The sequence below is a fragment of the Cupressus sempervirens genome, chromosome 9 (genome assembly GCF_028749045.1).
Source record: "Cupressus sempervirens isolate cs-2001-9-10 chromosome 9, ASM2874904v1, whole genome shotgun sequence".
Taxonomy (NCBI): domain Eukaryota; kingdom Viridiplantae; phylum Streptophyta; class Pinopsida; order Cupressales; family Cupressaceae; genus Cupressus; species Cupressus sempervirens.
The window spans coordinates 686,056,843-686,201,021 of NC_143126.1; the positions used below are offsets into that span (position 1 = coordinate 686,056,843).

At 35.6% G+C, this 144,179-nt stretch overlaps 1 protein-coding gene across 2 annotated transcripts; it reads right to left on the reverse strand.

The window, feature by feature from the left end:
• Window positions 1-23,030: 23,030 nt before the first annotated feature.
• Window positions 23,031-74,150, reverse strand: LOC149540583 (peroxisomal membrane protein 13-like). 2 transcript variants are annotated; one of them, XM_089801670.1, is made up of 6 exons: window positions 73,916-74,150; window positions 25,781-25,876; window positions 25,430-25,675; window positions 24,804-25,174; window positions 23,949-24,041; window positions 23,031-23,835 (listed from the first exon to the last, which is right to left on the reverse strand). In XM_089801670.1, exons 3-6 carry the CDS (start codon window positions 25,668-25,670, stop codon window positions 23,623-23,625), a joined length of 918 nt encoding a protein of 305 aa, XP_089657796.1. In that variant the 5' UTR covers window positions 25,671-25,675; window positions 25,781-25,876; window positions 73,916-74,150; the 3' UTR covers window positions 23,031-23,622. The 2 variants fall into 2 exon arrangements, with proteins under 2 accessions (XP_089657796.1, XP_089657795.1); XM_089801669.1 differs by lacking the exon at window positions 25,781-25,876.
• Window positions 74,151-144,179: the final 70,029 nt, after the last annotated feature.

The window sequence follows — 144,179 nt, forward strand, 5'->3', positions numbered from 1 at the left end:
TCTAGATCAGGTTTTCTCCATGATTGTTCCTTGCAGGACTTAATGGCGGTGGTTGCAGGACAATTTTGGAGGGAAAATCTAAGTTATGCCTGAACTATAAAGGAAATTTTTGTAAATTTTGTCCAGGTCAGATCCTTCTCTGACTTTTCTTTTCTGTTGCTCTACAATTTTAGTGTAAAATTCCCTGTGCCTCTGAATTGTATGATTTCTGCTTTATCTCCTTTAGCCATTGGTATGAAAGTGCAAGAACTCTTTGCCTTTGCCATTATTTTGTGAAATTCTATAATCTGCATGACTGTATCTCTTCTAGCCTGTGAATGATAATATAAGTGAATATCCCTTTCCTTGTGTCATTCATCTTGGTCTTCTGATCTGCATGTGATTATTTGATTAAAGTAATTTTGAATGTGTATATCCTTAGTTTCATTCTGGTTCAATAGTGCATATATGGGAAAAGATTGGTCTGAACACTCTATTTTGATGCATCGCCTCTTTAGATTAGATTAGGTAGATTTTCTTTCATGCTCTCCTTCTCCCTTTTCCTCTCCAAGAGTAGTTAGGTGCATCCTGATAGTAAGAGGAAGCCGGCCTTCTTTAGAGACTCAACCTCACAGTTCAAGTCCCACAGCTTGGAGGTTGTTTCCATGTTTCACTAGGTTGTCCTCATTCATAGGCTTTGGACAAGGGTGCAAACCTAAGTGACAACATTAATGTTCAAAAATGACAGCATTCCAAAATATGCAGATCCTGGTAGTCCTGTCATCCAGGTAAGTGTCGATACAATTTTTATTCCTAATAAACTTGTAGATTTAGGTGCTGCCATAAATGTAATGAAAAATAAAACAAAAATAAAATTATCCTTAGATGGACTTAGACCTACTCCTATAGTGCTTCAAATGGTTGATTGCTTCTTAGTCAAACTAGAAGTGGTTATAGAAGATACCATTCTTTCCATCAATAGTTGGGATTATCCAACCGATTTTATGATCCTTAAACCCAAAGCTAAGTTCAGGGGATATCCTCTCATTCTTGGAAGATCTTGGCTAGCAATAGCCAATACCCACATTAATTATCGATCAAGTAAAATGATTATTTCCACTAGTGACCAAATAAAAGAGTTGACCTTATATCCTCCTACTCAACCATTATTGGACACTGAAGACCCAACATGGGTCGGCTACGATTTAGACGATTATGTTCCAGTCCTTACCATTGGGCAAGTACAGTATTTTGAAGACCTAACCGACGAGGTCATTTTAATAAACTTTCTTTAGATAGGTATGAGTCTAATGATATCCTAGAAACTATGGTTTTCCCCTCTCATGTGGCTATTGACTGTCCTTTTGGGAATTTTCCTTTAGTTGGCAATCCTTGATCTATTCAACACTTCCTCACGTTACATTAGCTTCTACCACATCAATGTTTGTATAGTCCATTATTGTCCTTAGAAAAACTAGAAACGTCATGAAGATCCCTCCTTAGTGCTCCTACATCATCAGAACCTATGGAGATCCTTCCCAAGCATACCCTAAATATTAATCCATAGTTAACACCAACTCAGGTTAAAGATCTCATAAGTATACTTAAAGAACATAAAGATGGATTTGCATGGGAGTATCAAGACATGCGAGGTATTCATCCTGACACTTGTACTCAACACATTAACATAGAAGAAGGAAGTCACCCAGTTCGACAACCACAATGTAGACTCACTCTTGCCTTGTGTGATATTGTCAAAGAAGAACTCCAAAAACTCTTGAATGTTGGTTTCATTTATCCAATTTCGAATAGCAAGTGGGTATCTCCTTTGGTTATTGTTCCAAAGAAAAATGGTGAGTGACATATTTGTGTTGATTATCGATCTTTAAATAAGGCTACTAAAAAGGATCATTTTCCATTACCCTTTATTGATCAAGTTTTGGATACTCTTGCAGGAAAATGATTCTTCTTTTTCTTGGATGAATTCAGCGGGTGCAATCAAATATGTATCACCCCAGAAGATCAAGAGAAGACTACCTTTACTTGCCCATGGGGAACTTTCACATACAATGTTCTTCCTTTTGGGTTATGTAATGCCCCTACAACATTCCAACATCCAGTATTAAGTATCTTTGCTAATCTAGTTAATGATTATGTAGAATTTTATATGGATGATTTTACTAATCATGGAAATACCTTTGACGAAGCTAAAGATAACTTAGAAAAAGTGCTTAAGAGATGTATCGACACTAATTTGTCTCTAAGCCATGAGAAATGTCATATGTTGATGACACAAGGAATCATTTTAGGTCACTTAATCTCATCAAAAGGTATACAAGTTAATCCCAAAAAGATCCAAATAATTCAAGACCTCCCCATACCTTCGACACAAAAAGATGTTCAAAATTTCCTTGGTCATGCTGGGTATTACAGAAGATTTATTCAAAACTGCAGTAAGATTGCTTCTCCTTTGTTTTCTTTGTTAGCTAAAGATGTTGTTTTCACTTGGACCCCTAGGTGTCAAGAAGCCTTTGAAACCATTAAGACCAAGCTGGTGACTACCCCTATTCTTAGAGGTCCTAATTGGGAATTACCCTTCCATATTCACACTGATGCTTCTGAGTTTTCAATTGGAGTAGTACTTGGACAAAAGGAAGACAAACTCTTCTATTCAATCTACTACGTCAGCAAGAACTTCACTAGTGCTGAGGTAAACTATACAATAACTAAAAAAGAATTTTTAGCTATTGTTTATGCTATTAATAAATTTTGGCACTACATTACTAGTTATAAGGTGTTTGTTCATACTGATCACTTAGTGATTTGATTTTTGATGAATAAACCTGTAGTAACTAGTAGGGTTATTAGGTGGTTTCTTTTATTACAAGAATTTGATGTCACTATACTTGATAAACCTGGTCAAGAAAATGTGGTTGCAGATTTCTTGTCCCAGTTACCACAATCTACAAATAAAGTTGTTCATGTTGATGACTTGTTCCATGATGAAAACCTCTTTGTAATTTTTTCCAAAAGTCCATGGTATGCCAACATTGCCAACTATTTGGTTGCATGCAAATTTCCATTGCACTTCTCTCCTTGTGAGCATCATAAGTTGGTGGGCCTCAGCAAAAAATATACTTGGATCAATGCTCTTCTATTCCATACTAGCATTGATAACATCATGTGTCAATGTATTATTGAGGAAGAAATCTTTGATATTCTTTGTGTCTGTCATACAGAACCTTGTGGTGGATACTTTTCTACTCAACAGACTGCTCAAAAGATTATGACTATAGGTTATCACTAGCCTATGCTTCATAAAGATTGCAAGTATTATGTTCAACATTGTGACTAGTGCCAGCGCATGGGTCATCCTAAAAGATCAGATGAAATGCCACTTCACCCTCATCTCTCTATTGAACCTTTTGAAAAATGGGGTCTCAATTTCATTGGACCTATCAACCCACCTTCCAAAAATAAGGAATATATTCTTTTTTATATAGATTATGTCACAAAGTGCATTGAGGTGGTTGTGCTTAAGCATGCTCGAGATACTAAAGTTGTTTAATTCCTATATTCTGAGATCTTCACTCACTTTAGTGTTCCACGTGAGGTTACTACTGAAAAAGGACCTTAGTTCACTTTGGACCTCATTGCTGCATTAATCAAAGCATGTGAAATTTGCCACATAAAATCATCACCTTATCATCCTCAAGCCAATGTGCAAGTTAAGGTAACTAATCAGGAACTGGAGAATATTCTTACTAAAACTATTGCACTTCATAAGCATGCACACAACTTCCTAAAGTTGTGTGGGCCTATTGTACCACATGGAAGACCACCACTGGTCTGACCCCTTATGAATTGGTTTATGGTAAGTGTAGACACCTAAAAACCTTTAGAAAATAAAGTATTTTTATTTTTTGAAAAATTACTGATGACATCATCATTTATTAATTAATTAATTATTTAATTTATTTATTTATTTTTATGCCATTAAATCCCTTTATCTTAATTAAAAATATTTAATTAAGGAATCCCTCCCAAAAATGTTTAAATCTTATTTAAACATTATTTCCTTATTTATTAATTATTTAATTAATAAATTGACCCAAAAAACCCAAAATAAATAAAAAAATTATTTTTTGCCCAAAACTTGGCCAATTTCCTTAAGACCACTAACCTCTTCCAAAATCTTCTAATCCTTCTTTAATTTTGATTAAAGGCTAATTCTATCATTTCCTACCCCTAATCCCAACTCAAAATATTTAATTATGATTAAATATTAATCCTCATGTTTATTAAAAAAGTTTTAATAAATATCTCCTCAACCTAAACCCTTGAAATAAATAAAACTTTATTTATTTCCTAAAAATCTAATTTATCCTCATCCTAAGAAGTTCTAGACTCTTCTAGAAAGTCTTCATCCTCATCCTAGGAAGTTCTAGACTATTCTAGAAAGTCTTTATCCTCATCCAAAGTCTAGACTCTTCTAGAAGATGTCTTTAAACCTAATCCTAATCCCCTCCTAACCTTGTCACATCCTCTAAACATGGTTTAAGACTTACTAACCCAAGCCAAAGTTAACAAATATCTCCTCCTTCACCCACCCTCATTAAATGTCATCCACTTGCCTATCCCTAAGCTAATCCTAAACCATCCTAATCCATCCTCTAATCATTTGTACAATCCTAAGCAAGCTTAAAACCCTCCTAATCAAGCCCAAGTCGAAATTGCTCTCATCTCTCTCAAAATATCTCAACCATAAAACTTTATGAAGCCCACTAGGCCATAAATGACTCTTCCAAGCCCTTTTATTGCTCTTACAAGTCATTATGAGGGTCTTTATGAAGATTTTATCCCTTGAGCCTCCTTTGTTGACTCATCCTTCCCCTTTCCTCCATCGTCTCACCCTGTGACATGTGTCACTCCCTGATTGGTTGTAAGGAAGCACAATCCATGTGCTCTCCTCTCATGCAATCTGAGCCTTCCATAAGCTTTTTCCCATCCTTTCATCCTAGCCCTTGATCCCTCAAACCCTTTGCCTATTTAAGGAATCCTCTCCCAAGCCATTTTAACACAATCCATGAAGTAAAGTCATAATGCCATTTTAAGAAGCCATTTTACATCAAAACCATACACTCACACCCAAATTCCAACTCCATTTGAAGCCCTTTTTGAAGCATAAGCTTGAGCATACATCCTATCTATTTAGACAAAGCCACTCAACAAGAGAGCTTCTTATTGAGAGAGCCCATTAATGGCTCATATTCTCAATTGAGAGCTCATCTTAGTCTATCTTGAAGTTTATGAATTTTGTTTAGTTTGTAGAAGCTTTATTTAAATTTGGTTTCTATTAGCATACTAACATTGCTCATATACAGTAAGAAGGTTGTACTTCCTATTGAGTTCAAGATTAAGACTCTTCAAATTGCACTCGAACTTGGATTGAGTAAAAGGAATGCATAACACAGCTCCACTCCCTTGATGAGTTATGTCAAGAATAACTTCTTCATACTAAACTTAATCAAAATCAATGAGCATTATGGCATGAAAAACACATTTGTCAGTGTTCTTTCCAGCCTGGTGATTGAGTACTTTTGTACGACTCCCGATTCCAGGATTTTAAAGGTAAGTTTCATACAAGATGGCTTGGACCTTACGAAATTGAGCATGTATATGACAATGGTGTAGTTCAACTATGCATTGTTGACTTTGAATGTCTCAAGATCCTCGTTAATGGTCATTGATTGAAGCTATATAAGAAGCCTCTCTCTAAGGAAGCTTTCTTTCTGGAACTTGCTAAGGAACTCACCATGTTCCCTTTGGTCTCCTTCAACATTGCTAGAATATATCTATATATATATATATATCAAAAAAAAAACAAAGATCCAACAATGAAAACTAGTCTTTGGCGTTGTTGGCCAACTACTTGTGTAAAACTAGGTAATCTAGTGACTTGTAGTTGTCAGACTCTCTAGTAGTGAAAATTGGTTCACCAACGCTTCCAGGCGACACTTGATTGAAAACTGATTTCTCAACAGTCTAGTGTCGTACGTAAATAAAAATAAATAAAATTTTTTTTTAAAATTAGAAAAAATTAAAAGAGCAAAAGCATAGCAAACAAAACTCTAGCAATACACTCTAATGGATGTGACAGGAGGTCTCTTTGTTCCTATCGCCCTTCCCTTGGCATCCCTTACTCGTGACCCTCTTGTCACTCCAAATTTTCAAGTAGACTACACTATTGTACCTACCATGTGTCTCTGGTTGATATTTTTTGCTTTGATGACCATTCCTTTTCAAATCTTTTTGCTGCAGGTCTTATTTACTTCTCATGTGTTGCTTCCTGCTTTAATTTTATGTAGGCGCTCCTTGGGTTTTTCTCAACATCTGCCTCCTTTTGCATACCTTGCTTGAAATCATTACTACTTCTTTAGCTTGTGCGAAATTGATATCAATTATCATCAATTGGTCATCATCAGTTGATCATCCTTCTACTTTTAAGGGAAGTTTTCTTACCCTCCTTTTTGTTGTACTTTATTTTCTATTTCTTATCTCTAGTTTTAGCAAAATTAAGACATTTTAATGCTAAAGTTGGGGGGGTTTCCTCTCCAATTAATCATTTCTGGCCCTGCCACTTTCTATTTATGACTCCTTTGCACAAGTTGGAGTCTTATCATCATTATTTTCCCCATTTTCATCCTTAAAAACAAACCCTCCATTCCTCTCTGCTCATATCCTAGTTTCAACAATCCTTTGTTGTCATGGGTGGAAAATGCAAGCGATTTGAACCAGACTCCATGGACAAGTTATTGGAAAATGGAAAAGCCTATAAGATTTTTTGTCATGCAAGATGGCATCATTTCTTCCATTGATTGTAGGGTTATGACCTTGCCATCACCAAAGAATTTGTACAAGCCTTTGTTCAAGATACTATGACAATATGGGGCATTACCTTTCCAGTAATGGTGTAGACAGTGGCCATTGCAATTGATCTTACCCAAATTGGTGAGTTGTATTTTCCTACTGCCAATACCCAGGTTACAAAATTGAAAACTAGCAAAACTAATTTCTTGCAGTGCAACGAGTCTGTGGAGGTTGTTAAGGGTTAAGGAGCTTGATGGAAAACCCTTCCTTCACCATGGGATGCAGTAACCCAATTTATACGTCAATATATTACCTATAAGGGCTGCTTCAATTTTGTTCATGCACATCATTTATGGCTCACGCTTCACTCAAGGTTAGGACAACTTGTTAATCTTCCCTATTACCTATATCATTCCTTAAAAAGAGATTGCACTCAGTTTACGAAAGGTCATGAGAATTCCTTGGCACATCATGGTCTGATTAAGCTATTGGTCATACATGGTCTTCAGCTTCAAGAAACCCCCATAGCATGGGATGCATTTATAATGTCATTCAACCCCAGCCAAAAGAAATTGAAACCATGGTTGAGGAACAACCCTCTCCAAGCCACAACCCAAAGAAAAAGCTTGTTGGTGAACCCCTATAAACACCCAAAAAAGGCCTATGCACTTCCTCCAGTACAAAAACAACTAGCCCCTCTTCAGTATGTTGTAATCGTCCATGATCTGTTATTTGTTTAGACAATCTAGCCAATGTTGCTCAAGCTACTACAGATGCCAAAGTTGAGGTCTTGACCAGTAACTCTAATAAGAAACAAAAAGAAAAAGTAGGTAGAAAATATCATTGTCAAACTAGACATAAGAAGAAATAGAGGAATGCACCATCCATAGAAAGTTTACCAAACCCTACTAATGAAGAAGACAATTCTGACGAAGGTGATACTACTGCAGACCAGTGCAATCCTCTAGATGAATTGGAAAATCTAGAAGCAAATGAGGAGGGAGAAACCCTTGAAAGCCAAAATTTAAATTCTAATAAGGAACCTGAATTTTAACCTATAGAACAAATGAGCCTTGATAAAGCCACAGAATCTCCAAAGTACAACATTGATCAAGAAGACATGGGTCAACAAATATTTGATGTAGGAGATGAACTTGAACCTAGTGTTGTATGGAAAAATGATATAATGCAAAATACTATCTAGAGGGCCTATGGATAGGATGAAGATCATTTAAAGAAAAATCTAGAAGACATTATTGAAACACCTTAGAAAGAAGCCCTTTCGGGAGACACTGCAAAAAATAGGGAGAGTTCCTGTTGCCCAGAACCTAATAAGGCCATGACATCATAGTTTTTTATTGTCTCTAAAATGCCTCCAAAGGACCTATTGGGTACTTCTAGTCTTCTTCTTAACCCTATTCCACCAGCAATGGCAACACCAGGAACTTCTATGGTTACTATCAATGAATTTCTACATACTTTTACTCAATTTAGTGGGAGCTTCAACAAGTCAGATCTAGGGTAATACTACAGGAAAACATTATCAGTATAGTTGTTGTCCCAAAAGAGTCCATGGATCAACTAGAAAGCAAGAATCCACCTAGTTTGTATACATTGTTTGCATGAGGACATGCAAATCCCTCTATTGGGGGGGGGGGGGGGGGGGGGGGGGTAGGTTGGGTGGGGGCACAATGAGTCCTAATAGTGCTTTATTTTTATTAACCTTTTACCTCCTACATTTCTCACTTCTTTTGCATGAAAATCCATTTTCTCTAAACTATTGATAGGAAAGTAGAATATTTAGTACTTCTTTAAAGAGGGAAGAATAGTTCCTAAAAAGCTATTAATTATATGAAAATGATATATTTTGACTGGTGTTGCTACAAGAACTAAGGATGCATGAGTATGGAGTCATCCATTTAGTTGGAGCAGTAGTTTGAAAGCTATAATTTTGCTATGTTATTTTGGGCAAATAGTTCTGAATGTTTAAACAGATCAGTTCTAGGTCATATGTTATCTTGGCCAAGTTGTTTTGTAATCCATTATGTGTGACTAGCGACCAAAAAAAAATCATTACCTATATTTAGGGAGAAGGCCATTGGCCATTCTAGCTTAGTTATTAATTTGGTTGAACATTTTAAGTCTATATAAGAAAATTGTTAATTGCAAGACACTAAACAGATATGATAAATGAAAAAATTTGATTACACTATCTCTAAATTTTTTGATATTAAGAGCATGGAGTTTCTATGGTAGCTAGTTTTAGAACATCTCTCACCTTGCAAACTAGAGGAGGGCCCCTTCTCGATAAAATTGGTGAGATTACTATAATTTATTTGTGAGTATTCAAGCATTGATTGATTTTGTACATTTTTTGTAGATTGAATCGAATGTGTATATTTATATACTGATCAATTATTTGTGCCTATTAGGAAGTTCATTGCATATATGTTTGCCAATTAAGTAAGATCCATACAATGCTTGTTGTTGTTAATCAAAGATTTAATTGTCCAATGAAATAATTGGTTGTGGCATCCTTATCTATTCCACTTACTATATATCATTATTCTATTACTGCTTAAATCTATTATCCATCCATTTATTATCCACTACCTATTTCCATTTATCATACTTCCTGTAGCACATATCATACTTCCTATCACACTTATCATACTTCCTGTCGTACTTATCATAGTTCCTGTCGCACTATGTATTTAGAACTACTTTGTTGTAAACAACCTCCTGCCGCCACTAAATCTCCTGTCACAATCTAAACAACCTCTTCCTGCCACAAATATTTGCAATAGAATTCATAAAGACATTGTGTTTAATTTTTTAGAGGTGTGTTAATAAGAATCCAAACTTTAGATTAGAATCCATTTGCAGAAGTAATCTTAGATGTGTGGTAATTTGGATAGTTTAATTTATTAGCAAGTAGTAATTTGCATTCATAAATGTCTTGATTTATTATTTTCACCCCTTGAGAAAACATTCATTATATCTCTCATGAGTTTATGAATCCTAGATTGACATTCTTAGGGTATTGTTGATTCGATCATATACCATCAAATTGAACCTCAGTTTTACCCAACACAAGCAATCAAGGGAGGGGACTTCTAGTAGTTGCATGTTGATGAAGTATTCAAGGAAGGAAAATACATGAAGAGTCTCAACAACCTCTTCAAAATATAGAGGCTATGACCTTAGCCCAACTAGAGACAGTGACTCCCAATTAAGATCTTTCTCAAAAGGAGAAGACTCCAAAGAGGACTGATAAGGGAAAGGAGCCTGTATTAAATGTCTCCCATGGGCACCACACCAAGATGGCTGAAGAGGGAGGTTATGTCTCACCAAAAGAGGTAGTTGGACCTAATAGATTAGGAGGGAATGAAGGAATTAATAAAAGTAGTCAAGAGGCCTAAGCCACCTAAGGGTGATGTGTGAACATTGGCCTTCATAATGAAGAACCAAGATCAGGACCTACTTGCACATATTTTCGTTCCTCCTCCTCATGCTGACTGAGAAGAACTAACTCCTAAAGAATACCAAATCAATATCATGTTGGGAAGGCCCATAGTAGATATAGAAAAAGTAATGATCACTATAGGTATGAAAGAGGTGTTCAGGCACATGGACCAAGATGAGTCCGAGTTGATAAAGTCGCAAAAGAAAAATGAGCTGCTAAGAGACTATTTGTATGAACTTGTGGGCCCCGTTGACCTAGAAAATCTAGAGATTACTCTTTTTATAGCATTAGAGAGAAGACGAGTAGGGACAACACAATTAGATCCATTTTTGGAAGCATGTCATCAATGATGTGACAATTTTGAGGAGAAAGGTGTGTAGATCATATAGGAAAATTTGGGCATGTTGCACCACATCTAGTCAAGTACCAACAAGTTGGTTTCCATTGAGACCAAGATTTTTGGCTAATGGATGAAGTACATACTTGGGCTAAAGACCTATAGGCTTTAAGAGCAATAAAAGGTCAAAGGTATCATATGCTAATGGAGATATATGTAGTTGAGAGCTTGATAAGCTTGATGATTGGATAGAGAAAATATTGGCAGGTAATAAGGTTATGGAAGGAGTACACGATGAGATTCTTCAGATTAAAGATAAGGCTCAAAAGTAGTTTTTAGAAGCGGGGAGGTACTACAATGTCGTTTGCCTTGAGATTTTTTAGGATGAGTCAAAGGCAAAGCTTTTGTGGTACAATCAGTTGTCCAACAGTTCAGAGCTACATTTGAAGAATCTTCATCAGAAGATGACATCAGACAAGCCTTCAAAATTGAAGAAGCACTATTGGAACTAGACACCAAGCTTGAGGATTTTGCAAAAATAAGGATCGTAGTAAGCAATTACCAGTAGCTAGTAAAGGATAAGTATGAGAGTTTAGATTAACCAGAATCTACTCAAGTGGCTAAGATAATAGAGAAGTTTAAGAGCAAACATCCAGACATCATTCTAGTGTAAAGAGGGAAAAAAACCCACATGTTGGAAATCAAGTTTTGACACTTACAAAAAATTTGGATTTTTGGAACCTATCACCAAGGTGCACAAGTGCATAGGAGTGCAGGTGTGCCGACAGTTTTGAAGAAGAAGCAGTGCACTGACAGTTGACTGTCAGTTCCTAATTTAGAGCCTTCCATGCACCAAAACGCATTTTGATGAGAGTTCAACTTACAGAAATGCCTAGAGAAAGTTGAGCTTCCATTTTTTAGAGCTTCTAGAGACTTCTAGATTATCTTACAGCTTCATTTGTCTTATCTTCTCATTCTTTTATTCTTTAATGTCATGTAAAGGCTCATGCACTCGTTAATTGATATAAACAAGGGTGGAGACCTACTTAGCACCATTTAGAGAGTCATTTTGTATATAATTAGATATTTTTTATTAGTTTTTAGCATGAGTTTCATTTTAAGAACTCTTTCTCCTAACACAAAGGGAGGAGATGATTTCTTATAAATACATGGATGTAATATCTACTCCAAGCCATTATTTTGATGCAATAATATATGTTATTGATGCTCTCATTCTAAGTGTATTTATTCTTTCTAGAGTGTGTTATTTTTGTGAATGCATGTTCATGAATAATAATGGAGCCAATGATTTTATTATGTTAAATTATGATTATGCAATCTTTTAGTTTTGGTGTTTTCCTCATGTTAACAAATTTTGCTGACGTGAAAAATTGGAGAAAGGATCATCTTTGTTCTTGCATAGCATCTTGTCTTGGATGGATGCACTTTCTATGGCCTTGTGATTTGATGAAACATGAAACATCTTTCGATTTATTTTGAGTTCCTGTCAATGATTACATCAAAGGAATTGAGGAAGCATTGCTCCTATTTTCATTAGTTCCCTACCCAATCCCTTTTAACTATTTAATTTGCAGACATGTTGTTACCATGGTTGATGCCTATTAGGAATTTCCCTTTCAAGTTATTTTCTTTAATCTCTCGTTACCTTATCTTTGTTATTTCCTTTGCTAACACTTGGTTAAAATAGGAATTCATATAGTTGCGGCAATAACTTGCATTCATCGTTATATCAAAAAATACCAAAAATATGTTTCTTTTGTGGTTACGTTTTCAAATAGAAATAAATCAAACAGATTATCCAAAATTGTTTAGAACCAACAAAGGCCTCCTCATGAACATACACATATATTTTCAATTGAGTGGATTTCAGTAGGTTGCAAGATTGTTGGGAACCTTGGAGTTGATCCTTGATTAGCTTTTCAAGAGAGGAGTTCGAAAGGATTCATGTCATTTAGCATTGTGCAAAATGACAACTCAACAAAAACTTCTTGCACTTAAATCAAATTGATTTCAATAGATTATCTTTTTTAAATGTATAATTTTTAGAATTCCATAAGAAATTACAGTTTCTATGTTCAATGTGTTTATCGTTTGGGTTTTTTTGAGTCAAGTAGATGTTTTAATGTTTTCAATTAGAAGTTTAATCTAGATCAAAAGTCAAGATCAAAAAAATAGAATTCCCTAGTTTTTCTAAGAAGATGAGAAAAAAAGACCTCCCACAAGCTCTTGATAGAGTGTGATGTATGACCCAATCATTATTTTATAGTGCAAAACCCCCCAAATAGTACCATTCCTTATCGCAAATATCCTTTGGACATGTCTGATTTGACAAATAATTTATTGATTAAATGATGTAAGTTGTGACAACAACAACCTTACCAATCACTAGACTAGAAGGAACGATTTGTGTTCACAGCCATTTAAATTTCATTTTTGTGAGATACATGTGCAATCCTTAAATAAATCACAAAATTAAATAATAACTCAAACTTGCATTGATATGAAACATCTTCAATATATATGGTTTGTTTATTGCATATCACTTGTAAAAATGTCTAATTGAAAGGATAAGGTGAGTGAAATATGATATACAAGAGTATGACATAGAATCTCATAATTATTTAGTCTCCATAATTAAATAATGATAGAAAATTATAAGTAACACAATCACTAGAGCCTTTGACTGCTACTAACCCAACTGATATGCATAACCCAAGAGATGAGAACATGATTCAAGTAATTTTTTCCAACCATGAATCTTGCACTTCCCTAAAATTCTTCATACTTGATGAATAGACGATTCAACACAAGAAGCCTAGAAACTCAAAAATAACAGGCATGATGGAATCAAGTGCAACCTAGTATATCTACATGTATTTCACATATAAGCATGTTATGTCTTACTATTAGGATATGGCATAGATAATAAAATAGAAGAAAAAGAGGAGTATAAGGACAACACACATCCCCACATTATGTACCCTACATTGTGTAAGGTTGATAAGCTCAAGACATGGAAAACATTACATAATACTCTAAATGAATGTCTAGTGCTTGAAGATGTTCCATTGTGTGATAACTATATATGATGGTGCAAAGGGAAAAATTATCTTTCATGTAAATAATCAAGAAAATAACATTCAAATAATGAAAACTACATTTTTAAATCAATTAACTTAAATCATCTCAATAACTCACATGCATTTATACATGTATATTATATTAATCCTTAAAAGTTAAAGCATCCATGAGGTTAGTTTAAGCTATGTTCATTAATATATAATCCATGTTATCCATTGATGCAATTTATATGTTTATGTACTAAATTTAAACTTTCCTAAAATTCTTCTTACTTGAAGAATAGACGATTCTACACGAGAATCCTAGCAACCCAAAAATGATAGGCATGATGGAATCAAGTGCAACCTAGTATATCTACATGTATTACACATATGAGCATGTTATGTCTTACTATTAGGATATGGTATTAAAAAAAATTAGAAGAAAGAGAGGAAGATAAGGACAACAAACATCCCCATATAATGTACCCTACATTGTGAAAGATTGATAAGCTCAAAACATGGACACCGTTACATAATGCTCTAAATGAATGTTAGGTGCTTAAAGATGTTCCATTATTTGATAACTTTATATAATGGTGTGAAGGGAAAAATTATCTTTCATGTAAATAACCGATAAAATAATATTCAAATAATGAAAAGTACATTTATAAATAACTTAAATTATCTCAATAATTCACAATACATTTACATTATTTTAATCCTTCAAAGTTAATGCATGCATACAGTTAATTTAAGTTATGCTCATTAATTCCTAATCTATGTTATCCATTTATGCAATTTATATGTTCATGTACTAAATTTAACTTTTCAATAACACTAGTATTAGACTAGAAGGGAAAATGTGCATTTACAATTTAAGCTTCATTTTACTATATTAACCAAAACATCACATGTCATAAAATCAACTATCAAATTATGATTTCTAACTTTTGATCAAAGCTATAAAATATGTGAAATAAAAACCAAAAATATAATAAGGAATGGCTATTAATCTTATAATATTTACATAATTAATTTAAATATATATAATAAGAAATAAAATTCCTTTATTTACAGTTGAGAACTAAATAAATATTTATTTTCAACCATCTTTTTTTTCATCATTATAATGAGTGACACAATGTGTCCATGCACTAATGATCGGGCATGAGAACATAAACCAAATACTAGGTTAACCTATTCAATGTTGTTACCAAAACTATATCATGTAGCTATTGAAAAATAGAGATGAAATATACAAGAAGAAAATAAACAAGAGAATAAATTCTAGCAATTTGATATTATTGAATAATGGAATCCTATTTATATAGGTGAATGAACAACCTACATTCCTAAAATATTGCAAAAGAGATTGACAACAAACTGTTAAGAGTTTGACAACACACTAAGAGGATTTGACACCACAACAAGAGTAATGGACAAGTGGACTACTCTAAGCAACTAACTAAATCTAAGAGAAAGATCTACAATTAGTCATTTGTTCAAACTAGAACTCTATGGCACAACTACAATTAAATGAAAGTCTTGATTCCAACTACTCAAACTTGAGTTGCAACATGTGCAACTAGTTATCATTACTCTAACACCCCCCCATAATAAATAACCAAATTTTTTTTGACCCCTAACATCTCTCTAAATTTTACAAACTTTATTTTTTCCAAGGACATAGTAAATATATCAGCTACATTGTCATTGATATTACAATAGTTCATCTCTATCCCTTGAGACTGATTTTTTTCTCTTACAAAATGATGTTGTGTTTCAGTATGCTTTGATCTTGCATGATAAATAAGATTTCTTGCAAGTTTGATTGTACTTTGATTGTCACACTTGATTCAAGCAAGCCCCTCTTGCTTTTGTCTCATATCTTCAAGAATTCTCCTTAGCCAAATTGCTTCATAGGTAGCAAGGCATAATGCTTTGTACTCAATTTTAGCATATGAAAGAGAAATATTTGGTTGCTTCTTGTTACTCCAAGAGACAACACCTGATCCTATGTTGAATGCATAACTAGTTGTTGATTTATGATCATCTGGATCTCCTACCCAATCATAATCAAAATAACCTATCAACTCAACATTCAAATGGTTAGTATATTCAATGCCAAAAGATATGCTACATTGTAGTATTGAAGGACTCTTTTTTCTTCATTCCAATGAACCTCAAGATGATTAGCCATGAATTGGCTAAGTTTGTTGATAGAATATGAGATATCAGGCCTTTTAGTGATCAAGTAGTTTAGACTTCTCACCATCTTCCTATACAATGTTGCATTGACTTCTAAAGTGTCACTATCACAAGAGAACTTGAAAGTTTGTTCCAATGCAGTACATGCCGCTTTACAATCTAGCATATCAAACTTTTGGATAAACTTCTTTGCATACTTGCTTTGAGTAACCAAATTCCTACCATTTTGTTTCCACACTTCAATTTCTAAGCAATAATGAATTTTTCCAAAATCCTTCATTTCAAATTCCTATGATAGAGCTACCTTGATTGCATCAAAAATCCACTCTATAGAACTTATTGTTATGATTAAGTTATCTACATCCAAAGAAATCAAAACAACATTCCCATGTTCATCATTCTTTATGTATAAATTTGGATCATTTTTACTCTTGATATATCCTCATTGAAAGAAGAATTTATCAATTTTCTCATACCATGATCTTGGTGTTTGTTTGAGACCATATAATGCATTTTTTAGCTTACATGCCAAATGTTATTTTCCTTGTTTTACAAAACCTTTAGGTTGAACAAGATAAATTTCTTCTCTTAAATCATCATTTAAAAATGTTCATTTAACATCCATTTAATGAAGAACCTAATAAAATTTAGTTGCAATTGCAATCATTAGTCTAATAGTATTCATTTTAGCTACTGGTGCAAAAGCATCTTCATACTTAATTAATTCCTTTTGTGAGTACCCTTTTGCAACTAATCTAGCTTTGAATTTATTAACAGTGCCATCAACATTAAACGTTATTTTGAACATCCATTTACAACCAATAGGAATTTTACTTGTTGGTAGTTTAGTTTGTTCCCAAGTGTCATTGTCCATAATTGAAATATATTCTTCATGTATTTCATTCATCCATTCTTTATGATTCTTAGTTTCAAAATTTTGAGGTTCTTCTACACTCATTACTTGATTCATTAAACTATAATCATTATACATGATTGGTGCATTGATTTTCCTTGTAGATCTTCTTAATACTTCATTATTGGATGGAGTGGCCTTAGCTTGACTTGTCTCATGCCCACTTTGATCATGAGTTTGTTGATCTACAATATCTAAAGTTTCATTTTCTTCTTCAAGTAGTTGCAATGAAATGGTTTTGTCCACCTTTTCTTCCTCTTGAACATCATCTGCAAATTCATGAAATACATCTCTACTAGTAAATACCTTATGAGTAGTAGTATTATACATCATGTATGCCTTGTGATCAATACAATAACCAAAAAATATACATTTGAATGACTTTGCATCAAGTTTTCTTCTATTCTCTTTTGGAATATGAAAATATGCCTTACTTCCAAAAATTCTCAAATCACTAACAATTGGCTTAATTCCAAGAAGAGCTTCATAATGAGTTTTTTTGCAAGATATTTGGTAGGTCTTCTATTTAAAAAATACATAGTTGTATTAACTGCTTCAGCCCACACATTATTAGGGAGATTCTTTTCTTTCAGCATACTCTTAGCACATTCAACAATTGTTCTATTTTTACTTTTAGCTACACCATTTTGTTCAAGACTATGGGCAACTACATATTGCTTAAGAATGTCATTATCTTTGCAATATTTCTTTAAAAAATCAGAAGTATATTCCCCCCCTTGATCTGATCTAAGAATCTTAACATTGTGAGGTGTTTGTTTTTCTACCATTGTTTTGAATTCTTTGAAATATTCAAAAACTTCACTCTTGTTCCTTAATAAATACACCCAAGTATATCTAGTGCAATCATCAACAAAGATAAGAAAGTAAGATGTGCCCCCAAGTGATTGAGTTTGCATAGGACCACTCAGAAATGAATGCACTAATCCAAGAATATTTATTTCCTTTTCATTGGTTCTTATGAGAAATTCATTTCTATGTTGTTTTCCTAGTGCACAACAATCACAAATAATTTGTTCATCCTTAAATATTTGAAGACCTTGCACCATCTATTTTCTTTGTTGAGAAATACGATCCTTTAAATTTAAATGAGCATACCTCTTATGTCATAGCTCTTTAGTAGACACACATGTAGAAGTCATTGCATGATGATTTTCTAGTTTGATATTAAGTTTATACAAACCTCTTGTCCTAATTCCTTCAGCAATCACATTATATTGATTTTTCATATCTTTAACTTGGCAACCTACCTTCAAGAACTCAACTTTTAGACCTTGATGAGTAATTGTTGAAACTAAAATCAAATTCTTCTAAATTTGTGGGACATACATAACATTAGAAAGTATATTTACATGACCATTAGGTATTTGTACACATATCACCACATCCTTTTACAACATGTGACCTATTATCTCCTAAATAGATCTTTCTACCATCATCCTTCTCTTGAAAATTTTTGAACCAATTTCTATGACATGACATGTGAATTGATGCCCCTAAATCTATAAATCAATCATTACAATAACTTGATTCAACTAAAAGAGAAAAATCAAAAACAACCCACTTTAAATCATGAAGGTTATCACTTATTGTATCCTCGTGACCATTCACAATATTAGCCTCATATTTGTTGTTTTTGGACTCATTATACTTATTTTTCCTACATTCATAAGCATAATGTCCAAACTTTCTACAGTAATAACAATTATCATTTTTCTTCATATTTGGTTTAGATGATGCCCTTCTTGATACCTTTTTTTTCATTTTTATACCCTTGGTTTTCAAATTTGTTACCTCCTTTATTCTTTGACCATTGTTTTCCTTTAAATGGCTTCTTGTCTTTTTCTATCAAAGTTGAATCTGCACTCTGAAATATGTTGTCCACATGCTTCTTCATTTCTTCTTCTTGTAGAAGGATACCTACTAAATTCTCAAAAGAGGTGTATATTCTCTTGTACCCAAAATAGTAATTTAAACGTGATAATCACTAACTATTCCATTCAAAGTAACTGTTACTAGATCATTACTAGATACTTGTTCACCAACATGAGCTAACTTATCCCTCAATTCCTTAACTCTTGATATAAATTCACTAACACTTTTATTTACTTCCATTTTGATAGACAATAATTTTCTCTTTAAAAACAAAATTCTATTTGATATTTTATTCTCATACAAACCTTTCAAAGCTGGCCATGCACCACTAGAAGTAGTAATGTCTCTTATGTGAGGGATAACTAAGTCTTTTACTGACATGCACAAGAAAATCTTAGCTTTTAATTATCTTTTCTCCAAATCTTGAACAACATTTGGTGGTGTTGCAGGTGATGTAGGTTTGGCCTCTTTGCCATTTTCAATGGCCCAAACATTATTCCTCTACATTAAAGTCTACATCTTGAACTTCCAATTAACATAATGGGTACCATCTAACTTATTTGATTCAATTAGATAAGAATCTAGAAGATTGACCATCACAAAACAAGAGAAAACTAATAAGAAATTTTTACCCAAAAAAATATTTTTAAACTTAAGAGTACTGTCACAATGAGTACTCTTCCCAAATAACACCAATGATATCAGCACACTAGCTGATATAACTTGCAGTAGCTCCTTTTGCAAACATATTGCATCTTTAGCACTCCAAAGAATTTTGAAAACACTAATTAGATGAATCTCAGACTTGGCTCTGATACCATATTGAAAAATAAAGATGCAATACACAAGAAGAAAATAGACAAGAGAAGAAGAACTAGCAACTTGATATTATTGAATAATGGAAGCCTATTTATACAACTAAATGAACAACCTACATTCTTAAAATATTGCAAAGGAGTGACAACAACCTGATAAGAGTTTGACAATACACTAAGAGGATTTGACACCTCAACAAGAGTAATGGACAAGTGGACTACTCTAAATAGCTAAATAGATAACTCGTAGTCTACTCAAGGGTTTTCAAAGAAACACATGATCAAATTAGATATATGATTGTACGATTTTCAAAATTTTACAATTTACAACACTACAAAATAAAATTATTTCTTAAAATCTAAGTACTTGAAATCTAACTTAATAATATATTCTTTCATTTTATTAACAATATTTAAAAGATATTAAGTACCTAACCTCAATAACTTTCATTTAGCTATTAAATAATCATTATTTTCATAATCTATTCAAGTTCAATTTTTTGTGTCATGTAAACAAAATTAAAATCAATTACATGGATAGCATGCCTCTCTAAGCTTTCACAAAAGCGATACAAGACATCTAATTTCATCAATAAAAACCTTAAAATTTACATCTTGAATTCGCTATATACTTTTCCTTTTCAATGCTTACTTATACATACATAGGACAAAAAAATTACAAACCTTCCAAAAAAAGATTCAAGTGACCATAGCAAAAGCTTCAAGCTCAAGAGCAATGTAATTGTGACTTTTCAACTAGAACTCGACCACTGACCCTGTAAATAGGAGGATTATACAAGGATTACTCACATGTACTTAAACAATTAGCCAACCAATGCTCTTAAAATGGGAAAAAGAGGGTAGTTTCCTTTATAGAGAACATGTTGTTAAGGTTCATTGTGATATCTCAAATTTAAATATATTTTCCCAAGTTAATTAGGTGCATAATCATATAACAAATTTAAGATAAAATATTTAAACTTCAATTCTCTTTAATTGAATATTGGAAACACAATTTATATTTATAAGAAACTTGTAATTTTATTAAAATTGATATTCTACTATAGAAAATAAACATTAGCAATAGCTACAACAAATTCTAGAAACTATTCTAAGCAAATCACACGCTAGAAATTAAGAAACATTGTAAGCATAAAATCATTTCATATTTGAAAATAATTCACATAGATTTGATCAAAGATCACTCCTATGATATCAAACCAAAACTTGACAATAGAAAATACACAAAGATGCAATGAGAAAGAAAAACAACACCAATCAACTCTTTACACATTAACCAAATTACAATTACTCGTACCAACAACCAAAACATGAAAACAACCAAAAGAGTCATCTAAATCCTTCAACATCAATACAATCCTTTGATGAAATTTTATTTTATGAAAAAAGGCTTTCATCCTCTAGCCTCTAGAGACTACAAGGTTTTATTTAACAAACATACACTACTACAATAGGTTTTCATTTGAGTGTTAATATTTTTCAAAAATTTATATTTTTATTAATTAAAATAGTCTTAGATAAAAAATTATACTTATTTTAGGTAGTAAATTGTGAGCCTCTTATTTGAAAAGTAATAATAATTAATTACAACACATAATAATAATTAATCTTCGTCTAAAATTTGATGATCACCCCTACCTGTCATATGATGGTTTGATAATTTTAATATTGTCATTTTATATTTTATTAAAAAATATAATTTTTTTTTAAATCATTTTTAATAAATTATTTTAAATTAAAAAAATCTAAACTAATAATATATAATTAATCATATAGAAACTTTTATTTGTACTTTAAAATTAGAAAACAATCATAAATGATAATATATACAAAAATCTCAAATCTACTTAACATATAAAACTTAATAATTAATGAACCTAAAGGCTCCGTTTGCTATATGCACAATGAAATAAAATAAAGCAATAAAGAGAATGAAATATAAAAACTAGGACTGAAATATAGATTTATAGATAATTATAAATTATAGTTTAACATGGAAATGTCTTTATTTCGTATGCTTTTTATTCACATCCACCAATTTTCTTCATATAGTTTATCTTTATTTAAGATTATATGATTTTTTTCATTTATTATTTATAAACATTATATCGTAAAAACATCATCAGAAAGGAAAAAGGAAAAAGAAAAAAACTAAAAAATCACAATTTAAAATTCCAAATAAGATATATATTTACTATTTGAATTTGAACATTCAACTTTAACCAATTAAATTCAACTAATTGAACATAATAAATTATATTTATAATAAGCTATCGCATTAGTTGTTAAAGTAACTTCCTATATTGAAACATTATTTCATCTCACCCGTCCTTTTCTCATATATAATCAATTCTAATAGATAACATTATAATATAATATTAAAATAATATGAATTTAGTTTATTTTCTATAATGTTCTGTATTAATATTAAATGAGCTAAAATGTTGTGTATTAATATCCATATTATGCTGATTAGTATTTAGGAGTGTAATTGTTTAATTTTGTATTGAAATAAATAAAATAGTTCAGAATAAGGGATTACTTACAATTAGTGTTGTATGTTTTGACTCTTTATATAGTTTACCTATCTCTAATCTCTCAAAATCCAAAGCGCAATCTCAGCCTCGTTCCTTATGATGTGGGCCTTGTGAATTCTTTCAGAACCATTCAACTTCACCAGTTCTATAAGAGAAAGATTCAAATAACTCCAATGATGACCTTTTAACCTCTGTGTGGTGTTCTTTAGCATCTTAAAAGACTCAAAAGACGTCCTTGTGGACCTGTTGAAGCATTACAACTTTAACATACTATATTTGTACACTCAGCGACCAGTCGAGTAACAAAATTAATGGGTTTTCTTGCTGCTTCATTTCTCTTGAAAGACCATCATTTCTCTTGAAATACCAAAGGGAGCTGCTCTCTGAAGAGCATTTCACAGCAAACATTTGTTATTCAGGTCATACGTTTATAATTTTTGTTTTAAGAGTCGCTTCCCGAGTACCAGCAGTTTTCTTGAAATACAAATTGCCATTTGAAACTCTAACATCCGGATGATGATTTTATAACATGCCAATGTTAAGATCGATTTAACCATCAAATTCATCAAACTCACTTTTATTCAGTCTTCTGCAACATTTAGGATACAAACTTATTCTTACTAGGATATAAAAAGGATGAGATGTATTGTGCTCTAACCCACCGCTACGCTTCAAACAAAATTGCTAAGTAAAACTTAAATTTCATATATTTCAACTTTGTAATTGATATTGACAAGTGAATTGATATCCCATTTAGGAAAAAACAGTCAACTGCTCTTTCGTGCCAAATGCTAACAAGCAAGAATAACCCTTAGTTTTCTTTCAAATCTATGCAAAACTTTAGCCTGCATCAAAGCGAGTGGAAGAAAAATAAAAACAAACAGCTTACTTTTAAAACTAGACATAGATTTACCAAGAAAGCTTTGCAATTTGTTTAACTTGTGATAGTTTAATCTGGATCCTTGCAAAAGCATTAACAAGCCTAATGGGATTGCTGCAAATATTAAGCCTCTATAACAGACCATAGGGCATTTAAGCCACTCAAACGTCATAATTATTTATATACATATGGCACAGAACCTTATATGCAAGCTTCGAGCAAAGAATTTGCACTTCAAAGAAATGAGCGGATATGGATAACATTTATCCCTTGTTACATAAAGTAAATGTTTGGACATGAAGATCAAAACTTGTTTCTCCTGACCATCTACAACTAAATTTTCTATAATCAAGTTGCTAATAATTATCATTTATCGTACGGGGTACAATGGCAGACCACTTCTAGCTGCCTTGAGTGTGCCTCAATGGCCCGCAGATTTCCCAGCTCCTTTTAAATGGTAAGCTCTTATACTGATGCACTCTGCAATTGAGTGGTATATTAGGCCAGAAAACTGCTTGAACGCAAGATAAGCGCACAAGATTTTTGTCAATGGTTGGTATTCCATAAACAAATAGGTGGAATACACTTTGATTGGATAATATGGCATATCCTGCACCTGATTATTGTGGCCTGCCACCTTCATCCTCCCAAACATTTTCCCAGGTTGAACTTGCTCCTTTGGGTTCTTCAATGTAGTAATTTTCGGGTATCTGTTGACCATCAATTGATCTTGATCCAGGCCTTGACATGCCTCTTCGTTTTGTCCGAATTCCAAGCAACCTCAGCACAAACCGAGCAATTTCTCCATACAATACACCTGTACGGTCAAACAACTACAGAATGTAGTGGAATACAGAACAACAGAAGTCAGGTTTGTTTCTTTACATGACAAGTCACAAAAAGATTAGCATTTCCAAAATAGACATATAGATATGACCAGAATTACCTGGAGAAGAGCAGTTATAAAAAAGTGAAATGCCTGAGTGTTCTCATCAACGAGAATAGCAACTCGACCAAAGAAACTCACAATACCATGCAACTGTATTTTCAAATATTTAGCACAAGTTAGTCTTCTCAAACCATGTAAAAATAGAAATTTTGAGCCACATTTGTATTAGTTGTACATTAAGGGTTCCATCTCAAGACACATTAGGTATCATATATTCAATATCCAAGCGTACCCACATCATCTTATGATGGGATACCAACTAGCCCCTCAGTCACATACATATCAAAACTTTCTCAATTTCCCACATTAAAAATTGATTGCTAATAGAGGATCCATTTGGAAGGATATGTTAATTTTGATGTACTTGATTTGAAATGGCAAGATATTCTAAAATAAGTAGTTAGTTGTATGTTCCTAGTTAAATTGGACTCTAGGGAAAAAGGTGAATTGATCCATGCTAAAAAAAGAAACGCAAACTTTGAGAACATCTTTTTACCAAGATTGATTCCAAACAGACTAAACATTATGTGAACCCCAGAAAAGCCTGTGCATTCTTGACAACATTGAAGACATTCTCTCGATTTGCACATCAAATATGTTCTAAAATTACAAGTGTATAAATGTGTATTGCTGTCTGTACAGTACCCAAAGACACATTTCAGTTTGAGAAACATTCACAAATAAGTTATCAACAGTGAAGCTAGGTAGACAATAAATACGTTTAAGAAAAGACAATTGTTTAATTTCATTTATTTCAAGAAATGCTGATAATTTTCATATCAGAAGACTGAACTCAAATGTACAGAATCAGAAGGATAGACACATGGTAAATAAGAGAAAAAGTAGTCTCACCGCATTCAGCATAGACTGCCAAAAGCTCGGTGGGGATGGAGGTCCACCATATGGATTATTTGGATCTCCATTCCCATTGGCATAGGGACTTCCAGGGCCGAGGCCATATCCACCCATTGGTCCTCCCATCCCATTATTGAACATTCCACCATATCCGTTCTGGCTGCCATATCCTCTGTACATATTGTTGCCATAAAGACCACTGCTGTATCCACCTCCTGCAAGACCACTGCTGTATCCACCTCCTGCACTTCCATATCCTCCCAATCCACCATATGTATTGTTTGATCCATACATACCAGAAGTATATCCTGAATTGTAAGGTGTCATAGAACCATAGGTAGAATTATAATTAGGCATAGAACGAATCCCTGCAATCAATAAACAAACTCAGCAGATGAAGTGCATTATGTAAACTTTGAGTTTCACGAAAGGAACACTAATGTTACTCAAAAAACACAAGCAGCCCTATATCCTTTACAAATGAGGATGTAACGAAATGAAATATTTCTTGCTTATAAGGATGGAAATAATGGTACAGATATGTTCCACATTAACTGAGACGCATTAACTTGGCAGCATCAATATATGTATTAGTTGAATTGAAAAAAATGAAACATGTATACCTCCATAGTTACTTCCATAGCCAACCCCACGATTTTGTTCCCAGGGTCTCACTGGCATAGGTCTACCAATATTATTTCTGTTAGCAACAGACACACTTCGTTCAGTATCCATAATCTTCTGTCCATTTTTTGCATCTTCAGCTGCCTCTATAACAGTTCTTGTGGGACCATTTGAAGGAGGCTTGAATGGAGAAGGACCAGATGAGCTTCCGCTGCGCTCCCATGGCTTTTGTGGAGGCATATTACCTGTTCATGTTGACAAACACCAAGAAACAAATAATATCACGGTTAGCTTCCAGAAGCACACGTTTTTACACCAACAAACAATAGCAGTCTTCAAATTGTGACCACCCAAAGAAAGATATGTCCCAAGGAAGACAGCAGATTCTCTGCCAGGTGGCGGGATGTCTTCACATCTGCTAAGGCCTCACTGGACTTTCCCAGAAACTGAAAACAAAAGAAAAATAAGGCAAAAAGTGCTAAGCCCAAGGGTCCTTAAAGTTTGAAAAAGAAATGCCTTGTACAGTTAATCAGCCATACTGCAAAAAATAATTCATAAGGTAAATTGCTGAATGGAAAACCACATGTTTCCTTGTATACATTGAGAAAACATTATGTTTGATAAAGATTGACATTTTACAAATACATATCATGCCTGCAAGGATTAATGTTGTTCATTTTATGCCAGTATAGATATCTTGAATACATATATCTAAAAACTGCTGAGAGATATTATTAAAAGAGAGAACTGAGAACAGCACATTAGATTATTAATTTATTTATCAACAGATCACAAATTTATAGCATCTAAAGACTCGTCTGATTTCTTTTAAATAATTACGGTTTATCTGACTTGACAACACACTAAATCAATTGACAACAAACTTGATAGCAATTGACAGCAAACTTGACTGGAGCTTCACAAACAAAGTTGCATGGACATGGATAGGAATTCACATATGGATATGGTATCGAATACAGATACAGCCATTTTTTAAGACCCCCAATATAGATTCAGCTGGGTATGACATTAATAGGAAACACATATACATATCTTAACACAATTTTCCAAGATATTAGAGGAGATTTTCATTACTTCAAAAGCAATATAGAAACATAAATAATTTTAAGTTAATATAACACTTAACAATATGCAATAATAGTTGAGTTGCATTGGAAGATAACCCAAAAGAAATTCAAACATGGCAGCACGTGTACACTTCAGTTATGACTTATTAATACTACCCCTTAAGGAATAACTAAATTTTGATGGACTTCTTGTTGGTATCTCTAACCATTGTTGTCTATTAGTGTCAATCACTTAGTCATTTACAAGGCAGAGTCAAATGGTCATCACTGCAACCGAGCTACTCTATATAGCCCCAGTCATGTACATAAGTAAGTACGTACCTAGCTCTATAGGAGCCGAGCAAATTTTTGGGTCACAGAATATTTTTGTATGCGAGCCGAGTTCATTAGCAACCGAACAAGTCATCTACGATCGAGAAAGTTTTGAAAATACATGTGCCAAGTTACTTAGTATGTACCGAGCACAATGAAGGTCGAGCAACAACAATGTTGAGCATCAGGAGACGGTAAAGGCCGAGCTACGCAGAGTTTAAATAAAAGTCAAGAATGGAATAGAGTTTTAGGCAAAACGATTAACAAGCCGGCTTGGAAGGAATAAAGTTTTGAAGAGGTTGTTATAGAACATTTAATACTATAAGAGGTTGTTACAGAACATTTACACATTGTGGATCACCGATCCCAATGTTGTGTGTTCGATGATCAAAATGAAGAGGCAAAATGTGGAATCATCTAGAAAACTCTTTATGGAAATCTTTATATAGCGAAGATCTTAACCTAGATCATATACCAGTAGAGAAGGAGATGAAAAGAGTTTATGTGTGAACATGAAGCTATTGACAGAAAAGGATTGAGATCAGTTTACTAACAGACCGAGTGACCTAGTCATTGCAGTGAAGTGAAAGGGAAAGACAAGCATATCAGATCAGAGGAGAGGATTAGTCAGCAAGGAGGAGACTCGAAATCAGCTTACAAAGAAAACCGAGAGTCAGGTACTGAATCAATTTTTACGGACTTGAATCAGGGTAAATCTCTTAACATAGTGGTCTTAACAGATCTTTGTAACTCTCCTAACAGAGTCCTTACTTTGTTGTAAGTGTTAAATCTTCTAACAAGGTGAGACCTAACAGTCTCTTAAGCTTTTAACAGGGCAGACCCCTCATAGGGTAGATCATATTTTATGGTCAAACATTGTAACCTTAACTGGTTAACTTTATTACTGTAGTAGTGAAAATTTTTGGGTGTCATCCCCACCCCAGTTTTACCTTCACCTTGGAGGGTTTCTGGGTAACAAATACTGTGTTATGTGTTTTATTTTCATGTATGTGATTGATTAGATTTATATGCTATAGCAGATTTACATTATAAATTTTACATGCACAAGTTATTGATAGATGTGGATGAATCTGTGAAAAGTGAAAAGTTGTTTAGATTTTGATTCACCCCCCCACCCTCTCAGTATCTAGTTTATCCTGTTTACTCCTGCATCAATCAACAATTGGTATCAAAGCACTGGTTCTCTCAAAGAAGCTTAAAGAAACCCTATTAGACAAATTAGAGAAAGAATTATGCACCTAATAATGCATGTTCCAAATGTCACAAGTTTGGACATCAAAGTAAGAATTGCAATACTCAAGTACATTAAAAAAATCAAACAAAGAATAAAGGCAAAGGCAAAGTGGACATTGAGCAAGTGAGGAATGAAATGAACCAAAAATGGAAAAAGAAAACAGAAGATGGAAATAGCGGAGCTAATGGAGTTGAGGTCACCCAATCCAATCGAGAAGGTGATCATGTCATCTCAAACTAAGCAAGAGAGGTATGTATGAACTATATACTTAATTGATATAGCACACATCAATTCCTTACATATAAATGTGCCAAAAGTTCATATCTGTATATACAAGATGCATAAGAACAAATTTGTGAAAGGTTGCCGAGTGTAAGGAAATTGTCTATGTTGACCGAGCATTGCAACATGGACCGAGGATTTCAAGAATAGAGACCAAGTGACATGGAAGAGATTGAGCTGTAACACAAAGACCTAGTTGAAGGGCATCAATATCGACTAAGACAGTTGGCTTCCACTCATCTAAAGTATGCAACATTAATGGAGACCCTAATTGAATAGGAAGAAGGTATATAACAAATTTCGAAGACATTATTTCATACCTTGCATTCAGATTTTCGAAAGTACAGAGCGATTTAGCGATTTTAGCAACCAGCAAAGATTTCAAGGGTGATTTGATCAAGAAGCTTGAAGGAGTTGAGAATCTGAACTGTGTCGAGTATCAAGTAAAGAAAGAACTTCAATCCCTATCTACAATCATGGCAGCTTCATCAACCTCTAGAATGAGTCAAGAGGTTAGTAGAATTCAACTGGTGATGAGTGACGCCTATCCTCCACCTAAATTTCGTGCTATTCCAGAGATTGCTATGAAAGGAGACTCAATGGGTGCGTTATCTTCGATACCACCTAAGGTCATTATGATCCATGATGTCAGAAGTTGTTATATGTGCAAAATTGGAGACGTAGGAGATTATGAAACCAGGGAAGCTTATGAGAAGTTGTGTAATGAAGGAACTTTGAAGGACGAATTTCAAATTGTTGACACGAAAGGGTTAACTCCTGCCCTAAAGTTCCCGAGAAATTTCAAGATGACATTAAGTATTGGCTACAAAATGGACCAGTGGTAATCACAAAGAAAATGATACACAAGGTTACAGGTTATCCAACCCTAGACAAAAAGAAGACCATGAGATGTTTAAGCCATGAGGAAGTTGAGGCTAACACTGGAGCCAAGTGGAATGGACGTGGTTTGTCCATTATAAGCATTTCTGATCCACTAATTGAATTTTCAGTGAGTCATTGCTCACAAATTCTATCAATCGAGCAAATTAAATAGCATGCCTTGTATGGCTGTGGATCAAGCTTGAAAGATTGTGATGAAAGATCATGAGTATGATCTTGCCGAGCTACAGAAGTTACAACTTGAAGAAAATCAGTCATCAATAAGAAAAGCGAAGAATTCAATGTGTAAGTTTGGATCCCTCATTGTTCGTATTTTCTTTTATATCCAAAAGTACTTTCCTGGTATTGGTAATATTGTATGGGAGCAAGACAAACCAATGACAAAGCAGATCAATGGATACATTACTCTATTGGGAGAGAACTCTGAAAATGTAATGGATGCTTATTTCGATGAATTTAAGCAAAGGATGAAAAGAAGATTGAGGATTCATGAAGAATTGGTCACAAAGTACTACAATGACATGTTTTCTTGTTGACATGGACAACACTTTTGTACAGGCAGTTAAGCCGAGGAAGGCTTGGTTACAATTTTTTGAATATAGAAAGTGATATAGTGAGTGCAAATATTAGGGCACTACTGAAAGAGGAGATAGACGTCGAGGCTGAACCTTTTGGTAGATATGAGGAAGCCAAAGCAAGAATAACTGTGAATATCAAGATAGCTTCCAAAGAGAAGAACAGGAAGAAAATGATTGAAGACCTAGAAGCTAAGCTAGGCACCCTAGGGGCAAGGAACCATTGTGAATTACACAAGGTCTTGGTGAAGATGAAGAACAAGACAGTGGTGGTGAGGAAGAAGAAGAAGAAGAAAGTGACAAGGGAAAAGCCCTAGTTGTTGTCATGCCACTGAGAAAGAAGGCTCAAGAAACACAAAAGAAGACAGCAATGACACCTCCACCACCAAACAAGCCAAGGACCAGGGCAGCTGCTAGTGCCAAGCAATTTGCAAAGTAGAAGGTAGTAGAGACTAGTGAGCCCAATGCCCCCAGAACCAAAACGAGATTGGTTAGAGTACCACCTATTAGGCAAATAAAGACTATTGATGAGGTATGTGAAACCTTAAGAAGATCTGTAGGATTATCTAGTTTTAGATATGTCAAATATGACACACTAGATAATGATGATTGAAATAAAGTTGAGGAGGCTGTGGTAGAAATGATTGCAAATCAAAAACTAGCTCCTAGTGCAATAGAGAAGAAGATACCCGAAGATCTTTACGATAGACTAGAGAGAAGATGGCAACAGGCTGAAGTAGCAGAGAAACAGATAAGAACTGACAAATTAGTCAAAGTTATGCCTAATCTATCACAAGATCAACAAGACACATTTTTGGAACAGTATAGGAGCAGATTTGTTCCTAAATACAGAATGTTTTTGATATTACAAAATAATGAGGAAGTTGTACAACAACAAAGTGAATTGCTATGGAAGAGCAATTTTGGGCTAGCTACAAAGAAGGTAGAGACTGTAAACATTGATGATGAATACAGTAGTGGAGAAAACTCAGGTGAGTCGAGCCCACAAGGTAGCATGTCTCCTATACATGCCGACACCCTTGACACTCTAGAAGTTGAGTAGTCAAGGCTTACAAATGAAGAGGCAGATGGTGAAGACAGAGAAACAAATGTAAATGATAATATTGTTTCAGCACCTCATATTGAGGAAGACAAAGGAGCAAATAAAGCTGAACCGAGTGTGACTATTGTTGTCTCGAGCACAGATGCACAAACACAACCAAGTGGTGACACCCCCTCACCAACTCCAAAAGCAATGCTGAGCAGTAGCACTCCTTCACCTAGCAGAAAGAGGAAAGCAATAAAAGACGTTTCATCAAATATTGATGTTAGTCTGGCTGAAATCATTGAGATGCCACAATTGGATCTGGCAAATCTCACCTTGGAGAAAACTATTTTGCTACAAGAAATTTTGATGAAGAAGAGACAAGAAGAGCTCAAAAGAGAGCACAAGCAAAAACAGGTACACGATGTAAAGCATATTTTTGTTGATGCTTTTGACATTCAAAATTTTGAAGAAGCACCAATCATAAACCAGCTTGTAAATATAGTTGAATAAGTGAATGCTAGAAATATGGAGTCAAATGAGAAGCTAACGGATTGGTCAGCAAGAAGATTTGAAACCAAGGTTGTGGACAAAGTTTCCATAACTATTGTCGAGCAGAAAGTGCTATTACAAGTGAAAGCACAGGTTATGATTGAATTGATTAAGAAAGTACAACATTTGTACACAATTTTGTCAGATGTGTCAAGATTCACACATGCTATTCAAGCACAAATAAATTCAATTCAGGCTGAGACGAAGAGATCCAGCAGCATTATTTCAGAGTCAGCAAGATTAAGCACTGATCATTACAATAATCTATTGAATGCTCAAGGCACATTGGCTGAGCTTTAGGTAGCTGACAGCAATATGAGATCCAAATTGATCTCTATTCAGGCGATGATGATACCTCATTTGGAGGTCATGCAGAGAGAACTGAAAACAGCCCAGGATCTTATCATAGAGGATCACAAATTATCAGTGGTTGATAGTTTAATTGATTTGGTTGCAAGACTTCACTTGCAAAATCACATTTTCGAGGTAGCAAGAATCACATGGGATCATGCACTGTCCATGATTATCATAGTTCACGAAGAATTCATTGAAACATATGCGTTACTTCCACCCATTCAACCCCAACAGCAAAAACTTTTAGTGTTCAAAACTAAGGGGGAATGAAACATGATGTGTAGAAGGAAAGAGATGTGAAGATGGGCAAAGAGAATTGAAGAGAGACAGAGTAATGTGATGCATACAGATTTGAATAAAGGTGAAAGGGTTCTATTATTCATTTTTGTATTGTTGTTTTTTGCATTGTTCATAAGTCACATGACTTAGGGGGAGAGCTCATTAGCAAATTGAATTGTATAAATTTAAATACGCCAAAGTGATGTAAATGTGACAAAGTGTTTTTTCACTAATGTCAAAGGGGGAGATTGTTGGTATCTCTAACCATTGTTGTCTATTAATGTCAATCACTTAGTCATTTACAAGGTAACGACAGACGGTCATCGCTGTGACCGAGCTACTCTATATAGGCCAAGTCATGTACATAAGTATGTACCTAGCTCTATAGAAGCCGAGTAAGTTTTTGGGTCACAGAGTAGTTTTGTATACGAGCCGAGTTCATCAACGACCAAGCAAGTTTTGAGAATACATGTGCCAAGTTACTTAGTATGTATTGAGCACAATGAAGATCGAGCATCAGAAAACAGTAAAGGCCGAGCTATGCAGAGTTTACATAAAAGTTAAGAATGGTACAGAGTTTTAGGCAAAACGATTAATAGGCTGACTTGGAAGGAATATTTAAGTTTTGAAGAGGTTGTTATAGAACATTTAATACTGTCAAGGGTTGTTACAGAACATTTACACGTTGTGGATCATCGATCCCTATGTTGTGTCTTCGACGATCAAGGTAAAGAGGCAAAACATGGAATCATCTAGAAAACTCTTTACAAAAATCTTTATATAGCAATGATCTTAACCTAGATCATATACCAGTACAGAAGGAGATGAAAAGAGTATGTGTGAACATGAAGCTATTGACAGAAAGGGATTGAGATCAGTTTAGAAGTCATTGTAGGGTTCTTTTATCATCTAACAGACCGAGTGACCTAGTCATTACAGTGAAGTGAAAGGAAACGACAAGCACATTAAATCAGAGGAGAGGATCAGTCAGCAAGGAGGAGACTCGAAATCAGCTTACTGAGCAAACCGAGAGTCAAGTACTGAATCAGTTTTAACAGACTTGAATCAAGGTAAATCTCTTAACAAAGTGGTCTTAACAAATCTTTGTAAACCTCCTAACAGAGTCCTTACTTTGTTGTAAGTGTTAAAGCCTCTAACAAAGTGAGACCTAACAGTCTCTTAAGCTTTTAACAGGGTAGACCCCTCACAGGGTAGATCATATTTTATGGTCAAATATTTTTAACCTTAACTGGTTAACTTTATTACTGCAGTAGTGAAAATTTGTGGGTATCATCCCCACCCCAGTTTTATCTTCACCTTGGAGGGTTTCTAAGTAACAAATATTGTGTTATGTGTTTTATTTTCATGCATGTGATTGATCAGATTTATATGCTACAGCAGATTTACATTATAAGTTTTATATCCACAAGTTATTGATAGATCTGCATGAATCTATGAGAAGTGAAAAGTGTTTTAGATTCTGATTCACCCCCCCCCCACCCTCAGTATCTAGTTTATCATGTTTACTCCTCCATCAATCAACACTTCTAACATATCTCTACATGGTACAAATTGGATATTTGATTGACTAACAACATAAAACAGAACAACGGACATAATACATATCAGAAATAAAATTGATAAACATAAAATAAAATAACAGAAAATACACTATGCATAAGCTAATCTTTGAAAAAAGTTCTGAAACCAGTAAGACATCTTCAAGTTGTTCACCAACTGTACATATAGTCGCCTAACAGTCATCCAAGATCCCAACATTGTTGAACATAATTCGCACATGAAGTGTCTCGTCACCCTCATAAGTATAATACTTGACTTCTTGATCTTGGATCATTGGCTACCAATCCTCACATGTATGTCTCATAACCTCAATGAGGTCTAGTTTCTCCAGTTCACAACCACCTCGGATTATTAAGCATCTAACCATTCTCTACAGCATCCCTCTCTATCTTCAAAGTGATAGCCTCTTCCAAACAAAGAAACTTGATTCCTTCTTCAATGCTCAATTGGGGAACTTTGGTCTTTCTCATTGGTTGAAGCACAAAGGTATCTCAAGATGTATGGTAAGACTAACAAGTGGTGGTGAGCCACTTACATGCAATCTAAAAGCACACACTAGCTACCTTATTGACAATTTCCTTTGGTGGTGGATCCCTTTTTAACCTAGGACCTCTTTTTAAGACTGCAGGAATGGGGCAGTCCCCTCTATAAATTGTAGTGCACTAGGTAAACGTTTTAACATAGTTGGAGAAACTCACATTACACACCCTCCAGTACCATGTGGGCTGGGGACAGACTGGACCTCATGACCTTGTGCCTACCACAAGATGATCTGATAAATCAAGCCAGGCCCTAAGCCCTTTCAACCTTGGATCTATTTCTCAACAGCAACTTTATGTATTATTTCCTCACAATCTCTTCACAATTAACAAACTATCAATACTAATCAATAACACCGATGAAGCAGTGTTGCAAATCTTTTCTTGAAGAATATAAAAACACTCAAAACATATCAGCAGAAAAGACTCATTTCTGCTGCACGAAGTGTCTCTTGAAATGAACACCAAACAGACTTTAACAGGCCAATAAGCTCTGATACCATAATAAAATAGAGAGATGAGAAAAGTTATTTTATTCATTTAGTCATCAACAGATTACAAATTCAACAACATTCCATGAGGAGCATGCAAAATGACAAACACAATCTCGAGCATGAGGTAATTGCAAAACAAAAGAACCTCCATCGCACAACAACACAGCGAATTGAAATTGATGGAAAGACCTAAAAAATTCTGAATTTCCACAAGACTTCCTAAGATCCAAATAGATGAGTCAAATACAATACAAATTGACTCCAAATGGATGACTACTATGATAGATTTGCTCCAACACAATCCTGATTATTGCTTCATTGACCTTCGATAGTCTGACGGAGGTCGGAATAGATCAGCAAGGACAGCAGGAGATATAACTCCTTGTCGTAGAATGACTATACTGCTAGGGCAATGAAGAACTTGAAGATGTAGGTTAAGAAAATCCCTTGATTCTCATAGATATATAAAAGACTTTATTAAAATGCAGTGCTTGAATGCAGGAGAAAAAAATCATGATCTACAGCCACTAGAAACTGTAATCTTTCACCCACAAGCTGCTCGTGCAGATTTACATACATGCAAGGAATAATCATGATACAAGACATAAATAACAAGACATGAAAAAGTATTTCTTTGAATGATAATGAAGATAGAAAGCATCATCGTTCGAAACAAAGACCTCTCCCAATAGACTAATATAAGGAAGGATCACACAGCAAATATAAGACATATAAATAACAACTTAAAACCAACGGAACCAAAAGAGAACGAAAACTGTAAGAGAACTAGGCAAACATGCTGCTACCAACCTTTATCACATACAAATTGCCTGCAAAAAACTAGAACACAAATGAAACTCCCTTATTGTTGTTATTAAACCTGGCTCTGATACCATGTTAACATTTTTGCTCAGAAATAATTCATAAATAGCTATAAAGAACAAAAATAAGGGCAAGAGAACAAAACTTTTATCCTGGAAAAACCTTTCCACTTGAAGGGAAAAACCCAGCCACACCAGAAAAATGTATGTTTTATTGATAATAAAACGTTCAAGTACAAGGCTTTCACTTGATCTCCACACAATACACTAAGCATTCATATAAATAGATTGAATTTAGACTCTTCATCTTACACACGAAGGTCTCTTCAAATCGCTGATGCAAGACCCTTCATATTTCCAGATATTTGATACTTCATATTTTCATGCACGTGCCTCTTTGCATGAGGTATGATACATGTCCTTTTATATAACATAAATATTATCACAAAATGTCTCTTTCAGCTGAAGGTGACCATAACGGTCATAACAAACATATTTCTATTTCATTAAAACATGGATAAAGATCTCTATCGCAGCTACAATCTTCAACACAATGCTCCAAGATACATGATATAGAATTCTTTGCACATCCTGTGATTACCCAAGGTGTGATGAGGAATTGCTTTGCCTTCATGATGCTAGGAATTTTTAGAGTCTTATCCTTCATGTACCCCCTAACTTGTTCATAGTTTGATATCCAAAGCACAAAAATAAATCATAAAATCGTGAGCACCAAAATGCCAGTTATTTTTATTTTCATCATCTAGTATCAAACACCTCAAAGTGACTATCTTTATTTGGCCATCGTCCACAAAAGTGCCTTCAATGGCAATATTTGGCTCCCACAAGTGATCTATGGACCTTGAACATTGATCCACTTTGATCGTCAAGAGATCACTCATACACGAGGAAAAATAGGTTGAAAATTAAAACAAAGAGTGCACGTCCTATATTACAAGTTGTGTCCCTTACTCTCACTTACCTCATGTTTTCCATGGCGATGAGAGTTTTGTAATCACATGGGAAGCTTGTTTAGAAATCAATCAACGCCATCTAGGAGTTTGAAACATAGTGCATGATTTGGTGCAACTTCCTTCAACTTGAACTCTTTCCATTCAGGCTGAGGGCCTAGCTCGATGGGTGAGAAAGCTTACCAACTTCACCAATGACGTTAAAAAGTTTACCTAGCATACTATAGTTTATAGAGGTGTTATACCTAAACCTTGCAGTCTAAAAAGTCTCTTCCCATCCAAGAAGTGGAATCCCTTTTGCTTTCTCTTCATTGATATTTTGGTGACATTGGCCATCAATAGAAACCAATAAAACTTTTTCTCCTACCAAAGTGTCTAAATCTTCAAATTGTGTTTTAGGTTCCTATTGTTCTTGCTACTTGGTATGTTCATTTTCTTGTGTCTCTAGTTTCTCTTCAAACTCTTTAATACCAACATAAGTTGCGGATATGAAAATGTAGTGCTTGATTTGATGCACCTTCCTTGAAATTGAACTCTTTCTATCGAACAAGTAGAATCCCTTTTGTCTTCTCCTCATTGATATTTTGGCAGCATGCCATTATTAGAAACCAATAAAACATCTTCTCCTACCAAAGACTCTTTAATCTTCAACTAGGTTTTTATGTTCCTCTTGTTCTTCCTCACTGGTGTGCTCATTTTTTGTGGCTCTAGTTTCTCCAAAATCCCTTTAATATCAGCAATAATTGTAGATGTGAAAAGGTGTTCACACATCGGTACTAGATTTTGTTAATGTCTTCTTCATGTCCACATCCTAACATCTAATGCCTACTCAAACTCAAAAATCAAAGGTTCCCCACTATCTTCTTTCTTAGATAAACTATTGTCATGTTCATAGTTTTCATACCAGTGCCCATAGTTGGCAGAATCGCAGTTTACTCTATGATTTTCTAATAATCGCCGAGCTATTGAGTTGGGCGAGAAATTCACCAAACTAATCGCCGATCTAAGTACTCAGTTGAGCAAAAAAAATCGCCGACTACTCACAAAGTAATTGGCGAGAACTTCATTAAAACTCACAGTATGCAGTAAAAAAACGTTTGCACACTTGGCCTAGCAATATAGGGCAAAAAAATTGTTTTTGTAACACCAGTTTCATTTGTGCATTCTAGAGGCTTGAGGTGTGGAGAGAAGGGTTTCAAGGCATTCTTAGGTGATTGCAAATGATTCAAGGCAGATTTGAGTGGATTTGTGGAGGATTCCAACCGGTTTTAGAAGACAAGTCTCTTTCCCAAGTAGGTTTGTTGAAATTGTTTTATAGTTTTAACCATCAGATCCATGAGATGCAACAGAGTGGCTGATGAGGAGGGGTTCCAGGCCGAACTCTTCAAGTTTGGTGCCCCAGTCCTTGGCTCCTATCTCCCTATACTCTTTGATAGAGTGGTTTGTACTGGTTTCCCTGATTCTTGGTCAAGGCATCTGATTTATCCGATTCATAAGACCGATCTTGTCTCTGACCTCAGTAACTACAGGACCATTATGATCAGGCATACGTTTGCCAAACTATATGCCACAACCCTGAATGCTATGTTATCCAAAGAGCTTGATAGTAGAGGGTGTAGAGCTAGAGGACAGGACGGTTTTCATACTGACTACCAAACCATGGATCACATTTTCACATTACGGGCTATTATTGAGGAGGCTAGACACAGATCGGCGAAAGTATATTGATGGTTTGTTGATTTTCGCAAGGCTTTTGATTCCATCCCTAGGATGGCTCTATTTTAGAGACTTTGTGTGATTGGGATTTCTGAGATGTTGCTAACTGCTATAATGAGATTGTACAAAACTATGGTGGGTAGCTTCAGGCTTCCTGAGGGATTCTCAATTCCGATCCATAGCACAATTGGGGTTAAGTAGGGCTGCCCTCTCTCCCCCACTTTGTTTGGTTTGTATATTGATGACCTTAAGGACTTTCTTATGAACTCCTCGCTCCCTGGTGATGGGTGTTACTTGCATCAGGTCTTGATCTCCATTCTTCTTTTTGCAGATGACATGGTTCTTCTAGCTTCTTCTCCAGAGGGTTTACAAAGGCTTCTTGATGGTTTGGCTTCCTTTTGTGACCAACGACAGTTGTTGGTTAGCCTGGGTAAGACTCAGTTTATGGTCTTTAATTGCTTAAAGACTTCTCATCTTCCTTCTTTTAGGGACAAAAGATTGAGATTACTTCATATATGTATCTCAGAGAGAAGTTCTCTAGACCCTGCTTCAATATGAGACCGGCGATTCAGTCCAAAGTCAGTAAGGGTATGGGATCTCTTGCTATACTTGAGAGACAGTGCTTCAAACATCATTTTTAGGATACCTAATCCAAGTTGTCCCTCCTAGACTCCCTTGTATGACTAACTGTTCTTTATGGCTCCGTGATTTGGGGACCTTCTCTCCTAGTCTCAGATTGGGCGTCAATCGAGCGCGTGCAAACTCTACTTCTACAGCATATCATTAGATGTCACAGGGTCACCCCTCATAATATTATTTTAGCTAAGTTCGGTGCTCATCCATTCAGACTTGCAGCCATATTCGACTTGATTTGGTTCCTTCATCACCGTCATCGTTTTGTGGATTCAACTAGAGATCAATATAGATACTCCTTTCTGACCTATTGCTCTTTTGTTACGACTGCGAGTTCTGAGTCGAGCTCGCTTCTGGTATGCTCAGGAAACCTCTCTGCTGAGTTCGGTTGGGATTGATATTGACCGCCTCCCCCCATATTAGTTATCATTGGATGCCCTTGCTCATCTCCTCCCCTGATGTCAGGGGTTGAATGAGCATCTCAGACTTGATATCTACAGACAATACATTATTACTACCTGGAGTAACCCTCCTAGAGGTTTACGTCCAAGGATGGCCATCTATGTTGAGCACTTTTTGGAGATTCGTGATGGGATTATTGTTCATCCTAGCTACCTATCTCGATGTTGGTGTCATGCCCTACGCAGCTCTCTAGGCTCCTTATCTTCTATGAGTTTAGAGGGAGATTTCATTGTCTTTTCCATGACTGTTTTTCTCTTTCAGCTTTCTTTAGTTACATTGATCAGCAGTGTCTCGCACTTTACCTTCAAGAGGCCACTTTGCTCCATGATAGTACTTTACAGTCACTACTTCTTTGTCAGCATAGCTCTCATCGGCTCATTACTACCTTTTTCTCACCCTTATCTTCGTCGTGGGGTGTGAAAAGGCTGTCCAGTACCACCGGTCACTCTAGATCTGTCAAACCCCATAGCAATTCCTTCCGACAACGACACTCCTCCAGTAGCTCCCATACACAAATCAGGGCTCATGTTCACCCACAGTCATATCCTTCTGTGACCGATTTCTTTTTGCCAACAAAGGACTCCTAGTCCTTGCCTTGGCACTTTTCTTCTCTTCTTGTATCTTGTTTCTTGTTTGCTTTTCTTGATGGCCCAATGGGATGTCTTTATGAGGCCATGAATAAGGCCAAAGAGGCTATTAGAAATTACTACCATGCAAACAGACTCAAATTTGACCCCATTTGGGAAATAATTGATAGGAGGTGGAACAATATGCTCCACCAACCAATTCATGCAATCGGCTACTTCCTCAACCCGAAATTCAGGTACTATGATTCTCCTTGAGATTTTACTAAGACTTCATTTTAGTTTATTTGTTAAGATTGTGTATTAAGACTTGATTTCATTTTCTATTTGTTTTAGGGTTGATGACTCCTATTCAGATCCTAATGGAGAGGTCATGAAGGGTTTCTCTAGATGCATTGAGAGGATGATATCCGATGAAGTGGTAAGAGACCTTGTTGTGACCGAACAACAAGTCTATGTGGAATCAAGGGGTAATTTATTCTCTTCTACGCTAGCAAAGAGAACAAGAGGCACTCAAGCCCCAAGTAAACCGTCGAAGTTTAAACTTAAAAACTTTTGCAAATTGAAGAGTTATGTTTTCTGATTATCTTTTTTTATTGCTTTATAACTTATTATATTTTGTGCTACAGATGGTTGGTGGTCAAGTTGGGGTGGAAATAACCCCAATTTAAAGAATTTTGCTCTGAGAGTCTTGTGCCAACCTTGTAGTGCATCCCATTGTGAGCACAACTTGAGCTTATTTGAGTCCATCCACACAAAGAAAAGAAACAGATTGACTCAAAAAAGGCTCAATGACCTTGTTTATGTACACTATAATCTTAAGTTGCACATAAAAAGGGCACAGAGTTCATGAGTACCTGGTCCACTTGATCTAGATGAGATAGATCCTTATTAAAATTCGACAGCACAAGAGCCAAGTCCATTGTTTTCAAAAGAGGAGTTTGTTGATTTGGAGAGGCAACCCTTGGAGAGGGGCGCTGGAACAGAATTTCATTTCACAATGGATGACATTGAGGAGGAGGATGATGAGGATTCAGACTCAAAGGAGGCATTACCAATGCCACATATAGAAGAAGATACATCTGCTTCTAGGACGCAGAGCCAGTCAATAGGGATGCTGAGCGAGGAGGCACAGCCACAGACTTCACAGTCACGCAACTCACACCTAGTCCTAGTGCAAGGCACCTCTTCGAGGACTAGACCCCCTCTCTTTTATGCTAGTAGAGATGGAAAGAGGAAGATGTGATTGTATTGATGTATTTACTATTTAGCATTTACTTCTAGACTTCTAGTTTGACAAAAACTATTTACTATTTAGTATTTTGCTTCTCGCCATCAGCATTCCTCATGAGAATGTGATTTTGTACCAACTATGCATTTATATATATCTAAACTCTGCTTGTTTCTTTTGTGTTCTCTTTAATTAACTCATTAGATGCATCTTCTCATTGAAATTTGCAAAAAAATGTATTTTGAATTAAATTCTAGCAGTTTTTTAGGTTCCCGAGTTTTTTTTTAAAATGGCCGATTTTTTCCCATATATACTTTTAAGGCTTGGCGAGTTGTTGTCAAGTTTGAGTCCGAGTTTTCCAACTATGCCAGGGCCTATATTCTTTTCTTGTCCACTTCCCTTTGCCAAGGTTTGTGTTTTTTCCAGTTTTAGCTGTGGTTGTCTTGCTATGACTCAAAGCTCCAATTGTTGAGATCCTAAAATCATTAGTTGTGCTACAAGAACTCTCACCAATGTCATCTAGACTCTCATATTTTTTACTACCTGCTACACTATCCCTCCTAATATTCATGAAACTTGTTAAAGACATTTTTGGATCTCTATTTGTTGTGTTTCTCCTCTCGAAGCAATCTTTGGTCTTGCATTATGAAATTGTCTTAATGGAATTTATCTCCTAATATTTGGATAAACACTTGAGTATGTGTCTATACATTCATCAAAGTCATTTTCTATCATGTTTGGCTCCTCCTCTTCCCATGGCTATTCATCTCTAGGTAAGAACGTGGGCTGTGTAATTCTATGTCTAAGTGGTGATTGAAGTGGAGCTCTATTGTTATGCTCTACCTTGGATGATTTGTTATTACTACCTTCTCCATTAGTTCATACAGGCCTGATGGAATTGATTGTATTGCTCATATTCTGAAGTGCTTCAATGAGAAATTGTGTATTTCTTCATGTCTTTGCATAAGCCTTCCACTCATTATCTCGTTCTTCTCTCAATTGGCCATCTTATTCTCTCTAGTCTAGTTGCCAGTCTCTTGTAATGATGCCTCTAGTCTTTTCTCTACACTATATAAAACTATAATTAGCCCCACAAGCTGGCAGCACTGTTGCTCTGAATCCATTTCTGATGTCCCTTCTTAAAAATTCCTTATTTTAACCTTATATTAATTTTCCACTCACAACAATACTCGCATAACTAATTATAAATACTAATTTAGCTTTAAACGATAATTTTGATCCTTATTAACTTCAGATCTACAGATTTAATAAAGATTTGAAAATATTAAATCAATATTCTGCAGTGATCTTTCTTCCAATTTGCAGCTTCCTCAGTGGTATAAACATCTTGAAATGTTTCTTAAGTTCTGTCTAATTTATGGGTTTTAGTTCTTAAATTTCTGCCTTTGAGGAGTTTCAGCATCACGCTGCTGAGAAATTCGTAAGGAAAATTACATAAATGTCTTCACAAATTGATGTCCCGTTCTCCCTGGTTGATCTTCTTTGTATACATTTTTTCTTTAATGACTCTCTCTTCACCCACATGCCTTCTAAGTTTCATTACAAATAAACTTCATTATATTTCGGCTATTCTTTATAATATGCTAATTATTCTCCCTTTTATTGTCCTTCCTTAAGGCAATTGCATGCGAAAGGTAGAGGTATTACAATTTGACCAATACAAATTGTCAGGACTGTATTTTGAATGTGAACCTCGAGAGAATGTCTTAAACAGGGAATACTGATTTTTATAGATTACCATTTTGGTAGTATCAAATTGATTTTGGGAATTCGGTCACTAGACAGTTGAGGAAATCTGCATTCACGTAAGCAAATGTCTTTTAAATTCATGCTGAATGCTAAAGAACACAAATCAGAGGTTTTCAGAAACCTAACATTGATCCAAATCCCTAATGAAGATAGCAGTAGGAGGACGTACTAGAAATTATCAAGGATTCCTCCCTAGTTAAGAGGGAGTATTGATGTTCTCATAGCTATGGTCAGATTCCTTCAAGCTGACATAGATAGCATAAAGGTTGTGATTTTATAAGTATTGTTTTGACAATAATTAAACTGAATATTATATTAAATTGAAAATAGAGTTATTATATTATATAATTTATTGATAATATAATTATTATATTATATAATAATAATAAAATTGATAGGTAACGGGCCGAAGCCTAGATTATTATTATTTATTATTATTTGTTGAAATTAATTATTATTATTATGTGTTGAGTTTGGTAGACTTGAACCCAAGACCTCCCAAATGAGAAGCTCATAATTTACCATTGCATTATAGGCTCTTGCGTTATAATTATTATATTATATAATTACATAATTATACCATAATATGGTTACTATGGAAAAGTGGTGTCCCTTGGTGATGGGGCACCACCAACATAAGTGTATGAAGGAAGGAGTCTTCCTCCCACGAATTGAATAAAATATACATATTAAAATAATTAACATGGTACAAGAGCAGGAACAAGCTTGGATTGTCATTCAGCAGATATTGAAACCTTCATAAATATAGATTTGCTGAATAAAGTATTTGCGGATTCTGAAATATTTATTAAAGGTTCTAATAATGATAATTGCCTAAAGTATTCTGGATGAGAAAATATTGATTGATTATTCTAGATATTTCAAACTTGTGGGAGTTTGATGTGAGCATATTTAAGATTATTTATATCACCGGAATAATCAAAGGAAGTAAGGTTTATATATTTGCAGTAATAAAAGATTACTACATCACTTAACATATTTTGTGCAGAGTTTAATATCATTTTTTATAAGCTCTGAGTCTAATTATTTGGGTCGCAGCTAATGTGAAGCTGTTAATTTATTTTCGTTTCTCTTCCTTCAGAACGAAATTTGTGTTCATGTGATTGGCTTGACAATCATTTCCAGTTAGTAGCATATCGTGGTTGGAGCATTCTATTTTGATCAGCACATGGAATTCGGGCGATGCTTCATTACGGAGGCATCCCATTTTAGTATGTGGACAGAAAACTGAGTGCACCTCTCCAATGTCTCATCAAAAGCTTTTTACGCTGGCTGGAAAGCATAGCATTTCTATCTGGATCAAACAACTCCACAAATAACACCTCTTGTCATATATTTGTTGTAGAGAACCACCATAGTGTTGTCCTCAATTTTGACATCACAAAATTGAGGCAACCCTACGCATTTTCTCATGGATTTGTAGGTGCATCCTCTTTGTTTTAACGCATTGATGAGGCATCATGAAAACAATTCATAATCTCCAAAACGTTCTTTATGCAGTCTTGCCTATGTGTTCTTTCGAAAAAATTTCGTCAAGATTAATCCCAATTGTTGGCTGCTAAGAGTTTTTCTTCTTGCAATGCAAACACTCGATTTTTGGTAAAATTTCACGTGTTTTCTTTGTTTTTCTTTGTGTTGCAAATAATTTTTGCTTTTGTTTTTGCCTTAGGTGAATAGCCCTTGGAATTTCGCTCAATTCGAGCTTAACTTAGGTCCAAATCGAAGTTGTCAAGCTCAAGTTATAAGGGAAAAAAAAGTGGGGTTTTTCAAGTCAACTGCATATTTTTATTAAAATCCTCATTAAATTGGGTTTTTTGTTGGCAATTGCACGATATAAAATTATATTTAATAGTTAAAGTGGATTTTTTTTAAAATTTCAACTCATTCTGAGTTGATTTGACCATAGTTTTTAATGTTTTATGAAAATAGCCTATTTCTATATCATTTTTCTTGTTACTTTATTAAAAACTATATTTAAATATTAAATATAAATACATTAGACAACTTAAGTGCATAAAGTGGGATTTTTATTACACATTGCATACATCAACATGCAAATCACAATCTGAAAACCCACTTCCAATAAAATATAAGTCTCAACATTAATTTAAATGGACTTTTTCAATGCAATAACATATTTTAATGTGTTCAAGTGGGTTTTTAATATGCATTTGCATATTTAAAACTTATTAGATCAATGTAAGTGGCAAAATCTAACCCATTTACATATGTTTTTGCATGTATAAGTTTATTTTATCTATCTTAATGCATATTAAATGGGGTGTTTCTAACCCATTATATATAGATCTTTTAAAATTGCTACATAATGGACTTTTTTAATTAAAATACATATTTTAATAACATGTAAATCCACTAGGTGGTGATTTTGGACCCAATTGCATGTGTATGTAATATTTAAAAACCCATTTCACTTAGCCTAAGCCAAAGTGGCATTTTTTGGCCCAACTACATGCATATTAATATGTGTTTTCATGTTTTAAAACCCCACCAAAGCAAAGTGACAATTTTTCACGCAATTGCATGTCTTTCAAAAACATGTAAATAGTCTCCAAAAGTACGTTTTGCAATAAGTCCTTAATGAAAAACACAAACTGGCGATTTTGGAGCACATTGCATGCATTATAATATATGCATTTGCAAAAAGAAATCCCATTTTAAACTTGCAGCTTGCATTTGGAGGGTTTTTGAACACATTTTTCGCATGCAAATGCAACCAAAGAGTGCATTTTTACTTCATAACATAAGACTTTTTTACCAAACACCCAAAAGTGGCGATTTTTTGCCCAAAAACACATGTTTTTGGCTATCAAAACTTCACCTTTTTGGGCATTTTTCTCCAAAGACGGGGTTTTCTAGCTTTCAAATGCTCATATCTTGAGCATTTCTTGGTTTTTTTTTATGATCTTAGGGCCGTTTTTGCCTAAAATCACCCAAAGAACACATGGGGCTACTCAAAGATGGAGTTTGTTGAGTTTTTTCTTCATTACTCAACCCATCTAGGGCATGTTTTTTTCTCAAAAAAGCCTTAGTTTTGAGCAATTTGCACCATTAAAACAGCAAGTGATTGGACCAAGGTAAGCTTGAAAGCATTTCCTATCCTTCCTAGCTTGCATTCAAGTCTTCTAAATCACTTGATATGCTTTGGACGCCATTTTCCAAATTCTTTGCATGTCATTGCTTGGTCAAAATGGTTGCTAAAATGATGCAATTTTTTGCTCTAACTTCCTATACTTGGCAAGCTACAAATTTTGACTCATCTCTTGCAAGGATTGAGTCAAGATTCGAAGTTTATTTAACAACTTCATGTTGCAATCTTTCTAAATCCAAGAAATCTCTTTGATTGCATTTTCAAATTTTTCGCAAGTGTTTAAAACGACTTCTTCTCTTGCCTCTTGATAAAAGGGAATGATTCCTTGTTATTTTTCATAAGGTTTGTGTTGTACATATTTGTTGTGTTGTGTATGCAAGTCTCATTATTTCCATTTTCAGATTTGCATGTTTTTGTATATATGTTGTCACTTCTTTTTCTTTTGTCTTCTTCTTCAAGTTGCATATGCAAGGTCCCATTTACTTGCATATGTAGTCGGGGATAAAATCGTGTTTTAATATGGAAGCAAATCCCTCTTTTCCCCTCATGAGAATGCAAGAGCAAGTCCCAACAATATGCATTCCATAAACCTCCATATGGCTGCCCATGGTTGAAAAAGAATTTCCCACATGCTTGTCGGATACAGAGCATGACTTATGCCTATTAAAGCATGATATGTTTCCATTTCATTACATTTTACTCCTCATCTGCACATTTTGAAGCTCGCTGTCCGCATATGCAATCCACTCGAAAGAAAACGTATTCGGCTATTTTAGCAATTTTTGAGCCATTCTTAGCTTGACCCATTTGTTCATTCGTTGTCCTTAATCAATTCATCCATTCTCCCTATCCATAACTTGCCTAAAACCTTTGTTTTTACATCAAAAGCTTGCCATGGACCCCTCACATGATGATGTTCATACTTCATACACTATGGAACTTTCATGTGCAGTTGCGCGGGCACACCATTCAGCAATGTCAAGAGAAGATACACCAGCAAAAGGGCAAGAGACTACTTCTGGATGGATTGAATGACATTCTCAAGTCACTCAATCATCAACTCGAGTTGTTGGACAGAATCTTGGTGCCTAGAACAGCATGATGGAGATTGATTTGGACGTCTTGTGTGAGTACGAAGTCGTCACGTCTGTTGAAATGTACCATGAACATGTGATGACCAACAAAAAGAGTTCTACAAGGACTTGTAAAGGATGCAAAGGCAGCAATAACTAGGATAACTAACCAAGAAAGCATGATCAAAGAGGCATTCAGAGGGCTATCATGCAAAATCATCACTAAAGATAACAGACTCAAGACTCAAGAAGATGTTCTCACAGAGTTCGAAGAGGCCATCTGCTTACAGCTTGAAGTGGATGAATTCAAAATCAGTGTAATGGATACATTTGCAAGATGGAACTATTCATTGAAGAATCTCCAAAATCAAATGAAGATTTGTAAGAAAGAGATATTTGGAGAAACAAGAATACTCAGGAAGGTTACAGTGATCTCACAACACACCGGTGAACTAGATGTTGCAATTGTACACAAGTCCTACGGAAGTTTGGAGAGTCGGTTGATACCATGTGAATACTTCAAATCAGATTTTCATATGCTTTAAGTAAAATAGCAGTAGGGAAGTTACATGTAAAGAGCATCTATGTTGTAAGTGCAAGATAACATGCACCTGTACAACCAACTCATGTAGTTAAGTTGCAATCGCATTAGGCATGCAACTTTGAATAAGTCAAATTAGTTAGTTAGAAGTTTGTTAGAGAATGAGTCAAGGTGTTTGAGGACTTCCCATTTTCCCTCCACCTTTCTCTCTCCTATTTTCCTATATAAAGGAGAGAGCTCATTGTAAATAATCATCTTATGGCAAGACAAGAAAATTTTGTCAATTTGTATTGTGCACTCTAAGACTTTGTACTTGGACGTAAATCAAATTGCTTTCAATAGATGAGGCAACTTCCTTTCAGACTTTGTGTTGATTCAAGGTGTTATGTGATGACATTTTCCAGATATTGATTGTGAGTTTTGGAGCTTTGATCAAGAGGGAATTGAATTTAATCATGCAGACTTTGAGTTGCCTTGCATGTAGAGCCAATTTGAACTTTTGAAGACTTTGTGCTACAGGAGGAGAAATTGTAAAAGATAGTAGTGGCTGCAATAAATTAGAGTTGAAGACTTTGGACTTCAGTTGTAAGTGTTTTTATTAAATTTGAGAGTATCCAGTAAGAGACTTTGTGACTTGTTTATTCTACTTAAATCCTTATTCAAGACAAATGCAGAAGGCTTTGGGTTCTTGTTTTTGTTTCACAAAATATAAAAAGTAAATTGTTGCCCCTAGTGTTGTTCTTACATCAATTCCAGGGTGACCAGTATTATCGTAGCAATAAGGTACTTTTTGTTAAGTTGTAAAGTTAAGAGTTGTATGCAAATCATTCCTTAAAAAATAGTAATTGATCAAGAGAACCATTTTTTTTGTAATTTCAGTTGAGTTCCTATTGAAGCCACCTATGGTAAGAAGGGAGCTTCCCCTATTGCTGAGCGAAGAGAGAAATCTCATGAAATGTTGCCTAAAGTCACAATTTTGTAAGTCGTAGTTAGTGACGTACAAAATTTTTGGCCAACACATAGTTAAAGGCAGTCTGAGTTTTGTTTGTTCCATATTGTTATGACATATTGGGTGTAAGGAAAGCAGTGAGATCATGAAGATCTGCACAACACATCTGGTCAGAGGTTATGTTGATATTAATTTTGTGGTTACTGATTATGGTTATGGGTGTCATTTCAATGTTTCATATATAAAGTGTTTGGAGCAGCCATGAAGACTTTGGTGTAGCATACCTATCCTTCTTGAATACTATCTTGTCCCTGGTGATGTATACAACATATGGAAGAGAGCAGTTTATACATTCTATTGAAAGAAGCGTGTAGAAAATGGACAAATAAAAAATGGAGATTTGTATCAAGTTCATACACAACACTGGGAGACATTATCAGGTTCATTTGTATGGTTGTAGTTTCTTTGATCATATAATGAGTTTATGTATTTCATGATAAGAAAGGGAACATGGTGTACATAGAGTTATATTTGGTGCAAGGATTCCTAGACAGTATGGGATACACTGCTTAGTGGTGTATGAAATCTACAGATTAGTCAAGGAAATAGATATGGTGAAGGATAACATAGTTGTCTAAATTTTGGAAATAGCAAGGTATATACCAATGGACAGATCTGAAAGTGTTGTCTAGTGTCCCAATGTTGCTCTTACAGCAGAAAACTATCAAAATATTCAAAGAGGCGTGTTATCATGGGGAGCTAAGGTTGTAGCATTCCATAATTCCTTGGTGTAGCTGATTATTCTTGTAGCTCATACCATTGATAGATTAAAGAAGTCACATTAACAATTGCAAGAATTTATAATGTTTTGAAGGCTAGACATTGTCGTGGGCATTCTATCTTTTGCTGGTTGAATACGTGTTATCCTGTCAAATTGCCAAAAGCTATACGCAACATAAAGGGGCCATATTGTATTCATAACCATTAAACCAGGAGGGAATTTGAGAATAACATCTTCTATATTGCTACTTCTGACAAATCCTTCTTACTGTGAGCATTTTAGCTTGGAAACAAAATAATGTTTTTATCCCTTTACTAAAGCAGAAAAACTCTTCCAAGTTGTTGTATCAACCTTGCTAAAGGATGAATTTGTTGTATGATCCCTGATTGGTGAATCAGGATATAAAATTAGTGGTGTTGTGACTTGGTAATGTGTCTATGAAATGCCGAGACTGTGACCACTGTTGGATGAAAGGACCAAACTGGAGCTTTGTAGAAGTCTGATACTCAGATGGAAGAAAGAAGCAGATTACACCAGGAAGGGATGTTGATGGGCATTTTCTCCAAAATAGTGAGACAACTTTTCTGTCGAGTACAATTTTTTTATATTTTTTAGTTAGTCTCTTATTTAGATTCCTATTTGTACTATAACAGCTATTTGCCTTGTTCTTTTCTTTGGTCTCTAAGGATGATCTTGCAGGAAACGAAGAATGGTGCATTAGAAATGATGGTGAGGCACTTGTGCGGGTGATGGTAGCATCTGGGATTATGTAACAAAGTCAAGACAAAGGTGGCTTCCATTGAGAGGGAGCAGACTGCAAGGAGATTTTGTTCAAATTTCAAGATGGTCATATAATTGTCTGGTCTAGGGCTTGATCTTATGACGTAGGTCCAAGGTGGCTTTGGATCTAGCACCTTCAGTTGCATGTGAATCATGTTAGATGATAAGAGCCTCTTGGAGCAAGATATCTTTCATGATTGGGACTATGTGTGCAAGGTATCCTTTCATGATAAATGGATTTGTTTCAATTGATTGTCAAGAATCTTGATTATATTGGTTCAAAAAAAGTAGACCATGTCGAGATGGTTTCTCTAGTGATCAGGAAAATTTAGCAACAAACTATGATTCATGGGATGAAGTTCCATGTATGTAAGTTGGAAGGCATTTATACGGACATCTAGGTTGTCGATAGATAGATACTTGTTGGTTCGAGGAGCATTCAAGAAAAGAGCTTGATATCAGCATCCTGTGTGAACGTCATGCGGGTTGAAGAATGAAGACCCAACTCTCTAAGTTAGTGGCACATATCTAGATTACTTCTTTGAAGATGAAGAACTAACAATCAGAGGGAGCTTCACAATCCATTAGAGGCAACCTTGGACAAGGAGGTTAGAAGGTTGAAATTAGATTCAAAGGGAGTTTGAAATTTCATCAGAGGCAACCTTCGACGAAGCAATCATAAGGTTGATATTAGATTCAGAGGGAGTCTAATACTTTATCACAAGCAAAGAAGGTCAAAAGGTTGATATCTTGTTAATGATTCCCTCTCTATGAAGGAGAAGTTCAAAGTATAATCCTTGTAAGGGATTCTTCTCTATGAGAGAGAAGTTTGAGGTAAAAAAAACCTTGTCCATCCTCTAGAGAAGCTATGATGGATCCACCCTCTTATATGATTCATGGTGGATGTCCTATGTGTGACACCATGACAACACCACGTGAGAGAATTAGTGGTGACCTTGTACTTGTGGTGAATATCTTTGTGAGACAATGATCTCACAATGCTAAAACACTTGTACATTTTACCCTCTTTGTATGGTTACGGTCTCACAATGACAATTGATATCTCATGAAGTAATGTTTAAAGATACCCATATTGATGGATATGCCATAAGGTGATATATGAGGACATGTCATAATGGTGGACATAATGAAGTAATGTTTAAGGATAGCCATGTTAGTGGATATTACATGAGGTGATATATGAGGACATGCCATAATGGTGGGCATTACATCGTGAAGTAATGTTTAAGAATAGCCATATTGGTGGATATTACATTAAGTGATATCTAAGGACATGCCATAATAGTAGACATTACATGTAGAGATATCTAAAATCCATAATAGTGGATACCACTTAATGTGATATTTTAGGGAAGCCATAATGATAATATCAGATGAAGTGGGATGCCAATCACCTCCTCCTCGCATGCCCTTATGCTGCAAGCTGTTGGAATTATTTTCGTCCCAAACTGAACTTTCATTGTCCAATGCCACAAGGCTTGGCTGATTGGTTTAAAAGCTAGCCAAATATTCATAAGAAGAATTCTTTTGGATGCATTTGGCAGATCATCCCCTCTCTAATCATTTGGGAACTATGGATGGAGAGGAACAGGTGTTAATGTTTTGTAGCTTTAGTCGGATAAACCTATGAATAATTACATGAGTTATAATGTGTTCATTATATATGAGATATAAGGTTATTATTATATAGGATAAACTAATACTGATATATATATTATTATATTAATTATGTAATTAATGAATAGACATGTCGCATCATGGGACATGTCTCTTCATAGCCTTATTCCCAAAATAAATGCAAGAGAGATTGCTGCATATGAAAAACATATACCTTGGAAAGGCAGTACAAATAGGTTTGCAATAATCCTCAGAAAAAAGAACATGGTATCAGAGCCAACTACAAATGTAATGAAATGTTCAAATACATTTGATAAAGAGCACCAATTTCAATTGACGACAAATAAACTTTAATTGGAATGGTGTAAGCATCTTTGTCATGTCACAGTGCTTGCATATAGTTTAAGGAGAAAATTGAGAAGAAGAAAAAGTGGGATAAATTCAATTCTCATTCCGACATTCAACTTCTCTTTGCATTTGTCTTTCACCTTTGATTTTTATAGCTTACAATTTGTTGCCTTGAAAAATATATGCCTTCTCATGCCTCTAAATAAATAATCATGGAGGCCTGAAGCTTGCATGGTTCAGACGTAAGCTTGGTTTAGAAACTCTGCTATCCGCTGAAGAGAAGCGAAAATCGGAAGAAAAGAATTGAAGGCTCGCGGAGTAAAAGTTGGAGGAAGAGTGTAACCAAATACTTGAGGAGCTTCAGGACTTGTGCAAAGCTGTGAAAGTAGATAGAATTTCTGATTTGCAGCATATTTTGTGGTCCATGGTACTTTTGAAATGCATTTACAAGAGGGACATGGCAATTATGATCAGCGAGTTTAATAAATTTAAGGGAAGAAATGAGCTTGGATTGTAGACCATCGAAGTCTTTGGAGTTAGCGAGCTGAGTGGGGCAACTCTGGTTGCAGATCCAGAAATCTCACAACAGCTTAGATCTTGCAGCGCACATGTGAGTGTGATCGAGGCTGCATGTGTCGAAAATCTCAGAGACGAGTCATTGGTGGTTGTCACCATCAATACTCCTCTACATTTTTCTATTCTGAACGAAGCAAATGGGAAAGATGAGTTTTTGCAGTGTGGTGAAGATGATGTGGTGGCATTGCTTTATTCTTCAAGAACAACGAGGCTTCCAAAGGGAGTAATGATTATGCATAATAGTTTAGTTTGTAGTGTTGCTCAACAGATGGACAGGGAAAGTCTAAATTGTTACTTGCATGGCGGGGACATCGTTTTGTGTCAGCTGCGTCTGTTTCATGCGGCATCGTCATAACCCTAGACCATGTCAGCATTGTGGTACCAAAATCTACAGCAAAGAGATGGAAAATGTGGCAGATTATTTTATAATTGATGGGACATCCTTTGTCAATATCATTGATGATAAGCAATGGTGGTGATAATTAAAAGCGTATGTGAAAGTAAAGGAGCTCAGAAGATTGATGTCCAAAGGGAGTTTGACACATCTGTCTGAAGGAGCAGCTAGAGGATGTGTATCAATTGATTTTGAAAATCTTGATCGTATTAGAATCAGAGGGAGTTTTGACTTTATGTAAACTTTTGGTATCATGCGTGTGATTGCATGATTTAATGGGTACATCATGAGGAAGTGACGACTTCCAAATGATCATCACTTGTATTTGCAGAAGTTATTGAAAGGTGATGATCTTACAATAACTTAATTTTCTATTATGATGGATATCTTACGATGTCTTTGCAGATCATGATAGATTATACTTTGCATGGTGGATGTTTATATGGTACGCATTATGAGAATACATATGCACATACCTTATAAACTTTTTTAGTACATGGTGAATGTTATGCAAATGATGTTCTGGAGGCCATTACACAAAGTACTTGGTGAATATCATGCGGCTTGATGTTTTGGAGGCCATTACTCATAGTACTTGGTGAATATCTTGCATTTCGACATTTTCGAGGCCATTACTCGAAGACTATTTCGTGAATATCATGTGTTGATATTCTGAAAGACCAATACTCATGATATCAGATGTGGATATCAAATCTTAATTGAGTACTTGGTGAATATAATGTGTTGATATTCTGGAAGACCAATACTCATAATATCAAATGTGATATCAAAATGTTACTTAGAGTATTTAGTGAATATCATGTGTTAATATTCTAGAAGGCCAATACTCATGATATCGAAATTGTGGATATCTTCTGATCAAAGATATCCTTTAAAATTTGCCATGCCTAATATTACCAATGGTGTAATATTTATTCATTGGTTATCCTCCCTACCTAAGAGGGAGTGTTAATGTTTTGTAGCTTTAGTCAGATAAACCTATGAATAATTATATATGAGTTATAATGTGTTTATTATATATGAGATATAAGGTTATTATTATATGAGATAAATTAATACTAATATATATATATATATATATATATATATTTTTTTTTTTAAATTTATTTATTTATTTATTTATTTATTTATTTATTTATTATTATATTAATTATGTAATTAATGAATAGACATGTCATGTCTATTCATATCCTTATTCCCAATATAAATACAAGGGAGCTTGCTGCATTTGAAAAACATAGACCTTGAACAAGCAGTGCAAATATGTTTGTAGTGATCCTCAGAAAAAAGAACAATAGAAGGGTATTTAAAAACCAAGCAATGGATAGGGCCAGTCTATCCATCAAAATTGAGCAAGCAGTGGTTGAGAAGGTAAATACAACATACAAATGTGCAGCCCTGAAATATAGAAATTCACCCAATGGGATTTCGAGATTCAGATGGCTTTCAACGGGTTGTCCATACCGAATCTCATGGGGTCTGGGTCTAATCCTACTCATAAAGAACAACCAAAGAAAATGAATTGGTGTCCCCATAAACTAGAATAGTGAAAAATCAACTTCAATGGGGTCTCCACTAGCGACCCAAGCCCGAGTGGAATTGGATGCATTGCCAGAAATGACCAGGGTGTGGTAGTTGTAGTTTAAAAGGAGTTTTTTGGGCATGCCACCAATAATATTACAAAGATGTGTGCTACCTTGGAAGGCATGTTGTTAGGGATATCTTGCGGAGCAAGTAAGATCCATCTAGAAGGCGACTTGCTGAAAACAATCGATGCCATCAGAAGTAGATCTATGCCAAACTGGAAGCTAAAAAAATGGCTCAATCCAATTATACAGCTGATCGATAATCTCGAAGCATACCATATTAGCCACATCTTCTGCAAAGGCAATACAGAGGCCGATGAACTCTCCAAGAATGCTATCCTCAATAGGCCAATGATACCTGAAGCTTGTCTAGAGTTGATCTTTAGGACTTGACCGATCTCTAGCTTTGTTTTCTTTTTTATCAGTGCAGGGAATTAGTTTTGATGGTGTTGATTTTGTGTTAAAGTTGGGTGGTTAATATGCTTGTTTGCTCATGTTGGTCATTGTGAATGAACATGCAAGGTGATGGAGTGTGTGTATGGGATATCTCCCATGAGCGGTTATTCATTAATATGCACTGTACATCTTTCTAACTAAAAATAAAATGGGTGTTGGCCCTAACTAGATTTTTACTTAGCCAAAAAAATATCAAATGAAATGATATTTATGCAAATCCATAATGGTGGATATCATGTAAAGTGATATTTAATTAAAGCCATAATGGCAATATCATGTGATGTGATATTTATGGGAAGCCATAATGGTGATATCACATAAAGTCATATTTTGGTTGATAATACATGAGGTAATAACTCCATCAAGTATGGATGTATCCATTGTGACATAACCTAAAATGGATTGCTCCCTAGCTAAAAGGGAGTGTTGAAGATAGTGTCAAGAGGACATACTAGAAATTATCAAGAAGGATTCCTCCCTAGCTAAGAGGGAGTGTTGATTTTATTGTAGCCATGGTCGAATTCCTTCAGGCCGACATAGATAACATAAAGTTTGTGATAATATAATTATTGTTTTAACAATAATTATATTTATATATTAAATTGAAAATATAATTATTATACTAAGGATAATTATATTATATAATTATTATGTTAAATAATAATGTAATAATCATTATATTATATTAATAATAATATTATATAGTTATTATATTATATAATAATAATATTATTATTATTATATTGAACAATTATATAACTATATTGTAATATGATTATTATGGAAAAGTGATGTCCCTTGGTGATGGGACACCACCAACATATATGTATAAAGGAATAAAGAGTCTTCTTCCTACGAATTGAATAAAATATACATAATATAAAAATTTAACAATCTCAAGGATGATAAGAGGAACGACCACCACCAAAATGAAGCTCCTATTATGATACAAAAAGTAACTTGTATTGCTACTTTAAACAACAATCAGAGGACCATGATAAAGAATTTTGATAGGGCTAGGAGCATTAGGTTTTCACAGTTCAATTGTGTGTTTTGTAAAGCTTTTGAACAAGAAAATTTGTTAAGAAAATAATAAAACTACACATGAGAAATGCAATGATATATGTGAAATGGTGAATTTTACATTCCCATGCAATTTTCCATTTAGTTTTGTGCCCATTTGAGGAGAATATCTTAATGCATGTACATAATGACAAACAATGTAACTTGTGAGAGGTTCAACTCATTCTTCTATCCTTTACCTATCCTTATGCACACACATCCTCATACATTTATCCATATCTTATCCATCATTACAAATCTTCCCATATAGCGTTCATTTATTGCAGCACAGGTACCCATTTGTACATTTGGTGTCCCCACCTAGATCCTCCAACTCTACTTTCCCAGGTCATTTCTGCAGATGCAGGATCAACCCTATCATAACAGATTTGGCCCTTCATTCAAAGCCAAAGTCAGGTTTGGTCGACTCCCACCCATTTTATTTACTGCAGTGAGCTGATTGAACAAACAGTTCTGCAATTGGATTATATATGCTCGTATTTAAAGGCATTCATTTGCATTTTCACATTCTCTCACATTCAATCATACTCTCTCATCTTAGAAGCATTAAATGAGCAACTAATAATGAAGTAGTTCAGCTTAGAGCATTATAAGGACTAAAGAATCTACATACATAGGGCACTCCTCAGCTGTCTTCAATCTTTAACCCACATTTTCAGGGGCTGGCCTAAGTGAAGATGCCCTCTCGCAACATACGACCCACCCTTCAAAGGTATTTTTAAATGCCACTTGTTCAAGAAACTGAAAAAAGCAAAGCAGACAAATAACAATCCAGCAAATTGAAGAGCAGAGGCATACACTGTGCAGGGTCAAATCCACAGATATAGATAAGATTCTGAACTATAGACTTGGCCTAGAACAAAACAGATGTTAAGCTCATAATCTGAAATGATATACAGACAAAGAGGAATCTTTCCCTCGTCAGCAACAGTCAAATCCAGAATCTACATCTAAGATGATTCCTTCTTCATGTGAAGAGCTGAGCACCTTTCCCCTTCACCTTTTATTTTTTTAACTTTAGCGTTACACTAGCCTACAGATATATCATTAATTAATCTAGATTAATTTGTGCTGAGTTGTAACACATTTCATTTGATCAGCCTAGATTAACCTTATGGTAAGTTAGTTTTATTTTGCAATATTATACGAAGTCATTAATCTGTAATTTTTTTTTAAATGCAATAGATTTGATATTTGAGTCAACCAAAATTTGAGACAAACATATTGAAAAACTAAATTAATAAGTTATGCAAGTGCAAAGTGTTGTGTTTCTGAAGATCACTGCAAATGTAATAACACTGCCATAATGTTTGGTATGTGTGTTCCAAATGGCAACAACCTCTAATTTATAATGAGCAAAGGCTATGAAAAGAAATGTCCCTTCAAGGGACATGTCTATTCAATAATTAAATATTAACAAATAATAATATCTCACATAATTATATATATTATTTAACTACACACGCATATATATATATATATATATATACTTCAGTTTAGTCTCATTAGTTTATCCAACTAAGGCTATCAAACATTAACACTCCCTCTTAGCTAGGGAGGATAAACACAAGACAGATATTACACGATTGGTAATATTAGGAATGACAAATTTTAAGGATATCTTTGATTGGAATATATCCACCATTTTGATATCACATTTGATATCATGAGTATCAGTCTTCCAGAATATCAACACATGATATAAGTCACCAAGTACTCATAAAGGTTTGATATCACATCTGATATCATGAGTATTGGTCTTCCAGAATATCAACACATGATATTCACCAAATACTCTTTGAGTAATGAATGGCCTTCTAGAATGTTGAGATGCAAGATATTCACCAAATACTCTTTTGAGTAATGGCCTTCTAGAATGTTGAGATGCAAGATATTCACCAAGTACTGTGAGTAATAGCCCTCCAGAACATCAAGTTGCATGATATTCACCAAGTACTCTATGTAATGGCCTTCCAGAACATCAACCTGCATAACATTCACCATGTCCTCAAAAAAAATGTTTATAAGGTATGTGCACAGGCAATCTCATAATGCTTACCATATAAACATCCACCATGCAAAGTATAATCTATCATGATCTGCATAGACATTGTAAGATATCCATCATAATAGAAAATTAAGTTATTGTAAGATCGTCACCTTTCAATAACTTCTACAAATACAAATGACATCATTTGGAAGTCGTCACTTCCTCATGATGTACACATGAGGTAGGCTCATTAAAATCACATAGTCACGAGGTATATTCATGAATCGTAGTCCTCTTGACTAATCACTGGAGAATCCATCTCAACATGATTTACTCCCTCTAAATCAATATGATCGAGATCACTGAAGGTTGACTGAATCATATCCTCTAACTACTCCCTCTCTTTGTCTAGGGTTACCTCTAATGCACTGTCATGCTCCCTCTTGATATAGAAGGACACTCATAATCTCAATCATCAAAGATATTCACTTCAAGAATCTCACCTTATCTTCTTTTCCTTTGATCACTGACATGAATACATACAATAAATGGGATGCACACTTTCATGGGGTCTTTGTCATTTCCATTACTATTTTTTCCTTATAGTCATTTCAGAGAATGTGTCATTAATCTAAGGCCTTTGCAGATTGAAAAACATTATTCATTTCGTCATTTACCATAGTCTACTAGATATCTATGCGAAAAGCGAACTATATGCTCAATACTCACGCTATCTACCCAATAGTGGTCAAGAGTCTCATCATCCACTTAATAGACGTGGGGTGAAATGTACCTCGCCAAGGTCTAATTTTAATCTCCATGCTTTTACCTTAATGCTCGATACTTCTAATTAATTGTATTGTATTTAGACCAATTTCCAAGCGTTACCAACTTATGCGCCAAGTATGTCATGGTGACACATCCTCTAGTGTCCTTGCGTTTTTTATTAGCTGCCCCTTTGTTTATTTACCTGGTGCTTTGGTGGCATCTACGTCGCCACCCTTTTCTTGGTGAAATTCTACTTGTGCATTCTTTGACTCACCTTGTTCCTTTTTTTTGGTGTTCGTGTTGGCTTTCCACTTCATCGATGACATCATACTGTTCATCATGCAGAGCATAAACTCCTACTACAGCCTTTCAAGCCTCCCCATCATCCTTGATTGCATGGCAATAAGATCTTGGTAACTGTCAAGTCATCTACAGTAAACTCTGCTAATGATCTTTATTGCCTCTTCGTGAGTGTTCTAATCTATAGTAATCTACATGTTGTGTCCGGTATATCAATTTATTTACTATGTCATTTCTGATATTACTCTCGACATCCATTTCGATCTACTACTACTCCTTCCAAATCTGATATATATATTCCTGATTTATACCTTTTAACATATATGCAACAGATTTCCTTAAGACTGCTGCTAATGCAAATGAAATAGAAAAATAAAATGTTTGATGATCCTCATTGTAAAGTTTATTACCAAATTTAAATTTAATGCAGAGTTGTGTTGTAGGTACAAACAATAACACCAATGTACTTGAATCGCTTCTAGAATCTGCAAACGTTAGTGCAGTAATAACAGAAATAAAGTATTATCGAACTCAGAATTATCTTCGATCCTTAGGAGTGCTTGCATTAATAGATTTTGATGCCAAGATTACATTGGGCAGATTGGATAAATATCAACGGAAGGGGTGTAGGGATGAATGGCCATGTCTCCAACTGAAGACATGGACATTCATTCTAACACCCGTTCATAGTTAACTAATGGTCATGATTAGTTATTGTCTTAACACAATGATTAAATGTATAACCAATCCTTACATCTGCGGCCCAATATAAAGAATAGATCGATCATGATCTAAACATCAAAGGAACCAAAAATAATCTCGATCATGCCTTAATGATCTCTGAATATATATATCTCATCGGTTTCAGACTGTGGAAGATACAACAGCAGAAGATACAACAGCATGTATGTATGCATATATGTATAACAGGGTGTGCATCATGTTGTTGTACATATATACATATGTATGTGCTTACCACAGTAATGTCAGACCGAAGCTACATGCATTAACACTCCCTCTTAGCTAAGGAAGACAAAGTGCATATATATAAGTTCTTTACATGAAAAGTAATATCCTCAAGATATATATAAGAAAATCAAGTCTCATGATATTTTTTCTATTTATGGTGTGTATACAAATATCAAGTCACATGATATCCATTATAAAAGATCATGGTACATCCATAGATATTAAGTCACATAATATCCACCATGAATTTAAACATATTGATCTTCAACAGATATCCATCAACATGCTCTTTTAACTATCATGATTTTTCCTTGAATATCAAGTCACATAATATTCATCATAATAGTAATCTAATAATTATAAAGTCCTCACCTTATATTATCAGAACCAATATTTCATTATAAAAGATTGTCACCTTAAATAATGAACATAGGGTAGGCCCATGAGTCATAGAGTCACACATATGACAAAAGAGTTTACACTTTAAACATCTTTATTTAAATAATACAAATTTACAAAGTTGAGACTCAATCTCATAAACTTACATTTCAATCAAGCTAAGTTTCTTTCTGAAATGATCAACCTTCACTTTAGGAAGAGCCTGGGTGAGAATGTCAATTGTTTGATCACCTGTATTAATATATTCTAATTGAATAGCTCTTCTTTCCACCATGTCTCTTACGTAGTGGTAAGGAATTTCTATATGCTTAGATCTATCAGGAAATACCGGATTCACAGATAACTTGATACAACTTTGGTTATAACAGTGAATAGTGGTAGGTTTCATAGGCTCACCAAAAAAGTTAGAAAGCAACTTCTGAGGCCACACCGCTTCTCTAGCTCCCATAGCTACTGCAATATACTCTGCCTCAATAGAACTTTGAGCAACAAAAACTTGCTTTCTACAGATCCAAGAAATTATAGCTAATCCTAAACTGAAACAACATCCTAATGTGCTTTTCCGATTGTTTACACTTCTGGCCCAATCGAAATCAGTATATCCATGTAACTCCAAGCTAGTATTCTCATATTTAAGTTCATACTCAATAGTAACTTGGAGATACCTCAATATATGCTTCAAAGCAACAAGATGAATCTCACGAGGTTCACACATGAACTAACTTAATGCATTCCCTGCATAGCAAATATCAAGTCGAGTATTTACAAGATACATCAAAGACCCAATTATCTATCTATATAAGGTGGGATCAACTAGTATGGATTCAACACTTGCTTCCTTTAGCTTGTGAAGGTTGGTTTCCATAGGTGTAGACATAGGTCGATAGTCCCACATTCCAAATCTTTTCAAAATATCAATAGTGTACTACTTTTGATGTAGAAAGATATTACCAAACTTCTGACATACTTCCAAACCAAGAAAGTAAAGAAGAATTCCTAAATCCTTCATTTCAAATTCAAAAGCCAAACCTTTCTTACACTGATTAATGAGATGTTCTTCCCCTATAATCAGAAGATCATCAACATAAAGAATTAGAATTAGCATATCACCTTTAGTTACTTTGAAGTAGAGATTTGGATCAGCCACATCTTGGTGAATCCAAGACTTAAAAGGTATTTGTCAATCCTTTCATACTAGACCCGAGGAGCCTGTTTGAGTCCATATAGAGCCCTCTTCAATTTACAAACATGAGAGGCAGCATCATGAGTTACAAACCCTTTTGGCTGTTCCAGGTATACTTCTTCCTCTATTTTTCCATTAAGAAAAGCAGTTTTTACATCCATTTGATGGATTTTCCAACCTTTGGTTGCTACAATGGCTATTACAGCTCTAACAGAAGTGTACCTGGCAACTAGTGCAAAGGTTTCTTCAAAGTCAATTCCTTCCTTTTGAGAAAAACCTCTAGCCACAAAATGAGCTTTATGTTTTTCAATGCTGCCATCTGCAGCATACTTAACCTTGAAGAGCCATTTTGAAGACACAACAGATTTTTCCTCAGGTCTCAAAACTATGTCCCAAACATCATTTTTTAGTATAGACTGGTATTCTTCCACCATGGCGTCTTTCCGAGCTTGATGTTTAAGTGCTTCAGAAGTACTAGAAGGTTCAAGATTCAAACTCACATATGAAAGCATTATATGTCAATTTTCTAAGTCTATTGCTTTCTCGAAAGGTTCTTGAAGATGCTGCGAATCCATCTCCTTCCTGTATTATTTTCCTTGCCCAAAGTAGCCTTTTAGTGTGATCAAGACTCTCTTCTTGAGTCTTTGGAAGGATTTCAGTTTCAGTTGAAGTCTCTTCAGGGAACTCCCTCTGAATCTCAAGAGCAGGAGCCTCTTCTGGAGATACATCAAATGTATCTAGTGCATCGGAAGTTTTAGCTCTTCTGAAAGCAATGTCCTCCTCAAAAATGACATCTCTGCTTAGTTCTATTTGTTTTTGTCCAGGTATGTAGACTCCATATCCTTTTGCTAATTCACTAAAACCAATGAGAATACCCTTTCTTCCGGAAGGTTCTAACTTAGTCCTCTTCTCCTTAGGTACATGTACATACACAGGACATCCAAATATCCTTAAGTGACTGATGTCAGGTTTCTTTCCAGAAAATGCTTCTTTAGGAGTATTATTGTCCAAATATGAGTGAGGAAATCTATTCTGAATATAGATTGTTGTGTTGGATGCTTCAGCCCAGAAGGACATACTCAAATTTTGATCAAAAATCATGGCCCGAGCAGCTTCTACAATAGTTTTGTTCTTCCTTTCAGCAACCCCATTTTGTTGAGGATTGTAACGAACTATGAACTCCCTCTTAATCCTAGTGAGTTTGCAGAACTCTTTAAATATTTCAGAAGTATACTCCTTCCCATTATCTATTCTCAGAACTTTAATGTTCTTACCGGAGGAGTTCTCAGTGATAGTTTTGAATTCTTTAAACTTAGAGAGAATCTCTTCAGATTCTTTGCATTTAAGGAAGTATATCCATGTCTTCGTTGAAAAATCATCAACAAATATCCCATAGTACAAGAACCCTCTTATAGAAGGTATAGACATGGACCCACATAGATCAAAATGTACTAATTCCAACACTTCTTTAGTTTTGCTCAAACTATGAGGAAATGGCCTTTTAGTGTTTTTCCCTAAGGCACAACCTTTACATGATTCATTGTGAATATGGTTTAACTTGGGCATTCTGGTTACTAACTTCTCCATTGATGTTAGGGCAAGAAAGTTGATATGACCTAGTCTTCTATGTCATATTTCATTTGAATCTAAGGTCTCATGTACAAGTGCAAGGTTTGTCTTAGCACATACCTCATATAAAAGTACTTGTCTTACTCCTATTATTAGAGCCCTTTTAATGGTTGAATTTTTAGGCCATGCTAGTACTTTCCCTCCCATTAATGCAATTCTAAAACCATCATCTTTAATTGCGGATATAGATATTAAATTCCTCTTAATACCTGGTACATAAACAACTCCAGAAAGTTGAATAGAATTTCCAGATTTCAATTTTATGGTGCAGGTCCCAATTCCTTTTGTGGAATGTGCAAAATCATCACCAATTGTAACTTCTTCATCTGTTTCTATTTGCATGCTTTCTGGATTATCCTAATATCCAATGATGTGTCTTGAAGATCCGCTATCAACTATCCATGTATTAGTTTTGGTTGATATCTGGCTAGATAATACTGAATAGAAGGCATATTTCTCAAATTCATTACCTTCATTTGACCTTTCAGATTTTGCAAAAGATGCTTAAGGTTTAGATCTATCAGGACAATTTATCACATAATGTCCATATAGATCACATCTGAAGCATTGAATTTTGGACAAGTCTTTCTTCTGTTTGGATTGTCCTTTTCCATGAAAGTTTCTTTTCCTTTTGTTGTTTTTCTTCTTTCCCTTATGATGAGAGTTTGTATTAAGAACTTGAACATCTTCATCTAGGGTTTGGTGTTTTCCCTTAATCATTAATCTTGATTCTTCTTGAAGACAATCTGATAGTAAACGATCTAGTTTTGGGATTTTAGACCTAGCACTTATACCTTCTACAAAAGATTTCGAGGAGTTTGGAAGTCCTCCTAATGCTGTTAAGGATAATTCTTAATTTTCAATCTCATAACTAAGTGTAGATAATTGATCTCTCAAATATGTGATTCTCATAAAGAAAGCATTTATAGTTTCTCCTTTATTCATGCTTGCATTATTCATTTGTCTTTTAAGAGCAAGTTTTATGCCTGCATTATTGATTATAAATGCATTTTCAAGAGCTCGAAACATACGGTATGTTGTTGTATGTTTTGCCACAATAGGTATTATGTGGTCTCGAACAGCATCCACAATTATCTTCATAGCTTTTTCATTTTTCTCAATCCATTCTGATTTCTCAGGATCATCTTTAGGTTTCTCTATGTCCTCTCTTACAAGTGATTCCAAATTGTTTTCTCTTAACAACATCATTATGTGAAGTTTCCAGGATTCAAAGTTATCAGCACTTCCAAGGTGATGTTTGAATCTCATTGCGTTTGTCATCTTTGTAGAGAGAGAGAGGACTATTATTAAAGTAAAAATTTGATCCTTATAAACTTAGTGTGATCTATCCTTAGCCAAGCTCTGATACCATGTAAAGTTTATTACCAGATTTAAATTTAATGCAGAGTTGTGTTGCAGGTACAAAAAATCGCTTCCAGAATCTGCAAACGTTAGTGCAGTAATAACAGAAATAAAGTATTATCAAACTCAAAATTATCTTCAATGCTTAGGAGTGCTTGCATTAATAGATTTCGATGCCAAGATTACATCAGGCAGAGTGGATAAATATCAACGGAAGGGGTGTGGGGATGAATGGCCATGTCTCCAATTGGAGACATGGACATTCATTCTCACACACGTTCATAGTTAACTAATGCTCATGATTAGTTACTGTCTTAAACACAGTGATTAAATGTATAACCAATCATTACATCTACGGCCCAATGTAAAGAATAGATCGATCATGATCTAAACATCAAAGGAACCAAAAATAATCTCGATCATGCTTTAATGATCTCTGAACATATATATCTCATCGGGTTCAGACTGTGGAAGATACAACAGCATGTATGTATGTGTCATGTCCCCTTCTCTGCACTAGTGTTTTGGCGCCAGGTTAATCTATCTCCACATTCGGATAGATTAACGGCATTAGCTATCAGGATGCCTACCAGCCACATCGGAGATTTTATTTTATGTACTTCAGCTATTTTATTAAAGTGTGTGGATAAAGTTACTTTATGTTATAAAGTCATTTACTTTATAAAGTGACTTAAGTGACTACAAGACGAAATTGTGTTTTATCCCACATTCCTTGCTTCATTGTTTTTCCCTCACTTTGAGGTTATAAAATAAGGAGCTTGCATTGGGATTTACACACAAGAATTTGTGAACTCCAATATTCTGAAATTCTGGTTGCTTGAAGTGACTGGGCAAACTCTGAGGACGAAACCCCTCGAGTTGTGAGGAAAATTGGACGTCACCCCAATCCTTCCTCTTGGAGAAAACTTAATAATATCAAGCAGAAATCGGCAAGCTAAGTTGAACTACTAGTAAGCGCATTTAGTTATTTCTACAGTGGATTAAAAATAAGGTTTTTGGAGTCTATCAGGTTCAGCATTGGGTAGTCGGCAGAGTAAAATGACAGACTTAAGGCCATAGGGGAAGAAGTTAATATTCCTGAAGATTACATATCTACCACGAATTCAATATGGACGGGTTGAAATCACCGGCCGGGAGTGTTAAGTGAGGGATCACGAATCTAGGCAAACTTACGTCAAACCATTGGCAGTGTTGGAGCCGTCATTTCCAGCTGGATATAAAGAACGTGACCGCCAAGGAAAGCACAGGTAGAGGACCACGGGAAGAGCTCGGCCTTGTTTATGTAAACATCAGACGTTACAGTTCGGATATACTCTCCACGGGTGAAGCCGACTCCTGCTTCAGCATTACACTTCCCACAGGTTGAGACCAAATCGTAGCCCACAGCAAGTTGGACAGAACTCAAGGGTGTCAACTGTGTGTATATGTGGAGCAGATCAGAGGTCTTCAACGGCATTATCCTTGCTCGGGTCTGTACTCTCGTATAACTCTCTTGCATTATTTTAATTCATTAACGTGAGTGGGTCTGTTATGTAAGTCTGGCAAGGCACATAAGTACACTTTTATGAATACTGGGCCGAGTTCATTAGAATTTAATTATGGTATTATTACATTTGGCCAAGTTGAATACCATACCGTGGCCATTATTTCATCAAATGCTGACTACTGTTTGCATGAACTCTGAGAATCTATGATTTCACAATAACTGTTCAACATAATACCACAAAGTTCAGATTTAATAAATTAAACAGAACTAGCTGAGTTTAGCACAGTAATACCAGAGCATTTTTAGGTTGTCAGAGAACTATTTGACAAAAATTCCTCTCAGTTTACATTCAGCAATTTTGATTATAAAATTCAAGTTCAGATTATTACAGTATGCATATATGTATAACAGCATGTGCATCATTCTGTTGTACATATATACGTACGTATGTGCTTACCACAGTAATGTCAGACCGAAGCTACATGCATTAACACTCATATCACTGGTCAGATTTGTGTTCAACTTCTACTTGCTGTAATTTCTGACTGAATATTGTTCAATAGATGTCTTGCTCTGATTACTGAAGTTTGTCCCTATAATCTACTTGCTAGATATGAACTGAATTGCAATTGGCTAGACCAATTGTCTTATTGGGTTTGATCGACTGATGATTGTTGTTTAAATGGTCTTCTTATATTTCTTTTTACTTCATCGTTCAATTCCCTTAAGAAATATATTTTCTCTTCTGCTCCATACATCTGCTTGTGTATGCACATAATATTTCTTTTCATCTTCACAAGCTTTTTTTTCTTTTGCAACCATGTATGAAGGGTTGTTATTGTCTGAAGTTCTATTGCTTCTATCCATTACAGTAAGAGTGCTGACTGGGCAATGAGAAATACAGTATTGCTTCTATCCATTAAAGTAATAGTGCTGACTGGGCAATGAGAAATACGGTATCAATATTATATCTCTTTGTTGTTCCTCATGTCCCTGCTGATTCAGACGGCGGCCTTTCTTTTTCCTCCCCTCGATTTTTCTTTTGCTAGATTATTCGCTAAAACAAAAGGTAATTATTGATCATTGCTATAGTTAATAATATTGCCGACAGTAAAGATAAATAAAAATGCATCAGACACTGTAGTATCTTCCGGTCGAACCAGATGTATGGATATAATAACTTTATCCACGTTTCTAGGTGTGATATTATGCGTTCAAGAAGTCCAACAACTTTGCATTTGATAAAACATCACCACCAACTCCCACGGCAGTGATGGCAAAAAAATATGAAAGTGCCGATAGTTGTTGCTGCTCTTTATAAAATGTATTTGAACACTTCCTTACATTTGCAGCAGCCTGGCTCTGATACCATGTTGTGTTTCTGAGGATCGCTGCAAATGTAATAACACTACCATAATGTTTGGTATGTGTGTTCCAAATGGCAACAACCTCTAATTTATAATGAGCAAAGACTATGAAGAGACATGTCCCTTCATGGGACATGTCTATTCAAAATTAGATATTACCAAATAATAATATCTCACATAATACTATATAGTATTTAACTACACACACAAATATATATATATATATAAAATAAAACTTCAGTTTAGTCTCATGAGTTTATCCAACTGAGGCTATCAAACATTAACACCAAGGATAAAAGAAAGGCTGGATCATTTCCAATTGAGTAACTATTAGTCACTTGTCATCAGATCATACAAGCTTTGTTGTTATCTAGCAGGATTGTGACGTGAATGTCTACGTGCCTGCTGGTACTGTCAGCACCTATCATCAAGTGAAGTGACATCCATAAGTGGCTGAGAAGTTTATGCCATAGTCATCAACGCATATCATTTGGTGATCATCAGTACACAAAATTTGCTAATGCATGGGTTGGTGTATATCATTTGGTGAGACCATGAATTGGTGCACCCTAATCAAAATCTCAGATTATTCTAGCCCACAAAAGCTCTACCATGTCAACACATAAGATAAATTAGTTAATTTTATTTTGCAGTATTAGGCTAATTTGTTAATCTGTATTTTTTACAAAATCCAAGAGATTTGATAGTTGGGTCAACCAAAATTTAAGACAAACATACTGAAAAACTAAATAAATAAGTTATGCAAGTGCAAGGGAAAAAATAAGGCTGGATGGTTTCAAATTGACCATCTGTTAGTCATTTGTTATCAGATCATACAAGCTTTGTTTTTATCTAGCAGGATTGTGACATGAATGTCTGTGGAAATGTCTACATGCCTGCTGGTACTGTCAGCACCTACCATCAAGTGCAGTGACATCCATGGGTGGCTGAGAATTTTATGCCATAGTCATCAATGCATATCATCTGATGATCATCAGTACATATCATTTGCTAAGGAAGGGGTTGTTGTATATCATTTGGTGAGGCCATGAATTGGTGCACCCCAATCAAAATCTCAGTTCCTTCTAGCCCATAAAAGCTCTACCATGTCAACTCATAAGATACATTAGTGAATAAAACATAGCACTCCAAGTTACATAATCACTTCCAACCTTTTAAGGTATGAAACTTCCTTCCAGCCAACAAAAGCTCTTCCATGTCAACTCATAAGATACGTTAACAAATCCAAAACAGCACTCAAAGTTACATAATCAATTCACACCTTTTAAGGCATGAAACTTCGAAGAAATCTTTAAATGTCAATACATATCCATGTATAGTAGCTATTACATCAGTATCAAGTGGCATTAGGTGATCATCTTAAGCTAATACCCCCGATAAGGTTCATAAACATAAGATAGAAATGAAGATGGATATAAACATACCATGAATAATCCTTATTTACACTGCAATCTGTTAAAGGATGAGATCAAAAGGTTGGTACAAGAACTACTTGACATGTGATGCATTATGCCAAGCAAGAGCACATTTGGTGCCCCAGTGATATTGGTGAGAAAGAAGAAAGGTTGATGTAAAAGGAAAGCTTCCAGAGCCACAATTTTTATTCTTCAAAAATTGCCACAAAACAAGAAATCATGATTTTTCAGGGAAAAAATATTAAAAACCATTTAAACTATTTGGAAAACAAGTGCAAAAGATCACAGTTTTGTAGAAAATTGTGCAAATCTCAAACAGATACAAACTACAAGCTCCAATTCTCAGAAATACCTCCACTCACAATTTGAAGCTAAATCTGAAAAATGGGAACTAAGAAACCCTTGATCTGTTCTGAAAACTTCACTTTTATTAAAATCAATGAATATCTTCTAAAAATTTCAAAGAAATTCCTAGATAAACCTCACGATTCTTCATAAAAAATTGTTTAGAACTTCTGGAAATACATTTCAAGTATTCAAACTACGAATTTTGAATATTCGCCAATAAAATAACCTATGAGCTTTGATACCATGAAATGATAACCGATTGATATCTACATTAACAGGTTTGCACCATGAGCCCTCGCATCGGGTTTGGCTACGAACCTAATACAGGCTCATTTGTGGGTTCATGTTGGGTGCACAGGGTGCACACCCAGCACTATGGATGTGCCCAAGTTTGCACACCTGCGAACCCGTGCACACCCACAATGCTAGGGGTGCACCCTGTGAGCACCCAGAACGAACCCGGTGTGCCACTAAGTACTCGAGCAAACCTACTAAGTACCTAGGTGAACCCGTGAGAACCCACGACCCAGATAAAGAAGTGTGCCCAAACTTGAGTAGAGAACTTTTTTTTAATTATATTTTATTCCTAACCGTAAAACGCCCTAAAAGAGGCCTTCAAACACAATTTCATTATTTTTACCTCTCACTTTGCTCACTCATGATGATCTACTTGTAGCCACTGAAAGTCTCATAGATGATCTTTTTTATGATCCCTGTGATGATTGATGAACACTCAACATTTAATCATGTTTCATGAACAACATTTCCATTTTGTAATTAACTAATTCAATCTAATGATTTTCATTGGAATCCTAAACATAGATCAATGATCTAGCATTACAATTGTGTCGTCTTAAAATGGACACACTTCATTTTGAGACCTTTTAGCCCTCCGTAGTGTGGTTGCGGTCTCTTTTCTCCTCCATCCTTCCATCTCATGCTTCTTTATCATCCCTTGCCTTCCAATATGGTCTTCTAGGTGTTGCTTTGCCACCTTTTTGGTCACAACTCTTGGTAGGTCTGGTATTTTCCAATTTTATCTACACATCCTTCTAGGCCTTTTTGAGACTTGTTTTCCCCCTCCCCTGGGTCAAGGTTGACCCAAGTCAACCTAGTCCAAGTCAAGGTCGACCTTGTCCCTAATGATTGTGGGGTTCAAAGCCCGAAAGGCCTCAAGTTTGCCAATTGATTTATTTTGTTCCCCGGTCAGCCCGAATTGTTTTTCCGCCCAAAAACTAGTATAAAAGGAGGCTTGGGGGCATCATTCTCACATCTCATCTTTACAAGACATCCACAAGCGAGCAAGGCATTCTTCTTAAAGCGAGCATCTTCAAGCATTCAAGTCTAAGCATCTCCTTCTTGCATCAAGCTTCTTCCTTCATGGTGTTAGTGGAGTTTGGCTCTAAGGAGAAGATCCATCATTCAAATCCATTCAAGTTCTATTATTCATCCATGACATGTCACATACATTCTTATACATGAGGTTTTGGCTTCTTTGATTTCCTTACAATTTCTTTGAGTCAAGGCTATTACATTTACATACTTGATCACACATCGAACACAACTGCATCTATGGAGGTAATTGTATCTTTTACTTGATATTAATCAATCCTACTACATGCAAGCATTTTCTTTATCAATTATATTTCAATTCAAGGTTGGTTCCTAAATCCAGGGCTTGACCAAGGCAAGCCCTCATCCACCAAACAACAAAAACCCTTCATTTTTTGTATGTAGGAGCAGGATAGCAAAATTGTGATTGTGGATCTAGAATTAACTCCCTGAGAGCTTTCAAGAGAAGTTGATTCAACTATGTTACAATGCCCCTAGTACACGGTGACCTCGCGGAAACCTAACCGATCAAGTTACAACCAAGTCGACCTAGACCCTGTTGCTTTTTCAAAAAAAAAAAGTTTCTGGGTTTTGTTCGATTCGTCGTTGTTTTCGGGAATCCCCAGTCAGGTATTTGAAAACAGACCTAGATCTGTGGTTTTTAGGGCTTAAATACATCCTCCTTTGCGCATTTTAAGGTGAGTCTTTCATATTTCATTTCCTTTCATACTTTGGTTTAAATCTATATCTTAATTGGGTTGTTTACTTACATTTAGAACCTAGATTAATTTTACTCTTCTCATTTAATCAATTCAATCAATTGCATCTTTGCATTTACACATCTTTAATTAGATCTACATTGCATGAAAGAGGCTTGCTAGTGTACTTCCTTTATAGGACCTTAGTTTTGTATTGGCATCCCTTTATTACACTTGGGTTTTGCTAATCAAATCTAGTTTTTATTGAGAGTTATGCTTAGAAGCCCCTCTTTCTCTTCTATTTGAATGGCTTAGTGTGCATAAAGTGGAGACCTACATCCCATTAAAGTGTCCCCCATTTTCCCCTAAACATTTTGGTGAACCTGACATCTTACCCACTTCTCCTGGAGTTAGATCTTTCTCTCTTGAGATCTCTCTTTTTTTGCATCAGCTTCACCAATAAACATTTTGGTGAACCCAACTTCTTTCCCTCTTCTTGTGGATTTTGGAGTTAGATCTTTTGATTTCCCTTATTGCCTTCTTTACATTAGGTGTTTTATGGGTGTATCTAGATCTACTTTGTATGCTATTGTTTGCATTAGTGTATTTAGATCTCATTATGCATTAATTTCATATAGATTGCATTTCATATATTTGCATTTTGAAATTTCAAAAAAAAAAAATATTGCATCTAATTCATTTTAGATTGCATTTTCTTTATAGTCATTGCATTTCTTTTTCAACAGGATTGTTATCTTTCTTTTCAAGTTATCTTCATGATCTTCAAGATATTCCATTTTATGCATATGATGATGCTTCAATATGTTCTTCTATTGAGGCTTATCTTTTTAAAGATGATGTCGATCAACCTTTAGTGATTCATGATGTTCCTAACCTTGATAGTACTACTATTTGGGATGAGCCGTTTGATAGGAATATTGACTAATCTCTTTTTTCATGAAAATTCCTCATCTAATGTGTGCTTTCCTCCCTCCTTGGATGATTCTCCTATTTGGGATGAACCCTTAGATGAGGACATGGATTATACCCTTGCTAGTGATGATGATAAGGTTATTGCTTATTTAAAAATAGATATTAAAAAAAAATCTAATGTGCAGTTTCATCTTTCTAGAGTAGATGAGTTGATTTCTGAGTTGCATGAAGCAACTACCTTCTCTAAAATTAAATTGAGATCCAACTAACATAAAAATAGGTGCAGTGTGGTCAATGGATCCTTGGGTCTACCAGTGAAGTTGAAAGGTTCTTAAAGAGCCCACCAGGGATCAGGTCTTGTTGAATGTAAGGCTCCAACATTGGAAAAGGGATGAAGACAAGATCATGCCCTTAGCCAATTTAGCGGAATGGATACCCCTTAGTACTTGGCTCTTAGCCGAAGAGGTTCAGCCACTGGCTCGTGCTCCAGTGTCGGGCAGCTAAAAAGATTTGGTGGAGGACCTCCATCAAAAAAAGTAGGTGCAGTATGAGGATACATGAAAAAAAGGCATTAAATCAATACATTAATTTGGCTCCAGGAATTTTTATTCGTGTTTATCAGACTAAAAAATGCACCAGCGACTTCTCCAAGCTACTATGAAAATATGAATAAATGAATTATCAGTTTTACTTATCAGATTCAATAATATCCCAGCAACTTCCCATGATCTAATTATAAAACAATGAGTTTTGAGCGATGCTTCTCAGACCCAAGAATGTAACGGCAATTCTCCAAGCTACTTCAAGATAGGAGAATCGGGATTACCTTTTCCATGTTAAGGAATTCCCAGGATGAAAGCATTTTTTAAACAATTAATGAACGGCCAAGCTATAATACTCAACACAAGTTATTTTTAAAACCTTCAAATTAATTATTCAGAAAACCCTATAAACAGTATCCTCTTATAAATTCTTTTTATAAGAGTGTCTAAATAATTCCTCAGAAATTTTTCAAAGCTCGCAATATTTAAATGAACAAGATAACAATAACTTATCACAGATTTTTGGATTTCGGCTTCGTGGGCAAAATCGAGCTTCGTGGGTAATTACAAGAACCAAAGAAAATTGCAGCTTCGTGGGTAATTACAAGAACCAAAGAAAATTGCAGCTTCGTGGGTAATTACAAGAACCAAAGAAAATCAACACTGTATAAGAAAATTCTGTAAATATAGAAAAGGAATTTCAAAGTATTACAAAATTCTAGTTACAGGTTCATTGAGATACGGTATGTAATTGAAAGAAATTATGACAATCCCCAGATGCCAAGCAATTATCTAACACAAAGCATCTTCAGAAAAGATCATACAATCTGATCGCAATCAAACTAATATAAACGATATATTCCGAAAACAACTTTATTTTAATTTAATTTTGTGTGGGTACATGGAAAATGAAAAATGGTACCTTGCCCAGCACCGCCTGCCGCTCCCCCCGACATAATCACAGATCATATATCTTCAAGAAAAACTGTGATTCTGTAAGCCCCTCGTTTTATATACGGGAATTGGAACCTTTGAATTCCGCCCCCAAAATGATTGCGATTGTTATATGGGGTGGATTTGCAATTCCACAACCACTCAAAAAATCATGGAGGAGAACAAAAGAAAAGCATGACAATTATCGAGCTGCCAACAAAACCGAGGGTTCAAATTCCGGCGGCTTTGGTTTCAATGGCCAGGCGTTGCTGACGTGAAAAGATTCACTTCGAGATTGACTCGTTGAACTTCTGAAAATAAGCCTGACGACAGCGCCCGCATGGTCGAGGGGTATCTCATGCTTATCTAATAATGGAAGTATATAGTAAAAACTGAGAATTAAATTGAGCATATGTAGAAGAGTGGAATAGATATAAAAAATAACATGAAAATTGTTGAGTAAATAATTTTCTAATTTTTTATATGTATATCTATTTGTAATAATTTCAATAAATCAGGGGATTTATCATAATTGATTGCATTCATTTGTAGTCATTTCATAAGTTGGGTGTGTTATTTTAAACTTTGGTGGCAGGATTGGACAAAGTTTGCACTACTCTTTTTCAAAGGCACAAGCCCTCCAAGGTGTATTATTGGTTATTTTCCTCACTTGTGCATGATTGATCAATTTAATTTTCAAAATAGTAACACTTCTCTTATGGATTTGGCAAGAAAGATTTAAGGGAGTTTGACTAGTTGTGCTTGCTCCTTAGCTAGATCACTACGCTTGATGTTTGTTGTACTAAGGTACTACTATAAGAACCTATGTCAGTCACAAATTTATATTATGTGGTTAAATTGAATCCCTTAAACATCTATTTTGGTTCTATCTCCAACCTCAAGAAGTTATTAGTTGGATTTATGACTTCTATAGGCTCTTCAGGTCTACCCCTTTCTTATGGCATGTGGTTGTTCTTAAGGATATGTCCAACGTCCCCCATAAGTTTACCCAGATATGGCATACTTTTAAGGTAGAAATTTAGTGATTTAAGGTCAGCTTGTTGGGGTTTTCACTTACCTATTATTATATATTGAGTTTTCTTCTAAGGATTCTTTATGAAGCATGTCATGGGGTGTATGGTTACATGCTTGGAAACATGAAGGATGTATAACAAATGGTTGATATTTCATATGTTTTCATGGAGGCTTTGTAGTGTACTGTAATGCTGCATTGTTGAATGATACATTGAGCATGGATTTTTTTTTGGAAGGTGGGATATTTCCTTCTATAGTTGTTCTTCCAAGGTATATCTTGCAATATCTTATGATATGTCTTTGATCTTTTCATTATCTTATGTATATACTTGTAAGATTTATTTTCTTTTAGAGGGTTATGTAGGAAATAGATTTGATCATTATGGTTGAATTTCCTCACTTGGTATCAAAGTTATGTTTCTGGTTGTAGGGTTTGAAACCTTGTGATGGCATATCCCTTATATGAGTAAATTTAATGTGAAGTTGAGGTGATGTGAATGCAAGAGTGCTTTCAAATATTGCAAGGTATGGACACATGGTTTATAGGTCAAGCTATTTTATAGGTCTAGGGTATTGGGGTTGCAAAATTGTGATTATGTTTTGCAGATCAAGGGTTTAAGTCTAACTTTAGAAAAAGGTTTTTTATTAGCATTTATTATGAGGGTTTAGGAGGGAGGGAAAATTCACAAGTGACCCCTTAGAAAAATAATGGACCTTGGATCTAAGATGATCAAGAGATCAAGATTGATATAAAACTCACTCTATTTTGGGAAAGTTTAAAAATTCTCTCATCAACAAGGTAGTTAGTCCCTTCCTCCTAGGAAATATTCTTAGTTCTAAGCAGTTTGTGGAACAATTGAAATGGAAATATGGTACTCCTTTTACAGACATTAAATTCAAATAGGTGTATCACATGTTAGGGATGAGGCACATATTACTGCTTGGACTAGTTCATCTTGGGATTGTCACTGGTCTGAGTCTAGATGATCTTTTGTTTTGGATAAGTAGTGGAAAAGTCATTGTGAGCCTAAGAAAATCTTTCTTTGATGATAATTTCTTTTTAAAAAGGTAAATGTTGGGGATGTCCTTTCTTCTCTATGGATAGATCTTGTTTGTTTTTCAATTTGCAATGTTAAAGAATCTATGAGTCACATTTTCTTTGAATGTGTTTTTGCCTCCCGTTTATGGGCTATCTTCTTTGGTCAACTTGTGGCTTGGATACTTCTCCTAGCCTATCTTAGTTTGAAGTGTTAGTTGATTTTGTGGAATATTTTGATGACAAACTTAATGAATTTTTCTCAACTTTATTTTGTGAAGTCTTATGTTTTTTATGGTCCAAAAGAAATGAAGATCTTTTTCAACACAAAAGGCAATTACTTAGTGAGTTTAATGATAAATGTATAGTTCTATTTATTATAAAATAGGTATATGTTGTCATTGAAATTCCTATGGTACAAAGTAGTATTAAGAGGAGAGATAAATAAGTAAAAATAGGTAAACCACAATTATTGTTATGTGGAGCTTAATCATACTCAAAGGTTATTTGTTCCCCACATCCTTCAGTGTGGTTTCCCCCTAGATTTTTCTACGGTGGTTTGGGGGCAGTGCCCCCATGATGGAGTCAAGGGGTAACACCCCTTGTGAGTGTTGACATTTCAGTCAAGTTTGTTTATTAGTGACACACACACTTATTCAGATGGTTAGTAGCTACTGAGCTTATTGTACAGTTAACAATGTTAACCAATTAATTTAGGCTCTACTGAGTTCTACAATTACTATTGAGTTCTAGGAACAATATTCAGTTCGCACCGAGCAGTATCTACCAGGTTGGTGATTATCAGTGTAAATCAAGCTTCATAGTGTTTACTGAGTTTCTCAGTGCAAACTGAGTTCTTCAGTGCTTACCAAGTTCGCAGCATCAACAATGTGAATCTAGTGTTAATCAAGCTATATAGTGTCAACCAAGTGATTCAATTTATACCAAGCTCGTAGTAATAGTGTTGACCGACCTATGCAATGTTAACCAAGTGATTTAGTTTATATGTCGAGTTTCACAGTGTTCACCAAGTCACTAGTGCAGACCGAGTTTAGACTACTTGAAGTGATTAGTATGAGTCAAGCTTCTATGTCTACCAAGTGCATGACGATGTCGAGCGTTGACAATGGTTGCCGTGTGTTAGAACCTCATCGAGTTTGTCTTCAAAACCCAAGTACTTGCAGTTGGGCCAACTTTGTGTATTTTGGTGAAACTTGTATTGTAGCCAACTTTGATGTATTGTAAATTGGATTGGTATATATGTAATGTATTGTATCACATCCAAAGAAAATATAGAAGAATGTAACGACTAGTAAGAAGTAGAAGTATGAAGTAAAAGGCTACAAGCAGTATAAGGAACAGCAAAGATTTATCTATCACAGCAAGGTGATCATTACACTCAAAGGGAATCTCATTCAGCAAATCAAGGTTGCAAATCAGAGATCAGCCACTGGTTCATCCTAACTAGTGGAACAGTTAAATTCTTTCACAAGGTAGACTTAACAGTCTTTTGTAATTCTCTTTACCGAGTGCACACTTTAGTATATGTTTGTAAATCCTTTTGCAAGGTGGACCTAGTAGTCCTTATTGCTCCTAACAAGGCAGATAATAAAAAACGATCATTGTAAGCCTTAACAAGCCAGCTTTATACTGCAGTACTAAAGCTTGTGGGTATCATCCCCACCCTAGTTTTACTTTCTATTTGGAAGGTTTCTGGGTCACCATATTGTGTGTCAAAGTGTTATGAATATTTTAATGCTTTTAGTTTTTCATGCATGTAATTAGATCAAAATATACATGAAGGATTAATTGGTGAATTAAGATTAAGTTTTATTGGTTATTAGTTCACCCCTCCCCTCTCAGTAACTTAGCCTATCTTATATGTCCAATAGTGAGGTTCTAAGAGTTATTTTTTTCTATTGGATACCTATTCTAACCCTAATTTTGTAACCAACACAAGTCTTGTATCAAATGGTTTATGGATAGGGAATTTTTGGTATGATGATTTGGCAACTTCTTGCAACAATATTGACTTGCAAGGGATTGTAGATTATAATCCAATTTAATCACTAGATAATAATAGTGGACTCATTGTTTGGTGGGTGTAGCCCAAGATTGGGTGAAACACGTTAAATCATTAGGTCTTTTGTTCTATTTCTGTGTGCTTTATTCCTTTTGTATTATTTATTATATTTGCATGTAATTGTTATATTTTTTCTCATATAATCCTAATAAGTGATATTATAGTGAGGTTGTTTTAGTTCTCCTCTATAAGAAAGTTTCACAGTTGAGTGGGAGTCTCCAAATTGAATAGGAGTAATGGAAGACAGGGGTAAGTTGAAGGTTGGGAACTTTAATGGGCATGATTTTAATTATGGAAAATGCAAATGGACGACTATCTTTATCGGAAGGATTTATGGTGGTCATTGCGAGGAAAATCCAAGAAAGAACCAAATATCTTAGATGAGGATTGGGATATTTTGGACAGAAAAAAACTTGGAAGTATGCATGTATTTGTAGCACAATTTGTGGCATTTAATATTATGAAAGCAAAGACATATGAAGAGTTGTAGGAAACCCTAATAAAGTTGTATGAAAAATCTTCCACTTCATAAAGTATTTCTCATGAAGCATTTATTTAGTATGAAGATGGTAGCAAGTGGGTCTATTTTTTATCATTTAAATGAGTTTAATACAATTACCAATCAGTTAACTTTTATAAATGTCAATTTTGATGAAGAAATGAGGGCTCTCTTTATTATGTGTTCTTTGCCTAAAAGTTGTAGTGGCTTGGTAATGGTTGTTAATAACTTAGTTTATAGTTCAAATGCCCTAAAATGTGATGACGTTGTTGGTGTTATTCTAAGTGATGTAAATTGTAGGAAAATCTCAGATGAATCTACATCAGGAAGTATCTTGAACACACAAAGAAGAAGAAGATCAAATGAGAGAGGAAAAAGTTATAGAAACTATGGAAAATTACGAGGAAAATCAAAGGGTAAGAGTTATGTATTGTAGGAAACCAAGCCATAAGGAAAAAAATTGTTGGTCTTCAAAGAATAATGAAAGAGATAAACAAGAAGGAAACATAAGAGAAAAATATGGTAAGTAATAAGTATGAAGAGGGTCCTTTACTTCTTTCCTAAGAATAAGTTGATGATTCATGGGTTTTAGATTCAAGGGCTTCATTTCATGCTATACCCAATATAAGATATTGTCTTGATTATGTCCAAGGGGATTTTGGGCTAGTTTGTTTGGGAGATAATGAACCCTGACAGATTGTTGGAAAGGGAAGAATCAAGATTAAGTTGTAGAATAAGAATCATTGGCTACTCCAAGAGGTAAGAAGTGTTCCAAGGTTGAGTAGAAATTTAATTCTAGGAAGGAAATTAGATGATAATGGTTGCACAGTTACTTTTAATGATAAAAATTGGAAGGTTTCAAAAGGTTCCTTAGTAGTAGCAAAAGGTGTGAAAGTAGGCACCTTATATCTTTGTGCAAGTCATATTCTTCCTTCTACTTTAATTATATAGAGAAAAGTTAGTGTTCATTAATAGTTATTGCAATTGAGCGGGGAGAACATCAAACAATTGTCGTAGATTCTAAAATAGCACTAGGGCACATGAGTGAAAAAAGTTATGAAAATACTTCACACAAAGAAAGTTTTACCAGGTCTGGAATGTGTCAATATGGGTTTTTGTGAAAGTTGTGTGTATGGAAAATAAAAGAGAGTTTTTTGAAGAGTGAGAAGGAAAATTTAAAATGAGAAATTATAGCTTGTACATACAAATGTATTGGGACTGTTAGAGTAATAATTTATTTTCATTTATTAAATTACCTTTACTCCCTACTTTAGGCACATAAATTCCCATTTAATAATTAAATATTAATTATTAAATATCATTTACCTCTTAGGGTTTCCCTTTTAGATTTTATGATCTCCTTCTATAAGGATTTATCCATTGTATATTTTTACTCATTTTCTTTTTGTTTGATAATATATTCTTGCATATTTTCAAAGCCAAACCCTTGCCTTCTCTTTTCTTTTTCTTCTTTGTGAGAGGTTCTTACATGCAGGGGTTCTACTAGATCTTTGGATTTATTCTCATCAAATCCTTCATGGTATCATAGCAAATTTGTTGTAGCTTGTTCGAGTTTATTGAAGAAAGTAGGAACAAGGGTTTGTTGGATCAGATCTAGCAAATTTTATTTTTTTTTTGTGGAAATAGGGGGGTCTCAAATTTGGAGCACTTTGAGTCCAAACGAGCATCACAGTTGGATTCAGAGCATGTCAAAACCCTTATTTCCATATAAAATACCTCAATTTTGGAGTCTAAGCAATTGAGGCAAAAAATATTTTGCCTACCAAGGTTGTATGACCCTTGACACACAATACAAGGCACACAAATTTAAAAAATTATAAAAATAATTTAAAATTATTTTTTGCATTATTTAATAATGCACTTCGTATAAAAAAGGGTGTTGCCAGTTGCGTCGCTAACATGCAACTTGTGTGCGACCAATAGCTCGCCCGCGCCATGCCTACACTTAGTCACGTGTTGCTCAGCTACTTAGTCACGTGTTGCTCGGCTCAGCCCCTACTGTCGTAGCCTACTCTCACCATCTACACCTAACTCTTGCACTATTGTTGCCACCTATGCACCACTAGGGACTGCTCTGACAGTAGATTGTCATATGCAAGATAAAGGGGCTTATTTTTTAGCCTTAAAGGGTTTTTTTATATTGTTTTTGCCTTCTATACCTACATGTGGTTTTTTTGCAATATCTTGAGCATACAGTGTCGAAATTGGGCAAACAAGATGCCATTGGAAAGATGATTCCAAGATGGATGCATTAGTGCAAGTTTTTTTGGGTTTTTTTTCAAGTATGGTACCTACTTTTACTAGTGAAGTCCAATGATCTTTTTCGCATTCTAGGGGGCATAACTTGCTCAATTTTGCTCTGTTTTAGTATCTGGAAGAAGCGTCAAAAAAGTCTCTTCAAAATCTCTTTAAATTCTCTGTCATTTTCATCATAATTTTTAAAAGGTATGCATGATACCCAACTGAAGCTATTTTTTTCTCTTAATTGTACATGCATTCCTTCTAGCATCTAGGGTTCAATTTTTTGCATTATGGAGGATGTTTTTTATTCTTGTTTATGTCATTTACATTAGTAAATCCAAACTATATCAAAACAAACACCTTCTATAAAAAATGGTCGAGACCCCTTCCTGTCTAGTTCCTCTAAACCCACATGACTATCACACATGGACAATAACCATGACATGACTTCTATGTTCAAAGGGTTTGTGGTCTTGATTAGATGAAGCACAACCAGTTTTTTAGAGTACCTATCAGACTTTGCAACATAGTATTAAGATGGATGAGGCCATGGGTTTGATTTCTTTGAGTGTTTTAGACAACTTACAGTTTCATCTTGATGGGTGTGATACTCCTTGAGAGATGTGGGCCAAGTTCAAGAACTTGTTTGGTACCATCAATGAGTTTAGGGTACTTCAGATTGAGGCAGAGCTTATGTCACTTGTACCTTATTCTTTTCCCTCCATTGAGGACTTTCTAATGAGATTTAAACAATAGAGATCAAAGTTACAGGTTGAGGAAAGAACAAGACTGATACAAAGTGCATCTATCTTATTTTGTCAAAGCTTCGAGGAAACTTTCAGATTTTCTCTTCCACTTTCCATTCCAATATGGATGCTTTGGGTCCTAGATTTATCATGCCCACATTTGAGATATTATGTGATTAGTTGACTAGAGAGAAGGCCAAGCTTACACAGTTGGAATCTCTACTAGGATCAAAGAACTCGACATTGGTTTCTTAGAGCTCTATAGGGAAGCTAAAGCCAAAATCAAAGCCCAAAATATATTTAGCTAGCAGTGAGAGTTCCACCAAGCCATCTCCTAGATCAGATACTTAAAAATCTATTTGAAGGATAAACCTTCTAAATTTGGTAAGTCTTCCTCCAAGACTAAGAAGTTTATAGGTGATCCTTGCAATTTTTGTGGCAAGGAAGTACATCCAATTTCCAGGTGTTCAAAACATCTTGAGGCTTTAGAGGAGGCCTTGCAGTAGCACAATATTGCTTCTTCAAATCCACCACCTCCTCCTTCAAGGAAAGGACATGCTCTTTTTGCATGAGCTTTGTCTTTTTCTACTTCTTGGATCATTGATTCAGGTGCTTCACACCATGTGACAAACTCACCTGATTTGGCTACCTCACTTGCTTAGAGTGTTACTACACATATTGCAATTGGTAACTCTGCACAACTTTCAGTTTCAAGCTCTAACACTATCTCTTTGGAGGGTGGTTCCCTATTGGATGTTCTATTGGTTTCGACCATTTCTATGAACCTCTTGTCTATCTATCAAAATTGTCATGTTGGCTCTAGTAAGACAGTTCAGTTCTCACCACACGATGTGGTTATTCGAGACCTCCATGATCCTAATTTGGTTGTTGCTACTAGGAGTGTTTATTTATAGTCTCACTTATATCAGTTTAATAGCTTTGAGAGCTATGATTATGCTCATGCAAACACAATGAGATAAACTTTGGCATGAGCATTTTGGCCATGTCAGCTACAAATAACTATAATAGATGAGTACATAGGAGCTAGTGATTGGGCTACCTCAGATCTCTTGTATTGACGATGTTTGTCAAGGTTGTGCACATGGAAAACATCACAAAGATCCATTTCTAATAGGTAGATCCACATGTTCTAAAGCACCATTGGAGTTGATACACAATGATCTTATGTCATTCCCCACTCTATCTTTTTCAGGTGCCCAATATGTGCTTACCTTCATAGGTGACTTCTCTAGATGCACATGGGTGTACTTTTTAAAATACAAGTTTAAAGTCTTTGATTCATTTTGAATCTTTAAGAAATTCATGGAGAAGAAGTTTGGTCTTTTTGTTAGATGTATATGCATTGACAATGGAAAGGAATATGTGAATCAATCTCTTAGAGATTTTTGTACTAAGCATGGTTTACTTCATCAGTCCATAGTTGGTCATACCCCTTAGCGGAATGGGGCTGCTGAGAGAAATAATAGAACATTACGGGAGATGTCCAATTGTATGATACAGTCTCCAGATATGAATCCTTCATTTTGGGTTGAGGCTATCAATTGCGCCAACTATATTCAAAATCAGATGCCTCACAAGGCATTGTGACATTTGACTCCTGAGGAGGCTTGGGCTCGTGTCAAGCCTAATATATATACATTTTATATTTTGGGAAGTGAGGCTTGGGCATTTATTCTAGATGCACACAGGAAAGCCATGGAGAGGAAGAGCCGACCACTCATATTTTTTGGCTATGACGAGGATGTGAAGGCATATAGGTTATTTGATTATGATTCTATAAAGGTCTTGTTTTGGCGAGATGTCCAGTTTGATGAGCGTTATCCTCTGATGGAACCTCTATCACCAGCTTCTCCCTCATTACCTAATACCCCATCTTCTTCTCTACAAGATTCTTTATCCTTTGAGGAAGATATTGGTGATGATCCACCTTCCCCTCCTCCCCTTGATGTTTTGTGAGTACCCAAGTGGGCTCGTGATACTGTTGATGTAGGTGGACCTATGGTAGGAGATCCTTCAGATTCTTGTCGCACTCGTGCTTAGACATCTATTATTGGACTATTGAGTCATGCCATTTTCAGATGATCCATAAAAAAATTCATAGGTGATAGGACACTCAGATTGGGATAGAGTTATGGATGAGGAGTACTCTTCTTTGATGAAGAACCATACTTGGGATCTTTGTCCTCTTCTGAAAGGAAGAAGGTTGGTTCAATGCAGGTGGGTGTACCATACCAAGTATGTTGAAGATGGTTCTATTGATAGGTACAAGACACATCTTGTTGTGAAGGGATTTTCACAATTGGAGGGTATTGATTACTTCAAGACCTTTTCTCATGTCACCAAGAAGAATTCTATTCACCTTGTACTCTCTCTTGTAGCTTCTCAGGGATGGACAGTATTTTAGATGGATGTGAAGAGTCCTTTTTGCATGGAGACCTACATGAGGAGATCTATATGGAGTATCCTCAAGGTTTTTTGTAGGACTCTTCAAACTCCAGAGGTCCTTGTATGGTCTCAAACAAGCCCCTCGAGCTTGGTATGAGAAATGGATTCCTTCATGCTTGCATCACACTTCACACATTGTCATTCTGATCCTACAGTGTACATTCAACATCATGGGGTTGTTCTGTTGATACTTGTGCTATATGTTGATGATCTCATTATTATAGGTATCTCACCCTCTATGATTCAAAGTGTTCATTGAGCTTTGAGAGAGCAGTTTGAGATGACAAACCTTGGACTTCTACACTATTTTGGGGCCTACACGTTATTCAATCTTCGAATGGGATAGCCATACTCTAACAAAAGTATGCTCTTGATATGCTTTAGAGATTCACCATGCTTGATTGTAAGCCTACTGCCACACCTTTCTAGTTGGGTGTTGTTTTATCTACCACTTTCTCTACTCCTATAGTGGATTCCACTTTATATAGACAACTTGTGTGTAGTTTGTTGTGCCTAACACATACATCCTGATCTTTCCTTTGTAGTTGGCCTTGTCTCTCAATTCTTACATGATCCTCATGAGAGTCATTAGCAAGCTGCCAAACATATTTTGATGTACATACAAGGTACTACATGTTATGACATTCACTACACATTAGGGGATCCTCACATTGTTGGATATACAAACTTAGATTGGGCTAGTGATATTGATGATCAAAAGTCTACTTCTGACATTGGACTATTGAGTCATGCCATTTCAGATGATCCCTAAAAAAATTCATAGGTGATAGGACACTTAGATTGGGATAGAGCTATGGATGAGGAGTACTCTTCTTTGATGAAGAACCATACTTGGGATCTTTGTCCTCTTCTGAAAGGAAGAAGGTTGGTTCAATGTAGGTGGGTGTACCATACCAAGTACCTTGAAGATGGTTCTATTGATAGGTATAAGACACATCTTGTTGTGAAGGGATTTTCACAATTGGAGGGTATTGATTACTTCGAGACCTTTTCTCATGACACCAAGAAGAATTCTATTCACCTTGTACTCTCTCTTGTAGCTTCTCAGGGATGGACAGTATTTTAGATGGATGTGAAGAGTCCTTTTTGCATGGAGACCTACATGAGGAGATCTATATGGAGTATCCTCAAGGTTTTGTGTAGGACTCTTCAAACTCCAGAGGTCCTTGTATGATCTCAAACAAGCCCCTCAAGCTTGGTATGAGAAGATGGATTCCTTCGTGCTTGCATCACACTTCACACATTGTCATTCTGATCCTACAGTGTACATTCAACATCATGGGGTTGTTCTATTGATACTTGTGCTATATGTTGATGATCTCATTATTATAGGTATCTCACCCTCTATGATTCAAAGTGTTAATTGAGCTTTGAGAGAGCAGTTTGAGATGACAGATCTTGGATTTTTGCACTATTTTGGGGCCTACATGTTATTCAATCTTCGAACGGGATAGCCATACTCTAACAAAAGTATGCTCTTGATATGCTTTAGAGATTCACCATGCTTGATTGTAAGCCTACTGCCACACCTTTCTAGTTGGGTGTTGTTTTATCTACCACTTTCTCTACTCCTATAGTGGATTCCACTTTATATAGACAACTTGTGTGTAGTTTGTTGTACCTAACACATACATCCTGATCTTTCCTTTGTAGTTGGCCTTGTCTCTCAATTCTTACATGATCCTCATGAGAGTCATTAGCAAGTTGCCAAATATATTTTGAGGTACATACAAGGTACTACATGTTATGGCATTCACTACACATTAGGGGATCCTCACATTGTTGGATATACAGACTTAGATTGGGCTAGTGATATTGATGATCAAAAGTCTACTTTTGACATTGGACTATTGAGTCATACCATTTCAGATGATCCATAAAAAAATTCATAGGTGATAGGACACTTAGATTGGGATAGAGCTATGGATGAGGAGTAATCTTCTTTGATGAAGAACCATACTTGAGATCTTTGTCCTCTTCCGAAAGGAAGAAGGTTGGTTCAATGCAGGTGGGTGTACCATACCAAGTATCTTGAAGATGGTTCTATTGATAGGTACAAGACACATCTTGTTGTGAAGGGATTTTCACAATTGGAGGGTATTGATTACTTCAAGACCTTTTCTCATGTCACCAAGAAGAATTCTATTCACCTTGTACTCTCTCTTGTAGCTTCTCAGGGATGGACAATATTTTAGATGAATGTGAAGAGTCCTCTTTGCATGGAGACCTACACGAGGAGATCTATATGGAGTATCCTCAAGGCTTTGTGTAGGACTCTTCAAACTCCAAAGGTCCTTGTATGGTCTCAAACAAGCCCCTCAAGCTTGGTATGAGAAGATGGATTCCTTCGTGCTTACATCAGCTTCACACATTGTCATTCTGATCCTATAGTGTACATTCAACATCATGGGGTTGTTCTATTGATACTTGTGCTATATGTTGATGATCTCATTATTATAGGTATCTCACCCTCTATGATTCAAAGTATTCATTGACCTTTGAGAGAGCAGTTTGAGATGACAGACCTTGGACTTCTGCACTATTTTGGGGCCTACAAGTTATTCAATCTTCGAACGGGATAGCCATACTCTAACAAAAGTATGATCTTGATATGCTTTAGAGATTCACCATACTTGATTGTAAGCCTACTGCCACACCTTTCCACTTGGGTGTTGTTTTATCTACTACTTTCTCTACTCCTATAGTGGATCCCACTTTATATAGACAACTTGTGTGTAGTTTTTTGTACCTAACACACACATCCTGATCTTTCCTTGGTTGTTGGCCTTGTCTCTCAATTCTTACATGATCCTCATGAGAGTCATTAGCAAGCCGCCAAACATATTTTGAGGTACATACAATGTACTACATGTTATGGCATTCACTACACATTAGGGGATCCTCACATTGTTGGATATACAAACTTAGATTGGGCTAGTGATATTGATGATCAAAACTCTACTTCTGACATTGGACTATTGAGTCATGCCATTTTATATGATCCATACAAAAATTCATAGGTGATAGGACACTCAGATTGGGATAGAGCTATGGATGAGGAGTACTCTTCTTTTATGAAGAACCATACTTGGAATCTTTGTCCTCTTCCGAAAGGAAGAAGGTTGGTTCAATGCAGGTGGGTGTTGTATATGAGCAATGTTAGTATGCTAATAGAAACCAAATTTAAATAAAGCTTCTACAAACTAAGCAAAATTCATAAACTTCAAGATAGACTAAGATGAGCTCTCAATTGAGAATATGAGCCATTAATGGACTCTCTCAATAAGAAGCTCTCTTGTTGAGTAGCTTTATCTAAATGGATAGAATGTATGCTCAATATGCTTCCAAAGGCTTCAATGGATGATTGTGGATTTTTGGTGTGGATAGATGGCTTTAGTATGGATTTGGCTCTCAAAATAGCATTATAACTTTACTTCATGGATTGTGTTATTTTGCAAAGGAGAAGGATCCAATTTATAGGCAAGAGGCTTGAGGGATTGAGGGCTAAGATGCAAGGATGGGAAAAAGCTTATGGAGGGCTCAGATTGCATGAGAGGAGAGCACATGGATTGTGCTTCCTTATAGCCAATCAAAGAGTGACACATGTCACATGGTGAGAGGATGGAGGAAAGGGGAAGGATGAGTCAACAAAGGAGGCTCAAGAGATAAAATCTTCATAAAGACCCTCATAATGACTTGTAAGAGCAATAAAAGGGCTTGTAAGAGTCATTTATGACCTAGTGGACTTCATAAAGTTTTATGGTTGAGATATTTTGAGGGTGATGAGAGCAAATTCGACTTGGACTTGATTAGGAAGGTTTTAAGCTTGCTTAGGCTTGTGCAAATGATTAGAGGATGGATTAGGATGGTTTAGGATTAGCTTAGGGATAGGCAAGTGGATGGCATTTAATGAGGGTGGGTAAAGGAGGAGATATTTGTTAACTTTGGCTTGGGTTAGTAAGTTTTAACCCATGTTTAGGGAATGTGACAAGGTTAGGAGGGGATTAGGATTAGGTTTAAAGACATCTTCTAGAAGAGTCTAGATTTTGGAGGAGGATAAAGACTTTCTAGAATAGTCTAGAATTTCCTAGGATGAGGATGGAGACTTTCTAGAAGAGTCTAGAACTTCTTAGGATGAGGATAAATTAGATTTTTAGGAAATAAATAAAGTTTTATTTATTTCAAGGGTTTGGGTTGAGGAGATATTTATTAAAACTTTTTTAATAAACATGAGGATTAATATTTAATTTTAATTAAATATTTTGAGTTGGGATTAGGGGTAGGAAATGATGGGATTAGCCTTTAATCAAAATTAAAGAAGGATTAGAAGATTTTGGAAGAGGTTATTGGTCATAAGGAAATTGGCCAACTTTTGGGAAAAAAATAATTTTTTAATTTATTTTAGGATTTTTGGTCAATTTATTAATTAAATAATTAATAAATAAGGAAATAATGTTTAAATAAGATTTAAACATTTTTGGGAGGGATTCCTTAATTAAATATTTTTAATTAAGATAAAAGGATTTAATGGCATAAAAATTAATTAATTAATTAATTAAATAATTAATTAATTAATAAATGATGATGTCATCGGGAATTTTTCAGAAAATAAAAATACTTTATTTTCTAAAGGATTTTTAGGTGTCTACATTTTGCCCCTCTTTGATGTGATGCCGCAAGTGGCATGACATCAAAGATAAGAAAATAAGATGCCCAAGGCTAGAGCAGAAGAGGAGAGAATGAACTATGAGATGCCCCCTCAAGAAGGCAGCGGGGAGAGAAAGCGAGGCTTGGTGGCTTCTTGAAAAATACAAGAATCTGGGATGAGCAAGGAGACTCAAATTGGATTAAGAGAAGAGGTTTAGTTAGCTCAAACTCTTACTATGGGAGAATGATAAAGGGAGAATCAGAGGCACAAGAGGAAGCAAGCTTAAGATCTCAGGGATTGCAGAGGATGAAGGAGCGGAGCGCTATAAAAAAGAATCCAGGATAGGGAGATGGATGAGGGGATTATAAGGATGATGCAACAGGATTTCAAAGAGTTAGATTGGCAGAAGATGGGTTTCGGAGATCCCTAGGACTAGGATTGTGGATCTTGAAAGATGAGGCTTGGTGGGTTGATTTGGATTGGTGGATCCCTAAGACTAGGATTGTGGATCCCTAAAGCTAAGAGTGATGAGTGATTCAAAGAGATACTGATGCATCAGCTGGGGTAGGAGAGACGGATGCTGGATATGGATGGGGGATAATGGAGATGAAGGAAAACCATTGAGGCTTTTTGAGCGGGGGGATACTTCAAAGAGAAGTACCACCATGTAGTTGAGCACTAGATTTGCTATAGGACTATTGGTTAATTGCCAAGGTTACCAAGAACATCAAGGCCTTTTCACCAACCGTCCAAAGGACTGACAAACTAACTCAAAACAAACACACAAGGATTGCCCCAGCATCACACATGAATCCTAGAGGAAGCAGCGTGGAAACGACACTGGAGAACCCACAAGCAGAAAAGAAAAACAAACGAAAGACCTGATCAAGACCTTACGCTCTAATTGCCCCATTCGCAACATACCATGATATGGAAGATCATGGCAACCTTGAGGAGGGAACAAGGAGATTGCTTGGAAAAGATACTTCAAGACCCAAAAGGGAAGATCCCAAATCAAAAGAAAGTGAAAATCCAAAAGAGAGCCATTTGCCAACGAGATGGGTAGGACAAGGCACTAACGGACCAAGATCAGATATGAGGAAAGCTATATCCTGCAAGGACCTATTGGAGAGCACCGAAGCTGGTGGATTTGGATGAGTGATGCATCTGGCAAGCTGAACTAAGAAAGATAACACTTTGGTGACAGGAAATCTAGCTAAAGGATGCGTTGGAATAGCTAACCAAGATGTGTTATGGGTGCAAGATGCTGATCAAGGACGAACTGACATGAACGCTGGATAGATACAATGGTACTAAGTTAAAGAGGATGTACAAGCTGATGGACCAAGATATGTTACAAATGTACAAGTTTGTTCATGTTTTGGTTTTTGTGAGATGGAAATGTTTGTGAAGGATGGGATGTCTATAATAGGTGATAGGTGGATAGGTAGATGGTTTGCGAAAAGCTTAAGGAAAATGGAATTCTTTGGGTGCATGTGATAGGATACAAGCTAGGATACAAGATTATCTACAATTTGGAGTATGGTACAAGCTTTGGACAAGATTTGGATATACAAGGTATGGTACAAGATTTACAAGGTATAATACAAGCTTTGGTACAAGATTTACAAGCTGTACAGGAGGTATTTACAAGCTTCATCAGATTTTGGATATTTGGTTGGAACACCAAGGGAACAAGCAAGTGTGTCTTATGGGATGGTGGGTAAATGGATGAGGGATAGGATAGTGATAGATAATGGATTAGTCTTTAGTACACAAGGCGCCTAAATTACCAAGTTTTCACCAAGGTACCTATCCAAGGTGCTTGAATTGCCAAGTTTTCACCATTGGACGCTTGTTTCTCTTTACTATTTTTTTTTCTTTTGTATTTTTCAAAAGCCTGGTATACCAAGGATCTTCAAGCATAGAACTTCTTGAGATGAATGATGTTAGTAGGATCATTCAAGAGTTCTCCTTCTGGTGTAGATAGCTGATAAGCTCCAGAGCCAAAGGAAGCAGTGACAACATAAGGACCAAGCCATGTAGGTTCAAACTTGCCTTTCTTTTCTCGATCTGCTTGGACTTTCATGTTTTCTTTAAGGACCATGTCACCTGGCTGAAAGTGTCGTGGAAGCACCTTCTTGTTGAAATTCCTTTTGAGATGAGTTTGATAGACTGTGAGATGATCATAGGCTTGTTGTCGCTTCTCGTCTAAGAGATCTAGCTGGGTGAGCCGAGCTACTCTATATTCTTCATCTGATATTTGCCCTTGCAAAGATATGCGCAAGGAGGGAAGTTCAACCTCTATAGGTAGTACTGCTTCGGCACCATAGACTAGGGAGTATGGAGTTGTGCCTGTGGATGTACGGAAGGAAGTTCGATAGGCCCATAGGGCTGGATTTATTTGTAGGTGCCAATCACGGCTGGAATCATTGACAACTTTCTTTAGAATTTTGAGGAGGGTTTTGTTAGTTGCCTCTGTCTGGCCGTTACCTTGTGGGAAATATGGGCTAGAAAAGCGGTGATGGATGCGGAGGGAAGTGCATAATTCTTCCATGTTGAGATTTTCAAAGTTACCTCCGTGGTCAGTGAAGATGGTGGATGGGATGCCGAAGCGGCAAACAATGTGGTACAAGATGAACTTGGAGACCTGAACTCCTGTAGCTGAGACTAGGGGGATTGCTTCCACCCATTTAGTGAAATAGTCTGTAGCTGTTATTATCCATTTATGTCCATCAGATGAGAGGGGTGTGATAGTTCCAACTAGATCAAGGCCCCAACAAGCGAAAGGCCAAGGTGGTGCAATAGGTTGTAGATCCTGTGCTGGAGCGTGCACAAGATTTGCATGTTGCTGACATGGGAGACACTTTTTGACAAAGTCACAGGAGTCTTCTTCAATGGTAGGCCAATAGTAGCCTGCTCTAAGGATTTGTCGTGCTAGGACAATACCACTCGTGTGGGCACCGCAAAGTCCAGAGTGTACTTCCTTTAACACCATCGCGGCCTCATTTTGGTCTAAACATCGAGAGAGAGTATCGTGATAACCCCGACGATATAGGGTATTGGCTATGATAACATAGCGGGATGATTTTCGGATGAGGTTCTGGCGTTGGGTACGTGTGAGGTGAGGGGATATGATACCATCGTTAAGGTAAGCGTGAATCTCATGGTACCAAGGGGATTGGGAACCAACCAAGATACAAACACGGTTTGAATCCTCATTCGCATAGGCGGGTGTGAGGAGCTGCTCCACTAAAAACTCATACTGTGTAGCTGCTTGGGGAATTTCCAAGAGCGAGCCTATAGTAGCCATAGCATCTGCTGCTTTGTTCTGTATTCGAGGCACTTGTGTAAACTGAAGCTTTGTAAAATGTTGGGTTAGCTGATCAACTAGCTCTTTGTAGGGTAATAGCTTTTCATCTTTGGTTTGATATTCATTTAGGGCTTGCTTGATGATGAGCTGAGAATCGCCAAAGATTTGTAGCTCAACAATGTTCCATTCTACAGCTATCTTTAATCCTGCTATGAGGGCCTCATATTCAGCTATATTGTTGGTGCTAGGGAATTGTAGCTTGAAGGCTTTTGGAATGTAATCTCCTTGAGGTGTGACCAACAATATTCCTGCCCCTAATCCATGAGATGTGTATGAGCCATCAAAATAAAGTTTCCATGGGAGTTGTTCTTCAATTAGACAGATATGCTCATCTGGAAATTCTGTGATCAACGGATAAGCATCTATTAGAGGTGCATCAGCTAGGTGATCTGCTATAGCTTGCCCTTTGATTGCCTTTCTATCCACATACTGGATGTCAAATTCACTAAGGAGCATAACCCATTTGGCCAAACGGCCTGTAAGTGTTGTTCTAGAGAGCATATACTTGAGAGGGTCAATCTTGGAGACTAGTTGGATGGTATGACTTAGCATGTAATGGCGAAGCTTTTGAGTTGAGAAGACAACTGCCAAACAAGCTTTTTCCATAGGAGTGTAATTGAGTTCATAACCAACTAGGGTTCTACTGATGTAGTAGATGGCTCTTTCTCTTTTGTAGTCATCAAGCTGTGCTAGAAGTGCCCCTAGAGCAGTAGGTGTTGCTGATATGTACAAAATTAGGGGACGACCAGGAATTGGTGGAACCAAGATAGGGGGATTGATGAGATACTGCTTGAGATGGTCGAAGCTGCGCTGACATAAAGGATCCCACTTGAAGTTCTCATCCTTCTTTAGTAAATGTGAAAATGGTGTACACTTATCTGCAAGCTGGGAGATGAAGCGCCGAACAGATTGGAGCTTTCCTTGAAGAGAGCGAAGTTGTCGCAGTGTCTGGGGAGGAGGCATGTCTAAGATAGCCTTGACCTTCTTGGGGTCGATCTCTATACCTCGTTTAGAAACTATGAAGCCTAGAAGCTTGCCAGATGTGACCCCAAAGACACATTTCTTGGGATTCAGCATGAGATGATATTTGGCTAACATATCAAAGACTTTCTCCAAGTCAGCAAGATGATCCATGAAGGTATGAGACTTGACCAAGATATCATCCACATAATCCTCCAAAATGCTATGGATGAGATCATGAAAAATGGCTGTCATAGCTCTTTGATAGGTAGCACCAGCATTCTTTAGGCCAAAAGGCATCATGTTGTAGCAAAAGGTTCCCCAAGGGGTAGTGAATGCTGTCTTATGCTGATCCTCTTCTGCAATCTTGATTTGATTATACCCAGAAAATCCATCCATGAGGGACAAAATTTCATGTCCAGCTGTAAGATCTACAATCATATCTATGTTGGGCAAGGGAAAATCATCTTTTGGACAAGCTTTGTTAAGATCTCTAAAATCAGTGCAGATTCTGATGTCACCGGAAGGTTTAGTGACAGGGACCATGTTGGAGATCCACTCTGAGTAGTCGATAGGTCGGATAACCTTAGCAGCTAACATTCTCTCTAATTCAGCTTTGACCAATAATGCCACCTTGGGGTGCATTTTTCTAAGCTTTTGTCTGACGGGCTTGATCTTTGGATCAACTGCAAGATGATGAACTACAAGCTTTGGATCAAGTCCTGGCATGTCCTGATATGACCATGCAAATCGGCCAATATTCTCTCTTAAGACCTCAAAGAGGAGGTCAGCTTGGTCTTGTGATAGGGATGCAGCAATGTGAACAAGTCTGGGGATCTCTAAAGAACCAATGTTGACTTCTCGAGTATCCTCAATTAGAATAGAAGACACCTCTGGTCGATTATCTTGAGGAGGCAATGCTAAATCCTCATGTTCTTCTTGTGGCTCTGGATTTTCTTGCTGAGGGGTTCTCTTCGTTGCCTTAGCTAGTCTCAGATTCACCTTAGTTCCAGTTTTGGGTGTATCGAAACTAGGTTGGGGATTTTCTCCAAAATACCCCTTGGGATCTAGCTTGTAGATATAGGCAAAATCTGGCTTTGTTTTCTTGTGAGGAGTTTCAGCTCCCATGAATCTTAGAAGTGCCTCCTCTGATGTGAACTCATCGATGTGTATGACACTTGGTTGGTCCCAATCTATGAGTTGTGGATGGGCGAGTGGTAGGTCAATGAGGTGGATGGATAGTTCTTGGAGAACAGAGTCTCCGAGGGAGATTTGGTCTAGGATATCGTCGTAGGCTCTCTTTTCAACTTCCTCAGGAATGTCTTCAATTTCAACAAGGTCGCGGTGAATGTTTGAAAAAGCGTGACCGTTCTCATTGGTGCCCCCAGTTGTGGGTATGCCAAAGCCAAGACCTGACTTCGATTCCCACTTGTGTGCGTCGATGGGGCACTGCATGCCTCTTTCTTCTGGTCCTAGACCACCACCTTGATAGTTCCATTTGTCAGTGATGAGCTTATGTTCTTGGGGATACTTTTGGCTGAAGTGATCAAGGCGTGCTTGATTTCTTTGAGGTGCATCCTTATGTAACCATTTGTTGATATCTGGAGTGAGCTCCTCATGAAGAGGGATTTTCGAGGATACAAAGGTTGTTGGGCCAAACTGTTTGTATCGAGGAGGTGGAATTTCCTTAGGTTTGTGATATGTCAGTCGTCCATGGGCATGTGGATCAAGTGGGAGTGCCCCGACAGCAAATGCATCTGACAGACTATACTCTCCACAACCTTTGTTATTGATCTTCACGGTAGACAGGGTAGAGGCAAGGATGATTTCTGGGTCATTATAAGTGTGGGATGAGCTGGCGATGGATGTGCCGATATCAATTCCAGGGCAATGGTTTGTATATGAAGCTTCAACCGCATTGCAGTAAGCAAAGGGTTCTGGATCAGCATGGATGGTTACCTCAGTGCCTTGATGCGGAAATTTGATGCACTGATGGTAAGTGGATGGAACAGCTTTCATGGCATGAATCCATGGGCGACCGAGGAGGATGTTAAATGGTAGGTTTAGATCAATAACATGGCAGAGTGTCTCTTAGATGACTGGCCCAACCTTGATTGGCAGCAAAATAGTTCCTTCTGTGGTTCTTTCCAAGTTGTCATAAGCTTTGATGGTGATAACCTCACTGATGATATCTGCCTCAGTATACCCAGCTTGTTTTATGAATTTTAGGGTGCAAATATTCAAGGCTGATCCATTATCTATCATTACTCTTTTTACAGCAAAGTTGGATACCATGATGGCTATGCGAAGCGGAAGGGTGTGATCTGGGTCGACCACGGGTATGTCGGTGGATTTGAACGATAGGGCACATGAGGATGAGAGGTGTCCAACAAGATTACGAAAATCAGTAGCATTGATATCAGAAGGGACACAAGATTCTATGAGAGCACTGTCAAGGATGTTCTTGTACATAGGACTAGTGCGAAGAAGGTCTAAAATGGAGATTTGGGCTGGCATGTTCCCAAGGTGTTCCAAGATATTGTACTGGCTTTTTGATGGAGCTGATGGTGTTGGTGTAACAGGTGGGCCTGCGATGTTAAATTGCGCTCTTCGAGTGGTGATTGCACACTCATTGTTTGGTCATTGGATATTGATAACATTGACGGAAGGCTCTTTCTCGGATATACAACCTGTAAGGCTACCATAGTCTATATAGGACGAAGTGTGGTCATTGTTCTTCCCATGCTGTTGGTTTGGCTGACGGTTGTTGGTGTTGTTGTTGTTAGTTTGGATAGGTGCTTTTCCAGGATTTTGGTTGTGGTGTGGAGGAAAAGCATTTTGATAGATCTGTAAGCCTGCATTGGGAGAGGTTTGGGCACCAACAGTGATTTCCTTCCGATCAATGAGGTCCTGCACATAGTCTTTCAGTTTCATGCATCTGAGGGTAGTGTGACCTTTTACCCTATGAAATTTGCACTACTCATTATCTTTGTACCATGCAGCTTTGGATTGGCTTGGGTCAATTTGCTGGGTAGGAGGAAATTTGATGAGGTTTTCTTTGACTAATTTCTCAAAAATGACATCCAATGGCTCACCAAGGGGTGTATAGTTTCTAGGTGTAGGTTGGAATCTAGGCTTTTGTCCTGCAGCTACATTGATGGCATTAGCTTGATTGCTAGACCCTTGAAAGTTGGGTCTTGGAGTGTGGTTTTGATAGCTTTGGTTATTCTGTTGTTGGTAGTTGATAGCTTGTTGATTTTTTGGTTGATATGGTGGGTTGGACTGGTTGTGAGAAGGACCAACAATATTCACATGTCTGGTGTCAGTGACGCCATCTGTTGCAATGTGCTTGTTTTTGTTCCAATACCTAGACTTGTCATTGGAATGTGATTGATTTTGGTTGGCTTCCTTGTAAAGCTTGACCACACCATCTTTAATGAGTCCTTGCTCAAGGATCATTCTTTTCTCTTTGATATCTTTGTAGGTTTGCAAACAGTTCATGGTCATGTGGTGAGCCAAGCTAGGATGGGCATTATCAATAAACATTTTCACAACATGGCGTTCTGGCAAGGTGCAGGATATGCGGGTGGTAAGGGTTTGCCATCTTTGCAGGTATTCGGCAAGGCTTTCTCCACCTTTTTGCTTGGTGTGGACAAGATCAACTATTGATAACTCTGTTTCAACAAGATGGGCATATTGGGCTACAAATGCCTCAGATAATTCAGCAAAGTTTTTAATTGTACCATAGGGGATTCTATAAAACCATTCAAGAGCTGGTCCAGCTAAGCTTTTGGGAAAAAGGCGCAAGAGGAAGACATCATTGTATGCTACATCCTGGCAGTGCATGTAAAATTTTTTGATATGTGTGATAGGGTGTCCTTTTCCTCTGAATTTGTCAAATTTGGGTACCTCAAAGTGTTTGGGAAATGGTGTCATGGTAATGGCTCTGTCAAATGGGTAAGGACACACATTCTCAAACTTGAATGTCTTCGGATCATTCCCTTCTTGGATGGCTTTCAGAGCTATCTTCATTTTCTCCCATTCTGAATTGATAGGTGATGGCTGGGGTGCCCCCAATGTAGGAGTGCCTTGAGGTAGGTATGTACTGGATGGGGCCACTGAATATGGATGGCTATGAGGGATTTGCTGATAGGGATTGTACATTGTTTGGGCAGCTGCATGGTGGATGATAGGTTGCTGAGGGGGAGGTGGCGCATAGTGCTGCATGTGCTGCGAGGCTTGCTGTTGATATGGGATTTGAGGTTGGGATTGAGGAACATAAGCTGGCTGTGGGATAAATGGATTGCTTTGTGGAGGTAAGGTATAAGATGGTTGAGAGGCTTGGGGAAAGGATTGGGGGGCTTGTGGAGTTTGACCAATATATGTGGGTTGTGCCCCCATTTGGGATGGTATCTGCAAATAATTGGTGGTTGGCTGGGGTGGTGGATTACCTCCTAGAAGTGGCATTGAAAAGTAGTTGGTAATTGGAGGTAATGGATTAGTTGGTGGTGGAGGTGGTGGGAATTGAAAGCTTGGGAATGGAACTGATGGGGTTTGATAGCTTTGTGGTTGGATTTGGAAGCTTGGTAGAGTGGTGGCAGGGGCTGGGGTCACTTGGGAGCTTGGTAGAAAATTGGTAGTAGCTTGTGGGATTTGATAGCTTTGTGGAGTGAGGGTAGTAGCTTGTAGATTTGTGGCTAATGGTATTGAGCTCCCAAGACCTAATGGAAATGATGGGATTGTGTGTTGGGCTGCAGTGAACAAGCTGGGGGTGATGAAAGGTTGATTACTTGGCCCCATGGGTGGCATCCCTATTGTATATTGCTGAGGTTGGCCAAAGATGCTAGCACTGATTTGGGAGATGGGTGGATTTGGAAGGCTGGGTTGGGGAGCAGCAGCAGCAATAGTGAAGGGGGTGAACGGTGAGCTGTTTTGGGTAAAGGGGGTTTGGAGCGGAGAGGTATGAACCAAGGATGGAGTGGTGGTGGCTGGGTTGGCTTGCGGCATGGAGATTTCAACTTGGGTGGATGATGGTATGTTTGGGTCTGTTGGATCATATGGTTTGGCTGGAGGCTCTTCTTTTGGCATATATTGAGGATAATTTGGATCATAAGAGCCTATGGGTGGTGGTAGCTGCCCAAACAATGGGTGAGATGGATCTGATAATGGAGGGGGTCTTCCAAAGTCAAAGGTTCCTACATTTTCCCTTCGAAAATTAGCCATGATTGTCTCTTTGTTCTTGTCTATAATGGCATTTACCAATACTGCATTTCCTGGTTGGTTCATGAAAGCTTCAATGTCAGTACGTGATGGCATAGCTTTCTCTGGGCTGAAGGATGGCTGAGTGCTCAAGGGGGGTGAGGCTGTTCGATCCAAATGATAGGGCTCCATTGTTTCTTTCTTCTTGGCTAAGCGAGTGACGGGTGGCATGAAAAATGCTCTTAGGGATGAGATGCAATAATGCTGATGGATGCAAAAGGGGGAAGGCTTCTCTATGCAAATGATTTCCTAGGTTAAGGCAAAGCTATACGAAAAAACCTAAGGAGGATTGGGTTGGAGATTCTAACTTCAAAGATATGTTGCCAAAGCACGAAAGGTCTGCTTTCCTATGTGTAAGCTTGGTGGTGATTGTGTCAACTTAAGGATAGACTGATGATCCTTTAGGAAGGACACGAGATTGACCACTTGTGGATCCCAACCTTTAGCTTAAGGTGATGAGGGATAACAAGTGACAAAGCTGGATCACCCTAGACAAAGCTCTGTCAAAGGGATAACCTTGGTGAGATTGATGGATTTGGAAGATTTTAGGAGTGGCAAACTTTTGGCAAAAGTGACAACAATTGTGAAGGCTTGGATGTGAGGTTTTGATTGCTGGCTAGATGGTTTGATTCTAAATGAGATGGATGAGCTAATAATGCTTAAGGGGATAACCTAAGATGGCTGGCTTTTTTACAAAATGACTCTAAAGTGAAGCTTATCCAAGAAGATGTGGAGAAACAAGGGTGTCTAATCATAGAAATCATGCCTAGTTGGTAAGGCATAAGCAGGATTAACTCCTGGATGTTGGCTAAATTTGATGGTGCGCTCTAACCAGGCCTCTTGAAGTGCTTCGTCGGTAGCTTTTGCCTCTACTTTATGGAGTTTGGCAATTCGTGGGCTTGGTGTTATTTCTTTTCTCTTGGCTGAAAGTTCTTGGTATGCTAGAGATGGTTTGAGTTTAACTTTGTGGAACTTCTGTTTGGGTTTGGGTTGCTCTGACATCAATTTCTGAATCTGCTTGGCTTTGAGAGATCTTGGTTGTTTTGCTTCAACTCATTCAACTTCTGGAATAGGCAGTGACTACGCTAAGTATGCCCTAAGCTAGGATTGACCAAGTTTGGCAAACATTCATTCAACAAATAAAAGATCAAGCAATAGATAGAAACAACCAGATAGAAGTTTTTGATTCTCAGAAAGTGATACTTGCGCCAAGGAGTGTGTATGTTCTACAAATGTTTCGATCAGTCACCTCAAACACATTAACATCCTAGATGGTTGTCTACAAGGCTGACAGTTGGTTTAGCTAAGGAGTCCTCGATATACCCAAGGTACGTGAGGCCCATATCCGTAGATGAGACCAAAAAGATGTCACACAGCCGAGAGGAGCGGTAATCCACTTCTCCTCTTTCACTTCTCAAGGGTATAAAGTTCCTTGAGGCTTAGCCCGAGTGACAAAATCTTGATCCCAAGAGAGGTGTCTTTCGATTCACCTTTTGATTCTTATACTCCGCCAGAACGCTGGAGTTGAGGTCGTCCAAGGGGTGATGAAATCCCCAAGCAGGCCTCCTAAAAAGAAACAAGGTTTTGGATCCTAATCTTATGCACCCAAGATGGCCTCGAAAGACGACAAGGGGAGAGAAGACTTGGATGACCTTGGGCTAAAAAACACATTTGTTCTTTTACCAACTGACGCTTAAGTTTTCTGATCTAGACTTTGCAAGCACTCATGTTTAAGATACAATGTTTATTCCAACTTGAAGCGCCAACAAAAGTAAATCGATCGAAGAATGAAAACAATAAGAAGAGTTAGGGTCAACAAAAGCAAACTCGCGCGCCCAGAGGCCCTCCACGTCAAGTATCGATTAATTTTCTTTAAGGCATTCAAGATTGAGTGTGAGTTTGTTTTAAGCCCAAAACAAAAGTGTGTGAGATTCGATTTCAAGCGCGCGCCCGGAGGCTCTCCACGTCAGTTGTTGTTCAATTTTAGTGCCCAAACTTGAAGTGTGATTGATTTAATCTAGAGTTTTGATCATTTAAGAATTTTGATAAAGTTAAAGCAAAAATTCAAAGACCAAGTGAGTGAGTTAGATTGTGGAACATTTAACACCTTTTTCAAGTAGACCCATCCCCATAAATGGCGCTGAGATTGCAACCAATGGTTAATATTTGATGGGTGATTAGAAAAGAGGTGAGTCCAAGGAACTACTCAAATTGATTTTTGCAAATTTGTATTTTAACTTAACAAGGTTTCTTAAATGTCCAAAAATCAAACTTTACCTAGATTGCATGTGGAAAAGAGATTTGTTTTGTTCAATTTTTAGAAGCTCCAAATGAAGTGTTAGATATTGCAATGGTTAATTTATCCTTGGCATTCAAGATTGGATTTGTTGTTTTAATCATGCATTCAAGGAAAATTTGATTTTAATCCATGGCATTCAAGAGTGATTTTAGCAACATGCATTCAAAGAAAAATGGTTAAACATTCAAGTGTTTTCTTTTGAGCATTCAAGATTGAGATTTTGTGTGTTGTTTTAAGAACTTTGAAGTGCTTTGTTTTAACCTTAGATCATTCAAGATTGTTTTGGACTCAAAAGTGAAAATGACTCTTTGGACTTTGGTTTTCATTCAAGATTTTGTGTTCTAGTTTGCATATTTTAAGCCCAAAAATGATATTCCTAGATTGTTTTGATTCATGAAAATCCTAAGAAACATTCAAGATTTTGCAATAAGACATTTGTTTGGAACAAATAACAAAGCTTTTAGGACAATTTTTGGCAACCATTTAGGACTCTTAGTTTTTATGAGATTTTTTAAAAGAACTTTAGTGTGCACTTAGTGTTGATTTTGAACCTTTTGAAATGGAAACTTGAAGTTCTTTTTAAATTCCCAAAAATGAAGTGTTCCTAATTTTGCATGAATGTATCTAAAACCTTGATGTTGCAAGGATGCAAATGATTAGATTGGTTTAGTTTCACTTGTTAAAAGATTTTTTCTTTTTTGCAAATTTTTAATTTTTTCAATGGATTTAAGTATGATTTGGGGGTTCATTTTAAGCACTAAAAAGAAGTGTGTATGATTTTGCTTTCTTAAAAAAAAAATGGCCAAGATCTCCCACAAGAAGAAGAAGAAGAAGTAGATGGAATAAGAAGAATATAGACAAGAAGAAGAAGAAGAATTTCAAGTTCTTTGTCCACCTATAAGCTTGAAAAATCTGCAAACACTATGAGATAGATTATGAGTTCCTTTGTCTTCTTCATGCTCATGTGGACCTACAAAACCAATTTATACAATCCTACCAATCAAAAAAACAAGAAAAATTAGCCAAAATCAGAAAATGACATACAAAACTTGACTAAAAAAGCTAATGAAGATGACCCATGCGGGGTCCCACCGGGCGTGCCAAAATGTATATGAGCAATGTTAGTATGCTAATAGAAACCAAATTTAAATAAAGCTTCTACAAACTAAGCAAAATTCATAAACTTCAAGATAGACTAAGATGAGCTCTCAATTGAGAATATGAGCCATTAATGGACTCTCTCAATAAGAAGCTCTCTTGTTGAGTAGCTTTATCTAAATGGATAGGATGTATGCTCAATATGCTTCCAAAGGCTTCAATGGATGATTGTGGATTTTTGGTGTGGATAGATGGCTTTAGTATGGATTTGGCTCTCAAAATAGCATTATAACTTTACTTCATGGATTGTGTTATTTTGCAAAGGGGAAGGATCCAATTTATAGGCAAGAGGCTTGAGGGATTGAGGGCTAAGATGCAAGGATGGGAAAAAGCTTATGGAGGGCTCAGATTGCATGAGAGGAGAGCACATGGATTGTGTTTCCTTATAGCCAATCAAGGAGTGACACATGTCACATGGTGAGAGGATGGAGGAAAGGGGAAGGATGAGTCAACAAAGGAGGCTCAAGAGATAAAATCTTCATAAAGACCCTCATAATGACTTGTAAGAGCAATAAAAGGGCTTGTAAGAGTCATTTATGACCTAGTGGACTTCATAAAGTTTTATGGTTGAGATATTTTGAGGGTGATGAGAGAAAATTCGACTTGGACTTGATTAGGAAGGTTTTAAGCTTGCTTAGGCTTGTGCAAATGATTAGAGGATGGATTAGGATGGTTTAGGATTAGCTTAGGGATAGGCAAGTGGATGGCATTTAATGAGGGTGGGTAAAGGAGGAGATATTTGTTAACTTTGGCTTGGGTTAGTAAGTTTTAACCCATGTTTAGGGAATGTGACAAGGTTAGGAGGGGATTAGGATTAGGTTTAAAGACATCTTCTAGAAGAGTCTAGATTTTGGAGGAGGATAAAGACTTTCTAGAATAGTCTAGAATTTCCTAGGATGAGGATGGAGACTTTCTAGAAGAGTCTAGAACTTCTTAGGATGAGGATAAATTAGATTTTTAGGAAATAAATAAAGTTTTATTTATTTCAAGGGTTTGGGTTGAGGAGATATTTATTAAAACTTTTTTAATAAACATGAGGATTAATATTTAATTTTAATTAAATATTTTGAGTTGGGATTAGGGGTAGGAAATGATGGGATTAGCCTTTAATCAAAATTAAAGAAGGATTAGAAGATTTTGGAAGAGGTTATTGGTCATAAGGAAATTGGCCAACTTTTGGGAAAAAAATAAATTTTTAATTTATTTTAGGATTTTTGGTCAATTTATTAATTAAATAATTAATAAATAAGGAAATAATGTTTAAATAAGATTTAAACATTTTTGGGAGGGATTCCTTAATTAAATATTTTTAATTAAGATAAAAGGATTTAATGGCATAAAAATTAATTAATTAATTAATTAAATAATTAATTAATTAATAAATGATGATGTCATCGGGAATTTTTCAGAAAATAAAAATACTTTATTTTCTAAAGGATTTTTAGGTGTCTACAGGTGTACCATACCAAGTATGTTGAAGATGGTTCTATTGATAGGTACAAGACACATCTTGTTGTGAAGGGATTTTCACAATTGGAGGGTATTGATTACTTCGAGACCTTTTCTCATGTCAACAAGAAGAATTCTATTCACCTTGTACTCTCTCTTGTAGCTTCTCAGGGATGGACAGTATTTTAGATGGATGTGAAGAGTCCTTTTTGCATGGAGACCTACATGAGGAGATCTATATGGAGTATCCTCAAGGTTTTGTGTAGGACTCTTAAAACTCCAGAGGTCCTTGTATGGTCTCAAACAAGCCCCTCAAGCTTGGTATGAGAAGATGGATTCCTTCGTGCTTGCATCACACTTCACACATTGTCATTCTTATCCTACAGTGTACATTCAACATCATGGGGTTGTTCTATTGATACTTGTGTTATATGTTGATGATCTCATTATTATAGGTATCTCACCCTCTATGATTCAAAGTGTACATTGAGCTTTGAGAGAGCAGTTTGAGATGATAGACCTTGGACTTCTGCACTATTTTGGGGCCTACATGTTATTCAATCTTTGAATGGGATAGCCATACTCTAACAAAAGTATGCTCTTGATATGCTTTAGAGATTCACCATGCTTGATTGTAAGCCTACTGCCACACCTTTCCACTTGGGTGTTTTTTTATCTACCACTTTCTCTACTCCTATAGTGGATTCCACTTTATATAGACAACTTGTGTGTAGTTTGTTGTACCTAACACATACATCCTGATCTTTCCTTTGTAGTTGGCCTTGTCTCTCAATTCTTACATGATCCTCATGAGAGTCATTAGCAAGCTGCTAAACATATTTTGAGGTACACACAAGGTACTACATGTTATGGCATTCACTACACATTAGGGGATCCTCACATTGTTGGATATACAGACTTAGATTGGGCTAGTGATATTGATGATCAAAAGTCTACTTCTAACATTGGACTATTGAGTCATGCCATTTAAGATGATCCATAAAAAAATTCATAGGTGATAGGACACTCAGATTGGGATAGAGCTATGGATGAGGAGTAATCTTCTTTGATGAAGAACCATACTTGAGATCTTTGTCCTCTTCCGAAAGGAAGAAGGTTGGTTCAATGCAGGTGGGTGTACCATACCAAGTATGTTGAAGATGGTTCTATTGATAGGTACAAGACACATCTTGTTGTGAAGGGATTTTCACAATTGGAGGGTATTGATTACTTCGAGACCTTTTCTCATGTCACCGAGAAGAATTCTATTCACCTTGTACTCTCTCTTGTAGCTTCTCAGGGATGGACAATATTTTAGATGGATGTGAAGAGTCCTTTTTGAATGGAGACCTACATGAGGAGATCTATATGGAGTATCCTCAAGGTTTTGTGTAGTTTTCTTCAAACTCTAGAGGTCCTTGTATGGTCTCAAACAAGCCCCTCAAGCTTGGTATGAGAAGATGGATTCCTTCGTGCTTGCATCACACTTCACACATTGTCATTCTGATCCTACAGTGTACATTCAACATCATGGGGTTATTCTATTGATACTTGTGCTATATGTTGATGATCTCATTATTATAGGTATCTCACCCTCTATGATTCAAAGTGTTCATTGAGCTTTGAGAGAGCAGTTTGAGATGATAGACCTTGGACTTCTACACTATTTTGGGGCCTACATGTTATTCAATCTTCGAATGGGATAGCCATACTCTAACAAAAGTATGCTCTTGATATGCTTTAGAGATTCACCATGCTTGATTGTAAGCCTAGTGCCACACCTTTCCACTTGGGTATTGTTTTATCTACCACTTTCTCTACTCCTATAGTGGATTCCACTTTATATAGACAGCTTGTGGGTAGTTTGTTGTACCTAACACATACATCCTGATCTTTCCTTTGTAGTTGGCCTTGTCTCTCAATTCTTACATGATCCTCATGAGAGTCATTAGCAAGTTTCCAAACATATTTTGAGGTACATAAAAGGTACTAAATGTTATGGCATTCACTACACATTAGGGGATCCTCACATTGTTGGATATACAGACTTAGATTGGGCTAGTGATATTGATGATCAAAAGTCTACTTCTGACTTTATTTTTTGTCTTGGTTCTAGTCCTATCACATGATCTTGCAAGAAGAAGCATGCTCATGCATTATCATCTACATAGGCATAATACAAGGCAACAATGCTAGCTAGTTAGGAGGTTTAATGACTTTGACAATTGATGACAGAGTTTGGATTTCCCCCTGATAGTTCCACCTTTCTTTGGTGTAAAAACAAGAGTGCTATACATATTTCCTGCAACCCAATTGAGCATTATCAAACTAAGCACATTGAGCTTCATATGCACTTTATTAGGTGTTTGATTTAGGATGGCTCTCTTAGCTTAAGGTATATTCCCATTGCTGAGAAGGTTGCAAACATCTTCACTGAACTTTTTGCATTCCCATGGTATCTCTAGCTGTGTTCTATGCTTGGGAGAAGGAATTTGTCCTTTGGGGGTCGCAATGATGGGTCCTTCTTTCCTTCTTTTATTTTTAGTATTCTTCTGTCTCTTTTTAGAGTAGAGTTTTCCCATGTGGTTTTACCTATTTCTTCATTTTTCAGAGATTTGGTTGTGCTGGGTACCTCATCAGGCCATGTTGTCGAGGCTCATTTATGCTTTCAACATTGTAGTTTCCTTACTTTTTCTTGCATTATTTGTAGCTACATTGTTCCTCATCTTAAGGGGTGTGTTAGAGTAAAGGATTAATTTAATCTAATTTATTAAATTACCTTTACTCCCTACTTAAGGTTTCACTTTATGCACATGCATTCCCATTTAATAATTAAGTATTAATTATTAAATGTCATTTACCTCTTAGGGTTTCCCTTTTAGGTTTTACGATCTCCTTCTATAAGGATTGATCCATTGTATATTTTTACTTGTTTTCTTTTTGTTTGATAATTTATTCTTGCATATTTTCAAAGCCAAACCCTTGGCTTCTTTTATCTTTTTCTTCTCCGTGATAGGTTCTTACATGTAGGTGTTCTACTAGATCAATGGATTTGTTCTCATCAAATCCTTCAGGGACCAAATTGAGCATCTTCCGTTAGTGGCTCTTTGTATTATGTTACATTAATTGATGATGCAACTAGGAAATTATGAATCTATTTCCTTAGATAAAAATCTAATGTATTTGAAATCTTTTTGAAAATGAAAAATATTGGTTGAGAATGAGATTGGTAAAAGACTAAAATGTCTCAAATCTGATAATGGTGGTGAGTATTGCAACAATGAATTTGAAGATTATTATTTCAATAATGGTATTCATAAGTAGAAAATTGTTCCAAGGACTCCACAAGAAAATGGAGTGGTTGAACGCATGAACTAGACAATAATGGAGTGTGTAAGCAGCACGAGGTTGGATGTTGGGATGCCCTTGAACATGTGGGTGAAGGTTGTTAATACTATTGTATATTTTATCAATAGTGGTCCCTCTACTCCTTTGGGTTGTGGTATTTTGGATGAACCATGGGATGGTAAGAAGGAAAGTTATTCTTTTATCAAAACCTTCAGTTATGAAGCATTTGCACATATAAAATCTAAAAATAGAACCAAACTGGAACCTAAATCTAAGAAATGTGTCTTTATTGGATATGATATTCATAATTTGGAAATTGTAAGAAGCAAGGATGTCATATTCAATGAAGAAGTTTTATACAAAGATCCATTGTAGCAACATGAGAAGAAAGAAAATGATTATGTAGTATTAGACGATACTCCACAAGATGATGTTCTAGTGGTCCCTCATATTGTGCAACAACAACAACAAATACCACAAACTTCAATCAATGTTTGATGGTCAACAAGGTTAAGTAGACCTCCTAAGATATTTTCACCTTCTTTGGAATATATTTTATTAACAGATGTTGATGAACTGTATGGTTATATAATGAAGCTATGCAGCTAGATACCAAGGTTTGGTGAGAACGTGAAATGAAAGAAGAAATGGACTCCTTTATAAAAAACAAACTTGGGGTTTATGTAAGTTGTTTGAGATAAAAGGACTTTGCAAAATAAGCAGGTTTATAGGTTGAAAGAAAAGGATGGAATATTTAAAGTTAGGTTAGTTGTCAAGGGATTTGCATAGAAAATGAGCATTGATTTTGATGAGACCTTTTCTCCAATTGTTAAAATGACGTATATTCACACAATTTTAAGTATTGTGGCTACTAAAGATTTGCATTAGGAACAACTTTATGTTAAAATAACTTTTCTTAAAGGTGATTTGTATGAAGAAATATATATGGAACAACCATGGGGATTTGAGGTCAAAGGTAAGGAGAATTTAATGTACAAATTGAAGAAATTTTTATATGGCTTAAACAAGCACCTGGATAATGGTATATTAAATTTGATAGATTTGTGAATGAGCATGGATATACTCAATGTCATTTAGACCATTGCATTTATTTTAAGAAGTGGGATAATGATGGCTACATTATTTTATGTTTATATGTTGATGATATGCTTATGTTGGAAACTACAATTGGAAGAATTGTTATGTTGTCATCGATGTCAAACCTTATTGGTGAGATAGTTTTCTATCTGATATGAGTGTCATATCTATATGATTGATGAAGAGGATTTGAGAAGTTGGTCATAGAAATAACACCTAGAGGAAAGGATGGGTTATGAAGAAGAAACTAAAATGGATACTTGATTAGTTATACTTTGACAAAATAAAGTGATTGTATAGATCATGTTAAAACTAGAGAAGACAGTTGTACTAAATCCTTGAAGAAGTGATCAAAGATTGACCAAATGCATAGGCTTGACTGAACAACAAAGAAAAAGATTAAGGAACTTGAAGTACATGTTGAGTAATGCTAGTGTCGATTGAGCCACAGTATAAGGCAAGAAGAAATAGTGTTGACTAAGCATCACTATTGACCGAGTGTCAATATATGTGCCGAAGAAAAAATTTAATAGTGATTGAGTAACCCAATGATGATCGAGTGTCAGAACACAGTGTTGGCCAAGGGACAAAATTTTGTTAGATTGTGAGAAATCATAATGTTTAGCCGATAGAATTGATATCTTGGAATATGGAAAGTGTGTTGAAGATAAGGATTGATGACCTAGAACATTTAAATCAAGGGAAACCATGTTTGTGCATTTCTATGCAAGGATTCATGGAGAAGTTTGGAGAAGTTTCTAGAAAAGAAGAGGATGAACAAAAAGGTGGATAGATTCATTGTATGTGTCGAAGCTGATCGTAACCCTAAGATATATGATGGTGTTTAAGAATAATCAAAATTACCTATTTAAGGAGGTATAAGGGCTAACCTTAAAGAGTTGTTGAAGGTTAGAGCATTTATTGATGATATTGACTGGTGGACTTAAGTAGAAGGTTGAGAAGAGCCAAGAAGATGAGAAGTGTGATTGCTTGAAGGGTTGCCAAGCGAATTAGAGACCAAGATGACAATGAAAGGCTGTCAATGGATCAACTTTTGAGCTGAACTAAGATATGTATTCATAAAGTGAGTTGTTTTTGTCAAATCTAAATCTGTTGTTACTTAATTCTAATCATTATATTAGTTTGAAATCCTCTAATCAAGGTTGGTCTAATAGTAATATGTAAATCTTTTAATCAAGGTAGCATTCTAATGGAATGTTCTAAAGTCCTTTAACAAGGCCACTCCTAACAAGATGATTAAATCCTTTAAAAAGGTCACTTTTAACATTGTGTTTTGTAACCTTTAACAGGGTTGGCTCTTAACAAAGCTCACTTCAAAAGAGTGAAAGATTGGTGACATGTTATTGGTGGTTTTTCCCAAATTGGGTTTCCACGTTAAATCCTAGTGTTAAACTTGTGTGCATGTTATTTGTGGTGATTTACTATTAATTTTTACATTCCACAAGGCTATTATGTTTAGGACAATAGACTTCTAGTTTATGTTTACTGAAAGTTTACTATAGAGCTCGAGCTAACAAATGTCAAGATCTAAAGTTATTTAAGTGTTTGTTTGTTTAATTGGTACACTTGGACCCCTCTTAGTTATTCTAAACATTCTAACAATTGGTATTTGAGCACTGGTGCTTGTGGAAAAAAGTTTGAAGGTACTTGAAGCTAAAGATCAAGATGTACAAAAAGGAGGTGTCAAGTTTGAACAAAGAGAACTTCCCTACATGGAAAATTTTGATGAGGCTACATCTAGCATTAATTGGAGATGGTGAAATATATTTTATTGATAATGTATATGTAGAAATAACATTTCTTCCTTTGACAACTCAACAGTTGAAAGAGAAGCAAGAACACAACCAAGATATGTTAGAGATTGCATTAGCCCTAAGCTATGTCGAGTTTGATGAAATTAAAACCTACAAGAATGCTAAAGAAATGTGGGATACACTACATACCATCTATGGAGGAGATGAGAATGTCTTGAAAGCAAAATTAAAGAGCTTGAGAGGTAAGTTTGATGAAATGAGAAAGACAGAAGGTGAGAATATAGTCTAGTATTGTGGAAGAGTCAAAGAGGTTGTAAATGCTATAAGAGGAGCCAATGGAAATATTGATGATGACATTGTAATAAGTAAGGTATTGAGAACTCTACTTCCTATCTATGCTATTAGGGTCTTTGCAATACAAGAATTGAGATGTACTCTAGGTAATGATCTAACTCTAGAAGGTGTGATTGGTAGGCTTACTACTTTTGAGATGTCAAATTTTGATAATTTCACTCCTAACTCTGTTGAATCTACTTTTAAATCAAAATTGAATCTTAGTAAGAAAGGAAAAGAAAAATATGTGAAAAGTGACAGTGATACTTCTGATTATGAACTTGATGAGCTTGAAGCACTGATGGCTAGAAGACTTCCAAGAGGCAAAGGGAAATACAAAGGTAAACTTCCTATAATCTATTTTTCATGCAACAAAGTTGGTCATATTGCTGCAATATATCCTGACAAAGAAGACAAGGATGATAAGAGAGAAAGAAAGTGAAAAGGGAGAAGAGATGACAAAGATAACAAGAGAAACAAGGACTACAAAGACAAAGGTGAGAAATCTTGTTATATTGCTGAAGAAGAAAGTGATAATGAATCTGAAAGTAATGATGAAGTAGTCTATGTTGCTATGAAAGAATATTCTAATGAAGATGAGAAAACTACATTAATTTCATATGTGAATAAAAGTGACAAGTGGATAATTGATAGTGGTTGTTCAAATCACGTGACTAGTGATAAATGAGACTTTGAGAACATTGGACCATACAAGGGTAGCTATGTTGAATTTGGCAATGTTGTACCATGTCTTGTGAAAGATAAAGGATCAATACAACTGATTGATAAGATCAAATGTGACAATGTTTACTGGGTTGAAGGACTTAACTATAATTCATTCAGTGTTTTATAGTTGAACAAATCAGGATACAGAGTTGAATTTCATCACAAAAAGACTAGTATATTTGATGTTGATGGTGAACTAATTGGAAGTGGTGATCAAACAAGAGGTAACTTGTTCTATCTGGATTTATTTAGTGAAACATGTATATATGCACAATATGAAGATATTTGGTAATGGCACGAGAGGTTATGTCATGTAAATTTTGACAATTTGGTTAGCATTAGTAAGATTAAAAGAGTAAGAGGTTTGTCAAAACTAAAGAAACCTAATAATGCTATGTGCAAACAATGTCAATTGGGAAAAATGACAAACTAGTTTCAAAAGCAAGTCATATTCATCTGATGATGTTTTAGAATTGGTTCATAGACCTATTGGTGTTCAAATCTATTGTGGAGACAAATATTTCATTCTATTTTTTGATGACTACTCTAGAATGATGACTGTGATATTTCTTCAAGAAAAATATGATGCTTTTTATTTATTTAAATGGTATTTGGCCAGAGTTGAAAAGGAGACAAGAAAGAGTTTGAAGTGCTTGAGATCTGATAGAGGTGGTGCATTCATTTCCAATGAATTTAACATATTTTGCAATGATAGAGAATCAAAAGGTAGATGTCAGTACCAATGACCCCTCCTCAAAATATTATAGCTAAAAGGAGAAATAGACCGATCTTGGATTGTACTAGAACATTGATGATGAAGAAAAATGTGTCACAAAAATATTGGAAAGAAGTTGGAAGTACAACCATTTATACTTTGAACAGAGTGAACATCAAGAAAGGTACAAATGTTACACCTTTTGAATTATGGTATGGATATGCACCTAATGTAAAGTATTTTAAAGTTTTTGGAAGAAAATGTTATATACTTAAGGATAATAGAAATGGAAAACTTGATGCTAAAAGTGATGAAGGCATATTCCTAGGTTATTCCACTAAGAGCAAAGCTTCTAAGTGTTTGAACTATTACATTAACAAAGTTGTGGAAAGTGCAAATATAAAAGTTGATAAATATGCATAAAAGAATGAAGTTAGTGCAAGACATAACCTGAAGACTACAATACATTCATATATGTGAATGATGGTGGCACCCCATCTGAGCAAGAGAACAAGTTGCAAAGCAACAAAAAAATGGGAATGCCAAGTTGCAATAGCCAATTGCCCAACAATAGACAATGGGTTCCGAGGAACAAAAAAATGGGAATGTCAAGTTGCAATAGCCATTTTCCAAGCAGAAAATAGTGGGTGCGAAGGGACAAAAAAACAATCCCAAGTCATAGATAAAGGGTGTCAAACATCAGGATGACATTGCCAAGCAAGCAGAACATGAACCGGAACCATAACTAGAGAAATATAATGAGCTTGAAATCAATTTTCAAGATGAACCTATAGAAAAGGAGAAAGGAAAAGAACCTATATTATCAAAATATGGAAGAAGACATCACACACTTGAGAAAATTATTGTAGATAAATAATTTGGTGTTATGACAAGGAAGAGACTCATAAGTGAAACATGCTTACTTTGTGAGTTTGAGCCAAAATTTGTAAAAGATACTTTGAAGAATGAGGACTAGATACAAGAAAAAAATCAAGAAATTGAGAAGATAGAATAGAACAAAACATGGACATTGGTACCTAGACCTAAGGATAAAATTTTTACTGGAACAAAGTGGGTATTCAAGAACAAGCTGAATGAAAAAAATGAAGTCACAAGGAATAAGGCTAGACTGGTATACAAAGGATATGCACAAGAAGAAGGAATTGACTATGGGGAAACATTTTCCCCTGTGGCAAGACTAGAAGGAGTTAGGACACTACTTGCATATTCTTCTTATAAAGGATTTAAGGTATACCAAATGGATGTCAAATCTGCATTTTTTTATGAATACATGAAGAAGAAGTGTACATAGAGCATCCTGAATGGTTTGGTGACCCCATAAAGAAGAATATGGTGTGCAAGTTGCATGGGGCTCTATATGGTTTGAAACAAGCCCCTAGAGAATGGTATGAAAGACTGCACAATTATTTGGTGAAGATTGGATTTGAAAGAAATAATTATAACAACAATCTATAATTGAAGATTGGTAAGACTAATGAGGTATTATTATCCAAAATATTTGTTGATGATATCATATTTGGAGGTAAGGAAGCATTATGCAAATAATTTACTAATGGGATGAAGAAGGAATTTGACATGTCTATGTTTGGTGAGATCAAATTTTGTTGGATTAAAAGTATATCAAATGAAGTAAGGCATTTTAATTACTCAATCCAAATACATCAAGGAGATCATTACTCAATCCAAATTCATCAAGGAGATATTGAAAACAATTGGAAAGGAAGATTCAAGACTAGTTAGTACACCTATGGCCACTGGACATAAGTTATCTAAGAATGATGACTCTATTGATCTGAACCAGACATTATATAGATCAATGATTGGAAAACTACAATATATTATTCACAATATACTTGATATTGCATTAGTAGTTGGGATAGTTGCAATATTTTTTGCAAGTCCTAAGGAGAATCACATGATGGTAGTAAAAAGGATACTAAGGTATCTGAAGGAACATAAGACTATGGACTATATTACAAAAAGAATGATAAGTTTGAACTGAAGGTGTTTACCGATTCTAATTGGGTAGGAAATGTTGATGACAAAAAAATTACAAGTGGTGGAGCATTCTTTCTAGGAAAGAGGTTAGTTTCATGGACAAGTAAGAAGCAAAACTATATTTCTCAATCAAAACCTAAAGCAGAATATGTGGCACTAGCAGTAAATTGTTCAAATATCATAAGGATCAAGAAGTTATTGAAAGGTATGAAGGAGGAGATTATTGATCTAGTTTATATCTATTGTGATAACATTGGTGCTATTAACATATCAAAGAATCCTATAATCCACACAAAGACTAAGCATATTGCTATCAAGTATCATTACTTGAGAGAGTTAGTTCAAGACAAAGAAGTGAAATTGGAGTATGTGAATACTAAGGAGAAAATAGATGATATTTTTACTAAAGCTTTACCTAAAAGATGTTTATGAATATCTAAGAGATAAACTAGGGGTGATTCCCCTAGACAAAGCTACCTAAGCTAAGATGGTGCTCTGCATCAAATGTGTTGATCAAGATATCTTACAAGTTGGTGCAAACAATCCTACTTTAGGAGTTATTGAAGTAGTAGTGGAGGAAAACGGACAAAATCATGTTTTATTAGTCATACATAGATGATAGATGAAGAATTAAGTACTGACATGAAGATATCTACATGGAAAAGATGCAGGAGTTAAAATGTCTTTGGCATTATTGTTAAAGAGGGAGAAGATGAAAGATAGTTACCCATGTAGTAAAAGAGAGATTATCATGCGATAGCTATGGGAATATTGTTGTCAAAAGAGGGAGATATTGAATAAGAATGGAAGGTGTTTCCAACAATATAGAAGAATCTAATTGATTTCATGATCTAATATGATAAAGGGAGCATATGTGTTGCATATTAGAGCTGCATGGATGAGAATCAAAATGAAACTAAAGAAAGAGATTGTTGGATACAGAGATGTGAATCAAAATGAAACTAAGGATATTAATGAAGATATGATATTATACATAGAGGGAGTTTTCTCGATTCAAAGAGGTGTTTCCATCAATGCCAAAGAGGGAGATTGTTGGAAATGACAATTGGAACAATTTTTATGTTGTCATTGATGTCAAACCTTATTGGTGAGATAGTTTGCTATCTAATTTGAGTGTCATATCTATATGATTAATGAAGAGGATTTGAGAAGTTGGTCATAGCAACTACACCTAGAGGAAAGGTTGAGTTATGAAGAAGAAACTACAATGGACACTTGATTAGTTAGACTTTGAAAAGATAAAGTGATTCTTTAAATCATGTTACAAGTGGAAAAGATAGTTGTACTAAAGCCTTGAAGAAGTGATCAAAGATTTACCAAATGCATAGGCTTGACTGAGCAATAGAGCAGAAGATTAAGGAACTTGAAGTATATGCCAAGTAATGCTAGTGTCCAAGTGATGCTAGTGTCAACCGAGCCACAATATAAGTCGAGAAGAAATAGTCTTGACCAAGAATTAATATATGTGCTTAATAGAAAATTTAGAAGTGACCAAGTAACTCAGTGATGATCGAGTGTCAAAACACAGTGTTGGCTGAGGGACACCATTTTGACAGTTAATGATAAACATAATTTCTAGTTGATAGAGTTGATTTCTTGGAATATAGAAAGCATGCTAAAGATAAGGATGGATGACCTAGAACATTTAAATCAAGATAAATCATGTTTGTACATTTATATGCAAGGATTCACAAAGAAGTTTGGAAATAATCAAGATTGGATGATGGTATGGATTGAAGGATGTCAACAATCTAGTCACACATTAACATGAGAATGTGTGTCTTCATTGGTTAAAGAAGCTCATCATAATGGAGATTCCAATGTTATAGAAGGGGAAATAGATATAGAAAATGGTTTAAGAGATATCCCAATGCATTGAAATTTGTTAATCACATGCATGTTTGTCAAATCATGATACAATAATTTTAAGATGTTTAACATACTATTGTAGGTGAAACACCACAAGGCTATGTTATGCAATTGTAATAAATTTTGCATCAATAAGTTGGATGATTCAAAGAAAATATGTAATTCTTGGATAAGTGCAGTCTTTCAGATCACTAATATATTTTCTAGAAATGACTTACATCCTCGAGAGTCCTAAAATTGATACTATGGCATCTTGGATGATATACTTGAGTGCAACTTTAATTCTTTCAAATTAGTTCTCTTCATTGTCACATGGTACAGGCTACAACTTAATCAAAATTATCCTGATAGAACTATTATTGAACATGACAATGGATTTCCAATTATTAATACAAGGTTGTTTGAGCCAATTTGGGATGAGCCCTATGTTCTTCCAAGTCAATGTGAGCAAGTATTTTACTCAGAGGTTCCACATAAATCAAGTTGGTAATTTGTTGTTAGACATGATCTAGAGGAAGGTTGATAAAGTATAATGTGATGGAAGAAGAAGATGTCGAGGAAGAAGAAGAAGGAGAAGACGATGTAGATGATGGTCACGATCATGATCTTTGTGATGCAATTTATTTTGAAGAAGAAGAAGATGATGATGATGTTGCATCTATTGATCACGATGATGTTGCATCTTGATCACGATGATGATGCTCAAGATGATGATCATGATGGTGAGATGGATGAAGACAATCACTGACATAGATGAAATGTACAGTTATGTGATCAATGCTTAATCAAATTAATTCTTAATGTACCTTTTAATACTTTAGATTCATATGTGATGCTTATGGTGGATGTGATACATTCAGACTTATTGTTGGTGTTGGTTTCATGTTTATGTTTTTTATGATGTTGCCACCCTTGGTTGAAATAGGTAATAGACTATAGACATTGTCAACCTAGCTTCTCTTGAGAGTCCTTTATAGAAAATATAAAGTAAAGGTAGAATACAAAAAAGACATAATGATTATGATGACTACGTATTTTACTTAATGTTGTCTACTATGTAATTTCTAGTATACATATCATGATTTTTTTAGGTAACATAAGATACTTGAATTACATATCTAGGAACCCAAACCACTTTCACGAGCATCCAACACACTCTCATGGAACATTAGGTATAACTCAATCCACCCTATAGAGATTAATGCCTTTGATTATTCACAAAATATCTCTCATTGCTAGCTATCTCTCTCATTTCATTAAGTGCAAGTTCCAAAAAATAGGTATTTATCATATTTGTCTTCCTTGAGTGAGGAAAATATAAGAATGGAAGAAGAAAGTGAGACATTTAGTATGTCTACATTAAGGAGATCAACTAGAGGCCAAAAGATCAGGAAAAAATTAAATAAACACATGAAATATTTCTTTTCTCAAGGTGCTCATGTTCTTATGACGATGAGAGAAAAGGCGACTCTGTGCTACACTTATGGTACCAACATCTACAAAGATAGTGGGTCCCCAAGGAAATCCCTCGAATAAATACAGATTTTTGTGTTGGTGAGAGGATATAGTGCATAACACTATCATCATAACATGGTCTGGGCCTATTTTCCATGAATGAAACAATGATTTCTTAAAATAAAGTTGTCTAATTGATGGTATGTTAGACCTTGTTATGATTATAGTAGCTAGATGCATATTGTTATATATGAAAAAAGTATGTGTAGGTATGCACTCTCTGTAAATTATATACAACAGAAAGAGAATGAACAAAGTAAAAGAGTAGCTATATACATTGATGGAAGGCTAAAAGCATCAGGGAATATTGTAGGCTTTATAGATAGTATGCAACCTACATCAACTATTAAGAAACCTAATTGCATATTTGAGGCATGCGAAGGGAATCACATATTTGTATGTGTGATAAAATCAATTTGTGCAGGGGAAGAGATGCTTATGAATTACAATTTGAATAACATATATATGAACATAGCCACTATCATGGCTAGGGTGGTACGTACTATGCACCATTTAAATCAACCTCTAACCATTGACTCCAACACACCATTATATTATTAAGTTTATTTGCTAACATTTCTACTAATATATGTCACTCTCTTCCTAGCTGTAAACTATTAGTATTGTTCAAGATAGTTGAGTGTAATTAGCACTAGTTTTTTCATAAATAATTGGATTTTTTTTAACACATCTTAATGAATCTTTGTTTAAATATAGGGCTACATTATGGATTAGCAACCACACAGACGCAACAATGATGATCCTCATGAAACTTCTTCTTCTCGATAGGTAAAAATCATTGTTATTTTTTATTATGTTTTTTTCTTCACTATTGGTTTGGAGTAATTTTAAATATAGTGATTATAATATTATTGTAACAAATGAGCATTGATCAGAGAAAGGGAAAGGAACATGCAACTCCTGAGGAGGAGTCTAGAGAGTAGGACCCATTTGTTATTAATTTTGCATCATCCCCTAATCCTATGGCTATAGTTCAAAAGTTCCTCTATAACATTTCATTGGAATTTTAGTGATTGGGATCTCAACAAACATAGACTCCTCCTTCATAAAGGAGAGGGATTGAATTGATGCAGATAGCTAATAGTTATCAAGTAAGTATTAATGTAATTTTTAATTATAGCAAAAGATCAATAATGGTTTTTATATTTTACTCTTTTATTTATTGTCATTAACTAAATTACATATGTGTTATTTTTATAGGTTTTTCTAGCCAATTATGTACCTCATGGCATTGATGAGGGTGCTTAAGGTGGTTCAAGTAAATCACATGTTCTATCCTCCACTTGTGTTTTTCTCGAACTACATATATTTTATGCTCTAACAATCTTATCCATGTTTTTTATGCTATAAAAATTTTATTCTTTAGCACTTATTAATGATCCTATGGTGATGTCGCCTACGATGAGGAATAGAATCATAGATGTCTACCGACTGCAATGCCAACAACACACAACATGACCACATACACTACTACACCACCTATGAGTACATAGATCACTTTTTCTCTCTCTCATTTTTCATGTGTATATTTCACCTGAACTATCCTTTGTTGGGGGCATTTTGTAATATTGGATTCATTTTATGTAGTAGGATATGCCACACAAAATGAGGAGGAATTTTTTAGATGTACCCTATTGGAATTACAATAGGAAAGGTAAACTGTGAGAGGGGGGGGGGGGGGGGGTGGGGGGGAGGGGGCGGGCGGGTGGGTTGTGAATCAGTGCTTTAAACTTTTAACCCATAAGAATATTTACCATACATCCATGTCACATATTCAATATGTAAAGTGAAATACCATGTAAAGCATATACATCTAAAGTATCTAAATAAGTAAGCATTCACACATATACGACACAAGATATGATTACCTAGAAACCCTCCAATGAGAAGGTACAACTAGAGTGGGGATGACACCCACAAATCTTCATTACTGTAGTAATAAAGTGTATCCAATGAAAGTTACAATGTTTGATCATGAAACATGATCTACCCTGTTAAAGGCTTCCAAAGACTATTAGGTCTTACCCTATTAAAAGATTTCAACACCTGGTTAGAAGTGTGTCTGGTTAAAGGACTTCAACTCATAATTAAGTAAGCACCTTGTTAGAGGATTTCAATATAACTTGTTAGGACTACTCTATTAAGAGATTTAACTGATTCACTTGTTAGAATGTCTCAGCTATGATCCTACGATTAGCACTCTATTGCTTGATGTCAGATCACCTCTATACTAATGTGTACTTGATCCTTCTTGATTAGATGTCTCTCTATTATTCACTATTTTCTTCCTCTGTTCTCCTTTTATTGATTCTTCAATGCAATTCAAATCATAATTCCTTGGTCACCATGAATGTCTTTTTTGTGCATGCAAAACTCTCCTTGATCATTCATTCATTCCCTTTCCACACATTAAAAATATAGGGTTTGTCCTCCTTAAGAAGACCTAGGTGACTTATGGTTAGGTATGAATCAACGGCTGTGATTCATCCATATTGTCGCTTAAACCTTCCCTTTACCCAATTGGATGCATGTAATACATAGGGATTCCCACTTAAGATTTGTCCTTATCAACAAAATATTGTAATCCAATCCTTAAGTCTGTAATACCCCAAAATTGGCTCATTGTCATGATACCAATTCTGGTCTATTTTGATCATTGCTAAAGTCCTATTTCATTAGACACATTCTTGATCTAACTCGCTACTTGACTTAATTGTCAAATGCAGAAGACCCTAATCTGCATTCATCACATTTCTTATTTAATTCCTATAGTACGTACTCATATTAGTCGCATTAAACCTACTTGATTTAATTATAATTTAATTTAAAAGTATTTATACTTTATTAAATTAAATTATCTCCTAAGACTAATGTACTATGGGATTAAATTTATTTAATTTAATAAATACGCCTATCTTGATTAATTAAATGTAATTATTTAATAAAATGGGAAAGGTATTTCTAATTAATTAAAGAAAATTATTTAATTAAATAGAAGGCTATTCTTTAATTAATTAAACAAAGTTATTTAATTAAATAGGAGTAATTCTTAATTAATTAAATATAGTTATTTAATTAAATAAGAAAGTGTCTCTAATTAATTAAATGAAATTATTTAATTAAATAGGAAATATATTTATGAGAGCATATCTCATTTTATTAAATTAAATATCTCTCCAAAATCCTTCTTCAGTTCAAAAAGGGAAATTTCCAAGTCACTGTTGATCAAAAAGGAATTAAATCAGTTAACTCCTTATTCTACTCAAATTAAATCCGTTAACTCTTTATTCTACTCAAATTAAATCAGTTAACTCCTTATTCTACTCAAACTAAATCAGTTAACTCCCTTTAATTTGGGAATCTTCCTTTATGATTGAACTTCACCTTTAATCCTGACCGTTGATTAAAATCGATCTCAACCGTTGATGGATTCCAGGAAAGTCTATTTAAGAGACTCTCATCTCTTCATTTTGGGAGAGGATGAATGAGAATTTGCATTGAATTGCTATTGAAATTCATACTCACATTTGCTCATATTTGCTCACATTCTTGCATACATCTTGCATTCTTAGTTTAAATTCATTTAGCTTAATATGCATAGTTTTAATCTAGCTTTGTTTCAATTGTTCTAGATTAGAAATGCATTTCTCATTCTAGATTAATTTGCACAATCATATAGATTAATTTCATTTCTTAAATCCTTTGTTCTTAGAGGGTCTAGTTGCTTAACACCTCAAATATGATGATATCTAACAAGAAAATCCCTTCAGATAGAAGGCAACAGGTCGCCTTGCCGGCTAATTTTTGGATGAACAATCCAATGTTCATTCCGGGATGAATCTGCAAATAAAGACCGTGTTGAAGTGTGTGTGTTAGCAGAGGCTGCATATTCACGCATACATTTCTGGCACCCATCATGGGGCTGAGAAATCAATTTTTCTGGCGTCATTCTTTTTGTTTTGCATTTTAGTTTTTTGTTTATATCTTGTTTTGTAGATTTGACTTGTTGCAAGTTTGAAGACATTTCGAGAAGGCATCCAACAATGATGAGAAAATGAGCATTTGAGAAACCTCTTCCTCTTCTCCTCTTAATCTTTTTCTATTTCTCTTCTTCTTCTTCTTTTTCTTCCTTCTCATGTTCTAAAGTTTTAAATAAAAAAATTGATCAAAATTCTTTTTTAATCCTTTTTATGATTTTTCATAAAAATCATAAAAAGTAGACCAACTTGATGAATTTTGGTCTCAAATTTTTACTGAAAGTTCTAGACAATAGGGAAAAATCACATGAAAAATTTCAGATTTTTCTGATTAAAGCTTTATTTTATATATATTTTTAATGATTTTGTCATATGAAAATTATTTGGGCTAGTAAAATAACACTTTTTGGTTTGATTTTTTTTCTACAGATTCCCAATAATGTCTGGCGTTTATAGTAAAAATTTCAGAATTTTTGGATCAAAATTGGAGTTTTAGTAATTCGTTAATGGTTTTTTAATTGAAAAATTAATTTACACAGCAAATCATCGAATTAAAATCTAAAATTTTTACTGAAAGTTTAGGATGATGTTCAAATATTGTAATAAAAAATTCAGAGTTTTCAAATTTAAAATATATTTTTATTAATTCTTTTATGGTTTTCCATAAAAAAATTAATTTATCAAATAAATCTCAACATTTTGATCTGAAATTTTTATTGCTAATTTGGGACACTTTTTGTAGACTACAGTAAAAATTTCAGATTTTCGGATCATAATTCTATTTTTAATAATTTTTTTATATGTTTTTATAAAAAAAATTATTAACTCATGATGCAAATCTTGGAATTTTAATCAATAATTTTTATTGCAGGTTTTTTTTTGGAAAACAGCAAGGAAGAAAAAAAGGCCATCCAAATATGACAAAAGAAAGAAAAAATAAAAATAAAAATGCATCTCGCTTTTGCTAGCTTCGAAAACAGCACAAGAATTGTAAAAAATCAGGTAAAATCTACTAAGCGCATTGCAAGGATCACCAGGTAACCTTCCTCAGCTGATAACAATTCATTTGGATCTAAAACAAACATCTCTTGTGTCAAGCTTGTGTGTGTTTCCTTCCATGTTTTCATTTTACAACACATGCATAATTTGATACTAGGGTGTGATCTCCGTTAGTATTCATTAGCAGGCTTAGGTACTAGTGATAGATTTAGATAGCTATTTTGGGTTATTGGACTCGCTAAATCCGCCGGCCCCTTGTTTCACCCTGTGGTTGCAAGATCAACACCACGTTAAAGGGGAGGGGTCTACAGGAAAGAAGCGTTAAATGCTCCACTAGGAAAACCTTTTGTGCTTTCTAGAACTCACTAGTTTCTGAGTTGTGGACTCATTTTGGCTTGTGTGAGGGGTTAAATGTTCCACATCTTTGGACTCACCTCACATTAGTTAAAGCATTAAGTGTACCACCTTGTGCTCTTTGACTACTTTTGGATAGATTTGCTTTCGGAAATTAACATCTGTACACACATAGTAATTAGGCCCCATGAACACTATTCGTGGATCTTGAGAGAGTGGGTTCCTAGTGAAACTCCTCTCTACGATGGATTCTTTGTAGGTGGGGAGGATACTTTGAGCATCTCATAGATAAATGAGTCTTCAACTTGTTGATTGAGGCATCCTTTCTCCGGAGAGGTTGATAGATCACTGGGAGTTGATATCATAGATCTTTAAGAGATACTCTTAGTTTAGCGTGTCAAATTAATCTGTCTGCTTTGATTGGGCTAAAAGTGAAAAGGTGTCAAGACCTTGAATCTGGAAGCTAAGTCCCCTTATGGTACACTATTGTGAGTCGATCACCTTTAGAGAGGGTTAACCGTAGCAGACAATCCTTCTACAGGGAAAACTGCATTGACGGAACCTCGAGCGGTAATAGCCATTTTTGACATTGTAGTGACAACCGCTATATAAATGTCCTTGTGGGAGAAATCTCCACGGGTGTGGTTCATTGTGGGTTGTTAGATCTCCCCAGCAGCTCTTGAAGATTAAGTTCTTGGACTATGTTGAAACCTTGGTGCACTAGGATTGGAGGTCACCCCAGCGAGTCATAAAAGTTGCAGAGTCAAAACATTACTAAAAAGCTTAGAGAGGCCAAACTTTTCACTTTCTAGGAATGTGTGCAATGATTGCAAAACTCTTTGAAAACATACACAAATAGCTCTCCTAGGGATTAGCAAAAACTAAGTCACTTGATTGTTCATGTGCAAGGTTGCTTTTTCCCTTGCTCATTGTTTTCAGACGTGCTTGAAATCACCTGCTTGTTGTTCTATGTGCCTGTTTATCTGCTTGGTTACTGAAACGAATCAACAATCTGTCCAAAACTGTCTGAAATCTTCAAAGTCTTTTCAAAATTCAGTTCAGTTGTCAGTCTGGTTTCCATTTTCACACAGCGTTTGCAAACTTTTGCGCGAATACTAGTTGTCATACTACTTCTTCACATAGCTTTGTCCAAGTTCTCATGCAAACAGTTGCACATCTCCATGCGAGATCTTTATGCTATCCAAGTTAACCTTGCACTACTTTGTGTGGCCTACAACACATCCTCGTGTGAAATCTTTATGCTATCCTGAGTCTTTGCATGGCCCTATGTACTTTCTCATGCACCTTTCAGAGGATCTTCACATGAGATCTTGAGTCTGAACTGTCAAGTTAGTTTGTTAGAGCTATCTGTGCTCTGTACTAAGTTTTTTTCCTACATTGGTTTACTGTTTCTCTGTATGAAAATAGTCCCAAACAGTGGCATTCTTCTTAGCTAATGACTTGCGATCCATACTTTAACTAGTCTTGTCTCTCAGTTATCTTGCTCTTGTCCTTTAGTACTTGTTGTACTCCGTGTCATGATAGTCATAATCTTTGGCTGTTCTAGCCTTCAAATTAGACTATTCATACTTTAGTATATTGCACTCTTATCTTTCTTTTCTGAGACTGCGTTCTAGTGTGGTCCTTGTCTAAGCTTTGACTTTTTGTCATTGTCTATGACTGTGGCAACTTGACTTATGTTCTAAAACTTGACTGTCACTACTTGAAACATAGTACATCAAAATGGCTAACAACAAATGTGCTAAATCCAATATTCCTAGTGAGGAAGAAGAGCTACTTATTGCAAACATGAAGCAACAAATCCAATCAATGAGCACTCAACTTCAAAGATTGAAGCAGGAAGATAAAACATCATCGAACAAATTCTCCTTGAGAGAAAATTTCCCTTCCTCCTATGACAACCAAAAATCACATTCTTGTGATCTTGAATCCAAGACATCTGAGAACACTTCACATATGCCCAAGAAATCTAGGAATATCTTTGAAAACAAACCTTGAGAACCTAAACCAAAGCGTGATTTCACACCTTTGGGAAAATCTTATGAATTAACCTTGGAAGAACTTCTTGAAGAAAAACTCATTACTTTACCTAAGCTCACTTTGGCGGGAGTTTCCTTTATGAGTAACTATTGTGCCTATCATAGACATAATTTATATAAAACTTCCCATTGTAAGGAGCTGAAAAATAAGATCCAAGATCTCTTTGACAATGGCATAATTCAAAAATCTAAGCTCTCAACTACTAAAGATTCTACTCTCAAGAAGGATCAACCTCATGAAACCATGTCTAGTAATGGTTCAAACACAACTTCTACTTCCTCGAACATACATCCACCTTCTAAATTGTCCAATCTTTCCAACCCATATTCACCAAAAGAAATCACTACTCCCCCAGTTGACTATGTGTACCCTCCAGGACTACCTTTAAAGGAAACTCAAGCTAATCTTGACTTAGCTGCAAACCTCTCCCATACTACACAAAGCAAAGATCCAAAACCTCCATGTGTTGCTCCTCCTATTATCCCCAATCCAACTATTCGTCCATTGTCCCATCAAGAGCCTATTATGGAGACTCTAGAAATATATTCAAATATAGATTTAGATACTCCCTCATCCTTGGATTTTGTTTCATGTCAAGAAGACCACTTAAATGATGAAGAAACAAGTGTTGATCAAGACCAAGATTCCTTCATCCCCTTTCAAGTCTTCCAAGATCTCGTGCCTCCATCTCAAGAGCCACATAGTCCTCCATCTCCCATGTCATGCACCTCTACTAAGCAAGATCAAGATATTCCTTCCACCATCCTTAAGGAGATTACAAAAGACCAAGAGAAGGATACTTTTCCTATGTTACCCAAAATTCCTTTTGAAGAGAAAAGTGTTCCCTCGCTCTCTTATTCTACCTCGCTACATTTACTTCCAAACTATGCTCCAGCTTTAAATACTCCTGTCAAAGGTATTGCTCCTATAATAGTTACTCATAAATCTATTGATGACTTTGGTCATATTGCTCACTCTAAAGATGCTGATATCCATACTCATGGTCCATTCACATCTTCTAAATCTATCCTTGGTCCATGCACATCTAAGCTAAAACCTTCAAGTCTTCCATCCATATTGGGACCTTATGTTCCTCTATCTCCTACTTCCACTCTTAGCCCATTACACATTCCTCCTACCCTACCCCAAGATCAACAAAGATACACATACTTGAACTCTTCACATCCACCTTTCCATCTAAACCAGTCATATTGGCCTCATTCATCCATAAATCCCAAGTCCTTTGGAAGAAATTTGGATGATCAACTCAAACACAAGTGCATGAATCCATCCTCAAATGTTCACTATGTCTCCCCTAATCGACATGTGAATGCCAAGAAGGAAAATATGCAAAAGAGACCGCAAAGGTCCACTATTCAAAGAGCTTAACCAAAGAAAGTATGGGTTCTTAAATCTATTATTGAAGAAATGCGTTCCAAAGCATCTAATGAAAAATCAAAAGCTATATGGACTCCCAAGTCTCTTTTGAAGGACTTGAATATTGAAAACAAATCAAAATTGAAATTCAAGCTTCCAAAGGCTTTCACTCCACCTTCTTCCCAACATCTTCCTAAAAAGGTTTCAAAGCCTTCTACTCCACCTTCCTCCGAAATTATTCCACCACCTCATACATCTAAACCTCATACTATTTCATCCATATTTCCTCCATCATTCCACTACCCTTCAAGGTGTGTGTCAATGTTGATCTTGCCCATTTTTTGTTCTACCCATGCACATCCCTTTCAATACCCTATCAACTCCACCTTCTATCCTCCACCTTTTATCCTTCCATCCCATTTATCTCATCCATAGCCTAAAACCTTATCCTCCACATATCTTTTCTATTATCTCCCTTCCATTACCTTATCAACATCTTTGAGCGTACCTTGCTATGGCCTTGGCTTATCATAACTTATCTTACATTATAGAGTGCTATCTAACTTGAGAAAGGCTCGAATTCTTTCCAAAAACTCTAAAAATCCAAAAAAAAAAGAAAAAAAAGAAAAAAAGAAAAAAAAATGAAAAATGAAAAAGTGCCTTGGTGAAAACCACCTCTTGTGGCACCTTGGTAGCAAAAGTGAAGAAAAATAAATCCATCCTATGGTGAAAACCACTTCTTGTGGCACCTTGGATAAGTACCATGATGAAAACCTAGTAAACAAGCGTCATGCATAATTCTTCCATCCATGACATCCTATCATGATATTTCTTATCCTTCAGATGTCCTCATCTCAAGTCACTCACTCATAACCTCCATAACAATTTTTTTTTATCATATTCAGTTAACCCTTTGGTCTTGATCAACAAAAGAAAGAAGAAAACTCAGTTCTTAGCAATCTCTTGACATGGTCATTTTCGTGGATTACTTACACGATACCCTTCATTACACCATGAGCTCATATTGTTATATCCTTTTCCCTAGCTTGGGTAATCTTGTGAAGGCTTTCCTTGAGGGCAACATTCACCGCTTCATATTCCTTGTCTATCCATCTCTACTTATCCACTCGCTTGCCACTACATCTTGTCCTACACCCTACTAGACACTAAAACAAAATCAAGGTGATCCTTCTTGAGAGCTAGTAATCTTTGAAAAATCCTAAAAATTTGAAAAAGTACTGAAAAAAATTGTTACCCTAGTGAAAACCTAGCAATAGGCGCCTTGGTAACACCAAAAAAAGTGAAAAATCTCAAAAATTCAAAAAAATTGAAAAAAAAAAAAAAAAAGTGCCATTGGTGAAAACCTGGAAACAGGCATCATGGTAGCAAAAAAAAAAAATCTTGCCAAGAAGGTGAAAACCTGGTAAACAGGCACCTCTTGTTCATAATACTCCATCTTGCAGCGCATCTTATAGCTATTATGTACAGTCACTTTCATGCTTTCGCTTTCTTGCCTTTCCACTCATGTATCCATGGATTGAGTCTTGTCATAGCTCAGGGGCATTCCCCCTTTAGTGTCACTCTTTTCGAGATTTTTCTCATAGAATCTCCTTCGCGACAATCACCAGTGGTCCTCACTGCGTCTGCCTATTGTCGCTAGTGTCACTCTTTTTGAGATTCTCCTCATAGAATTTCCTTCACGACAGTCACCAGTGGTCCTCACTGCATCTGCCTACTATCACTAGTGTCACTCTTTTTGAGATTCTCCTCATAGAATCTCCTTTGCGATAGTCACCAATGGTTCTCACTGCATTTGCCTACTATCACCAGTGACACTCTCTTCAAGATTCTCCTCATAGAATCTCTTCCACAATAGTCACTAGTTGTTTCAACTGGGTCTGCCTACTATTGCTAAGGTCATGTCTCCAGATTTCTTTATGGAAGATCTCTCTTGCGTTAGTCACCAATCATCCTGGTTGTGTCGGTCTACTATCGCTCACTCCTTCTTAGGTTCTTCATCGTGAAGATTCCTCTTTGACCTCAGTCACCAATCGTTCTAATTGTGTCTGCTTACTGTCATCACCCTACTGAAGAGATTTCTTTCAAACATGTTCTGGACACTAATACTAAACATCAATCCAAAAAAAATGAACTAAAAAATGATATACTTGTTTGGATATGCTGAGCTTTTTCTTTGTTTGCTTTATTTTTCTTTATCATATCCCCTCGAGAAACTCGATGATGTCATCTTTGACTAGAGAAGTAATGACTGGGGGCATGATCTTTTCTTTGCTTTCTATTTGTGGTTTAGTTCCAATAAGTTGATCTATTCCTATAAGAGAGGTGTCAACTATAAGAGCCTCCATCTCGTATTGGATGACCATGTGTACCTCGACTCCTTTTATATGAATACGCCAATAATGTTGGTTCTTCTCCTTGTTTGTTGGAGTAAACTCTTCATGCTACAGTAAATACTCATACTTATCCTACTAAGTGAACATATGGGTCATTGCGAGTATATATAACACACTTCTATCTCAGGTTACGAATGCAAGGGTCATTGCGGACAGAATGAATACTGAATACTTAGCATAAGAGGGATCTCCCATGTGTTTGGTGTGCCTTTCATGCAAGTAACATTCAGGTCATCCTAGCGTTTATGCTCTGATGCTTATGTTAACTTGCTACATTAAAAGGGACAAATGTTCTGGTCATTCTAGCTTCTTGTGCCTCGAATGCTTACATTTAATCCCGACAAACCAATAATGTATGTTATATTCATATTTCCATGATTGCAATGTCAGTGGGAATTGTATGACCTATGAGCTTTGTTCTATATCTGGTGATGATTAAATATCGAGGCTCGGTAACCAGACCTAGGGTTGCATTTAACATAGTCTTGCATTGCATACTTCACTTGCATAAGCATGCGATTCAATTGCAAATCTACTTTCACCTTCTCTTATGAGGGATTACTGATCTCTTCAAAGTATCATGTTCTTTCACGAACTGCACAAATGATTGATTAATCACCTTCTTGGCTACTTTGGTTGCTCTGAACCCATTTTTCGGGATCAAATTCAAAATTTGACACACTTAAGTAGCTCAAAATGCATTTAAATTTTTTTTGTGCAATCCAAATCTTTCTAATACTTTGCAATTCTTGGAATCTTTTCAACTCAAACTTGGTCTTTTGGATCTCGAAATCACTTCGGATCAACCTCCAAATTTCTTTTGATCATTCTAATCTCTTCATATTTCTTCAGATTGTTCTGATCTCCTTATATTTCTTCAGATCGTTCTGATCTCTTAATATTTCTTCAGATCATTCTGATCTCTCCAAATTTCTTCAGATCGTTCTGATCTCTTCATATTTCTTCAAGATTGTTCTGATCTCTTCATATTTCTTCAAGATCGTTCTGATCTCTTTATATTTCTTTAGATCGTTCTAATCTCTTTATATTTCTTTTGATCATTCTAATCTCTTCTATATTCTACTAAACCTTGGATTTCTTCTGTATCTTTCATCAGTCTCCTTACATCATACTTCTGGTGTGTCATCTTTCAATTTTGCTCCTGAGGGGGCAAGATGATTACATCATTGAACTAAATTTTGACTCATTGCTTGGGGCATCTGGTTCCCATTTTATGTCCTTCTCACTTGGGGCATCTCATCACTCAGGGCATCTTGTCCTCCTCTTTCTGGCATCCTTGTCATCTACTTCATCTTTTCATCATTTGATCACATCTTATAACATTTCTGATCTGAGTCTGATGGACAGGTATCTGGACAGTCTAAACCCCGACTTCTGAGGATCAAGCCTCATTTTGGGGATGATTCTATGACTCATAATTAGATCTTATCAACTTAGGTATCTAGGTGTTCTACCTGGATCTCTTAGGATTAAGCTTCGTGCTAGAGATGATCCTTAAAAGCTTATCTATTTCAACTTAGGTATCTAGGTGTTATACTTCGATTCCTTAGGATTAAGCTTCATGCTAGAGATGATCCTTAAAAGCTTATCTATTTCAATTCAAGTATCTAGGTATTCACCTTGGATTCCTTGGGATTAAGTTTTGTTCTAGAGATAGTCCTTAAAAGCTCATCAATTGGTCTCCGTAGAATCAATTTCGGAGCCAATCTCTTTTTTTTTTGATCTGTGCATCATACTTTCTAATTTTCTTTGAATTGAATGTGCTGCTTGCACATTCATTCAAAGAGGGGCAAAATGTAATACCCCAAAATTGGCTCATTGCCATGATACCAATTCTGGTCTATTTTGATCATTGCTAAAGTCCTATTTCATTAGACACATTCTTGATCTAACTCACTACTTGACTTAATTGTCAGATGCAGAAGACCCTAATCTGCATTCATCACATTTCTTATTTAATTCCTATAGTACATACTCATATTAGTCGCATTAAACCTACTTGATTTAATTATAATTTAATTTAAAAGTATTTATACTTCATTAAATTAAATTATCTCCTAAGACTAATGAACTATGGGATTAAATTTATTTAATTTAATAAATACGCCTATCTTGATTAATTAAATGTAATTATTTAATTAAATGGGAAATGTATTTCTAATTAATTAAAGAAAATTATTTAATTAAATGGAAGGCTATTCTTTAATTAATTAAACAAAGTTATTTAATTAAATAGGAGTAATTCCTAATTAATTAAATATAGTTATTTAATTAAATAAGAAAGTGTCTCTAATTAATTAAATGAAATTATTTAATTAAATAGGAAATATATTTATGCTAGCATATCTCATTTTATTAAATTAAATATCTCTCCAAAATCCTTCTTCAGTTCAAAAAGGGAAATTCCCAGTTCACTGTTGATCAAAAAGGAATTAAATTAGTTAACTCCTTATTCTACTCAAATTAAATCAATTAACTCCCTTTAATTTGGCAATCTTCTTTTATGACTGAACTTCACCTTTAATCCTGACCGTTGATTGAAATCAATCTCAACTGTTGATGGATTCCAGGAAAGTCTATTTGAGAGACCCTCATCTCTTCATTTTGGGAGAGGATGAATGAGAATTTTCATTGAATTGCTATTGAAATTGATACTCACATTTTCTCACATTTGCTCACATTCTTGCATACATCTTGCATTCTTAGTTTAAATTCATTTAGCTTAATATGCATGGTTTTAATCTAGCTTTGTTTCAATTGTTCTTAGATTAGAAATGCATTTCTCATTCTAGATTAATTTGCACAATCATATAATTAATTTCATTTCTTAAATCCTTCATTCTTAGAGGGTCTGGTTGCTTAACACCTCAAATTTGAGGATATCTAACAAGCAAATCCCTTTAGATAGAAGGCAACAGGTCGCCTTGCCAGCTGATTTTTGGATGAACAATCCAATGTTCATTTCAGGATGAATCCACAAATAAAGATCGTGTTGAAGTGTGTGTGTTAGCAGAGGCCACATATTCACGCATACAAAGTCATCTCTAAAATGGTTTAAATAGTAGTTTGTGCCAATACAAACAACTATGACAAAACTATGTTACTTGACATCTGAAGTCCCTAGTGCTCGACACTAACTGTGACTTCAATATTGTCACTCAACATCTAAATGACTCAGCATGCACTGCCTGCTCGACACTTGAATCACTTGGCACATACTATCTTCTTGCCACTTGAATGACTCGGCACATGAGTGACTCGACACTCACTGTTTACTCAACATGCTCTAACTTTTATGTTGTGCTTGACATATGTTACTTGTTCGGCATGAACTAAGTAAATGACTTAAGTGTATAGACATTGCTTGTCAAAACCAATATGAGATTAACAATCTCCCCCTTTTACATGAGTGTCAAAAACAATTGGTCATACATTAATAATCTTGTTCTTACGAGCATAACATAGATGTTTGTTCAGCTTCTATACAAAATTTCAAAAAATTATCAAAATTTTGCAACATGACTTATACCTCAAAATTTCATAACTCCCCCTGAGTTGGTTGATCTATTCTATATTGTACTCTGTATCAAAAGCTTTAACTCCTATTGAGTAGATTTGCATCAACTGATAGTCTTTCTCTATGTTCTATCTAAATTGATTTTTGCATTTTGTTGTTCTCTTTATTCTGCCACTTGCTCTTACTCCCCCATTCTCCTACTCCCCCTTTTTGACACTAGTGTTAATGGGTTATACACTAATAGTGTATTTGTCCAAAAAGGATTTATGGACCTCAAGTATAATCTTAAAAGTTGCATCCCAATTATCACAAGCTACCTCCAAAGACTTAATTTAGATGGCCTGCTCGACAGCAAGGTGTACTAAGCCATCTAATGTAGAAAGATTGGGGTCTTTCTTCATAAGTGTTTATGCATAGCCTAGCTCCTTGTGTAAAATCTCCATGTGAGGAGTCAATGTAGACTAGATGCTTATTAGTTTAGCCCTTATATTGGCTTCATCTGCTTGTAATGTCACTAACTGACTTTGGGATTGCAAGAGGGTCCTAAAATATTTTTCACTTTGAGCTAGAGACATGGGAAATTTTGCACCTGATGACTACATTTGACTCTCCAAACTCATGATATGATTCATTATCTCTTGTGTGAAGAGTGTAGGATTACACAGCTTGATGTACAAAGAGAAAACATTCTCTAGTACCTTCTTCACACTATCTATTTTAGTTTCCAATGCAAACTATGTTAGTGCTATATCATTGGATATCTTTTCATTCACTTTGTTTTTAAACTTATTTTCAAACCATTCTAAGAGTTTGACATTTTTATCTAGGTCTATGTCACTTACTCTTTCCACTATATTAGTCAATTGTTCAATGATTGGCTTTGTTTCATCTGGAGTAGGCAGACTAAATGCATCTAAGAAAATCTCTTTGATCTTAATCAAAGCTTGCTTCTGCCAATGCTCCCTTCTGAGAAGTTCTTGATGTTTCTTCCTTTCTAGGGCCTCTTGTAGTATACCCATCTGCTCAATTGTTATTGCTACATAATTAAATTTTTGCAATACAATTTCTTCATGTAGGCTAACATCTCTATATGTAATTACCTCTTCTTCCTTAGATGAGCTAAGACTCGGCACTGAGAATTGAAAAGGTATTACATCTATGCTTGGCCTCTAAAGAGTTTGACTAGAAGAAGTTCTAGATTCTACTAATGTCACCAGTGCTTGAATTGCTACTAGATCCTTTGGCTTGGGTGTCAAACTTGTCTCTTTAGGCTTATCCTTTTCTGCCTCTTTGATTTCAATAGCACCTTGGTCTTGTGTTGGAGGTGCAGGTGTATCTACCTAGCCTGTTTGGCTTTGTGTCCCATCATTTATTGGTGTTTCCACCTTGTCTTCTCCAACTGTCTCAACCTTGTCTTTTTCAAGTTCTTGTACATTTTCTAAGAATGAAGTGCCTTCCATGAGTGTACTAACAGTGCATCTTGTTTTCTTATTCCTTTGATATACAACTAGGGTTTGTGAAGGTTGTACACTTGCAATTTGAGGAGTGATGATTGTAGGTGTATCTTGTGTTTTCACTTCCTCCCCTAACGTCATAGTCTCTAACTTTTGAATTTCATCTACACTTACTAGTGCAGGGTTGTCACATAATTTGGCTTGTAGAGTAGATTGTATAAGTATCCTTTTCAAATCTTCCTATGTGAGGGGATTGATGTTCTGATTAGTAGTATCAGAAACATGGACTTTACTTTGATAGTTTTAGTGTTTGCACTTATCACCTATGGAGGGTTGGCACTCGACATTTGTGTATCTTCTACACTCTGTTTTGGTTGTTGCTCTTCCTCAGTTGTCGCCTAATTATCAAAATCCATATCAGTGCCTCCCTCAACTGTGCCTTGCTCATTTTTGTCTTCTTAATCTTCTCCTACCTCAATAGGTGTCTGATCATCTTCTTTTGATGTTGTCAATCCATATGTTAATTTCCATAGTTGTTTGAACTTCTTTACAACATCCTCTATGTTGTTCTATAATATGCTAAATGCCCTATACTTAGGTACAAATCTCACAACATATTTCTTAATGGCTTTTGACATCTCAATCTTACTAAGTTCTGACATAACTCGAGAAAGAGATGTCTCCCTAATTTTTCTTTCTGTAATCAAACAATAATGCAATTTTTTCTCAACTCTTTCATATAGACTCTTAGGTATTGAGTTGACAATTTCTAGAGGAGCTTTCTTAAATGTAGCAATCATGGCATATATTTCCTCCTCTACTTGATTCTTCTCAATCTTTCCAAGATTATCAAATTCAATGTGAGAGAAACCTGACAAATCAACGTTGTTTCTAATGTTCTCACATAAATTATCTAGGTCTGAAGAGGGACTATGACTCACCACTTGGAATTGGCTATTGTCATCAAATTCAATATTTTCCTCATCAGATTTAGCCTAAGCAACATATTTTTTTCTTGGTCTTTTTTATGCTTCACCTTCTTGCTCTTTAGGCTTGGCTACCTTTTTAGCCTTCTTTGCAGTGAATCTTGTACTAGCCCTTGTGGTAGGTGTTGTTATTTTAGGCTGGCTTGGTTTTGCAACCTTCTTTGGTCTTGTCACTACTTGTGTCTTTGCCTTTCTTTTCTTCTTGTTAGTTGTAATAGGTGCTTCCTTGACTTCTTCTTCCTTGACACCTTCTATAGTTTCTACTTCCTCTTCTTGATGATGCTCTCCCTGACCTTGTGTCAATGCCAATGGTACTTCAGCCTATGTGTCCTCCTCTTCTTCTTCTTCTTCTTCTTCTTCTTCGACTCCTTTACCAAAAAAATTTCAGTTTCTTTACCAATTTGTTCTTCTTTTTTATCACAAAAGTAGTCTTCAAATCCATAGTTATCTTTGATTTGGCCAATTCATAATTACCAAAAGCTTTGGCTTCTTTGTCCACATCTTCTGCAAGTAATGTTGTAATTGTTGTAGAGGCCTCATCAATATCGATCTCATAACCTAATTGCCTTAGCCATCTCACTCTAGGAATTGTTGCTTGAACATATGTGTGATCAGTATCAATTAGGAAGCAAGCATCATCATAATGTTTCTCCACTAGTGGGACTAGTATCCTCAATCTTTTCTTCATGGTTTTCTTAAAAAATTTAAAATAACTAGTCATTACCGACTCAGAGTTATCACCTAATTGTTCAATGAACTCTCCTATTTGTACTACAATAGATCTTTTCATCTTCAATGCAACCTTACCAAATGTAGGAAATGTATTCTGCACATAGAAGAAAATGCATACTAGAATAGATCCAAATTTAAACTAAGCACTCTTGGTTTTCCTTATGGCTCCCAAATTTTCAATCAATTATTGCAATTGCAACTCAACAAGATCATAAGTATGACCCTTCTTCACAATTTTGTAGTCCATGTCCATTGCAATGCAAGGTACACTATTCAATATACTTGACTGATAAAACTTGTGTGCTAGTACCATGACTATAAAAGCTATTAGGGGATCTGTAATAGTGTCAATAGTCATTCCCCTTTTATTCCATACAACCCCTATGTTCTTTTCAAGGATTTCCTTTGCCTCATGTCTCATAGTCTTTGGTTGATCTAGGGTTGGATACCCTGTTACCCTATGAACAATTTTCTTTGTGATTTTAACTGGTCCATTTTCTAACCATACTGAGCTATCATGAATTCTACTTAAGACAATCTTAATCCACTAAGTTTTGAAGATGTTGGGGAAATCTAGGGCATGAGTTAACCCTTTCTTCTTAACAATCTTGTATTCTTCCTTCAACACTACATTTTCACATAATATTCCATATTCTTCTCTAATTTCCATGTCACTTATGCTTCCAATCTTGCAAGTGTAACAATTCCTGACATCTTGAATCATCAAGACTCACGGTGGTATCATAGACAACACACTGAAGGGATCCTACTTATACGCTATGTCTGGAAGAGCCTTGAAAATAGGTTGTTTGATCTCATTACTAATTAACTGAACATTCAAAACCTCTTTTCCCTCTACACCTTTATCTTTAGAAGAACTAGACACCATTACATATATCTAGGTTTTGCAAAATTTGAAACTGCATAGCTCGGCACAAGATAAATACCTTATAAATTCTGATGAAATGGTGTTGAACAACCATTCAAATATCCTGCAAATACTTCAGATGAAATTATCTAGATTACCTTTAGCTCTTCATGTTCTTTATTGAATCCAAATGATGTTAAATGAGCAAAAATCAATCAAATAGCCCTTAAAACACTGCATTAAATGCTAAGTGCTTACACAACTTTAAGCTCGATATCAATTGATTTCAGGCTCAGTTGGCATCCACATGTCTTTACATATGTTTAGAAACCATTATGAGCTTGGCCTCAACTAACCAATTTCATTAGCTTGGAATCCACTAACATTTGACTTGACAACCATAAGAAACTTTTCTCGCTCGACAGTAACATGAAAAACTAACAAAACTTAAAGATTTTACCTTGACTTCTAATAACACTTTGCATCTTTATTCATGCATATATAATCTTTTCAAAACTAAATCCTTGGAACTGATGTATGTTATATCTTTAAATATTAGTCCAAAATACCTTTTGATTGCTTAGTTTAATGAGGTGTGATCACTTGACCCATTGGGTGAAGTGATCTCATCTACACTTGATGTGCTACAATCCTCCTTTCTCTTCCATGTCTTGTTCATCTCATCTCTGACATTTTCATTATCTACCTTGCCTTTGCCTATGTTGAACTCAAAACTTGGTGCCTTTGACCTTGTTGGACAATATTGACTGATGTGACAAGTCTTCAAACAACTAAAACATCTGGTTTGACTCAGCCACCTTTTGTAATCACTTTTGAAGTGTGTTCTAATACAGTTCTCAGGAACATGTCCATACTCTTGATAGTAGTGACAACTATACTTTGTATTATAATCCCAACTATAAGAGTTGCCACTGTTCTTTACCTTTGTCTTCTTGTTTGATGACCACTTGGGTTTGGATTTGTAGTTAAAATTTCTATGTCCATACTTCTAACAGTTATAACAATATCCTTCAAATCTTTGAGTGTGCATGGTCTTGGTTCTGTATTCAAGTGCCTGATGACCTTGTTTATTGCACTTATGGTAGTGACCCATGCTCTTCTGCTTAACATTCTTATTTATAGTCTTTCTCTTGTACACATTAGCAGTATGTCCTTTCTTACCATAATTTTGAAAAGTAGGTTTGGAGTTCTTACCTTTGTTACTTCATTCTTCAGCACTTCTGGATGATTCTCCTGCTTCAGTACTAGTGTATCCCAATCTAGATGTATCATTGTTAGATATAGGAGATCTCATCAATTGTTCAAAGTACTTGATGGCTTCATTTGGTTTATTGAAACTTTTAGAAAACTCCTTTTCCCTTTTTAGATCATTGTTGAACTGTTCATTCTGCAACTTCAGTGTTGTGATCTCAATATCCTTTGCATTCAGTTCATGATTTGCAATCATCATTTGACCCAAAGTTTCCAATTGCATGTTTTCAATCCTAGTTACTTTTGATGTTCTCTCTTCCAATTTTCTAGTTAAAACTCTTTTGTCATCTTCAATCATGACTTTTTCTTCTATAGCTTTCTTTTTCTATTTGGTCACCTCACATAGTAATATGGCTTGTGATCCTTGTTCTATCTTAAGATTTTTGATCTCTTTGGCTAGGGTTTTGTTCATTTCCATTAGATCTACAACTGCTGCATCAAATTCATTCAAGTTTCTATTTGCAAATAGCTTAGTAGTGTCCATCTCTTGGTATTGTGTGTCATTCTCCTCAATAGCATTTTCCTTCCTTCTTCTCAATGATTTCTTTAGATCTTCTCTTACTTCATTCAACTGATGTAGAATGAGTTGTATTTCAATCTCTTGGTTCTGAATAACTTTTCCCAACTTGTAGACTTCTATTTCCAAGATATTTCCTAAAAGCTATTAGGCTTCACTTTTAGAGAACTCTACTCTGATACAAATTTTTGAAATTACAATAGGAAAGGTAAACTCTAAGGGGGGGGGGGGGGGGGTGGTGTGAATCAATGCTTTAAACTTTTAATCCATCAAAATATTCACCACACATCCATCTCACATATTCAATATGTAAACTAAAATACCATGTAAAGCATATACATCTAAAGTATGTAAATAAGTAAGCATTCACACATATATGACACAAGATATGATTACCCAAAAACCCTCTAATGAGAAGGTAAAATTGGGATGGGGATGACACCCACAAGTCTTCACTGCTGCAGTAATAAAGTGTATCCAATGAAGGTTACAATGTTTGATCATGAAACATGATCTACCCTGTGAAAGGTATGCCCTATTAAAGGCTTACAAAGACTGTTAGGTCTCACCTTGATAAAGGATTTCAACACCCTATTAGAAGTGTGCCTGGTTAAAGGACTTCAACTCACAATTAAGTAAGCACCTTGTTAGAGGATTTCAATATAGCCTGTTAGGACTACTTTATTAAGAGATTTAACTGATTCACCTGTTAGAATGTCTCAGCTATGATCTTGAGATTAACACTATGTTGCTTGATGTTAGATCACCTCTATATTGATGTGTACTTGATCCTTCTTGATTAGACATCTCTATGTTGTTCACTGTTTCCTTCCTCTATTCTCCTTTTACTGATTCTGCAATGCAATTCAGATCATAATTCCTTGGTCACGATGAATGTGTTGTTTGCACATGCAAAACTGTCCTTGATCATTCATTCATTCCCTTTTCACACACTAAAAATACAGAGTTTTTCCTCCTTAAGAAGACCTAAGTGACTTAGGGTTAGGTATGAATCAATGGTTGTGATTCATCCATATTGCTACTTAAACCTTCCCTTTACCCAATTGGATGCATGTAATACATAGGGATTCCCACTTAAGATTCATTCTTATCAACAAAAAATCATAATCCAATCCTTAAGTTGGCCCAAAAATAGTTTATATAGTAGTTTGTGCCAATACAAACAACTATGACAAAACTATGTTACTCAACATCCTAAGTCCCTCGTGTTTGACACTAACTGTGACTTCAATACTGTCACTCAACATCTAAATGACTCAAAATTCACTACTTAATCAATACTTGAATCATTTGGCACATAATATCTACTTGACACTTGAATGACTTGGCACATGAGTTACTCGACACTCACTATTTACTTGACATGCTCTAACTTTTATGTTGTGCTTGACATATGTTACTTGTTCGGCATGAACTAAGTAATGACTTAAGTGTATAGAGACTACTTGTCAAAACCAATATGAGATTAACAATACTCATATTATATGTACAAGAATGGTGGAGGATTGCATCTTTCTCATGAGTGATGGAGATGGAATTCCCTTGAGAGTTTCCAAGGTTCCAGGTACTTTAAGATTGGTCCTTTCTTACAATCTTATACTCATAATTAGGCTACTTGAGAAAGTAGGGAAATAACTATTGATCCCATGAATATTGTGCAAGGAATAATATTTTCTATGAAAAATTTAATGATGAGTTGTTGTGTTTATTTGGGCCCACCATACATAAAGGGTGGAACATTTTATCTAATCTAAAATTCCCCAATCCACTTTTTTGATTTCACATCATTGCTATAATAGTTTTCCTTTGATCCATTTATATATTAATCTAATAATTTTTTTCTTCTTAAAAGGTGGAAATCCCAATGTCCAAAGTTAAAGGAGGCTCTCATTGAGACTATTATTAACTATTTTGGGCCTCATGCATTTCAAGAAATTAGGCTACTTGAGAAAGCAAGGAACAATGTGAGGTATATTAGAGACCACTATAGGGCTTCATTAGAAAATAACCCTAATTATGAGCCCCCCATGCATTCCTATTTTAGAGTGGGATAATTTTAAGTTGTATGGGGTGGAGAGAAGTGCAATACATAAAGGATATGAAGTACTAGTCAATGAAAGGAGGTTTGTGATACTGTTAAGAATGTAATTATATATGTACTAATTACTCTTTGTATTTATACGATCTAACATATTTCAAACTTTTCATAGATTTCTCGATACATCAAAGGAAAGATATGCAACAAAACAAAATCATGGGAAACACAAGCTCAGCTCTAGTGGTTACTCAAAACTTTTTGCACGAGTACTAAATATTACTAAATAAAAAGCACTTTGCAGATATTTATAAATTGCAATCAATTCAGTTTTGATAAAATAATGCAACAAAATTTTACGATACCAAAAAAAATGCAAGGTGCATAGTTCAAAAGAAAAGTCTCAGAGGAGGATAAGAAATTAGCCTACAAACATAGCTATTGAGTCATGGCTAAAAGGTTACGAATTGAAATGAGTGGGAAAGATTCTACTGATGGATCCATCGTGGTATTTGAAATTGATTACTTTAACAATTAGTGTATTTGATGTTAAGTTTCAACATAAAGTAAGTATATTTTTTTAAAGTAAGAAAAAAATGATAACAATGTACATGATGTTGGAATGTAGCCTGACAATCTTGGTACACCACCCGAACATGGTAAAGTTATTGGTTCAGATGTGCATCACAGTGGTCGAGGTATACATTTGGTATTTGAATTTTTATATAATTATTAATACAAGTAAATGTCTTAAATTTAAATTGGTGTACTAATACAAATTTAATTTTTTTGGGTGTTTTGATTAATGTAACATTTTGTATTGCAGCTGTAGAGGATGTACATGTTGTTCATGATGTGGCTGGATTAGCTAAAGAGTGTCATGATTATGTTCTTTAAAGTACTCAAACACTTGTAAAAATCATAATAAAATGTTCTTAATTTAACCCTTATATTTGTTATTGCAGAGGACCCCCCCTTGCATCATGAGCAAAGGACTAGGCATGCATAACTGAGATAACGAGCAGAGCTAGACAGAACTACTGAGGGGGGATATGAATTTGATGACAATGATGTTCCTCAAAAAAATCCTCAAAGAAGAACAATAAATGATTGTTATTTAATGTGCAACTTAATTGATAATGATTGATTTTTATGTCTCAATGATTTTAATTATATGCTAATCAATGTTCATGAATTATATAATATGTTAATGAATGTTGATGATTGTTGCATGTAAATGAATGTTTTTGATCAAGGAAAATAGGCTTTGAAAGTGCCCTGAAACTTGGAACATAGATAAAACAGTCAACAGTAAAATGTTAAAGGCTACTAAGAACCAGAAAGCAAAAGAAAAGACATCTTAAAAAAGAAATACATAGGAAAAAGCTAGGGAGAGACACCAAAAAGCTAGGGAAGCCCACAAAAGGCCAAGGGGCTTTAGACAATGTCTCTAAGCATCTCAAAAATGTTGATATCAAGCTCAGACAACTTGCTAGCCGCCTCTTTCATCTCTAAAAGCTCCTGATCTAGGGTCAGAGTATCTTTTTTTCCTGGTGCTTGATTTGGTTCATTTCTTGGCTCCTTCATCAAGAGTCCTATCCTTAAGGTTGATGTCCAGATCCTACTCCCTGCATATATTCTGGTCATCCACATAGCGAATGAACTTCTTGATATTCTCATTATCCTTGAGAATGTTGATGTTCTACTCAACTATGCCTTGCATAGTCTTGTCCATCTCAAGGGTTCTGGTATTCACTGCATCCACTCTTTTGTCTATACTTTGCTCATCCTTGCTGACCCTATTCTTAAGGCAATATGTCTCTCTTTCCAGAGTGCTCAGTTTGTGTTTGAGGTCAAGGATTTTATGGTATAGCCACTTAGTGGTTCGGTAGCTATCCACCACACTATTTTTTTGTGTTGTTCAGAACATCCATATCCAGATTCTCCTTGGCTATGTTACTGAGGATAACCAGTGTAGAATCAATAAGCTCCTCTAGCTAGATTCTACCCTTTTGATACCCAAATTGGCTAAGGCATGGTTAAAGTTCCTCTATACCACCTTCCTGTCCTTCTCTATAATCAAGCATCTATAGGTAGTAGTGCCCACATCATCATAGCCCTATTTAGGTTCTAGCTCTGGCCTGTCAATGGGATCCTCCTCTACCTTCTCACTTTCCTCCCCCTGTCTATCATTGTTGTCATCTGATCTTTTCCTTTTGCACTTTCTAGTCCCCATAACCTCCTTCTCTCTATTGGCTAACACTTTGATAGTTATGTTTCTTTTACTCTTCCTTCGCTCCTTGCCTTCCACCACCCTAATGTTCTCCTCTACCTTTGCGTTGTCACCTCCCGCGTCTATCCCTTCATCCTGTTCATTGTAACCCCTGTCCGAAGAGGTGTCAATATCCTTTGTGGGCTCAGGGAGCACATTCTTTTCCTTGCTATTAGTAGTGAGGGTTTTTTTGGATCTCAGAGTCCTTAGAGTCCATGTACATTTCAAGAATTTCCTTCATATTTAAAGGTGAGTAAATCTCCTCTGACTCATCAGAGTCCCCTTTAATTTTCTTTCCCTCTTTCCTATCTTTGACATGTTTATTGATAGTCCTAGCTTTGAAATATTCATAGATTAACAACAACCCCTCATGGAGTGCTGGGTTCCTTGTTCTCTTTTGTTGATACTCATTTATATTCTCATTCATGGAAGAATAGAGGTAAAAGGGAATAAAGATTTTTTCCCCAAACCTGAAATGGTTGAGTAGCACAAAATGGTATGTGCAAATGCAGTCGAACCTGGTGTCAAGGGTGATGTATTTGATGATGGCCCAAAGCACGAATCTCCACAGAGGCTTGATTAATCTCAGGAGGTAGTGGGTGCCTTTCTTCACCAACTCTTGTTTCTCCTCTTGATTTTTCGTGAACTCTGTGACTGCCTGCCCAGAAACCTTCCGGTCTCTACAAAATTTCTTGCCAATAATAGGGATGTCGATGACATGGGAGATGATTTCTTTTGTGATTGAGAACTCCACCCCGTCAATTTTAACCATGCCCTCATTCTAGCTTTTGACCATGCTTTTGGTAACCGAGGGCTTCCATCCATGAAGGCATTCAATATAGCTTGTAATTTCACCCTTCTTTAGGATGTTCTAGACCTTAGTTCTTCTCTTCCACTTCTATGCCTCATCCTCCATCTCCCTTTTGTGGCATTCCCCCACCATGGTGTTCTCCTTGCCATTGTCTCTATAACCAAAAGCCTTTTGAACCTGCAAGTCTTTGACTCCCCTCATTTTCTTGCCACTTTTATCCTCCTTATGAATTTTCTTCCCTCTCACGATACTTGATATGGGTTGATGGTTTTTGTAGATATGGAAAGTATGAGAAATATTGTACTTCCACACATTAACTCTGCGTATTCCCCATAAAATATTGATTACCATATTAAGTTCACACATGTTAGTATTGATCTCGACCCACAAACAACTAACTTTCATTATGGTATTTAATTATTCTAAATCTACCCAGGATATGATCCATCTCAATGACTTCATTAACTTTTGGCAGGATGTCATTTCCATCCGTCCACTTGGCCACCTCGTTAAGCTTAACACCCCAATTTGCCAACTTGTCCTCAGAGTACTCATGTGCCATCTAGGTTTTTTCAAAATTTTGGAGGTCCTGGATGCATTCCCCAATGATATTGGCCTTCGTCCACGTCACCTTATTTCTACCATTGAGGCAATCAATAATATTTTTAGAGTCTCCTTCTAGCCAGAGAAAATGAACTCCCATTTCCTTAGCTAACTTGATAGTCTGATGAGCCACAATGGCCTCAACATAATGATTGGTTTGGCTCCCAATAGGGGAAGTGAAGGCCTCAATGCCCTTTCCATGCTCATTTCTTATGATGCCACTCACCCCAGCTTTTCTTGAGTTGCCTTTAGTAGCCCCATCAAAATTGGCCTTGAACCAACCCTCAAGCGGGAGCATGTAAATGAATATTAATGAATCTTATGTGTTAATGATTATTATCATATCATAATTAATGAATGCTATCATGTCATAATTAATGAATGTTACATTTCATTAATGGATAAAAGAATGAATGAATGACATTAGATGTTAAAGGGGAATTTAGAGTGATGTTAAGGGGGAGGGTGGGGCAAAATAAGTTTCCATCTTCACGTGGTTAGCCCTATTTAGTAGAGAATATTAAACTATTCATGAAACAAAGTGAAGCTCAATAAGGTTGTTCCTTATCTAGGGTCTCAAATGTACCTAACACTTGCCACTAATTATTGTAGGCACATAAATATTACAAAGAAGATCGGGTGCATTCATTTGTGTATGATGTTAGTGTTGATGAACTCACCGTTGAAATTCCTCCAACTTCAATTGACATCATTACAATATTGTGATTATTATTGATTTTACTAAATATGCCAAAATCTTTTGGTTGGTATCATTCATTTTAAGATTTTTTAAATTTTTTTTTGTAATTCCAATAGTCTTAGATATGTTTTTACACTTTGTAATGATTATCTCCATATTAATAGGATAGGGCTCATCAATGAAGGTTGGAGAAAAATGAGGGGGAATAAGTAGGACACAACAAGAACCTCATCATGGCTTATGATCAAAACTTGGTTTTCAAGTGAAAGCATAAGTTAATTATTTCCTTTGAAAATGTTGCTCCAAGTTGCAAACAATAGATTCATTTCCCCTTCCAAACTCAAATTTTTAACAACCAATTGGTTATTGTAGATCTACCAAAATACATTATAGGCTCTTTGGCACTCCTCTTTCTACACATTTTACGCTTCAATATTGGGCCTTATATATTTCAGGTATATACATAATTTTTCTAAACAAATTAGTAATGTTTCTTTTTGTATATACATAGATTTTTTTATGTATATT

What these genes read in the sequence shown, in the direction of transcription:
- LOC149540583 (XM_089801669.1), bottom strand. Translation starts at nt 73,949, where the DNA reads ATGTCGGGGGGAGCGGCAGGCGGTGCTGGGCAAG. An exon ending in GGCAGGCGGTGCTGGGCAAG is followed by an intron (nt 25,676 to 73,915) that starts GTACCATTTTTC and finishes CAACATGAACAG; the next exon opens with GTAATATGCCTCCACAAAAG. An exon ending in TTATAACTGCTCTTCTCCAG is followed by an intron (nt 23,836 to 23,948) that starts GTAATTCTGGTC and finishes TACATTCTGTAG; the next exon opens with TTGTTTGACCGTACAGGTGT.